The sequence below is a fragment of the Leucopleurus acutus genome (genome assembly GCF_964270905.1).
Source record: "Leucopleurus acutus genome assembly, chromosome: 3".
Lineage (NCBI taxonomy): Eukaryota > Metazoa > Chordata > Mammalia > Artiodactyla > Delphinidae > Leucopleurus > Leucopleurus acutus.
In genome coordinates this window covers 109035898-109180076 of record NC_139145.1, presented here as the reverse complement: position 1 = coordinate 109180076, position 144179 = coordinate 109035898, and positions in this window count along the sequence as shown.

Here is a 144179-nt window from a genome sequence, read left to right as displayed (position 1 = left end):
GAATGAACGAATGACCCAGGATCTCATCCATTTCATTCTATTCATGAAAATTTAAAAAATCATACTTAATACGTTACTATTTAATCTATAAAATATGAATAATAATCAATAAAATATTAAGTTCTTTGGTGGTAATTACAAGTAAAACATTGAGTCCAAGATGGAAGAGTTTGTGTAGAGTGTGATAGTTAATAATGGTTGTCACACAGTGGTAGAAACTATGATTGGAAAGATTATGATTTGATAAATGGGTTCTATAGATGGAAAGCATTTCAGGTGTCAGAAATAGCATGAGTAAACACAGAGCAGTGGAAATGGATGTGGCATTCATGAAGGCAGTGAGAAGACAGGACCGGAGGGCTAATGTTAGAGTAGAGATAATGTTAAATAGCTGGGAGGAGCAGAATGTGGAGAGCTGTGGGGTCTGACAAAATACTTTGATTTTAGAACAAAAAATAAATGAACAAATAAGCTGTTGATTATGGAAGTGGAATGCCAAAAGACATGTTTTAGAAAGATTAAGCACTGACATCACTTGCTATTTGTAACTGGAGGTGTGTGGGATACTAATGGAAAGTGCAATTAATACATAATTTTTAGTAACTACTTCATGCCAGGCTCTGTCCTATGTGCTTTAAATAGTTTATTTAACAAAAAAGTATAATGCAATAGGATGATGTTATTTTGTAAAGTACATTGGCTTCTTCCTCTTACAAGCAAAATTAGTTCACATTTCACAATACACTACATTTGCAGATATGGTCTCTTGATATCTCAGATATATTTCAGTGTTTTATGAAATTGCTCTGAATATACTGATAACTGTACTGAATCACACCTGTTTCTTCTTTATGTCAACCAGAATAGCTGCTAAAGTGCCCTGTATCTGAAGCATTTGATATGTCCTGTATAAATAATTTAGTTTGCATTATGCATGTATATATTTATATGTATGTCTATACATGTACATACATAAACATAATGAAGAAATATATCTATTTCAGAATATTACATTTTTAAAAGGTGTCAACAGTATAAAGTTACAAGATTGAGTTGGTAAAGATCAGCCAAATTACTTTTTATTGGAGTATAGCTGCTTTACAATGTTGTGTTAGTTTCTGCTGTACAGCAAAATGAATCAGCCACACATATACCTATATCCCCTCTTCCTTGGATTTCCTTCCCATTTAGGTCACCACAGAGCACTGAGTAGAGTTCCCTGTGCTACACAGTCTGTTCTCATTAGTTACCTATTTTATACATAGTACTGTGTATATGTCAATCCCAATCTCCCACTCCATCCCACCCCCTCTCCTCCTTCCCTTGATATCCATATGTTTGTTCTCTGTGTCTGTGTCTCTATTTCTGCTCTGCAAATAAGTTTATCTATACCATTTTTCTAGGTTCCACATATATGCATTAATATACGATATCTATTTTTTCTCTTTCTGACTTACTTCATCTGTATGACAGTCTCTAGGTCCATCCACGTCTCTACAAATGACCCAATTTCACTTCTTTTTATGGCCAAGTAATATTCCATTGTATACGTGTACCACGTCTTCTTTACCCATTCCTCTGCTGATGGACATTTAGGTTGCTTCCATGTCCTGGCTATTGTAAATAGTGCTGCAATGAACACTGGGGTGCATGTATCATTTTGAATTATGGTTTTCTCAGGGTATATGCCCAGGAGTGGGATTGTTGGGTCATATAGTAGCTCTATTTTTAGTTTTTTAAGGAACCTCCATACTGTTCTCCATAGTGAGATCAGTCAAATTTTTATGTAACATTCCACATATCCATTTTAGACAGTTCACAGGTGCTTAATTGGATTATGTTACTATGTAACAGTACTTTTGCATAAGAACTCAATAATGGGGACTTCCCTGGTTGTGAAGTGGTTAAGACTCCACACTCCTAATGCAGCAGGCCCAGGTTCGATCCCTGGTCAGGGACCTAGATCCCACTTGCATGCTGCAACCAAGAGTTTGCATGCCACAACTAAGGAGTCCATGTGCCAAAACTAAGGATCCCATGTGCCACAACTAATGGGCCTGTGAGCTGTAACTCGACCCAGTGCAACCAAAATTTTAAAAAAAGGAACTCAATAATGACAATGATGGAAGAGAGTAGAGTGACGCTGTATCAATTGATCATTAAGGTCTCCCTTCTTCCAATCATTTTCTATGTACTTTTTTTTTTTTTTTTTTTGCAGTACGCGGGCCTCTGTTGTGGCCTCTCCCGTTGTGGAGCACAGGCTCCGGACGTGCAGGCTCAGCGGCCATGGCTCACGGGAGCAGCCGCTCCGCGGCATGTGGGATCTTCCCAGATCGGGGCACGAACCCGTGTCCCCTGCATCGGCAGGCAGACTCTCAACCACTGCGCCACCAGGGAAGCCCTCTATGTACTTTTTAAATATTTGGGAGAAATGATTTTCTTAGTCACATCACTATAATTTTTGGCTGTTTTTCTAAGAAATATAACATTTGTCCTTGTTAGGATTTTTATTCAGGAAATAGGTACATGTTTTTCTCGATGTCCTCTAAAAACAGTGCAGGAGACGTGAGTTAGACATAAAGAAAACATTCCTGACAGCATGAGCTGTTAAACTTTAGAATAAATTATAACTTTTGGAAGGTTAGAGGACTTTAAAAATGAGATGAATCATCATCTTAATATCATAGCATAAAAGCATATAAGAAATGTCATTCAAGATCAGACCAGTGTCTACCCAGCTCCTGCCACATAAATACCTGGAATGTAGTAGTTTCCATCCATAATATTCACCTTAAAGGAATATAACTCAAGTATTGTTAGTTTCACTTCATATATTTCTTGAGGTGTGAATTTAATCCACCTTATTCATCTTTTTATCCAGCACAACCTCTTTTAAGATATCAGAAGAATTTTCCTTATTCTTTTTCCTACCTATGCCATTCAGGCTTTGTGGAAAGTTTCACCATTAACTAATTTTAATGCATTAGTTAATTCATCCGATAAATATATTTTGAAAGATCATTAATCAGAGTTTATAACATAGAAGGAACTGAGTTATGCATTCTATGAACTCAATATAAATGGCACCTTTTCAATCTGATCTCTATATTTATCAGTTAATAACTGCATTCAGTTGTGAGAACAGAGACCCATAAAACAGTAGTCAACCAAGACGGGGAATTCTTTTTTAAAAGAATATACAAAAATACACTGAAGTCTGGGGATGGCACAAGTCCATTGTATCATCAGGACTATGGATTCTTCCATTCTTCCACTTAGCCTTCTGTAGGATATACTTATTGTGTCATGGTCATAAGAGAGCAGCTAAAGCACCACCCTTCACATTTGCATTCCAGGAAGGAGGAAGAAAAAAGGCAAAGGGCAAAAACAACCCACAGAATGGGAGAAAATATTTGCAAATGATGAGATAGACAAGGGATTAATCTCCAAAATTTACAAACAGCTCATGTGGCTCAATATCAAAAAAAAACAAAAAACCCAAACAAAAAGTGTGCAGAAGACCTAAATAGACATTTCTGCAAAGAAGACATACAGATGTCCAAGAGGCACATGAAAAGATGCTCAACATCACTAATTATTAGAGAAATACAAATCAAAACTACAATGAGATATCACCTCACACCAGTCAGAATTGGCCATCATCAAAAAGTCTACAAACAAAAAATGCTAGAGAGAGTGTGGGGAAAAGGGAACCCTCCTACACTGTTAGTGGGAATGTAAATTGTACAGCCACTATGGAAGGTTCCTTAAAAAACTAAAAATAGAGCTACCATATGATCCAGCAATCTCACTCCTGGGCATATATCCAGAGAAAAACATGGTCAGAAAGGATACATGCACCCCAATGTTCACTGCAGTGCTGTTTATGATAGCCAAGACATGGAAGCAATCTAAATGTCCATCAACAGATGAATGGATAAAGAATATGTGGTACATAAATACAATGGAATATTACTCAGCCATTAAAAAGAATGAAATAATGCCATTTGCAGCAACATGGGATGGACTTGGAGATTATCATACTAAGTGAAGTAAGTCAGACAAAGACAAAAATCATGTGATATCACTTATATGCAGAATCTAAAAAATAATTATACAAATGAACTTAATTTCAAAATAGAAACAGACTCACAGACTTAGAGAACGAATTTATGGTTACCAAGTGGGGAAGGGGAAGGGTGAGGGATAGATTGGGAGTTTGTAATTCACATATACACACTGCTATATTTAAAATAGATAACCAACAAGGACCTACTGTACAGCACAGGGAACTCTGTTTAATTCTCTGTAATATACTAAATGGGAAAAGAATTTGAAAAGAATAGATACATATATATATATATATATATATATATATATATATATATATATATATATAAAACTGCTTCACTTTGCTGTACAACTGAAACTAACACAACATTGTTAATCAACTATACTCCAATATAAAATTAAAAAAAAAAAACCTGCCTGCCAGACATCAGCCTCCTTTTAAAGAATCTTTGCCTATAGTGTACCCAACAAATTTGACCAGAACTTAATCACATGGACACCTGTACTACTGCAAGGTGGCTGGGGAATATCATTACTAATTTGGGAATATTTCTTCCTCAAATAAATCAGAGTCCTGTTGAGAAGGAAGCAAATTAAGCAAATTAATGGATATTAGATAAGAAATGAAAGGTTTATGCCACTTTCCTTACATATGCAGGCTATGTTCATTGAATTGAACTTTCTCACCATTCCCAAACTAAATATCTATTTTCATATTTCCTTCCTTTTGCTTGTTCTTTGCTACTTATTCTCTCTAACTAAAACGTGCTTACCCTGTTCACTAAGTTGAAATCTTAACTGTTTTCAAAAGCACATTTCAGATAGCACCTTTATGAAACTTTTTTCACCTTCTTTCTCAAAATTCATTATTCTCTCTTCTACATAATCTCCTAAAGGTTTTCTTCTTCTCATACTGTGCTTACATAGATTAATTTGAATTATAACAGTTTTACATTTTGTATTCCCTTTGGATATATATTTTCTGGCTGCTTTTTAAAAATCGAATTAAAATACACATAAAAATTTACCATCTTAAATATTTTTAAGTGTACAGACCAGTGGTATTAAATACATTCATACTGTTGTGCAGCCATCACCATCCCCGTAACTCTTGTAAATCTGAAATTCTGTACCTATTCAACAATAACTCCCCCTTTTCCCCTCCCCCCGGGCCCTGGGAATCACCATTCTATTTTCTGTCTCTATGATTTTTGACTAATCTAAGTACTTCATATAAGTAGAATCATACAGTATTTGTCTTTTTGTGACTGGTTTATTTCACTTAGCAGAATGTCCTGAAGGTTCACCCAAGTTGTAGCATGAGTCAGAATTTCCTTCCTTTCAGATATTTTTAACTCTTAGAGATCAAGGACCCATTCTATTTATTCTTGTGTTACATATCAGTGCCTTAACTATAGTAGTTATTCAATGTATTTGCTAAATTAAACATATAGATCTCAGTTTAAATAGTTTAGTCAGGGAGACAACCTGTTGTTATTGCTACTTGACAACAAGGACAGATAGAACTCTGAAGATTTATTCCAAGACAAGAACCTTTCCCTTTAGAGGAACAGTGCTCATTAGAACATCTGTGAGAGAGGAGGTGGATGAAAGCCTTGGATAAGGTCATAAGTATATGACATAAGATCAGTGTAAGATTAACCCTATTTATTATTTATCAGAGGAAAGCAAGGCAACATGGTCAAGTTATTTGAAATAATTTAAAGCTTTTACACTAACACATTTGAATTGGATGAAAGCATTTTCATACATTCTATGAGAGCATGCTCTTTAAAAACTAGCGCTTGGCTATACCATTTATTATCTAGATCAATCAATGGAGAAATTAGTGAATTTATTAAAATATGTATCATTCAATCTCATTAACTACAAAGTAATATTTACCCTAGAGCCCTGACAAGATTTTAAATTGTAGGTAAATTATCATAGTACCTAAAATATGTAAGAGTTAAATATCTTAGATAATACCACATAAATGTTTCATTAGTTTTAATTCTAATGCATTTTTAAATTCTGTTGAATTTTCTTATTTAAGTAATGTAACAAACTAATCACCAAAATGAAAACTATAAAATATTAACTTGTGATTAATTTTATGACATATTATTTGATGGTATTAGATATTATAACTAAATTAACTGGATAACTTAAAGAAATTTAGCCAAATTATGCTATATCTCTAATTGGGTTTTTTGAATGATAGTGAGAATAATATAAAAGTAAATTAGAATCTTGATCTGACTCTATTTTTACTGCATAGATATGGTCAATAGAAAACACTGGTAGGAGATAAAATAAAATAAAGACTAACTAAATTTTTAAAATCCTCTTTTCATGTGTATCACTAATATAATAGTTTCAGACTAATTAACAGCAATTTGCCTTTAACTATTTTGACCTGGTCCCTCATTTCTCTTATTTTCTCCTTTGAGAACTACATGAGGAATGTACCTGGGGAACAATACCTAAAAGATACACATGGAATGCTAATTGTAGTTACCCTTGGGTGGTAGGTTTTCAGATGGTTTTATTATTGTCCTTTTTGTTCATTTGTACTTCTAATTTTATCTACAAAGAATATATGTTCCTTGGAAAATTAAAATAGAAATAATCCAAACCCCCAAATGCTAAGTTTATTAATATCTTATCACAATATTATATATACATATGCAAACCAGTCAGAACTAGACCTGAGCTGTCTCTTCCTATTAAAGTCAATGTTTTAGAATACACTTGAGCTTAACTTGATTCAATTTACAACACACTGCTGAGTACCTATTATGTGCCCTACATTCCCTGCAAAGCCCTGAACAAGGATGAGGAGATGCAGTCTCTACCTTAAAGGCAGTCACAAAGATATCATGAATTGTGGTACAAAGTCAGAGAAGAATGAAGTCTACTCTAGGATTGTACCAATTAAACCACAGAAGAGGCTATTATTACTTTTCTACTTTTTGGAGGTGAAGGATTTTAACAAGGTAGCGATATTTTTCGGAATCTTTAAGGATGAGTAAAATCTTAGCATATAAAAAGGATAGAACAGCATAGAAAGGATGTGAGGATTTTTTTTTTTTTTTTTTTTTTGTGGTACGTGGGCCACTCACTGTTGTGGCCTCGCCGTTGTGGAGCGCAGGCTCAGCGGCCATGGCTCACGGGCCCAACCGCTCCGCGGCCTGTGGGATCCTCCCAGACTGGGGCACGAACCCATGTCCCCTGCATCGGCAGGCGGACTCTCAACCACTGCACCACCAGAGAAGCCCAATGTGAGGATTTTTAATTTGGAGAAAAGAATATTCAGGTGACAGTACATTTTGGTGCCCTTCAAATATGAGAATGACTATTATATGGAAGAGACTACAGATGCATTCTATGTTGCTTTAGCCAGCAGGCCTAGGACATATTTTTATTTTTATTGGCCATTGTTGGTTACCTCTGTGATTTATGTCAATGCCTTGAGAAAATACAAAACTTACAAACACAGTATTGTTAATGAAGAAAATATGTGCCAATTTATGAATAGCACTTTTTGACGTGGTTTCCAGGAATTCATTTTGTTCTCAGTATAGAAGTTGCCTTTACATATACATGTAAATTAAATCAACCTGCCTTGGTTTAATATGTTTATTAAGAGTGTGCATCTTTGCTCTTAGTTTTATTTGCAAAGTGACATGATGTCAATTGTCTGTAACATTATGGATGTAAATGGATACAAGAAAATTGGAAATTATTATTGAGTAAAATCTACTGAACAATTTATGTCAATAAATGTAAAGACAGTCTGGCAGATCTTTCTCTTTCTGCTATTTTCATCAATGAACTTAATAGAGAGTGAAATCAGAGTCAGAAACTGTCAAAGGGAGAGATGAGAAAGTTTACTACAGTGAGAAATCAACTATGAAAGTTAAATCCTGTGTTATGAAGTTCACAAACAGATAAAATTTTAAAGACAATAAAATACCCAGGGTTATGGACCTAAGCTTGAATGTGGGAATCTGGGTAAGTTTTGTGATTTGTGAGCTTCCATTTGTGCCTCTTAAAGCTGAAAAAAAAAAAAAAAATAGAGTCTACTTGGAACTAAGAAAGAAGAACCCTACAAAGAGTAAGCTGACCCCATGGGAACAAAGTGTTTGATTTGAATGGAATGTATTCAGTATGCTTTTGTTTTTATTTGTCTCTTGCCAGAAAGATTTCACAGTCTACAGTTTAGCAGACATAAAATGAAATAACATAGCTCTTGGAGAAGGGAGTACTTCCTTCAAAATCAATTACAGATAAGCATAATTATTGAACTTGGATATGTTAGAATTCTGACAGAATGCAGTGCTATGAATTTTTTATTGAAGATCAACTTTTATGTTTTGCAAATCTCTTAAACTATGATTAGAAAATATCCTACAAAGATGGACAGAGCATAATGAAATTTGCTGTTAGCTAATGTTATTGCCGTAACTGGGACTAAATATCCTGAATATTCAAACATTTATATTTTATAAATTTTGACAAAGAAATACCAAATGTTGGTACTGTTCTAGGTACTAAAAATATGAGACAAAGAATAAAATAGTAGATATTGAAGGGCAGTACCATAGTTGTAGAGGGCATCAGAGATTAGACCGATTTCATTCAACAATTACTTATGGGCTGCTATATCCCCATCATCATTCTGGGTTCTGGGGACAGAGTAAGAAACATGAACAAAAGAAACAAAACAAATGATCATAAAACTTATTGCTAAGGGAAGAGTCAGAGGGCATTACATGTAAAGAACTTAATTTGATGGCAAGAGGATTAAAAAAAATAGTCTCAGAAATCTAACCACTTCCATTTGCTCAGTGAAACGAGAATGAAGATAATCAGTAGAGAGTATGGGAGAAGACGTTGATAGTGTGAGGACAGAAAGGAAGGTGTGAAGTACCCATCTAAGAAAGGGTAGTAGGATTGGTTGGAAGCACCAAAGACCTATTTAAGGTTTGTGATCATAAATTGACTTAGAGCATACTTGTATGTATTTCTTCAAGCAGATGTAGAATACAAAGTTATGTTAAACCAGAGTTGGGATTTTTCTCAGAAAGTATAATGGAGGGAGATAAAGAAAGATGTGGAGGGTGTGTGCACAGGAGTAATAATAATGACTGGTGCAGAATCTAAGTCAGATAAGGAGGGGGTTGAGGAATAATAGGGTTGAGGAGGAATAAAAAGATGGTAAGATCAAAGAATTGGAGGTTTTGATGGAGTCAAAGAATTGTTGTAATTAGGACACTAGAGAGAGTGAGCTGAAAGATAAAATGTTATAAATGGAAAGTTGGATGCTTAAGATTGAGAGTATGGAGTTGTGGGCAATTATTAGTAAAAAGTTCTAGAGCCTGATTGTGGGAATGAACTGACTGAGGAAAAGAGAAGAACAGTATAATTTTTAATGAGAAAGTCAAAGTTACCAAAAACCAGGATTTTGCCAAGATCAGCCACAGAGAGGTTGAAATAATCAGAAAGTATTTGCACTGATCCTAGATCATACTTTGAGAGAACTAATATAATGTAAACCTGTAATGTTCACATAACTTTACTCACTATTCCTTTTTCTTAAAATCAAAGCACATAAAACTATTCTAACACACTAGGCATTCAAATCTATTAATATACACACATATACATATGCATGTATCTCAAATATTGTAATATGAGGTGCTCTTTTTCTTGAGCCAAGTCTAACATCGGCATGGGAACACAAAGGGAAAATCATTCTGACTCTGGAAAGCTTGCAGATTATAGTAACTCTTTATTCTAGATTTTCTTGAATATTATGTAGAAGTAAGTACAGCATACATCCCTCATCAAAACTTCTTAAAACTTCTATTCATTAATTTTTTGTCCATTCAGTTTTGCCTAACTTCTTTTCCCATCTGTGCTAGTACACCTCTTTTTTAATGGTCTCATACTCTTCACTGTGTGGTCACTCTGATGAAGCTGTAAGGCAACCTGGAGCTCTTAGTACTTCTGCCATTTGTATCTTCCCCTCTTTATGCAGTGCAGGTCATACATTTTATTTAAAAGGCATGAGAGGAAAAAAGTTATAAGTAAGCACTTACATTTTCATTTATTTAGTCTCTGTCAAATATCTTTATGTATACCTAATATGCATAAATATTTATTTGTATGTGTCAGAGGCTGAGAGCTTATTTGAAGACATGAGATACAATGATTTACCTCAATTGTTGAGAATCAGAACTGTGGGGGAGGAAAGCTTCATTAAACGATAGATCTTCATGGGTTGCATATTCAGGTAAGTGTGGGAACATGACTGAAAATAAATGAATGAGGAATCGAGTTTGACATTTGCATGATGAAATATGAAGCACATTTTCAATAATTTCAGTGATCCCCTAAATATCATTCAGAAATGTTAGCTGACCTAAATTTGCATTTGGCTAATGACTTTCTCTGCAAAGCATATGACAAGCTGTCACTGCCATAACTCTAGTAATACATCAATAAATTCTACCTGAGTTTTTATATATTTATACCTAAAGCAATGGAAAAAACCCCTGGGTAGAATAGAAATTGACACAATCTCTTTCAGACTCAAGAGAGAATATTAATCTTTGAAACATTCATGTATAATATTTGAATAGAATGCAAAATGTAGGGCTGTATATATCTGTTTAATAAAGAACATTTAGCTGTATCCTATGGTAAAAATCCTCATTTATTATTTTTGGGTATAAACAAAATAACCTTCAGAAGTCTATAACAAAGCTTTTCTGTAAAAATACTTGCAAAGCAAAAGGATTTCAATAGGCAAGCATTCTTCCCCCCCCCCCCAAACACAGTTAAACCCTTAGTAAACAACACTAATGTGTTTCTCCCATATCTGCTTTGGTTTTTCAATGGCAAATGATTAACAGGAAACAGATACGAGAAAAAAATCTTGAAATACATATTTCAATTTTTAACTCCAATGCTGTGACTTGAAATTCTTATTAATTTATGTACTTGAATAGCTATTAGCTTATAATTAGGTGTTCTGATCATTGAATGACATGAGATCATTTTAAACTGATCTTTCATAAATGGTTTGGCATTTGCATGGAAAATCAGCACTGAATAGGTGAGGGTCTAATGCTGTAGGCAGAGATTATTTGATTTCAAGAAAATGAAGCAACACAAGGGAGCTCAAACAAAAAAGGAGAAATACTTGGTAGGTGCATACCATATCATCCAGGGGCATAAAAAGAAGCCGGGTCTTCCCAGGGCCTAGAGTTAGGCAGTTGCCATACATTCATATCTTCTCTTTCTCTCATGTACACCTCTGTGGCCCTATCGCAGGCTACACAGTCTCTCATCTCTGCTAAACTTTACACATCTACTTCTTTTACTCTCTCTTTCTAGACCAACTCCTTTAGCTTACTCACAAATGGCCTACATATGGCTGTCCTAGTGGAGGCTTTCACACAGCCTCTAGTTCAAGGGCTCAACAGAGTCAAACTAGATCCTATGAGTTGCAAATTCAGCAGCCTCATCAGGTAAGTACCCCAGAACCAATGAGCTGTGACATGGAGAGGGGTACACAGACAAAGGGTGATGGAGGGAGGTCACATTGGGAGCACACTCTCTCAGAATGGCCCAAGGCCAGTGGCACAGAAGATTAAAAATCCCATCTATTTGCTAGTTTGCAAAGGTCAAGAAAGTCTCTTGGCCCATATACCCTTCCACAGTTTCCTGCAGAACTCCCCAGAATTCCTATTCAGAAATCAATTCCTTTTTTGGGAAAGCATATTCTCTCAGAAATTCAAAAATCTTAGGGGAAGGTTACATGTGATAAAACAGAAATGAAAAATACATGTTCATTTGAAGGAACTCAGTCATCTGCTTATAATAGTTATAACTGCAAGGAACTTGAGAGATCATCTAATCTCACTCCTTGTTTTATAGGCGAGGGAAGTAAGGTGCAGAAGTTTAAGGGCTTGCCCAAGTCCACGTGGTTGGTTGTTTTTTAAAGGTCAAGGCTGTAGTCCAGCTTTATTAACTCCAAGTCCAATACTACTTCTATTGTACCAAAGTCTTTCCTTTTTAACAATGCAGTTTGACCAGTGTACCAAGGAAATTGAAATTTTGTTGTATTGGAAGTTCCTGTATTAGTTTTCTATTGCTACTATGACAAATTACAACAATTGTGTGGCTTAAAACACAAATTTACTATCTTGCAGTTCTGGAGATCAGAAGTCTGATGTGGGTCTCACTGGGCTAAAGTCAAGGTGTCAGCAGGGCTGGCTCCTTTATGGAGGTTCCAGGGGAGAATCCATTTCCTTGCCTTTTCTAGCTTCTAAAGGCTGCCCACACGCTGTCTGAAGGCCCCTTCCATCTTCAAAGCCAAGAATGTCAGGTTGAATTCTTTCACATCTAAACACTCCAGTCTCTGCATGCGTCCTCACATCTCCTTCTCATCCTCTTCCAATTTTAAAGACTGTTGTGATTATATTGAGCCCACCCAGATAATACAGGAAAATCTTTCCATTTTAAGGTCAGCTGATTAGTAACCTTAATTCCATCTGCAACACTAATTCCCCTTTGCTATACAATCAAATATATTCACAGATTTGGGGGATTAGGACATGGAAATGTTTGGCGGGGGTGGGGTGGAGGTGTGGGAGACCTATTATTCTGCATCAAAGGAGATGATCCTTAAAATGGGTCATAGAGATGGAGAGATGCTTATCAGGGAAGAGGTGGGTGGTCTGGAAGACATTTTCCTTGGTTTCTGTCACAGCTGCCATCTGGGTCCTCTTCCAGCCTTCTGAAGTTTCTCTATCACTTTAGTTAGCCCCACATCCTTCTACTGTACCTCCTAAATATAGGCCTTTCTCAAGATTCAATTTCAGGCCGTATATTAAGTTTCATCTGCCAGAAAATTTACCTAAGTTCAGAAGGTCCTCCTACACCCTTATCCAGCCAGTCATCAAATCCTCTTTATATTACTTCTCATTACTAACCATTTCTTATTCCAGCCCAGTGACTCTGATTCTCTCCAGTTATTTGTGGGAAAAATTAGTATCTCTATTTGTTTATGTGGAAAAACAAAGAGATAATTGCTTTGGTGACTTCACATAACCTAGAGCCATAAGACAGTGACACAGCTGAGAACAGAGTTCAGTTCTTCAACTTTCAATTCATGTTTCCTACAAAGCATAACTCAACAACCAGAAAAAAAAAAAGTCCCATATGAATTAAACATCCTTCTTTGAATTGAAATAGTTTTTCTTTCCAACATCAACACCTTCACCACAGGATATTCTGTGAACTGAAAAGAAAGACCCTGTGCTAATGCTGTGTCACGCTAACACTACAGCAGGCATATTAACTTCTCGTTGGAGAGCTATTTAACTTGAATAGAATCTGAGCAGTTACAATGGTAGGAAGATTTTATGTAACCCTCATTTTTCTATTAATGAAAGCTCTACTGCCTTTTAGATCTCAAAAGGCAAGACCTCTGCCATTAAAAGAAAAATATCAGTTATCTGGAAGACATATTCACAAGTAGTTAGCAAATACTGCATTGGCTTTTACATGATACTAGGCCACAGAAGAGGTGCAGTGATGGGAACAGGGGATTGACAGACTGTATAAGTTGAAAATAATACTGACTTTTAAATGATATGATTAAACTTGAAATATATAAATATTTTTCTCTTACATGTTAAAGCTTATCTTGGAAAGAGTTTAAATTTCAATAAAGAATATAAGATTTAAAGGAAATGGCCAAAATTTTAGTTAAAATTCAATGAATATAATTTTCTTGCTCATAAGATTGATTAAAGTAGCAGCACTTTTTAAAACAAGAAATTCATATATATAATCTGCTATCGAGTTTGAAAGGACCCTATCATCATCTGTCTACTGAGAAGAGGTGAGGGTCTTTGCTTTCACCCTGAAAGGACCCACAGTAGTTTTTAAGGGTTGCATTTTTATGCACAGAATAGCCTGCTCCTCTGTGTAAGTAGATATACTTGCAACACATTCTTGGAGCACATTTTCTTCACCCATTATAGGGTGACCACATTTTAAATTGCTTTAAATGAGTTATGATAATTTGTGTGCCACAACTTTGGCATTTCAACAGGTGGCTAAGCTCTGGTTGAATTATGAAGATTACGTTGAGTTATTTACATTTTCTGTTAACATGGATAAACAGTGTGAAATTGATATACTAATTTGAACTCTACCATTCATTCACAACAATGCACTGAGTGTGTTTATTCTGTTTACCTGCCATGTTCCAGACAGCTGAAGATGGATAAGATGCCTTGGGGTAGAAAGCATACACATGGATAATTATTCAGTAATGGAAAACTTAGGGCTAGACATATATAACCTGAATCTTTAAAAAAAAATACCTTGTAGGAATTATTCTACAAGGTGAAGAGTGGGGTAAGAGCATTCTCATCATAAGAAACTTCATTTGAAGACCCATGAGGACAGAAAACAATGTCATGTAGGTGGAGAACTGTAAGCAGCTCAATGTAGCTGGACCATAAATTTCAAGCAGACAAGAGGGAAGATATGTCTGGAGAGGTAGAAACAGTCCGGGTCAAGATTAGTTAGTTGTGGCATACAAGGTGGTCTGGACTTTATTCTAGAGAAACTAAAGAGCCATTGAAGAGTTTTAAGAGATAGTTTCTGTTTTAAATAGGGCACCCTGGCAATGGGAGAGAACAGAGTTGACAGCCCAAGATTAGAAGCAGGGAAAGCAGGTAGTTAAGAGAATGCTGAAGAGGTGCAGGAGAAGGATGTTTTGAACCTCAGCAAGGACAGTGATACTAACGATGAAGAAGTAGGAAAAGTTTAAAGACATATTTAGGAAACCAAACTGCCAAGCCAAGGGGCAATTAATATAACAGGCTGTGGGGCAGAGAGAGAGACAGAGGAATCAAGAGTAATTATTCTTGGGTTTTCCACTTGAGTGACTGCTAGATGGTGTGGCATCAACTTCATTAGATAATAAAAAAGATGACATGCAAGAGGAGGAAGAGGATGAGAGATGAGAGGGAGAGAGGAGGGAATTTTTACAGATCATTGCACTTGCAGGCAAACTGGCGCCTTTTCCATTAGTGGATGCTGAATGATAATGTAGTGACATCAGAAAGTGTTCATTATATTTGAAGAATTTTAATACAGGATATGTATTCTCAGCTACATTAGCATATTTATTATTTTGATTTTCACTTTGGAATACTACATCATTTTATTAGAATTTCTTCTATTTTTTCAAAGTTTTCTTTGTATATGAATATACTATAAGCTTGTACATTTGTAGAGACAAACAGTAGTGAACTAGACTGATTTTTGAGGCATTCCTTCATTCTGTCCCAGGGTTAACCTTTAAGATGTAATTTTAAAAGTTTAAGGATATTCATAAGCATCCTTAAATTTATTAATGAGTTAAGGATTTGTCGGACTTAATTCATTTAATCCATGGAATTATGGCTGAAATAATAGCTCAACCTACCTATCTGATTCATGTTCACTCTGAGATTAATGTTTACGCTTCTTAGACTTGGTTATTACCTCATCAGTAAGATGCAGTGGTAAAACCCAACCCAAACAAAACCAAACAAAAAAATCATCTAACCAAAAATGCTACCTCGTAATGTAATAACCTCCATTTCATTTCCAAGTAGCAATAACTTAATGGTGTGTTAGACTGTGAAAAGGATTTCAAAGCCTGCCTAAATGGAAATAAGAAAGACCTGTGTTCTATTAACTGTTCCTGGAATGATATACACTTTTATGTGTTCTTCCTTCATAAAAATCAATTCTAAAAGGCTATAAATATTATACCACATAATGTAGAAAGACCTGATGACACAAAATTTCCAACAACACTAAAATAAAATACCTCTAGATTTGTCACATTTCTGTGACTCCAAACACTAAAAATTTCTTCATATACATTTATAACACTATACCCTATAGAATTATACTTGCAGTACAAATGTTAGGAAGTAGTTTATACCATGATTTGTTATGTATATGATGGCAATGATTTATCTGTTATGATATAGTTTATTTTCACTAAAAGGAATTTTCTATAGGGCTGGCACAAAGGTGGTCCATAGGAAAAAAGGCCTTTTAAACTTCCAGGTTATGGCTTTTAATTCTTCGTAAATTACTATGACTACAACATACTAGATGATACCCAAGTGACCTAAAAGACATGCTTCCCTAAGCACTTAAAGAGTACTATACTTTGGCAGTGGAAAAATATGACATTTTATGTTTAATCAATTACAACTAAGGGTGCTTTTTATATTTCCTCCTGATTTTGCTACATATTCTTAGAATACTACTTAAATCTCAAAGGAATGAATGCCATCCACCGGAAATCATTAAACTACTTAAGCTAAAAGGGTTTAACACTATTGAGTAATTAGAAACATGGTCTATATATACAACTACACCTTGTCAAGGCAGTTTAGGGGAAGACTGGTTTAACTTCTTAGTAAGTTTCAGGTTTAACTTCTTAGTAAGTTTCAAGTTAGATACTGGGGTCATGAATATCAGAGTGATATTTGAAATTTGGTCTAGACACAGATGTGATTTCTAGTTTTCTTTGTAAACCAGATCATAATTATTTTTTTCAGACTTTGTTTTGTAACCATTGTCTTTGTAATAATTTTGCTCAACATTTTTTTTTTCTGAACTGGTTTTAACATGTTTCTCCATAACTGTTTGAAAGCAATTGAACTAAGATTTTCCCCAGGAATAGGAAATAATTTTAATGCTACCATGAGAAGAAATAGTGATTCCAGGACAACCAGTAAGGCCAGCATCCCTATAATCCTACTACAAGAGTAAAATTCATTTAAATGAGTGTCTTCTGGGAAAGTTTGGCAGAATCATTCTAAAATACTTTTAACATGAGAAATAACATATACTTGTTAATTTCCTAGTTACCAAAAGGCCAGATTAAAAAGATTTGTTGCAGTCGAGGGATTTTTCAAGGTTATGATATCGCCCATCAAACACCAAAACGTGAGATGCACAAGACTCTGAAAAAATTCAGTAACTTTCACTTTTACATTCAGTAGTGAGTCCCTGGGAAATAAGTAGATGTCCTTGACACTGTACTATGGTTAGTTTCTGCTGCTCTAGGCATTTTGCTGAACACTGTTTTAAACTTTATGGGCATGCAGTCATCAACAGTGTCAGGGAATGGTGAAGTAAGTACGTGAACTTATTTGGTCTTGTTTACAGTAAGAATTCAGGACTCAAGGAAACATGGACTCTTATGATTAGAATGAATGCTTATTGTTGTTTTGTGTTTAAATAATTGAATGTGGTTGTTTTAAAAATTAGAGTAGAATAACTTTGGAGCAAAAACATATTTTGGCTTATGAGTAATGCTTGATTTTACTTGAAATTAAATGATTAGATTTGAAACAGTGGGTTGTGGAATTCCAGTTTATTATTTCTTCATAGAAGTATATTTCCACTTTAATAAGAAAATCAATGCAATTGAGTCATGGAATTTAAACATTGTTAAAGCCAAAAATGTATTATGGTTCATAATCTCAGGTTTCACATATGAATCTACAATAATTATAAACAATATACAAATACTTAGTAAAAGGACAAGTTCCTTATGATGGAAAGATGCTTTGTTATGATTCGTTATTGGGAGACAGCATAAAACATACCTCATCAATTGAATTTTTAATGTATATATACTATAAGAAAAAGTTAGTTATTTTTTGCCACATGCATTCCATAGCCATAAGTCTGATTTTAATAGAGACACAAAATGGTCTCAAATGGGGTCCCAAAGTTCACACTTAAAATAATGCTTACAAAAACCTTTATTTCGCTATTCAAATTTTTCCTGAGCCTGTTATCCATAAATTGAAGTGAATATTTTATATTAAATAGGAATGTTAATGCCTCAAAGGACTATGTCATTCGACTATACTCTGTATCCCTTGTCTGTCACATAGTAGGGTCTCTATAAACACTCACCAAATGAATAGATGATTTCACATACAAGCATCCTGAAGTATTTACAATTCATAACCCTACATTATCTCATTAGCTGTGTTAAAGTGCTCTGGCACATTATGCATTTGATACAAAATCAGAATTGTGAAAGTTCTTTTACATAATAAATTTGGTCATTTTTTTGATCTATAATTTAGATAACATATAATTTTACAAAACATAATGACGTATCCCTTCCATGTACAGCTAGCCAGAGGTTTTGTTAATGATTCATTTTCCCAAAGATGGGCATCATTTCCTATCAACCAAAATAATTTCTAAATAGGCTAGGTTCTTACTAGGTAACACAGTAATAGAAAATATAATCCTAAGTGGGTTTAGGATTTTTAAGACTCATATCCGTAGCAATGAGAACTCCTCAATACAAATACAGAGTGAAATTTATTTAAAATCATAAAAATCATACATGAAATAAACTGAAGTGTTATCTCGCTTGATTTGTAAATATTTATCAGCATTTTAGTAAAAGAGTATATTACCTTTACTATTTTGACCATTTCACCACTATTACATTCCTTATCACAATGAAATGTAGCCACTAAGGTGAGGACAAAAGATTACATAATTTTTTAACATAACTGTAAATAACAGTATCGTGAAATTTAGAAAGAAAGCTAAGAAAGTGTCAACCTCAAACTCCATGTCAACAAGAGAGTAAATTAACCTCCTTAACCTCAATTCCATTAGGAAAGACACTTCTAATATCTATTTATACTCTAAACATCCCTCGCGTATAATGCATTTATTACAATTACCGTTATCACTATTTCCATCATCATTTTTTTTTTTACTGAAAGCTATAAGAATTTAAAGCCTCCAAGACTTATTCTAGCAGAAGGCATAAGTTCATAGCTCCTCCTCTGGCCTTATGGATATCTCATCTTCTAGGAAGTAATCCAGAGACTATGGATGGTGATTTTTTTTTATATTATGATCATTTTTTTTTTCCTCACTGAGTCATGGCACAGCAAAAAAAAAAAAAAAAGAGTACAGTGAGTGAAAAGTATATGAGAAAGTATTTCCCACAACACAATCTTTTCACTACATAGTAGACTTACTCTTCACAAATTGAAAAATGCATTATTTACATTTTAACCTGACACCTCCACAAATATGATTTAACTTATAAATTACATTGCAAAAATTTGAAAACTATGACAAAATGTAAATGATTTATTCCAGATTGCATAAGAATGCAGTTGCTAAGCCTTGAGTAGTATAACTGAGATGGACGAATGCCTACTGAGAATATGTTTTTTCATTTATTTGATCAATCATTAATCATTTTCCTAAAATATTTTCAGCAAATTAAATTTTAAGTGTTTTCCATTAATACTAAATCTAGAAAATATCACCCTTCACAGAAATTCAAGGTTTAAGTTAAGAATAAAATGTCTTAATAGACTCACAGACATAGAAAACAAACTTATGGTTACCAAAGGGAAAAGGGTGGAGATAAACTAGGAATTTGGGATTAACAGATACATACTACTATATATAAAATAGATAAACACCAAGGACCTACTGTATAGCACAGGGAACTATATTCAATATCCTGTAATAATAACCTATGATGGAAAAGAGTCTGAAAAAGGATATATATAACTGAATCACTTTGTTGTACACCTGAAACTAACAAAACATTGTAAATCAACTATACTTCAATTTAAAAAAAGAATAAAATGTCTTTCCATATGCAGTAACTTTGTCTGTTAACCTAGCATTTTATTACACTGGCATACAATTAGTATCACTATTTTTTCCTTATCAGCACTTTAGGTTGCTCTAAAGAATTGTTGTTTCAAGGTATTTCAGTAAAGGAAAGCTTGAGGCATCTGTGCTTTGAAATTTTATTTTGGGACATTTCATTTTGACATATTCATGTCTTTATAACATAACTATCAAACTTTAATTTTCTGTGGTGGTGTCAGGGAATGAATATACATATATATAATATATATATATACTTACTCTGCTATAACTTGGTATCTGCTAGTATGTTCTACATGTTAAAATGTTCCATGCTACAAAACCAAAAAAGTTAGAACCTAATAGGTGGGTAAATAATGACTTCCAATTTTTTTTCTTAAACTTCTGTACTTTAAAAAAATTTTTCGTACCCTTGAAGTAACGTAGAGTGAATATTGTATTACAAGTTCTATAATGAGTGATCCAATGGTTCTCAAACATTTTAGCAGCATACTTCTTTTCTAAAAAAATAAATAAAACCTATGAAGTAGAGGTGGAAGATAATTTTAATAGCACTGTCTTCTATGCTGTGCATGTGTGTGTGTTATAGTAAAGGTCTGCCAGTTTCTAACTGAAAGACTGGATAATTCAGTTCCCAAGACGCAGATTCTTCATTTGTAAAATGATGTAAATAATAGTTTACTCATTGAGTAGCTGTGAAGATTAAATGAGATAATGCTTGTGCAGCTTCTACCACTCAAAGCAATAATTACAAATGAAATAGGTGAGTCCCTCTGGTGAAGCATAAATTGGAGTATCTAAAGTCCTGCTCTCTTAGCTTTATTCTTGTTCCCTTCCGGGCATGATTAATGGTTCAGAAGATGAATTTTAAATACTTTCTCCTCCTCATTCCCACATTAAATAGAGGTTTTACCTACAAATCAGAAAACAGTGGTTCAGATAAATGTTAAGTATTTTCCCTATTACATGCTAGATTCTGCCCTACTGTCTCATTAAGACATAGAATCAAGATCATTTCCTTGATTACAAGAGCCCACACATTAGAGCAGCTTTACCATTACAGTACAATTAGGAGCTAACACTCAAAATGACTCCTGCCTCATGGATAATGGCGGATAATGGTGGGTGGTATTTTAACTCTAACTCCTAATAAGTACTAAGGGAGGGGTAACATTTGCTATTGACAGGACTCCATGGAGCATCAGAGAGTCCAGGATTGTCTGCTCCCATTTTCCAATCTTAGGAGGTAACTCATGTGTCCTGAGGGCCAAAAAGAAACCCTGGTTTGGGATAGATGACAAGTTCCTGTTCTTTGTTACCTGAAAACATTCCTTCTCATTATCTAGAAGACTAACAACCAGAATGATTTCCAGAGTTAAGGTGCCCACATATTACTATCAGGGAAGGTTTTATGTGACAACATGGGCATTACACTAGGCAATTGCAAAATATTGTGTCTAGCATAGTGGATGCAGTTGTAGGTCAACCACTATGGTAGACATAGAGGCTGGGAAGTTCTTCTGGATACAGCTTGACTCCCTCATGCATCTGTGGTCTACAGGTGAGCAAGGAAACTCTTTCTAGGATGACAGAAGCAACTGAGTCATATGTTTCTTATCTTCCAAAAAGGCTATTCTGGACCTAATCACATCGTTTCCAAAAGCAATACATGCTACTGCCATCCCAGGATCCCTAAAAATCTCAACCAACCAATTATGGCTCCAGGCTCAAAACCTGGAATTTGCAATCTACATCAGTTTCAGATGCAGCTATTTGGATATACCTCCTTTCGCTCCAGATACCTGTGAAAGATGAGCTGTCTTTCTCCTAGACCCCAATAGGTAATGGAGAAACAGGAACAGACAAACTACATAAGGACTCCCATTTGGGGAGGGAGGTGGACAAAAGAATAGTGCAGTCACTGGTCCATGACAATTCAGAAATCCAGTGAGACAGGTGTTACCAGGCCTACCCATTCTAAGAACAGGGACCATTTTTTGATAAGGGCCTGGTTCTGATCCTTAGAAATCACTTCTCCAGCCCTTTGTTCTGAATGGATTTCAGCTCTAACTTTTGATATCCTCTCACTTCTACTATATCTTTAAGGATTTTTCCTAGTCTAGTTCTTGCTAAAAGAAACATAGGGACCCAAAGGTCTTTTCTCCTTTAACTGCCTCAGTCCCCTTACTTCTAAGCAGGCAGTGCTTTTGCTAGTATAATTCTCTTAAAAACTTGAGGCTTCCAGTGAATTTTGTTGTACGAATTCTGTTCACCAAAAGCTATACTCTCAAATTTTCTCTACTTTGATGAGGCATGTCAGGCTGCTGGAAAGGTCCCTTAAATACTCTTAGAAACACTTTTTTTTTTTCTAGTTGAGAGGGTCTAATAGACACTACCTGAATCCTTTCAGGTGTCTTTAAAAAGGGGTCTTATAGTCTATACCCTAGATTTAGTCATTGCCCCAGATCTTGTTTACTGAGAATATTTTATCAGTTGAAGAAACTAGATATGAAAAAAACCCCAGTTTTTATTTTCCAACCCAGTTTCAGGCAGGTTGGGCATCTCTATTTCTGGGGTTTGTCTAGCTGTTGACTGCAGTAAGGGAGGGCAACTGGGCAAGAGTATCACATGCTCCAGCAGGCCACCTCTGGTCTTGTTCACATGGCAGTTCAATTCCCACAGTTCTACGTGGGAATAGAAAGAATAAGGCCTCAGAACTGGTACATGGTCACTTCTTCCACATTCTAATGGCCACCTCAGATTCAAGGGGAGAGAGACTCTGCCTCCTCATGGAAGGAGTGAAGAGTAGTGGTCATTTTTGCAATCTGCCGTAGGAATGATAACTAAACTGTTGGTTGGATTTCATGCAACAACAGGCAACCTGGAATTGACTGCTACCATTTAGTGTTCTTTGTGAGCATCCCAAACACCATGAGAACCAGAAATAAACAGTGGTTGGCCAAAGCAAAGTTTCTGTTCCTACTGTCTGTTAAGAATTCCCTCCATTGTCTCATTTAGTCTAAAACCCAGGATCATTTCCTTCCGGAAAGGAACAAAGGGCAGATCTTACATACTCTCTTGGGCATTAGAAATGGCAAATGCAAAATATCATGCACAGCATAACAGTTAAAAATAGACCCTCCCAAGACACTAATAATTGTGACATTAGATTACTGGAGTCAAAAGTTTTCAGAGGAAAAATAAAAAGATCTCCAAAGAAAGATTATAATCAGAATGGCTCAGATTTTCATATCTGCAGCAGATCTTGATATGGAATGGGCTTCAGGAAACATTTTCAAGAGATAAGAGCAAGGTGTAGAACATTATGTATAGTTAGCCACCATTTTGTTCAGAAAAATAAACGTTTACATACACATCTGCATATATGCATGAAGACAAATATGGATTCATATATATGCACACACACATATATGCACATTATACCCACATGCACATATGTTTGTTTCTTATTCCTATAAGATCTTCAAAATAATGTATTTTTTTTCTTCCCTTTTTTTTTTTTTTTTTGCGGTACGCGGGCCCCTCACCACCGCGGCCCCTCCCGCCATGGAGCACAGGCTCCGGACGCGCAGGCCCAGCGGCCACGGCCCACGGGCCCAGCCGCTCCGCGGCACTCGGGATCCTCCCACACCGGGGCACAAACCCACGTCCCCTAAACCGGCAGGCGTATCCTCAACCACTGCGCCACCAGGGAAGCCCCAAAATAATGTTTTAAATATTGGTAAAACTGGTAACCTCTGAGGAAAAATATGGGTGCATGTGGACTGAAGATGGAAGAAGCATACTTTTAAATACAAACCTTTTTATACTTGTTGATTTTGTATCAGGTCTAATTATTAACTCAAAAATTAATATAATATAAAAATAAATAACTTCCATCAAAATGATAAAGTCATATAAAATTGTGACACTCCTGGAGAACTGAGGTTATCTGGTGAATCCTTGCTCAGCTCTGCAGTTTGTCCTACAGCTTAACTTCAGTTAAATGACACAACCACTTTATGAGCCTCAGTTTTCTCATCCGAGGTCCAATAATATTTTACCTAATAACATTTACAATTCATGTTTCTTATAATTTATATTAAAACATGACAACCTTGTGTAATTTTCTGTTCTATCTAACACAAATTTATGTTTTGTTTTGCAATTGAGTAAACCAGATAGCACCTAGAACAGTGCCTGGACACTAAACAGAGGTGTGTAGCGTGAATGACTGAATGGAAATCGTCTCAATTGTTATTAGAAAAATCTGCTAAGAGTCTGACATTTTAGGCAGAGTTTGAAGCTGGTTAAGCTGTTAATATGCAACTGTGCTCTCATTAGAAGTGCACGTTATGAAAGTGCTCACCCTGTTTGAACAGTCCGGAAAGTAATGTTCTCACTCAGAGAGAAGCTGTTATTTGTATGTCTCGTCTCCTCTCCCTCAGTGGTTGCAGCAATACATATTTAGTCCTGAACTTATTTGTGATTAGATCCCAGACATCATTATTCCAACTAGCATCCATATCTCCAGAGAATAAGGGACAAGCTGCCTCATACTGCTACAACCTGAAAATTTCAGATTCTGAAGAGAAAACCTACACCAATTTGTCAAAAAAAAATCTGACTTGTTTGTTAGAGCTGGAAATCATTTTCTTATACATTTATAATAGATGTCGATTTTGGATTCAATCTGATAAAATATACCCCACCAGAATTTGTATGGAGGTTTAAGTAACATTAACTATTTTTAACTGATTAATGAATAAAAAATATATTGCAAGAAATATATCTAAAAACTAATTAAATGTTCATCTGCTCTGTAACTGCTTTTCTGTGGGTGACATTTGTGATAATTAATTTTTCATTTCATAGAACACATAATTTTGTGAAAAGTTCTGAAAGCTATGTTCAAAAGTTATGGTTTGAGGGGAAAATAACCTTAAAATTGAAAATTGTCATTAATTCTAAAGTTGAAAAAGTTTTGTGTATTTGATCTTAAACCATCTCAAGTTTTCTATATATTTCAGTAGAGGAGAAATCCATATTGTAAAATTTCCCAAGCTGACATTAAAATAGGAGAACTAAAAATGTCCATGCACATTCATTCATTTATTCAACAGCTACTTACAGTTAAGTATAGGCACTATATTCAGTGTTTGGGATTTTAAAATACATATGGCACATTAATTTTTCTTGAGTCTTGAAAGCTTCATATATATGAAACAAAACGAATATAAGCAAGAATTTAAGCATTTTCTTTTTAAATCATGCAAATCTCAACTTCATATCCAAGACAATTCAAGCAAACTTTGCTCAGGAGTAAAACTACTGAACACACGCTACTGCAATATTCCTAACTAGACTGATAAAATTCAAATCCATCCCATAGTCTACCTATTTTCCAGCAAGTCATTCATTAAAACCTTCATTCCAGAACTGTTTTAGGCCTTGGAGATACAGCAGTGAGTGAAACAGACACAAGTTGTCATCTTCATCCACTCTAATCTCCTAAAAGCCACAAATCTCCTAAGAGCCACAAAGCACAGAATTAATAAAGGAATTAAATTGAAAGCATAGGGCTTCCCTGGCTGGGTGAACTTGCACATTGCCCAGCACTAAGGGGAGGATGAATAAATGGTCAATGTGCTTTGCCAGTAACTTACTGGGCTATCAGTAAACTGGAGGTTACGATTAAGCCATTGCTATGATTATCAGACAAAACTCCTCCCACTTCACACGTTTGCCCCATCGCTCATTCTCAACTCTCCAAATCACTTTATCACTTTAACTAAAGTAGTACTGTTCATCCCTACCACTCATCCCCTGCTTTGCCCCACCCAGGTTCACTTTTAATCACAAACCCATGTTTACATCCTTCATAAGATATAAATTTTCACAATCTATATTTATCTTGAATTCCTGGTTAATCTCCATCTTCCCCAGGAGAAGGCAAACTCTGTGAGGGCAAGGAACTTATCTGTCTTGTTCACTGTTGCCAAGGACAGTCCCTGACATATAAAAGAATCTCAGTAAACAATGAATAAAGCAAACTATGAAACATTTTAGAGATACACAGAATAGAGAGTGAAGAGGCCTGGAGGTCATGAGCGGAGAACTCAGCTGACATACAGAGAATATATAAATCAGGTTAATGCTAATGCAATGGAAAGGGAGATTATAATCTCTTGCTCTTAACACAGAAAAATATGTTGAACCCATAATAGCTTCTGCATATGACCCAACCTGATTATATATCCTACACTTAACTTCTGTGAGATTCTGTCTCTTTTCTTGCTCCATATAGATCTTGACATTAAACTGCTTATCTTTAGCTAATCTGGATGAGTGTCTCTCTGGGTCAAACAATGAAACCAATCTACTGGCAATACCTTATTTGATTCATGAGTTATTCCCTGAGAGACCTGTCACAATATCTGGGATAAAAGTTAACTTTAAAAAATCCTCTCCTCAGAGAATTGACATTTACACCAGTAAGAAATGAAATTATTCCAGTTATGTGAAAAGGTTTACCCTAGTTTAGTAATTCAAAATCAATTCAGGCAATGTTGATTATTTTGTGTGTGATCTGGAGTCATCAGAATATTTCCTGATAGTGATTTATATCACAATCATAAAACCACTATATCCAAGTTGGGTCCCAGTCATCAGCAAGAGAAAGCAATTTAATGAAATATAAAAAGCTTTTTGGTTACTCTGAGCTCTACTGAGTTATTCTCATCTGACAGCCAGGTCCAGTTATGAGACTTAAACTCTATGAGGAATTTGAAGGTTTATTATTTTAGAGATTACCTAACCTCTCAGGTGGCCACAAAGTGGCTGAAGATTACTCCATTTAGAGATAACAGGCTCTAATTTTTATATTTAGGTACTAGAAATGGAGTATTTTATCAAGTGCTCTACATTCTATTGGAACTTCTTAGCATCGAGTATACTGAGGGCTAAACATTCCACTCATAAAACACTGAAGCTATTTTTGGATTTACATAAACTTCAGGAAAATTTGCCATAAGTTTATTTCTTAAGGACAATTGGAGGATTTGTGAGACCTGTGACTTGCATATAATTTCAGAGATTATTATTATTATTATTATTTTGTGGTACGCAGGCCTCTCACTGTTGTGGCCTCTCCTGTTGTGGAGCACAGGCTCCGGACGCGCAGGCCCAGTGGCCATGGCCCACGGGCCCAGTCACTCCGTGGCATGTGGGATCTTCCCGGACCAGGGCACGAACCCGTGTCCCCTGCATCGGCAGGCGGACTCTCAACCACTGCACCACCAGGGAAGCCCCAGAGATTAATTTTTATAAGCAAGTAATGTAGGTAAAGAAAATTGGGTTAGTATTTTCATTTCTAAAACTTACAGACCTTTCATAAATAATTGAAAAGAATGCTTTCGATTGAACAGTCTTATTTCTGGAGACCTGGTGTAATGAAATAAATGGTGAGCAAGTTGTTGGACATGTTGATTCTAGCTAGGGGCAGATGTGGCAGCTGTAACTGGGTGAAATGAGACTTCTTTCTCAAATATGGGCTTGGCAAGGAGATCTTCTCCTTCTGGCAGGCAAAGAAGCAATGTCCTCATCACCTCCCACACAAGTACACCAAACTACTTGCACTGGTCTTTTCTGATGTCACTACAGATGCCTCTTCCCTATCTCAGGCCAATTTTTTCACTTGGGTTCTGGATCCAGTCCACTCTTGCCTTCTTAGAAACAATGATTTTGTAATAATATTCTCCTCTATGAATTTTTCCTCTCAAAAACCCTATCCTCAAACAATTAACTTATATTTTATCTTAACAGAATTAAGCCAATAACACTTCGAATTATTTTAGAAATGTAAAAAGACTTATCCTACAAGTATCAGCATATAAATAACTAGCAGTATCTTCCATCCTAAAAACAAACAAAACCTCTCTTGGCCCAGTGGTGTGCATATAGTATATGCTAGCAAATGTTGAATAACCAGTTTTCTAGGGGGTGTAGGAGAAGAAGGCTGGCTTAGAGCATTTTCCAAAGTCTATGACAGAGATACTCTCACCCTGGATGATTTCAATTTATAAGTATGATGTCACCGAACATGGAACTGGGAAGAAATGCAGAGTAGCACACTGTTACAGTCTTTCCACCATACAAACATAGTAGATATAAATAACCTGAATGGCATACATTATGGAGGAATGGTTGTGTTCCCCCAAATTCATATATTGAAGTCCTAATCCCAGATGTGATGGTATTAGGAGCTGGGGCCTTTGTTGGGTAATTAGGTTTAGATGAGTTAATGAGGGTGGGGGCCCCCATGATTGGATTAGTGTCCTTTATGAAGAAGAAGAGAGATCAGAGCTCTCTTTCTCTGCCATGTAAGGACATAGTAAGAAGACTAGGAATAGAAGTAGGGCTCTCACCAGGAACCAAATCTGCCAGCACCTTGATGTTGGACTTTCCAACCTCTAGAACTGTGAAAAGTAAATACCTATTTTTTTTTGTTTCACCTCATTATTATTGAAAAAAGATACTCTGTATGATTTCAAACTTTTTAAATTTATTAAGACATTTTATGGACTAACACATGGTTTATTCTGGAGAATGTTCCACGTGCACTTGAGAAACATGTGTATTCTGCTTTTGTCATCTATTTTTTAAATTGAGATATAATTCACATATAGCATTATATTAGTTTCAGGTGTACAACATTATGATTTTTATATATATATAAATGATCACCACAATAAGTCCAATAAACATCCATCATCACAAATAGTCATAATTATTTTTCTTGTGATGAAAGATTTTAAGATTTACTCTCTTAGCAACTTTCAAATATACAACACAGTATTGCTAAATATCTTCTGTTTAAGCCTCCTAGTCTATGGTATTTTGTTATAACAGCCCAAACTGATTAAGAGAGAATAGCTAACAGTAAACTATTGTAAATATTAGGAATTGATGTGGTTTCTTACTTTGTTTTTTTCTTCCTTTTTAATAACAGCTCCTTGAGATATCTACACATTCTCCAACAGTGATCTTACCCAGACCCACAGTTTAAAGACCATCTGTAGATTTATCATTCTCAAATCTCTATTTCTAGCCTTAATTTCCCAACCCAATTTTCCCCACACTCCACAATCATGTGCTGCCTTCCTGATTTGTATATTTAACAGGCATCTGAAATTTAATATATTTAAAACAGAACTCTTATTTTTCTACAAAAAAAAATCTGCTCCTTTAAGGACACTATGTCCTTTAATTTTAAACTTATATTACTACATTGTTCTGAGTTATTTAAACTGAAAATCTAGGCATCGTCCTTCATTTCTCTTTTCCTCACCTCCCAGATCCATGTAGAATAGATTCTATTTTCAAAACATTCATTCACTTCCTCTCATATTACCATCTTCATCCAATCTCTTGCTTGGAGCTTATGTATCCCTCTTTTCTCCCTGCCTCACCTCTTCTCCTTCTAAAATCTATTTTCCAAACCTTAAAAAAATGAAACAATATATAATGTTTAAGTACTTATTGAGTGCCAGATATTGTTCCAAAGTACTTTAAAGTTTAAACTTACTGAATCTCACAGTGAACCTATGAGTTACTGTATTATTGTTATATCCACTAAACTAGGAAACGAAATGCCTAGATGTTTAAAATTCATTGACCCATATCATATAGCTGAGAGAAAGTTAATGCATAGCTCATAGAGACCAGAATTCAACCCAAAGATGTCGAGCACCTGAGCATGAGCTGATAATCAGTATTTATCTGCCTTTGCAAAAAATCAGACCATCTCTGTCCTCTAACAGACCCTCATTCTCCATACCCCCAAGCCCTCATTTTTTTCTTTTAATTAAATTCTAAACATTTGTACTTGCTGTCAATGTTCTATAATTATCTACCAATGCTTACCTCTCTGTATTAATTTCCCATGACCAATTACACCAAACTGGGTATCTTAAAACAATAGAAATTTATGCTCTAGCAATTATGGAGGCCAGAAATCCAGAATCAAGATGCTGGCAGGTCCACAACCCCTCCGAAGGCTCTAGGGGAAAATCCTTTGTTTCTTTCAGCTTCTGGTAGCTTTCAGCATTCTTAGGTTTCCTTGACTTGTAGTCACATCCCCTCAGTCTCTGCCTCTGTCTTTGTACTGCCTTCTCATCTTTCTCTTATGAAGATAATTATCATTGGTTTTAGAGTCTACCTGATAGAGTCTATCAGGATGATCTCATTCCAAGATTCATCCTTTGTATCTGCAAAGACCCTTTTTTCCAAATAAGGTAACTTTCACAGGCTATAGGACTTTGGACTTGGACATATCTTCTTGGGGGTCACCATTCAACTCACTATACTCATTGGACTCACACTGTGCACTTAACCTTCTCCACCATTAGGCTCCAGGCACACTGGCTTTATTTCCAGTCTTAGGAAATAATAAGCTCACTCTCTACTTGGACTAGCCCTACTCTCTTCTTAGAATGATTTTTCACAGAAACTTAAAGTCAGTCTGCTTTTCATCATTCAGATCCCAGATAAAATGTTGCTCCCTCAGAAAGGCTCTCTTCCCATGCAACTGGGAGTAACCATTCTGTCACACCCTCACGTTACTTTGTTTAAATTCTCTACAAATCATTCGCCCTCATCTGATATATTTGTTTGCTAATTTTTTATTTGCTTATTCATTCATTTATTTAAAAAAAAAAAAACTTGTCCCTCACCCTCAAAAACAAACGTTTAATAAAAATGGTAACCTTGCTTGTCTTGCTTACTTGGTGATTGCAGGGTATTCAAATGGTAATATGTGAAAAAAAATTAGTAAAGAAATTACTAAGTTAACAAATTTTGTATTTTATGTGGAAGGGCAGAATTGTGTGCTCTTCCCATCAGAAGTAGAATAACAGCATAATATCTAGATAGTTTGTTAACATGGGATGGAAATCTGGTGAGGTTGCTTTCTGCATCTATGAGAAGTTGTTTGCAAAAAGGTTTTCATTTGTGACAGTGCCAGTTACTGATAAAATGATTACCTGTCTGCAGCAGACTATGTTCTAGTGGAGAAATGAATGAAAAGCAGAATTTTAAAGATTTTTTTCCTCCTCTATTGTTCATCTTGCAGATGCACAAAGGAGAATCAAAGGTGGTGAAATGGGGTTTAATCATGAGATCAGAGAAGAAATGTTCAAGATCTGGTTAAGTCATGTATGTATTCATATTATGTATAGATTAAATGTCTTTTTTTTTAAAGTGGAAGGCTTGAGAACTTCATTGATCCCAGACTCCCCCCTCCCAAACCCCACTCTTCCATTCACTATAGCAAACCTGGGGCAGCTGCATGGAACTAGTAAGTCAAGCAAGAGTATATCCCTTTTTCACAGTGCCTAGTACAGTGCCCTGCACAGAGTAAATGATTCCCAAAACAAAGTGTCTCCAAAGAGCTTACAAGGGAAATAATGCATAAGTATGTGTATTAACCTAAAAAATAATCAGTTTTCTGAGAATTAGCATCCTTATTCTTCCTAAAGAGGTCATAAACCAGGGATTAACCAGGGTTAGGGTTAGGGATGGGGTAGAGAGGGTTGCAGAAGCTGATAAGTATAACCATTAAAAATATTTTTTAAAGCCTGTAAGTTTATATTTGATAAAATATGGTTGATCATTTTACTAAACAGATAGGAAAAAAACTATTAATTGAAGCTTTCACATCTGTGGATACATACATATGTTTCTTCAAGGTTTTTATGGAAACACTAAGAAGTGAAGAGGAATTAATAAGAGGAATATGATATGAAAGGCTTAGCAACCAAACTATGTTCTTGCGAAATAAAAGGAAGTCTCAAAAGAAAAAAAAAACAAAAAACACAGCAGGATGGAAGGACCACTGCAGAATTTTGAAAAATATCAGTGACTGTGTCAAGAAATCATTAACCTATAATGATTATCTAAACGTCGTTGACTCAGTTTGGAACTGTTCAGGCATTCAGAAAATTAAAAAAAAAAAAAAAAGGTTTGACCATTCTAAGAAAAGCTATTAAGGAAAATAAAGAATCAAACTGAAAATTTCAGATGTTTGGTAGAATATCAGTAAATAAGGTAATAAAACATAATGATTACTATTCAAAGGAAAGTACTAAGTAGCAGATAGGTATGCAGAATCACTGGAGATGAAACAGTGATGGAACAGGCACTTCTACAGAGAATACAGACATAGCATGGGCTCCCCGTGAGCATGTGGTGTTCAGTGCTGGCTGTGGAGGCACTCGGGGACTGGAGGTAGACATTTTTTAAACAGATAAGATATTATGGGCAGCAATTAGAGTGATAAAAAGAGTTTGACTTACTTACAGAAAAAAAAAAAGAGCCCTGATTTGTAGCATTTGCCAATTTCTGTGGTGTAACTACTCCCACTACAGCTGATTTCAGGCTACCAAGGTGATCTCTCTCAGCACAGAGATGCACACTAGCACTCCATTATACAGAATTTCTTTCATAGAGATACAATAGATATAAGTGACTTCGAAAGCATAGATGACAATAAAAGGTAAAATAATTAGGGGGAAAAAAAGGTTTTGACAAGGGAGCAGCCTACTGCATATGACATGTTGACATCCTCTGTCTCAGAAATGAATCAGCATTTAGAAATTGCTGTCTTAGAGAACTTGGCAATGAGAAGGAGCCAGAAGGAGGTCAATCCAAGACTGAGTTGTGAACAAGTCTTGTAACATATGGTGAGAAAAGCCAGTGTAAGGTAAATATCGATAATCTTTATTTTCTAGACAGACTTTATTAAAATATTATGAATATGGCAGATTTTGCTATTATAGTTTAAGTAAACTTGTCTCAAATCACGGTTTAGGTCATCATGATTTGTTATAACAATCATGTTATAACAATTCTTTAAAAGTTATACCATTTTTTGGACAACAAATAATTTCTTTAGTACAGCTGACCCTTGAACAACACAGGGATTAGGGATGCCAACTCTCCAGCAGTGTAAAATCCACATATAACTACAAGTTGGCCCTCCCTATACATGGTTCCCCTGGATCGGCAGTTCCACATGTTCAGATTCAACCAACCACAGATCATGTATTAATAGTACTGTAGTATTTACTACTGGAAAAAACACATGTACAAGTGGACCCATGGAGTTCAAACCCCTGTTGTTCAAGGGTCAACTATATAATGTTTCTTTCCCTTCAAAACACATCAAATAAATATGTTGTAAAATTAATAATTCAACATTACGCTTTTAGGCAAAAACAATATGTACCAATTAACTTTATACTACTTTACTAAGTAGAAAAGATCATAGGAACAAAAATTAAGTTGTGTTGCATATTTGAATGAATCCAGATGGCTTGCTACGTACACTTATAATAAGCAAGAGTAATTAAGAGCTAGCAACTTATATAACTTCCACATGTTTTGAAGTGCTCTTTTATTTTGGTTTTATTTTGACATAAAGTTTTTCTTTTTCTGTGTTACAACTCTGTTTTAAATGTAGTTCGAAAGTACAGTAACCAAGAGCCCCAACCGGTTTTAAAAAACGCTGAGAACAGAGACCTTCAAGATGGCGGAGGAGTAAGACGCGGAGATCACCTTCCTCCCCAGAAATACATCTATATGGGGAACAACCCCTACAGATCACCTACTGAACACTGGCAAAAGACCTCAGACTTCCCAAAAGGCAAGAAACTCCCCACGTACCTGGGTAGGGCAAAAGAAAAAAGAAAAAACAGAGACAAAAGAATAGGGATGGGACCTGCACCAGTGGGAGGGAGCTGTGAAGGAGGAAAAGTCTCCACACACTAGGAAGCCCCTTCACTGGCAGGGACGGGGGGTGTGGGGGGGTGAAGCTTCAGAGCCACGGAGGAGAGCGCAGCCACAGGGTTGCAGAGGGCAAAGTGGAGAGATTCCCGCACAGAGGATCAGTGCTGACTAGCACTCACCAGCCTGAGAGGCTTGTCTGCTCGCCTGCCACGACAGGTGAGGGCTGGGAGCTGAGGCTAGGGCTTCGGAAGTCAGATCCCAGGGAGAGGACTGGGGTTGGCTGCATGAATACAGCCTGAAGGGGGCTAGTGAACCACAGCTAACCAGGAGGGAGTCCAGGAAAAAGTCTGGAACTGCCTAAGAGGCAAGAGACCATTGTTTTGGGGTGCACGAGGAGAGGAGATTCAGAGCACCGCCTAAACAAGCTCCAGAGATGGATGTGAGCCACGGCTATCAGCGCAGACACCAGAGATGCGCATGAAATGCTAAGGCTGCTGCTGCAGCCACCAAGAAGCCTGTGTGCAAGCGCAGGTCACTATCCACACCTCCCCTCCTGGGAGCCTGTTCAGCCCGCTACTGCCAGGGTCCAGTGATCCAGGGACAACTTCCCCAGGAGAATGCATGGCATGCCTCAGGCTGTTGCAACATCACGCCAGCCTCTGCCACCGCAGGCTTGCCCCACATTCCGTACCCCTCCTCCCCCCAGCCTGAGTGACCCAGAGCCCCCTAATCAGCTTCTCCTTTAACCCGGTCCTGTCTGAGCAAAGAACAGATGCCCTCAGGTGACCTACATGCAGAGGCGGGGCTAAATCCAAAGCTGAACCCTGGGAGCTGTGCGAACAAAGAAGAGAAAGGGAAATCTCTCCCAGCAGCCTCAGGAGCAGCAGATTAAATCTCCACAATCAACTTGATGTACCCTGCATCTGTGGAATACCTGAATAGACAACGAATCATCCCAAAATTGAGGCGGTGGACTTTGGGAGCAACTGTAGACTTGGGGTGTGCTTTCTGCATCTAATTTGTTTCTGGTTTTATGTTTATCTTAGTTTAGTATTTAGAATTTGTTACCATTGGTAGATTTGTTTATTGATTTGGTTGCTTTCTTCCTTTAGTTTTCTTAATATATAGATATACAAATATATTTTTTCCTTTTTCTCTTTTTGTGAGTGTGTATGTGTATGCTTATTTGGGTGATTTTGTCTGTACAGCTTTCTTTTACCATTTGTCTTAGGGTTCTGTCTGTCTTTTTTTTTTTAGTATAGTTTTTAGTGCTTGTTATCATTGGTGGATTTGTTTTTTTGGTTTGGTTGCTCTCTTCTTTCTTTCCTTTTTTTCCATTTTTTTATTACTCTAAATTTTTTTTATTTGTAATAATTAAATTTTTTTTTTATTTTAGTAAGTTTATTTTATTTTTTCTTTCTTTCTTTCTTTTTTTCTCCCTTTTCTTCAGAGCCATGTGGCTGACAGGGTCTTCATGCTCTGGCCAGTGTCAGGCCTGTGCTTCTGAGGTGAGAGAACCGAGTTCAGGACATTGGTCCACCAGAGACCTCCTGGCTCCACGTAACATCAAACAGTGAAAGCTCTCCCACAGATCTCCTTCTTAACGCTAAGACCCAGCTCTACTCAACGACCAGCAAGCTACAGTGCTGGACACCCCATTCCAAACAACTACCAAGACAGAAACACAACTCCATCCATTAGCAGAGAGGCAGCCTAAAATCATAATAAGTTCACAGAAACACCACCAGATGTGGTCCTGCTCACCAGAAAGACAAGATCCAGCCTCATCCACCAGAATACAGGCACTAGTCCCCTCCACCAGGAAGCCTACACAACACTGAACCAACCTTACCCACTGGGAGCAGACACCAAAAACAATGGGAACTACGAACCTGCAGCCTGCGAAATGGAGACCCCAAACACTGTAAGTTAAGCAAAATGAGAAGACAGAGAAATACACAGCAGATGAAGGAGCAAGGTAAAAACCCACCAGACCAAACAAATGAAGAGGACATAGGAAGTCTACCTGAAAAAGAATCCAGAGTAATAACAGTAAAGATGATCCAAAATCTTGGAAACAGAATGGAGAAAATACAAGAAATGTTTAACAAGGACCTAGAAGGACCTAAAGGGCAAAGAAACAGTGATGAACAACACAATAAATGAAATTAAAAATTCTCTAGAAGGAATCAATAGCAGAATAACTGAGGCAGAAGAACAGATAAGTGAAAGATGCAGTCCTCTTGCTCAGCTTTTTAAAATTTTTTTTAACATCGTTATTGCAGTATAATTGCTTTACAATGGTGTGTTAGTTTCTGCTTTATAACAAAGTGAATCAGCTATACATATACATATATCCCTATATCTCCTCCCTCTTGCATCTCCCTCCCACCCTCCCTATCCTATCTCTCTAGGTGGTCACAAAGCACTGAGCTGATCTCCCTGTGCTATGTGGCTGCTTCCCACTAGCTATCTATTTTACATTTGGTAGTATATATAAGTCCATGCCACTCTCTCACTTAGTCCCAGCTTACCCTTCCCCGTCCCCATGTCCTTAAGTCCATTCTGTACATCTGTGTCTTTATTACTGTCCTGCCCCTAGGTTCTTCAGAACCATTTTTTTTTTTTTTTAGATTCCATATATGTGTGTTAGCATAGGGTATTTGCTTTTCTCTTTCAGACTTGCTTCACTCTGTATGACAGACTCTAGGTCCATCCACCTCACTACAAATAACTCAATTTTGTTTCTTTTTATGGTTGAGTAATATTCCATTGTATATATGTGCCACATCTTGTTTATCCATTCATCTGTTGATGGACACTTAGGTTGCTTCCATGTCCTGGCTATTGTAAATAGAGCTGCAATGAACATTGTGGTACATGACTCTCTTTAAATTATGGTTTTCTCAGGGTATATGCCCAGTAGTGGGAATGTTGGGTAATATGGTAGCTCGAGTTTTAGTTTTTTGAGGAACCTCCATACTGTTCTCCATAGTGGCTGTACCAATTTACATTCCCACCAACAGTGCAAGAGGGTTCCCTTTTCTCCACACCCTCTCCAGCATTTATTGTTTGTAGATTTTTTGATGATGGCCATTCTGAGTGGTATGAGGTGATACCTCATTGTAGTTTCGATTTGTATTTCTCTAATGTTTAGTGATGTTCAGCATTCTTTCATGTGTTTGTTGGCAATCTGTATATGTTCTTTGGAGAAATGTCTATTTAGGTCTTCTGCCCGTTTTTGGATTGGGTTTTTTTTTTTATATTGAACTTCATGAGCTGCTTGTAAATTTTGGAGATTAATCCTTCGTCTGTGGATTCACTTGCAAATATTTTCTCCCATTCTGAGGGTTGTCTTTTCCTCTTGTTTATGGTTTCCTTTGCTGTGCAAAAGCTTTTAAGTTTCATTAGGGCCCCTTTGTTTATTTTCGTTTTTATTTCCATTTCTCTAGGAGGTGGGTCAAAAAGGATCGTGCTGTGATTTATGCTGTAGAGTGTTCTGCCTATGTTGTTTATATTAAAATCAAGACTTTTTTTTAAAAAAACACTAATTGTACTTTTCAGAAAGCATAATTATTTTATATCTATTTTTTCTTCTGAAAATGCACATAAAATATCAATGAAGAAATACTACTTGACTTACAAAATCCAGCTTTTACAAAAGGCACCTTTTTAGAAATACACCGTGTTGCATAATTCAAAAATACCTTAAAGTTGGCTTGGAACATCAAAATCATCATACATAAAATAATCCTCTTTATGTTGTTGAGTGAGTCACAGATATAATTACAATTGGAAAAAGTGAAGGACAAGTGATTTTTCTCAGTATAGCAAGTCATATTTTCATCATATACTTAGCCTATTATCTCGATGTAATCAATCCCATGGGGCATTTGAATTGGTTGGTCCAGTTGATATAGAATTGTTTGAAATGAATACATTTGAAGATATTATATTTCACAGTTTGAGGAATTTTGAAATGAAAGAGAAAACTCAAGTTCAATGTTGTAGGAGAAAATCAGGATGTGACTTGAACTTACTGGATAGAGAACTAAGGTATATAATTGGCTTCCTTTCACTGTCATTTAAAAGAATATTTAATTTTTCTGTTTTTTGCTTTGGGGCTTAATTGTGTGTTAAAATTTCAATTATTTAATTTTGCTGTTTGAACTGGGAAGAGTAAGCAGTGTTGAAGGTGAAAAGAGTAGCTATTTAATGACAATACAGGGAGTATGAAAATTCATCTGCAATTATTTTCTCCCTACACTAATGCAAAGAGCACAGAAATGAATTTTTATAATTTAGTACCAGAGAAAATAGTTGTGGATAAGTCTTATTAGTTTTGTATTGCTGTGTAACAAATGACCACAAACTTAGTGGTTATAATCAACACAAATTTATCATTTCAGTTTCCTTGGGTTTGGAGTCTGAGCACAGGCTCTCTTGGTCCACTGCTCAGAGTCTCACCAGGTTGAAATCAATTTGTCAACCAGGGCTGTGATCTCATCTAAAGCTTTAGGTTCTCTTCCAAGCTCACTGGCTGTTGGCAGAATTCAGTTCCTTGAAGCTATAGGACTGGGGCCCTCAGCTCCTAGAATTGTGACTGTTCCCTGTCTTGTGGCCCCCTCCACAACTTGGCAGTTTACTTCTTCAACACCAAGGGGAAATGGACTCTGTTATTTTGAATCTCTTCTGTCACTTACCTCTAGAGTTTTTTTTAGTGGACTCTCTGATTAGGTGAGGACCACCAGGATAATCTCTCTTTTGATTAGCTTATCGTCAATTGTTTAAGGACATTCATTATTTCTGCAAAATCCTTTCACTTTCTCCATGTAACCTTTTCATGGGAGTAATATTCCATCATATTCACACTGGGCCTACCTACACTTAAGAGAAGTAGATTATGCAGGGCATGTACACCAGGGGGCCAGAATCTAGAAGGCCAGTAGAGCACTGTGCCTACCACAAGAGCCTTCCCCAGGATGACTGCAATCTGTATCATTTTCAGCTTATGACATGTAGAAGGGATACTGCCAGGTGAAATTCGATACTATTTCAAGTTAATTACACAACAAACGGTATGTCTCTAAAAAATTAATACAAACAAGAAAATTCTTAGTAAACTTTATAATTACAGAAATATAAATTAACCACATTTTATTTAATCTAAAAATTTCAAAATGCACTGAAACATTACGTACTTTATATTCTTGGTATAAAAATATAAATACTATTTTTATGAGAAGGTACTTCTGTGTTGTATCATATGCCTATTTTGAATTAGCCACATTATTAGTGAATTGCATTTTTGAGTTAGGTTCAGCAGTAAGACTGTTCCTATGTTTTGCCTTCATAGTGACATATTAGGAAAACTGTTTCATACTGGTAAACTTTCCGAATAGGGAGGAAGACAGAAAAATGACATTTACAATGTCCTCAAATTAGCCTGTTCCCAAAGTCATTTATCATTTCATCTTAGGCAGCTTACCTCCCATTTGTTGGAAATCAGTGGATGCAATTTTGCATCCTTTATTTGAAATATTCTGACTTCCGTACTTTTGATTTGAACACAGTTTTAGAACCATAACTTTACATTTAAAATATCTTACTGCCTTGGATCTCAATGTAGAATATATTTTTATAAAATGAGAAGTAAATACATAATAAACAATAAAAATCACACAAATTTTGAAATTATACAAAATGAAACTAACAATAATAATTAAGCCAATGATATATATAATCTTGAGAATTAGACATGTTCCCTGGCATCCATACACAAATAGAGCATTAGGGCTTCCTGTTCATGTGTTATATTATACAGAACATATAACTTCTTAGCTGCTCACTCCTTAAAGACTTAAAAACAAAGTATTAAAAAAAAGTTCAGTCTTTCCTTAAGAATATATAATAGTAATTTTAGAAAAAAGCTATTCCTAGCATCTATTCTATTTATTTCCTTTTACATTAATTTACGTAGTTTTAGGGACCCCTAACATCCCTATCAAGTCTAATGCAGACTTGTGCTATACCAGATCAGGTCCTCTTTTGGGGGATCTTCCACAGGCCCATGACCCCTTTGTGATAGTATTTATTGAAATGCATATGAATTTATTGTAGGCTTTGATACTGTCTCAGCCCAGGCATTAGAATCAGACAGAACTTAAAGGTGATCACTGTGGCTCAGACACTGTCCAGCCAGTGATCTTGGCCTGTGATTTAATCTCTCTGAAGGCAATTTCTTCAGCTCTAAAGTCAGATACTGCAGAAATGATCCATGAAAAATGATTAGCATAATGTCTGCGACAAATTATGATCTGAGGAAGTAGTAGTTAATACTGTCATTATTAGAATATGGGCATCTTATACTTTCTGATAATCAAAAGTGAATTTCTGGCTCCAATTTTGGCTCTTGCTTTATGAAGCACTGGAAGAGAATATAACAATGGTTTAAGCAAAATAGTACAAGAACTCATGCTCTTGCATAATGAGTTACTGGTTAAACAAATGAAAGGACTGTGTTTGTTTGACTGTCTGCATGTCAGTCCCATACTGACCATATTCTACCTTGTTTCTGAGATTTGGGAAAATGGGCATCATTTCAACGCTTTATGTTAAGAGCTAGAAGAAAAATTACATTATGTCAACATGACTCACTCCCAATTTGGGACCATTTTATTTTGGTAGTATCTGTGGTTTCCTTTTAAACTTGAGGAAAAACAAACAAACAAAAACTCCCCAAAACAAAAAATACATGTAATTGAGGATTTGAGGCAATTTAGAAATCATCACTTCCAATTAAAAAAAAAAATCCCTCTATCCAAGACAGAGATTATTTAAATTTTGCCAGATTTTAACTCCAGGGAATGTTGTTGACATTCTCAGCCTGCCATGGTTCATCAGAACATGGTGTGTCTTTAGCAAAGACAGATGTCAGCCCGAACTTCTGCACTAAGTGCTTTGCATGTCTCCTGCCAAGCACTTGATGTTCTACACAGACGTCAATGATCACTGTCATTTCTGTGCCAAAATTTCCTTTATGCAATAACACTTACAAATAGAGCTTCTTAAATCAATATACTATGTTCTGGTCACCACCTTGGCTACCTATTCTATATTTACTCAGTGAAACAATTTTTTAAAAAATACTGCTCCTTCATGACGTGAGACTGCTCATGTCAAACCAAAAGAAATAAATATATTATTGAGATAATGCTAGGAGAGTGGGCTGATTGAACCACTGACTCAGTCACTATGTTTTCGTTAGAGCCTACTCTGTTTACAGATGGTTTGAAGGAAACTGGAAAACAAATGGTTCTTGTCTTTTGTTTTGTTTTTTGCGGTACGCGGGCCTCTCACTGTTGTGGCCTGTCCCGTTGCAGAGCCCAGGCTCCGGATGCGCAGGCTCAGCGGCCATGGCTCACGGGCCCAGCCGCTCTGTGGCATGTGGGATCTTCCCGGACCGGGGCCCGAACCCGTGTCCCCTGCATTGGCAGGCGGACTCTCAACCACTGCGCCACCAGGGAAGCCCGGTTCTTGTCTTTGAGAAACTAAAAATTCTGTTCAGAAATTTATAATCTAGTGTCTATAGAAAACACTATTTTAAAAATCAATGCCCGGGACTTCCCCGGGACAGTGGTTAAGAATCTGCCTGCCAATACAGGGCACACGGGTTCGAGCCCTAGTCCGGGAAGATCCCACATGCCATGGAGCAACTAAACCCGTGTGCCATAACTACTGAGCCTGTGCTCTAGAGCCTGGGAGCCACAGCTACTGAGCCCACGTGCCACAACTACTGAAGCCTGCGTGCCTAGAGCCCATGCTCTGCAACAAGAGAAGCCACCACAATGAGAGGCCCGCACACCACAACGAAGAGTAGCCCCTGTTCACCACAACTAGAGAAAGCCCGCGAGCAGCAACAAAGACCCAACACAGCCAAAAAAAAATAATAAATACATTTATTAAAAAAACAAATCAATGCCCACCATCCAAATTATCCTATTTTTGTTTAAATTGCATTCTTGTTCCTTCACTCCTCAGGCTGTATTCTTAACTCTTTCCAGTTATATGACCTTAGTCAGTTCATTAACCCATTTAAATTTCAGTTTCCTTGTTTGTAAAACAAATATTAATGTAAAGAACTCAAGAATTTTTCTAGGGAAAAATATGATGACTGTAAAACATCACTATCTAGTAGAGACAAAGAGCTAAATAAGCACTAGGAATCAGAATAATAATTATGGTTTTCTGAATAATAATCACAACAATAAAAAATTACAATGATAGTTTTTTGTTAGTTGTTCATGATTGAATTTCACTGTAATGCTGACATTTTAAAACAAATATTACATATAATCATAGTCACAGAATAACAGAATCTTGGTGTTTGAACATGGGAGATCAAATACTACAATACTAGTAGTTTCACAGATGAAGATACTGAAGTCTGGAAAGGCCATGTAACTTGCTTGTTAGGGGTGGGGAGCCTAGCTCTTCTTCTACATCATTCTGCATTACAATTACTGAACACTTACTAGGTTTAAGTAACGCACTAAAGGTATCAACATTATTTCATTTAATTTTCACAGCAATCTTAACGATGCCTGCCTGTAATGGCTACTATCTCTATTTCTATCCATGTGGAAACTGCGGTTTCTCTGCTCTGATTGGCAGATCCTGGATATGAACATACATAACCTAAATCTAGTACCCAAATATATAACCACTTTGTCATGTGGATGAGTTTGTACATATGTATCTCGGTGTGTGTGTTTAATTACACAAATGGAACATATGATTTAAAAACACGTATGTGGTGATTTTTATAGATTTTCATTGTTTTTTTACCCCTCTTTCTTAGGTTTTAAAGAGTATATATTTTAACTTATTAAAATCTTTTACAATGTCCATTTGCAATAATGGTTCAGAATATGAGAAATTAGATGACTTAGGGGCAAGAATTCAGAAATATTCACTGTTCAGATGACCTTCAAATTAATATCTTTAAAACAAGAAGCAAAAGAAAATTGACATAAATAAATAAATCTGGGATAGTATGCAGTTGGACGAAGTTCATGTTCTTTAAGAATAAGAGGAAGAAAAAATACAACAAAAAGAAAAAATACAAAAATACAACAAAAACCAAGAAATGATACAGACATGCAATGGGAAAAGAGTGGTTTCCTCTACACAGCAGGTTAAATATATTGTAAAAATAGTATTTTAACAAAAGTTGAATACGGTGTAGTAACATTTTGACAAGGATGTAACAGATGAGTTCAATGTTAAACACTCTACATTTTTAGTCTACATGAGTCAATCACTAATGGCAAAGATTGGAAGAGAATCCTCTATGGAGCTTATGAGTTTCTGAACATCTTGCAAATAGAAGCACTGAGTGCAATTTTTCCAGAATATCTTTTCAAGGCGATATTTTGTAGCAAAAAGCATTGGAAGATAGAGGTAGATTGTACCTCTACCTCCCTCTGGTGTAAAAGATTCAGGTTCCTTAAACTCAGATTTCCTCTCCTGTAACGCAATCCACCATATGTGCAGGTGTCACCTACCCTTTTTCCATCACTCTGGGAATTTGGACTTGCAGAATGGACACCAACTATGCTCATGCTCAATGCTGCTTGCTGTGTTGAGAGAAATAAATGCTTCTGCCCCTGCATCCAAGCATCTCATGTCTTCTACCAACATTCAAGTAGTTGAGACTTTTTAGCTCGCAAGTAGAGTAAGATGTCAGACTTTTTCACCATTCTTGACACTGAGGTTCTCAAATTATGTTAACTGACTGATGTGTGGGCATCTTTGGGCCTAACTATATTAGGCATTTATTTTCTCCACAAAACAAGTTTTGTAGTGGGAGACAGGTTTCTCAGTTATCCTTAATATTCTTCACATTTTCTCCTTTACAGGGACATTTATTTGAATATATTTTTAAAGGCCTCTGCTTTCATTCTCCTTCCATTATGTAACTTCACTTTTGTTCCCTCTTCTGAGTTTTGCCTTTATTATAGAATAATATTCAATACTTATTATGCTACATAGGAGAAACTATCAGTTTGGGTATGGATTCCTTCACACTGTTTTCATATATAAGCATTCTTAAAAGTCTCACATCTGCATTATAATAATTTTCACTTTTTGTGACACTAAACATTTTTTAGTTCCTACACATAGACAAAAAATCTAAAATGATTTCTTCATACTCATTCAGAAAAGTTGAAAGAAAATTAACCTTTGTCAAAATCCTAGCTATATACCAGTCTAGGTCAGTAGCTGCTAGATGTGGAAGGTATATCTGGAGGGCATGAAAGTCAGGAAAGGAAGAAACTGCTAAAATTTTGCCTAGTCTCCTCACTGCATTTGAGTATCTATTTGTTTTTCATGATCATGAACATAATGAACTATTTTCTCTCGAAGTTGAAGAAAATTTATATGGTACTGATGTTAAAACTTTCTTAGCCAATAAAATTTCATCTGGTGAAACTGTAAGTTATTAAATGAGTGGCTAAAATTGCATGTTTTTCTATATGATTGGCTAAATGTCATCAGTAAACATTTATTGAGCATCATTTTTAACATGCTTTATGCTAGGCATTAGATAATAAGTTAAAAAGAAAAATAATTAAGCCAGCATGTTTCTCAGTCAACTACAAGAGAAAAACAAGGGTTAGTCAAACCAATCATAGAATGTTTAACATGAAAAATGTTAAGCCTGGAGTGACTTTTAGGACATTCCATTCTAGGAGTATCTCTGCTCACAAAATGAAATGAAATATATACATCTCTATCTTTGAGTATCCAAGATACATCTGTATCTTCTGAGTACTCAAATTACTTAATACTTCTGTACTCTAAAAAATGTGCTTTTAGCATATGTAGTACTGACTCAAATAAGTCATCACAACAATATTTCATAATTTAAGAAGCCACATTTAGACTCCATGTACCTTATTGTTCATGATCATTTTACAAAGGTTGCTGTTGTCCAATCTATTAAGTGATGTTTCTAGGCAACCTGGTAAAATAAGTGACAAAGGGGATGGCAGCTGTCTGTTTTAGAAACTATATATTCAAAATTTATTTTAAGAGCCATTTAACAGCATATATGTATAAAATAATTAATACACTTAATTTTACCTATATACAGGTTGTAAATACAATTTTAGAAAACCCTACACATCTAAATATAGTAGTTAATGATAGTAAATCTCAATAGTCTCAAAATATATCATTATATCTATTATACCTTCACATAATATGTATCTGATTATTCTAATGTATTGTTAATACTGATTGACCAACACCTTGATTATTACGAATTAGAGACACTTTTGGCTGTATCCAATTACTACAGTTTTCACCTATTGTTTAATCCTGAAATGGACATGAGATGGACATAAATATACACAAGAACTAAATGTGGAAACAGGGCTTTTTCTAATATTTTTATAGAACAGAGTAGCCATTTAGAATCAATGAAGGTGGATACAAATATATCTGCTATCTTATGAATACGTCAATGATTCAAATGTAATTAACCCAAAAGTATACAAGAAAGAACTAGATAAGGACTTTATAAGCCCAGAATATAGAAAACTGTTCTAACAATGATACCACATGAAGAACCAAAGTTGATCATTTTACCAAGCGATGAATAAATTTGACTAAAATACAGACACATACACCAAAAAAACAAATGTCAAAGATCATACGTAAGCAAAGGCAAAAACCAAAAACAAACTGGTAAAAATTTGCAATTCATATTATATAAAAAGGCCTAATTTCTCTAATATATATTTAGGCAAGTTTGGATTTCTCAATCAAAGATCACACAATAAGCTAAATCAAAAAACAAAATCAGACTGGTAAACATGTACATTTCATGTTATATATGAAGGGTTATTTTTCCTAATATATTTAGGTAAATTTGAATTTCTCAATATAAATTTATAAACAAGAAAGGGACATACCATGCAATAAAACTGAGCAAAAGATGTAAACAGAGAATTCACTGCCAAAGAAACAGCAACAGCTCTAAAGCACATTATAAATGCTCTACTTTACCCAAGAGGAAAGCACATGCAAATTTCACTTAGGACTCATTTTCTCATCCACCAAACTTGCAAATATTTTGCTATTTCTTTTCATTCCCTGAAAGTCTGAATTTCCTAGGACGTATACATGTTGGGGCCATCAGTGGGGGAGTTGTAGTGTGGAGGTATGGAAATACATGATGCTAATTCCAATCTCCTTTTTAGGATTAGTCACTAGAGAGCAAAGTTTCTACTGTGGTCATTTTTGTGGTACGTGGGCCTCTCACTGTTGTGGCCTCTCCCGTTGTGGAGCACAGGCTCCGGATGCACAGGCTCAGCGGCCATGGCTCATGGGCCCAGCCGCTCTGCAGCATGTGGGATCCTCCCGGGCCGGGGCACGAACCTGTGTCCCCTGAATCGGCAGGCGGACTCTCAACCACTGCGCCACCAGGGAAGCCCTACTGTGGTCATTTTTGAACCACTGTAATGTTAGTACATCGTTTGCAACATATGAGGCACTTAAAAAACATATGTTGAATATCCACAGTGGTGGCAATTTTTATGAGAACATACAATAAAGGGCCATGATGCCCACAGAGGTGCCTTGTCGAGGGGTCCAAGATGTCATTAAATCTGCTCTGTTTTCTCGCTAGGAATTATGGAGAGTGGGTTGCATGTAGAGGTAGGACTTAGCAGGAGCAAACAGATTACAGATGCACAAGTTCAAATGTCAGTATCATTTGAGAGATTCTAATCAACTGGAAGGGACCTTGAGTTCAATGATTCAAACTGCAGGAGTGAGTAGCATGTTGGATGATATCTGAAATGCAATTGACAAGAAACAATTGCAGGAGAAAAATAAAACAAAATAATGAAAGAAAATTAGAACCCTCTGAAAATGTGATGACATACCTTCAACCATTTAAAAAAGTCATAATGGAAGCTGCTATTCTTACCTGAGAGATCATGTGTTCCCTAATGACTTAAAAGTGTGAAGATTTGAGTTCCTGCCAATATATGAAAAATTTCCTTAAAGGAGAGTTCACTCTTTATAAATAAAGTCTATTTCCCGTTTCTGAGTTAAAAACAAGTGTTTTTCTCATATACTTTTAAAACGTTGCAAAGTAGATTTTATTTTCTCTTTTTCTTTTTTGTTTTTTTGTATTTGCTGGTTACCTTGCATACTCTGGGGTTCTGTATCCTTCAAAGACTGTAAACTACTTTCCCTGCTCTGTTAAATAAAGTCTTTAGGATTTGGTTAATTGTTGCCTTTTAGGTCCATAATTCTTCTTCAGGTCACAGAAGTTCTTCTGTAAAGAATGAGTAGATTTCAAACTTAGGACTTGGAAATCTAAATTTACCAGACAGAAATCATCTTTCAGAAGCTTATAGAACCATGAATCCTTTAAAATATTTTCGTAAAATTTGGGGTAAGCTCTCTATGCCACATTGCCTTTCTTTTTTAAAAAAATATTTATTTATTTATTTTCTTTTTATCTTTTTGGCTGTGTTGGGTCTTAGCTGCAGCACACGGGATCCTTGTTGAGGTCTGTGGCATTTTTCGTTGCAGCACAGGGTCTTCGTTGTGGGGCACGGGCTTCTCGCTGGTTGTGGCGTGTGGGTTTTCTCTCTCTAGTTGTGGCACGCAGGCACCAGGAGGCGTGGGCTCTGTAGTCTGCAGCACGCAGTCTCTCTGGTTGAGATGCGCAAGCTCAGCAATTGTGGCACGCAGGCTTAGTTGCCCCACAGCATGTGGGATCTCAGTTCCCTGACCAGGGATCGAACCTGTGTCCCCTGCATTGGAAGGCGGATTCTTCACCACTGGACCACCAGGGAAGTCCTGCCACATTGCTTTTGAATAGTCTGTTTTTCTGTGGCTCAAGAGGGAAAAATAGCTGTAAATATAGGTATAGAAAGGTAGAGAGAAGCAGAGGTCACCTCCTTCCCAATATGTGTGTAGAGAATGGATTGAAAGACAAGTCCAGGAATCACTGATGCCTGCCAATCTGTAGCTAATTTTTGAGCAAAGGTGTTCTAAACCCCACGCACCATCCATCACACCTTCCTCTCCTGCCATTTTTCTGTAAACTGCTCTTGTGGTATTCCGTTTAAAGAAGGCACAGCTCTCTTCTTCCCTAGTCCAGGGAAAGTGGGCTAGAGAGTGCTTCATTCGCTGAAGGAGACTTGAATTCTTTCTAACCAAAATGCTCATTTAGGATAAAATCAAAGCACTCAAGATATTATTTGTAGAAGTAACTCATCTAAGGTTTCTTTCTTGAGGACTACAAAATTTTCAGTTGCTTTAATTAAGCCCATTTTGTTCAACAGTTAGGAGAAACGGGGTTTCTTTTCTGAGGCTGATGAGGTCATGTTTCTGTGCTGATGATAAGCTTCATAGCTGGAAATCATTTCCATGTTTTTCTTGCTTGGGATCTTAGCAAATTGTCCCTCTGGATTGATAGGAGGTTGTTATATGTTGTTGAAGGATAGTTTGTATGAGGTATGAGTTAGAACTTCACCAAACTTAAACTATGGTATTCAGAATTCATCCTTGCCATATGGAGCAGTGTTATAAAATATATTGACCTATATCACTGGATGTACATCATTTCAGAAACTGATCTCCCCCTTCTGTTTGTGTTTAAAATATTGGGAGGAACATTCCTCATCTCCTTCTATATTACCATCCATACTTTTAGATTTTATTCTTACCTGTATCTTAATATTTTACACACATGCTTCCTTAACATGTACATACACATATATGTGAGTATATATAATAAGAAAAATATCCAGAAAATATGTAAAAAATAAATACAATGCATGCATTTACTGATTTAGAACATATATTAAATGTAAAACACATCTATATCCAAACTTCAGAACAAGTCAAGATACTAAAAAACTGAAAAAACGTAGTATTTCTCTTCTTTTTTTAACCCCCAAAGAATTAAGGAACAACTGCTGTGTTCAGAGTACTTTTCCTTCTTTATAAAAAGCTTTATGAAAGGCCAAGACACAAAGATGAAAACTGTTTGATTCTATGTAAATGATTGTCCTGTGGGGAGCAAAGTCTTCTCCAAACCCAAAGCCCTAGATATCTGTCCGCATTAGAAAACTCCTACAGGTTGGCTCTAGAGAAGCAAAGCTTCTGAAGGCTGCAAGAGTCTCCTTGAAGTAGAGGAAATGCTTCTCTTCTAAATCATCTTCTTAGAATTTTTTGTTCTCATTTTTTTCCTTCAACTTCCCTAATTTTGGCACTTTTAGCCACTTTAAGAACATGTTTGCTTGTGTGCAAACTGCCTGCCCAAGCCCTAATAAGAATGCAAGGATTAACACATTAGGGACATTAAAATCTTTCTCTTTAGTAGGGCTTAGAAACTGTATCTATTTAAATTGTTGTCATTTCAACTGCTCTGAGAAACATACATCTTGATATAACTACCAGAACTCTATTCTAGAACGGTTAGATTAAAAATAAAGCAACTCTGTGGGGGGAAAAAAAAATTGCAAGAAGAGATTAATGAATTATGACTCAGAAAAGAAAAAAAAAAAGAAAAGCAGAACTGAAAAATTATGAGCTCGTTCTTTTAGGAAAACTAAAAAAATGGTGAAATCACTGGAAAATATATTTAAGAAACCAAAAATTACAATGTAAAATTAGAAATATCAAAGGTAATATAGCAAGAGATGTAAAGTTTTTTCTAAAAGAGATTATTATATATTTAGATTTAACTTCTGGGACTGATAAGCCTTGTTAGTTTGTTTTATATTTATCCTAGATCAAACACAGCAAGTCTGAAATGAAAGAGAGGAAGGAGAATCAGAGTTGTTACAGGAGAGTCACTAGAGAGGTAGGTACAGACCAACACATAGGCAATGTCCCTGCCAAGGGAAGATGATGACAACCTAGTGCTCTGCTTGATAAGATGCGACAGCTAGGAAAGGAAGCTACTCTCTTGGGTATACATTTTGGTAGGTGGGGGCTAGACAATTAGCAGGAAATTCCAATGCAGTGGGATAAGCATTACATTGGTGGTGGGTGGAGAGGAGGAGAGGGAGCTGGGAACACGGAGCAATTAAAATGGATCTGCTCACAGTTGCCTGTGATGGCACAGGAGCCAGGGAAGGATGAGAGATGAGACTTGAAGAAGTAAGCAGAACCTAAAGATTGGAATTGACATGTATACACTGATATGTATAAAACTGATGACTAATAAGAACCTGCTGTATAAAAAATAAATAAAATTTAAAAATTAAAAGAAATGGAATGTAGGAATAGTCCTACTGAGGACTGTTGAGAGGATTAAATGAGATGGTAAATTTAAATGGCCTAATCTAGTGCCTACCATATAGTAACACTCAATAAAGATTAGCTAGTATTACCTAATACTTATACATCATGAGCCATGAGTAATTAGGGATGTATAATTGATACCAATCTTTTCCTGTCAAAACAAAAAAGAAAACTCCTTTCCTTGTTCACAATTTTTGTTTTCCTCCATGGGCACTTACCCTATACTGTTTTGGATTTTCCTGTTTATTTCACTTCAGCTTAATAAACATTTATTTGAACAGCATTGGGAATACTCAGTTATAGAGTTTATGACACTGAGTAGAGCAGATGGAAAACTGTGCACACTCCCTTAAATCAATTTTTAATAACTGTGCTTAAAAAGTCAAAGCAAGTGTAGACACAGACATAGAGAATGGACTTGAGGACACGGGGCCAGGGAAGGGTAAGCTGGGACGAAGTGAGAGAGTGGCATGGACATATATACACTACCAAATGTAAAATAGATAGCTACTGGGAAGCAGCCACATAGCACAGGGAGATCAGCTCGGTGCTGTGCGACCACCTAGAGGGGTGGGATAGGGAGGGTGAGAGGGAGATGCAAGAGAGAGGGTATATGGGGATATATGTGTACATATAGCTGATTCACTTTGTTATACAGCAGCAACTAACACACCATTATAAAGCAATTATACTCCAATAAAGATGTTAAAAAAAAAGTCAAAGCAAAACAAAATATTCATTCACCCTTGAAAAGTGCAAGAACCAAGTACACCTTGAACTGTGCATACATATTTAATAACTGATTTGAAATCAGAATGTCCGTATGCCTCCCCAGCCTATAGGTCCAATCAGGTCACACTAATATAAATTCCCAAATGTTGCTGGCTTGTTTTTCGCATAATTTGAGGAAATCAATGTCTACTTCAAAACTCTCCCAGTTGTTTCTGGAAGTCTCTAAAATTTGTCTAAGGGGAATCAGAAAGAAATCCGCTCTGGTTCTGTGTTCTTTTGCAGAACTGCATGCCAGTGACTGGTGATGGTCACTGCTATTCCTTCAGTGTCAATACCTCTCTTCCCATGGCAGATACTCTGAACGCTGAGCTGCCCATGCTGTTCAGATACCTGGGGCAGAGAGTGGGACCATTTTCAAATTGTACATATTGGACATGGTATGCTAAAGCTGGTCCAGCCAAAGGACAAAACGAGAACAAGGCCAGCAAGGAAAAAGTTCATTATACTCACAGGTCCCAGAGAAGGGAGTAAATGTATGTGACTCAGGGCCACAGGGGATGACACCAGCATAGGTCAAGAGGCAGAAGGGAAGGAGCAGGGGGAACTTAGGCCATGGCCTTTACTGGGGGTTCTGTAGGAAGATTAAGGCAAGGCAGGGTCAACAGTTTAGGACTGGCTAATATGAATAATTCCAGTTGGCTTGGGCTAGATGGTCTCTAGTTGCCTGGTAACTGGCCCTGGGATGATGAAGGCAGAGGAATATCACCTCCTGCGGTGCATAGGCCAGGGAGAGAAGATATGGCTCTAGACTGGTTAATTTGCATATCAAAGGCATGTTCCCCACTGGGCCCTTCGCTATATCTAAGAATTACTTAACCGGGAGGGACAGTCTCTTCCCAGTAAGAAAGCTTGTTTTTTTTTGTTTGTTTTAATTTTTGTTTGTGCTTTATGATGTTAAAACATCATAATATACAGAAAATAAAAAACTACATACCATATAGGCAGAGAAGGACCACTTCTCAACTCTGGATTATATATGTCAGCATATGGGGTCTGAATCAACACTGTTTGTGTCAAAACTTCAAAATGTCTGTTCTGAAAACAGTTGTTTTAGCTTCTGCCCTTAACCCTTCCCCCTGTGTTAGTCCAAGCTTAGATATGTTAAACTCTCAGAATACAGAGGGTTTAATTTATGTCTCTTTCTTCTCAAACTTTCTAAGGAAGGCTAGCTTTACTGATTCCAAGATAGTTGTCTGGCAATTCTTTCACTAGAAAAGAGGAAAAAAATACAACTTTACTCTCTGGCAGGGCAGCCTTTGTTCGAGCACTTGTTATACTAGCACACCCTGAATACCAGTTGAGCCTCAGTCTCAACTCTGACTAAATATTTATCACTGTTATCAACATAGCTTTAGAGTTCGACCAACAGAGCCGGAAGAAGTCACAAGATGCGTGTGAAATCCAATGGGAGGTGATCTTAATCAGTGTAAAAGTTGTGGACTTGCAACATAGGAAAACATGTGTGGAAAGTAATACAGCGTTCTTGCTAGCTACATGAGGCAAAAGAATTCAAAATTATATGAAAGAATATATAAGGGTGTGAATTGTACAAGGGAAAGGAGTCTTTAGATGGTGAGAAAGCATTAACATATTCTCAAAGCCAACTAAGTTAAAAAAAAGAGGTCTAAATAATTAACAAAAAATGACACCTATAATCTGGAAATGAGCTTGAAGATTCAAATGAAAATACGGTAATATGTAAATCAACTCTGAGGGACAGAAGCTGAAAGATCAACCCTTTGGTATCACATAGAATCCTCCTTATTGTAAAAATAAATAGCAGTCAGCCTGGGGTCGGGTGGAGGTGGGGAGGCAACAGCTACTAATTTCCTGCTAAGCACCTCTTGCTGTATATAACCCATGACAGCTGTGACTGAGAGTCCAGTTTATGTGGGATGGTGTTACTGTTCTTTAACGAGTCTTTTAAACATAAAATGTTTAGAATTAGGCTCAGAAATAACTAATGGAGTACATCTGTGATGATGAAGACAGTTTGGCACATTTAAGTATTCCAAAGCTTACTCTTTTGATCCAAATGTAAAATATGTAAATAAGTAATTATTACAGATTTGTAATTTTATTTGAAAAATTAAAGATGATTTTGTTGTTAATAGTACAAAAATATTTAAGAATCATAAAGAGGTAATATTTATAAGTATAATTTATTTGATAAACATTTCTGGAAGACTTGAGAAGATTATTTTTTATTTAGAATAAAGAAAAATTTGAATAGATTTTATTCAGAAATACAGATGAAATATTAATGAAATAAAATTAACCAAGCTATATTTAAGGCTACCTTAAAGATGATAAAGTTTATTAGAATTATATATTAAAATACACTAGATTTAAAATTAAAGTTGACTAGATTCATAAATTAGATTTACAAATTTCCAATGATAATAATTCTAATATGGATTTTAAAAACTAAATTCAAGTCATCTTTTTACTGTACCTGAACACTGAAACAACTTACTGTGAAAAATATATACCTAGTAAAATATTCTAATAAAAAAGAGGTAAGTAAGATTAATCTCATATAGTTTGGCAAGTTGATGAAAAGACACCTGTTTTTAGAAGTCTACTTTGTGAGAAATTTCTCTCTAGATCATCAAAAACTTAGTGATATACATTATTTAAGAGACTTGTTTTTACAATTAACAGGTAACAAATTTTTAATGTACGTAAAATACTTTCAAATAACAGCTTGGGAGATCTTCTTTTTTAAAGTATGCTTGTTTAAGTGAACTCTAAGGACTTCCTAAAGATTTATTTTCTGAGGTTGGAGGAAATGTTGATTATATTTTTCCTCATTGCATCTCATAGTATTTTATCCCTTTTTTTAAATGTTTTATCTACTTTCAGACTTGACTAACATTAGAGAACAAAGGATTATTAAATGGTAGTGCCTTTGCAATAACACTATTGACTTGGGAATAATTTCTGCCATGACACTGATTTGTGCTCTCAGACTCAATTATATCTCTGACCCCTTGGGCTACAACCCCTCTCAGCAAAGGATCTGTGTTGACCTTTACTCTATTATGTCCATTATGGATACAAAAAGCAAATTGCCCAAAGCACAAAATCAGAATTGTTTGGTAAGAATATAGGAAGAATAGCCAACATTTCAAGGTAAATTTATGCATGCTTTAAAATTAAATATACATTTAAAGCATAAAATAGCAGTTATTGGATCACTACAGTAATGAGGAGGTATTTAAAAATTATTACCATAATGTAAAATAAGTCACTCCAGTATTTACTAAACTTTTATTTTCATACTGAACAAATAGATGAAGTTACCTTAAACTCTTAATAGCTGCCTAAGATAAAGACAGAAACTCTGATACCACCAGCCGGCAATGGGCTCACGGAACAGAGTTTATCATGTCAGTTGAGACCATTCTAAGCTAGCTAGCCCCCAGTCAAGGAGCTAGGTGACCACTTACAGATCAGCCAAACCTGGCCTGTATCAGAATTGCCTAATCAACCCATAGACTTTGGAGAAGTAATAAAAGTAATAATGATTTAAAGCCACTAAGTTTGGGGAAATTTGTCATACTGATAACTAATTAATATAAAACCCACAGCTAAGTATTTAAAGTCATTAAGTGAAGCTAGCTGTTAAAGAAAATGTTTTATCTTCTTACCATTATATTAATTTGGAGGGCCAGGCTTAAGTTTAGAATTCTCAAACTTTTTGTTGTTCAAGGGTATACTTAGAGGCAAGGGGAGAGCCTGCCTCCTGGCTCTATCCCCAGCCAGGGCTCTGTCCCCACCTTCTCTTACTACTCTCAGCTCCCGTTTTCTTCATCAACAACCTAATGCGCACATAAGTGGATACTTCATTCCTATCTATACCAGGGCATCTATTCTACAAAAGTGTGCACATGCAGATGTGGCAGATGTGGTCAATCATTGAAAGGGGAGACCCAGGAAAGAGGTCTTACAGGCTTTACAAGGAGATTTGGGGCTACTGGGCAGAGATTTTCAGGGGACAAAGTACTCTAAGCATGATCTAGACAGTGGAGGAGGGCACAAGTTCCAGAAGAGCTTATCACTTTGCCCTTGCAGATCCTTTACCTCATAAGACGAAAATTCAAAATTATGGAGTCCAGGACAAGCCCTTCTCTGGACCAGATCTAAGGAGGCTACTGACTATAAGATCAAGAGAACCTGACTGAAAACAACAATTGTGGTCCAGTAAAAAAAATAGAACTTTTCTCTCCCACTTCTTCCTGTTAATTATAACAGAAAGTTTTGAAAATTAGATAGGACATAAACTCTACAATTAAGTTACACTGAAGAAAGATTCAAATAGTGATTGAACTAATTTAAACCAGGGTTAAAGTCTTTGTGAAGACAAGTATATAATCCAGTTTTTTCTATTCCTGTATCTTATTCCTCCTGAGAAGTTTCAGCTTTTGTTTGCAATGATATATTCCTATGTTCCCTTACTTCTAGGATATAGACCTTCAAGTTTTCTGACTAAAAGTCTGGAGCATTTTCCAAAGCCCTTCCTCCTTGCCAGGTCCTTAACTCTAATTTTTGTCTCCTAGCTCCATTCAACTATCAGAAATTGCGCTCAACATCTCGATCTCCTTAACGGATGTGTCAAATTGGCAAATGTTTCAAGGGGGCTATGGGAGAGTAAGAGACAAGTGCTTGGAATCTTGGATTTGTATCACAGTACTTTTCTTTTGGATCTTCATTTCTCAAATCTGGTTGCCATTATCTAATGTTTTTAATAGATATCTCATATACTTTTTATAGCTTCTTGACTTGTTTTCTGCAGAAGGATTTAAGTTAATTCACCATAGCTAAATGTGAGAAAAGTCATATTTTCATCAAATTTCATTCATGACCTCAACTTCCTTTTACAAATTATCTCATTGAACTTCAGGATTTATATCTAATAAATTGTCATTCACTGTTCAATCATTTTAATTATGTATTTATTCTGTTTTTAAATTATTTATTCCAATGCCACCGCTCCATACATCCTTGAAAGCTGTATGTGAGAACACAATTTCTGTGTCTTTTTATGGATAAATGTAAACTGATTTGCTTCCTGGCACAAAGTCTGCATCTGTTTTCTGAATATTAATGTATTCCCAAATATAAAAAAGACAAGAGGACCACACTAAAAGTCTATATTTTTGTGGGTCATTTAGGAAAGCTCAACAGACAAAAGATATTTGTTTAGTTTTGAAAATACAGGCTCAAAGCTCAAAACTCACAGAAGTTACCTTGGAAAATAATCAAGATTAACAAAGTATGGGTGAAACATAGTTATATCATATAACAAAGGAATGGAAAAGTTACTGAATGTTCAATGTGACTGAAAATGGAATGGATGATTTGCAGGAAGATACAGGTTAGAAAAAATAGGTTTTGTGATAATACTGAGCATTAGAATAAGAAAAACTATAGAAGTGAGATTATTCCTAATAGAATTTCCCAGGATAATTTACATGTATCCACTTTAGGATCACAATTATTATATTTCCTTCGATTTTTAAAATGTATAACACTTTTCAATGTTACAGAAAAAGTAGCTAAACAGTAAATATTCTTGATCATGTCGTGTTATTTCTTAATTGGTCATATGATACAGAATATTTTTTCAGATATTTTTCAGGTTTTTTTCAGATAGTTTTGCCAATTTTAAAAAGATGAATTTTAAATGTGATGAAATCCATTCTACAGCAAATTGAGTTATAGCTTTAAGACACTTAAAAAGACTAGATTAACAATTTTTTGATTTAATGTATTTATTTCTTAGGTAGTGGGGCAGTTATAAAAGTCAACTAAAACAACAGTATATAGTATATCCTTCAGTGAGTTAAAAATGCTGACAAATGGAGCAACACCAGAAAACTTATTGAGTTATAAACAAACATGTATTTGAAGCATCAAATATATGCTTGAGATGATACAGAAATAATTTAATCATTTGTATATAAATCTTCCTTTGAATCCTTACCTGGTTCACAATTTGCCATTAGCAAATTATATTAATAAATTCAATTCATTCAGATTTGTCTAAACTCTTATTGATTCTGTTTCCTAAGTATATCATTTTAAGCATTTCTGACATTGAACAAAGTGAAATTCAATGTTTAATGACACTGCAATTTCTTTCAAAAATATTTTTCTAACAAAAATATGACAGTGATATGCAAATTAATTAGCCATCTAAATATTTTAATTTTATAGTAAAAAGTCTATACCTATTGTCATCATTTTAATAATTAGAAAGTGAGGGCATGCTAATAATAAACTATTTTTTATGAACCACAATGTAAATCTTTGAATATTTTAACATACTAATGTTGAATCTATGACTCATTTATTGTGCATATTGTACCTCAGACTGTATTTTAATTTTTAAATTGTTTTAAATTGAAATTCAGATCAACACCATTATATTAAACTCCTCAAAGTAATGTCTCATTTTATTCCTTTAAGTAATGCAATCTGTAAAATTCCACTTATGTTAAAGTAAATAACTATTGAGTGTGGCTAAGCACATTGTGTTTAGTTCTGGGAACCATATATCAAAAGGATTTCAGGTAATCTAAAATACCTTAAATAAGGAAAAATTTTGGAAGGGTGAAAGTTTAGAACCTATGTTACACTAAGAATCATAAGCAGGGCTGCTTAGTGTGGAAAAGAAATGTTCAGGGCTGTCATATGGAATAGGAATTATATCTCTTCTAGATGGCCCCATTAGATAAAATATAAACTAAACCCGTGCATACCACTGAGAAACAGCATTAACTCCACATAAGAAAATATATTCCTTGTCTAATTCATTTAAAGATGAAATGAATTTCTTTGAGAATTCAAGTACAAGATTTGTGAGGGAGATGAGAGTAAATTTAGGAAAAAAGTGTAAAGCTCTTGAACGTCCATTCCAAAACTTATAATCTGCTATAATGATGATCAGAAAAATCTATGAACAATTATACAGTTTTAATCACCACTGAAGCTATGCAGTGATTTAAATCACCTTATACTCTTAATAGTGGAGAGTCACATTGTTACCATGTTTTTAATACTAAGAAATTTACAGCTTATCTAAGGATTTTTATGTAGTTAGAGTGACAGAGTACAGCTCATGTCCATAGACAATGGCATGCTAGTAGAGTGATTAAGATCACTGGTACCGGTATGAAAGAAGACCCACTATACCACATTAAATTTTGAGATCTTGAAAAAATTATGTAATTTTTCTAAACCTTTGTTTCCACTTATGTAAATTTGGGATTGGAGAGAAGAAGGTTCTTGTGAAGCTTCCTATGAATATATGAAGGAGAGATAAATAATAAGAAATATGATATAGTAGAGGAAATTGTTAAAAGGATTATTCATTTCCAGTTAACTGCATTACCTTTTGGTGCTTTATGAAATGTCTGTATGTTAATATTTTTGCTTCTCTAATATTTCCTTTACATTGGTATGAATTAAAATATTAGTGCTCAAAGCATAGCTTTATTTCCCTATTATTTGTACAACTTCATTGAATTTTTATTGTCTTTAGGCTGGCTGAGATCTTAGAAATTGTTTTTTGATTAACATTTAATATAATTTACTAATTTTATTTACTAACTTTAATACTAATTTGTTTTTAGAATTCTTCTATAAGCTTCAGGAAATTTTTTTCTTGTTTTTTGTTTTGTATTTCAATTATTTCTAATAATAAATATATGCAAGGTTTGAACATTGTGTGTACCATAAATGCCAAAAGAGAATAAAATAAAAATACATTTTAGAGACTTCTAATCATACCAAAAGTGATTTTCAATAAAGCGGTATGCTTGGAAATATACTATTTATGATTTCTCTAAAAACTCAGGAAAGGCTATAAATTAATGGAAAAAAGTTGATATTGAACTAACTAAAATTGTATTTCAGATATATTTTGGCATTCTAGACTAATTCTATGTGACTTGAATTCTTGGTAGTAAATCCCACATATTCTTTTTCAGTAAACTACAAATATCACAGCAAAGCTCAGGCATGAATTTTGGACCATCTGTGAATAATAATTCTTTTTAAAATATTTAATGATTCAAACATGTCTGAATACCAATGCAGTACATGATTTAGTCTAATATTACATCAATATTTTTGACTTCTCATAGAATCATTAACCTTTCAAAGCAGAGGTATTTCTAATAGCTCTTCCCGGAAGAATAAAGTTCCTCCATGATTTGAATTTTTTATGAAGTGGTTATATGCTGGTGCTTGGACAAGTTATGATATTTCATGCCTATAGAAGAAACAAGCATCAGGCTTCCCTAATGCAATCAGGTTCATTGTAACTCCTGAAGTACTCCTGACAATATTCTGTGTTCTATTCTTTTTATTAGAAATATTTATTCCTCTCAGAACTTTATCCATTATGCCATTTTTAACAGAGCAAGAAAAATATTATTGAACTCTCCAAAGTTATTTATAACCTTGAAAAGGATATTTCCCTTGTCACTAAAAACAGCCTTTGAATGTTATTTAATATTGTCAGTGTGCCAACATCAGGAACTTGATATTTCTTTAATTCATTTGATTTGCCTTTACTTTTGCTAATGAAATAAGTAGCTTTGTGAAAATGAAAGTCATTTTAAGAGCTACTTTCAGAAAAGGAATGCTTATATTTTCAGTTACTTTAAAGAAGTTTACTCACATACACAGTGATTTAAAGTAGCAAAATAGCTACTGATTTAGCAGCGCAGTTTCTAAAGATTTAATAGCATTTTTTTTACATCTTTATTGGAGTATAATTGTTTTACAATGGTGTGCTAGTTTCTGCTTTATAACAAAGTGAATCAGTTATACATATACATATGTTCCCATATCTCTTCCCTCTTGCGTCTCCCTCCCTCTCACCCTCCCTATGCCACCCCTCTAGGTGGTCACAAAGCACGGAGCTGATCTCCCTGTGCTATGTGGCTGCTTCCCACTAGCTATCTACTTTACTTAATAGCATTTTTAATCAAGGAATACACAAATATCCATCCTTATTTTCTACACTAGAGAAAGACATATACCTTACTGACAATCAAAATACATGAAGCTGTCCTGGATGAAAATGACTATACCCAAAACAAAATAATAAGCACCTCAGTTACATAGTTATTCCTCAACCCAATGTGAAGTAAAATTTCAAAGGATCTTTTTCATTTTTTTAGTTTTTTTTTAGGAGCCTCCATACTGTTTTCCATAGTGGCAGCACCAATTTGTATTCCCACCAACAGTGTACATTCTTAGCAATACTATTTTGGGTATGTCTCCTCAGGCAAGGGCAACAGAAGCAAAAAAATACATACACACACACACACACACACACACACACACAATGGAATATTACTCAGCCATAGAAAGAATGAAATTCTGCTGTTTGCAGCAATGTGGATGGACCTAGAGGAATATTATGCTTGGTGAAATAAGTCAGAGAAAGACAAATACTATATCACTTATATGTAGAATCTAAAAAATAATACAAATGTATGTATTTGAAAAACACAGACTCACAGATATAGAAAACAAACTAGTGGTTACCAAAGGGGAGAAGGAAGAGATGGAAGGGCAAATTAGGGGTATGGGATTAAGAGATACAAATTACTATATATAAAATAGATAAGCAACAAGTATATATTGCATAGCACAGTTATTATAATAATTTTTAATGCGTTATAATCTGAAAAAATACTGAATCACTATGTGTACACCTGAAACTTTTAGGGATGCAAATATTTATCAGTGGATTCAGATACTGACAGCCTTATTTATTGATTATTAAATTTCCCATCAACCTTTTACTTATTGGGCTGAATTTTTACTAATAATCATTGCATAGACTATTTCAGTAAGGGTTAAAAATGGTGATTTTTCTATCATTCTTTTTATCTTTAATACCTGGAGTTCTTCTATAGTATTACTATACTTTCCTTCATCAACTAATTTATCACCTTGAAATAAAGTACTTCTAGGAGGTAGAATAAATGATTGATTCTTTACCTAAAATACCAAGTGCGTAAAGAGATAATGTATAGATGGCCTCATTTGGTTACTAATTTGGTTGATATGCACTGAGAAATGGGATATTTCCTGCCATATCAGTAAACAAAGGATGTCACAGTCATCAGCAATTGCAGCCCTCCAACTGAGCCCTGAGGGAACTCAGGAAGGAAACAATACCTGCCATCTAGCAGCCATCAGACTGCAGCCACTCCCTAAGGTGAGCCCTGAGGAAACTCAGGATGTGAAAATACAGGATACTGGTCCCCGAGAGCTGAGGTGCATATCGAAGGAATGATTTCAGTGAACCCAGACTCTTGCAACTTCCCATACATAGAGAAGCACTAAATTCCTTAAGCTGACATATCTGGTTCTTTAATTAACAGCAATCTTTTGATGTTCCGACTACCTGTCCTTTGTTGCAAAACTCCCATATATCCTAGCTCCCTCCTTTCCTCCTTGGAGCAGTTTCTCAGAGCTATCTGAAATTCTGTTTCCTGGGCTGCAGTTCTCATTTTGCCCCAAATAAAACTTAACTCGCCACTCTCATGTTGTGCATTTTTTTAAGTCTACAGTTAGCACTGTAGGAAAGAATTATATATATATATATATATTTATATTTATATATATTTGTATTTAAATATGTATATACACACACACTTGTTTTCAACTGAAAGACTGGTTTTCAAAATATGCTCTGTGAATCATCCTTAGGAATCCATGAGGACTTAAATGCCAAGATTTTACATTACGAAGGAGACCACTGGTCTTGTCATATTGCTCTCCTAGTTCGAGAAAACAGGGGAAACCTGTCTCTTTTTCTGCATTTTTTGTAGATTCTGCTCCAGCTATTAATTGTGCATCTCTTTCTGCACCTCAAGTTCAACTGCCCCAAACATGAGTGTGTATGTACATTAGTCATCATTCTCGTAGCTTTTATGCTGAATCATTCATCCAGGGTGATCAGTCTAAGGAAATCAGTCTAAGATTAGGTATCCCAATGGGAGAATTTTAGAAGCCCAAAAGTAATACAAGAACATTTGCTTCACCTAACCAATTTATTTATTGAAAAAAATTAATTTTATTTAAAAAAATAAAACATTCCAAATGCTTTTTATACTGTAAGCAAGTCCAACATTAAAATATTTACCTACATTATATATTATATGCCAGTTCATGAAAAAGAAGAGAAGGGTGAAGCACAGAAACAGTAAAAAGAGACATGAGACAGAGGGAATACAGATGGCTGGTAAAAGGTGTACTTGGAAAGAGAAATATGGAGAAACAGGAAAAAAATATATAGTCTTGTATGAAAGGCTAAACAGGAAACCTTAGCAGCTTTGGTTCATGCCACACATATTGTTCATCTTGTCAAAAAGTGATAATTCCTGAACTATCAGTGAGCTTTCTAGCAGTTTAAACTAGTCCTTTCTGTAATAAGATTCTCTTAATTTACTTTCAATTACTTATTTTTATTTACTTTTAGCACAATTCTAAAAGTTTCGTGTGTATATGAAGGATTTCTGAAATATATTTAAAAGGGAAATATTTTAGAGTTCAACAAATATACTCTATGTTATCAAGTGATACATACAGGCCAATGTGTCAGCTTATAAGAACCCAAAGTCATTATCTGGTTGTGTTATAAGGCAAAGGTTGACTCATTCACTAACATTTTTTTTTTTTAGTATAAGAAAATTGATCCCTTATCTAAACAATTTACAGAATTTTTTTTTTATAATTTTGCAAATCTACTTCTATTTAAATTTAAGATCTACTGTTCTTAAAATTGGTAATACTAGGGGACGTTACCAACTAATGGTAAATAACGTTCTACAAACACTAGTGCTGAAACAGGAATTTACAAAATGATTCTGTGATTGAAGACTGTTTCTAGGACTAGATACAACTTCTTGTAAGGGAACTGATTATGTAGAGATCTAAAGTTATTTTCATTTATGTAATTCTTAGACTCAAACCGTTGCATGAAGCGTAGAAAACTCAGGGGTAACACTGGCATGATGAAAGGATTAAATTCAGAATAGAAGTAAAAAAATAATAATATTTCGTGTGTGCAAAAAGTTGGATATAGATATGATCAGCCACACACACAAAAAAACACTTACAAATCATGATGGCCAAAGATGACACAGGGCCAAACAAGATGGCAGGTCAGATCTTAAATGGTTTGCAGATATGGAGAAGCAACAAGGAAATCATGAATTGAAACTACTTCAATATAGAACAGAAAACCTCGTATGAGGTTTCAATTTTGTTTGGATTTGGCACAGACTCTGAAGATAGCAGTTCATGAGTCATTAGATATAATAGATATGGGGAGAGTTTGGCCATGGAATTTGGCATATTCTATACAGCAGACATAGAAGTCTAGTAGTATGGAGGTGAACAGAATGTAAAGTTAGGAGAGTCCTTAAGACAAATTAATGATCTTTAGTGTGGTCTTATTTCAACAATGTACCATTTTTTATATGGTATTTCCACAATGTTGTTGAACAGTGAATATTTACTGATAACTTTTAAAAAGATTTCTACAGTAATTATCTATAATTCTTCTCTCGTGTTTCAGATGAGGACTCTGGAGCTTAGCGGGTGTACCTGGACTAAAATCACATAACTAATTAGTAGCAGATTCAGGTTTTAAAATTTTGTTAGGGATTTGTGTTAATACCAGCAACCACGTCCCTATCTTTTGGCAGTAGGAGACACATAAATGAAGAAACCCTAGATGCGGTAACACCTCTGGCCATCATGCAATATATATTGATTCCAAAATGGTAGTATAATTGAGGCGCCTGTATGGTAGGGGTATGGGGCAGAATTTTATTGCTAGAATCCTGTTAATTCCTCTGTCTTTTATGGTTTCTTGCAGGGGCACTATATGTACAGGATATGAGGGTCAGTTAGAAATACCCAACCTTAATTCCAGCGTGTACTGCTAGAGAAAAAGGCTAATGTCATATTTATTATGTTTTGCAATATTCCTTTTTTATTTCTCTAAAATTATATCTAAATTGTGGAACCAATACATTTCTGGGCAAGATTAATGCAGAAGCCAAGACAACTTGCCTTCAATTTTCAACAGAGGAAAACACCAGAGCATCTTATGATATACCTGACACTTGCTCAATTCCACTATATCCAAAGGTAAGTTGTTCTTAAAAACCTTTATGATGTAAGATATTTAAAAAGAGCATAAATGTAACTAGTGGCAGTGAATTCTAACAAGTAATTATATGGTTCTCTGTCCTTTCCTTTAGTTCATCCTGACAATCATTCTTCCTAGAAATAATTTATAGTATTCATCTAAAGTTTCCTGCACTTGATGGCATCTTGAGAATTGAAACGATTTTATTCTTACAGAAGGTTGTACTGAAATGTATTCCATTTTAGCTTATATTCAATTTTGCCATTATTTGACCTGGACCTGAGTGTACTTAATGAACACTGAGTAGACAAATTCTTATATATGACTATCTTGATTAACTTGACCTTTCAGCAAAATATTGCACAAATTGAAACCACACTCCAATATGTAATATACTTGAAGTCTGAGTCAGTTATTCTATTACCATTTACTAGGAAAAAAAATAGGTTATTCTATGCTAAAATGTTACTTAAAGCTTAAAACATAGTCTCATTTAGTTTCACTTTTGTCAAATGCCTATCTAAATCTTAGGACATAGCTTGTGTCCCTGCTCTTATACTACTCATTTTCTTTTTTCTTAGCTTAGAAATGCTTCATACTACATATATCTTCTAAATTTTCCCCCAATTTTACTTGAGATCACTAACATCCTCATTGTGTGTGTGTGTGTGTGTGCACGTGTGCTAGTGAGGGAAGCCCATTTGAGAATGAGAACTGTGTTAGATACAGCAGGAGGGACTGCAAGAGTTGACTTCAGGGACTGGCATCAGCCTTCACCATTTCTTCATTATATAAATACAGTAACACACTAAGTGGCTGTTCATCTGTTTTACCCTTAGGACCAACTTGGCCCATTGCTGTAGATGCTTGTGGGTCAATGCACCCTAACTGTCACTTTAATCTTCCTGTACGTCAATGGAATTGCATCTACCTTGTAGCTTATAGCTATGAGTTCACAACTAGCCTCTCCCATCCTGCTTTACCATTAGATTCTGATATTTGATAGGAGCATCATCACTGCCATCACTGCCAGCCTCTAGAGGTCAGCTTCTACTGAGCATCTCAGTGATGCTGGGACCACCATCTCTAGTACATTTCTCATTTCCTTAGTGAAGGCAGTGTCCTCTGGCAACTCCTAAGGCAAAGAGTGAAGTGATGGGTTATCAGGCCATATATAATTCCATTCTAACATTCCCACACCCCAAAGTCCCCTGATGAGGAAGGAAAAAAAATGTAAGAAAGGAAAGAGAAAAATGTTGAGTAATAAGAACTATAAAGTGAATTAAAATATGTAGCAGATAGGTATAACTGAATTGCTACTTCAGATAGGATGATCAGTTAAGGTCTCTCTGATGAAATGATATTTAATCTGAGAACTGAATGAAATAAAGGAGCCAGTCATTTTAAATTAATACAAGGAAGTTTTAAGAAAAAAATTCTTAATCTATAGATTCAGCTCATGTATCTTTCCTTATCTTAAAATTTTGTATTTTCAGTTCCTTCTGGATTTCTTCACAGTGACCTCAAATATAACCAATGAAAATCTGAATCATTAACACCTCCTCCCCCTACCAATAATATTGTTTGCTGTATTACTTTCCTAGTTCTGCCTAGTGACCTAATGAACACAAAGTAGGTGGCTTAAAACAACAGAAATTTATTGTATCACAATTCTGGAGGTTAGAAATCCAAAATCGAATTGTTGTCAGGGTTGGTTCCTGCTGGAAGGTCTGAGAGATAATTCATTCCATGCCTCTTTCCTTGTTTTGGCAGTTGCCACCAGTACTTGGTGTTCCTTGGCTATTAGTTGCATCACCCCAATCTATATACCCATCTTCACAGGGCCTGTTTTCCTGTGTGTCCTATTGTCTTCTTTAAGGATACCAGTCATTGGATTTAGGAGTCACTCTAATGCAGTATGGCCTCAACTTGATATCTACAAAGACTCTATTTCCAAATAATATCACATTTACAGATTTCAGAGGTCAGGACTTGAATATATCTTTTTGGGTAACACAATTCAACGCACCACACTTGCCATCCTATATTCCCAGTATTAGTGATGGAATACCTGTCTTAGCCCATTGCTCTCCACATTTAGTCACCAAGTATTCTCGAGTTTTTTAGTATTTCTTGAACGTATCTTATTCTAACCATAGCTTGTAATATTACTTTAATTTAGATTCTCATTATTTTTAAAGCCTTCAGAGAAAAAGCCTTCCAAAACATCTCTCTGCCACCAATATTGTCTTCTCTCACCCATCCATTCTTTCTAAATCCATTCTACAGCCAGACTATTTTAGAATCCAAAAAAATCAAATTTACTTGAATCATGTCAATCTCCTACTAAAAAACATTAAAGGTTTCCCTTTGCTATCAGTAAAAAATGTGTGTGTGTGTGTGTGTGTGTGTGTGTATAAACAAGCAAAAGCAAATAAAACAAAAAACAGATCATAAAAAATTTAAATATGTTTTAGGGTAATAATTAAATTCTGCCTCTGAAATTAGAAAGGCCTTCATTCAACACCACTTCTTATGCACACTGTAGTGTGGGTGGCTACTGACTATCTGAATCTCATTTTCCTCACTTGTTAAATAGGGCTAAAATAATTGGCTAAGCAGAATTGTAAGACTGTTTTGAACAACAAGGGCTCACTCCAATTCCTGGCACACCATGAAAGCCTAACATATAGAACTCCCATCTACTACCTCTCCAGGTCCTTCTCCAAACCTAGTATACAGTGGGGTTAATATCTGAGGTCTCAGATGACTTCTGTGCCTTTGTAATAGAGGGTAAAATAAACTCTCTCAGAGTAAGAGTATCATGAACTGTGATACTAATTATGAGGGTTTTATGTTCTTTTATTGGAGTGCTCTGCAATTTTGATTTTTAAATGGGGTTTGGAACCCTTGGAACATTTAAATAGAGTTACTCATGAAAAAAACAAAACAAAACAAAACAAAACTCATGCCAATCTCTTCTTTCTCTTTGCCTGGTGTGCTCATTCAGTGGAAAGTCTTCCATTTCCTACCCTGTATAATCTACTCCCTTGCTTCTTGACGTTTCACTTGACTTGCAAAGCTGTTTAACTCCCCACCTTTAGTGGGTTAATTTCTTCACATGTCTTTAATCCTGTTGGACACAGGCATCAGCTCTACCAGGGAGCTGAGTTTGACTTCTTAGTCTTAGAGTTTCTCCTTGTGCACACTCCTGTGCCAGCATTTATCAATGTCAACTGCAGTTGTTCTCCTCCGCTTCTGTCTGCTTTGATATGCTATCACTCTTTGAGAGCAGGGATCACACCTCATGCTTGTGTCTATCCACCAGCACCTAGCCCAGTGCTCTCTGTTCTTGGAATAGGTGAAAAGATGAAAGAATGTTTCTTGAGAGTAGTGATTTATCTACCTCTGGAATGAGGATACATTTATTTTACTAGAATTAAGCCCCATGGGAGCACTGACATCATATACTGAGTTTATTTCTGTATCTCTCAGTTTAAAATAGAGGTGGACATATAGTGAATGTTCAATAAATACTTGTTGATTGTTTAATGGGTAAGAGAACCGCTTCATTTAAATTAGCAAAAATGGAAAGGTATTTATCAGAAACTTTCACTCTTACTCTAAACAGTAAACAAATTTATCCAAATACAGGAAGAAAAATGCAAAGCTATGTTGGGGAATAAATGTCTATTACTGGGGCTTCCCTGGTGGTGCAGTGGTTAAGAATCCACCTGCCAATAGAACAAGGGTTCTAGCCCTGGTCCGGGAAGATCCCACATGCCGCGGAGCAAATAAACCCATGTGCCACAACTACTGAGCCTGTGCTCTAGAGCCTGCAAGCCACAACTACTGAAGCCCATGCTCCTAGAGCCCGTGCTCTGCAACAAGAGAAGCCACCACAATGAGAAGCCCGCACACCGCAATGAAGAGTAGCCCCTGCGCGCAGCAACGATGACCCGACACAGCCAAATATTAAAAAAAAAAAAAAAAAGTCTATTACTTGGCATAATGTAAAAACACTCACTTGGCATCCAGGAGACCTGGCTCCTGTCTCTCGGAGTGCTGATATATCTATGCACTTCGGACCAATTCTTTCATTTTCTTTAGGTCTCAGTTTCCTCCTTTGAGAAGTGAAGGTCCTGGATTATTATCTCTAAGGTCTCTTCTATGCTTAAATTCTTTCATTTTTAAATAACCAAGTCTTATCTAGATAATCTATGATTCCATAGCATTTTTCATGAAGCTATAAGTGAGGAGAATTGACCTATATAGTCCTTGTGTTAAAAATAAATCCCACCCTGACAATTTGCAATATAAATACTCTGTGTCCTAATTAGAGAAGAATTTTTCATCTGAAATGATGGAGTTCTGCACATTTCCCTGTTGTCTGTTAAAAAATGTACAGTAGTTTTGCAGTTAAGTATTAAAACCAAATATGCCCATAAAAATAATAAAGATATTATTATTATTATAAAGTATTAATGTTTCAGCACTGGGAAAGACGTGAAGGTAATTAGCTAAATCCTTACTCTTTGCAGACAGAAGGATGGAGACACAGAGGCTGTACATGGCTGTCCCAAGTAACTATGGGATCATTTCAGGGCAGCAAAGTATGAGAATACAGTCCTCCTAATTTTTTAAGGGGTGCTCTTTCTGCTACACTAGGTTTTTCTATCTTCAAAGTGCTAATTGATAATATAATTTCACCAAGAAAATAAAAGCAATCAGAAACAAACATCCACAAGTACCTACCACATCCACCTAGCTACCAGCATCTGTTCCTGGATAATCAGTGCTCTACCTTCACTCCTATCACTGTGGAGGGACTCTCCTTGCCTTACTAAGATTAATTCCTCCACTTGTGTATAAGACCCCTTTCCCTCTAGCTTACTTAAGGATGTCATTCGAAAGCATCAATTCCCCTTAGCATACAAATATGCTCTTATTTTTCTCACGTTAAAACAATTTGTTTTAACCGTGCTTCCTCTGCCCTCTGATACCTCTCTCTCTGATTTCCTTTACAGCAAAACTTCTTAAAGGAGTTGTCTCCACATCTGCTTTATCTTCAATTTCTCTTCTCCCTTGCTCTTTAAAATTTACTCCATCCCAGCTGAAGCTGTTGCTACGGTAAACACTGTTCTGCACATGGCCAAATCCAATGGTCAGTTCTCAGTTCTCATCATATTTGATCTATTACCAGCATTTGACAGACTATAAAACCTTCTCTTCTTTGAAATGCCTGTTTCACTTGCACCAATGACACCATATTCTCATGGTTTTCTTCCTACCTCTCTGGCCACTACTCAGAATCCTTTGCAGTCTTCTGCTTGTATTCCTAACTCTGATTATTCGTGTCCCAAGGTCTGGAGATGGAGGGGGGACATGTGACAAGAAACGAGAGCAGTCTTCAGGAGCTGAGAATCACCCTTGACTGATAGCCAGCAAGGAAATGGGGACTTCAAACCTACAGCAGCAAGAAACTGAATTCTGCCAATGATCATATTAGACTTGCAAGCAGATTCTTCCTCAGAGCTGCCAGAGGAGAACTCAGCCAAGTTGATAACTTGTGAAGGTTAACGTTGTGCGTCAACTTGCCTGGACTTAGGAATGCCCAGGTAGCCGGTAAAACATTTCTGGGTGTGCCTGTGAGGGTGTTTCTGGAAGAGATCAGCATTTGAACTGATGAACTGAGTAAAGCAGACCGTTCTCCCCTACATGGGTGGGCACCATCCAACCCACTGAGGGCCCCAATAGAACAAAAGGAAGAGAAAGGGCCGATTCCCTTTCTGTTTGAGCTAGACATCCATCTTCTCTTGCCCTCAGACATCAGTGCTCCTTGTTCTTTGGCCTTCCAATTATTATCAGACTTACATCATCAGCTCCCTGGGTTCTCAGGCCTTTGGAGTTGAACTGGGTTATATCATAGACTTTCCTGGTTCTCTGGTTCCAGGGAGCAGATTGTGGGATTTCTTAGCCTCTGTGATCATGTGAGCCAATTCCTGAAATAAATCTTCTCATTTATATGTGTGAGTGTGTGTAATCATACACACCTTATTTTAACCTTTGAGACCCAAAGCAGAACACTCAGGCACACCATACCTGGACTCCTCACCTAGAGAACTGTGAGCTAATAAATGGTTATTTTAAGCCACTATGTTTGTGGTAATTTGTTAAATAGCAATAGTAAACTAATATAGCACTTAATAAACATGTGTTGAATTGATAACATTACATTTTATCACTACAAGCCTTTCAAATAATTGGTATTTTTATTGTGCCATGAATGCTGATTTTATACTATATAAACAATCAATTTTTCTATTCCCTGAAACATCTGTTTTGTTTCTGATCAAATGTATTTTTCCATTTCACAGCATTAAAAAATAGCTATTTGATAATATTAGAGATCCACTCAGTACTATGTATCTTGGATTTTTAGGATTAAATGATGTTTATATTTTCATTAAAGTTTCTGTTAGTCAGTGATGTTTCAATTTTGAAACTTATAAAGATAGGCTTAGATTTTAGCCTTCTTACAGTTCTGAGGTCAAATGTTTTTTTTTTTCTTGCACACCACTGGATACTAATGACAGCTGTTCCATTTTTACTTTGGTTGATCACAATTTGAAAATGATTGAGCGTGGCAAATTAGAGAACATATGAATAATAGGTTTTCACCTAGCACTTTTCAAATTCCCATCTATTCTGCAAAGTCTCACTAACAGGCAAGTGTTACATTTTAATCACACTTTCTGACACAGCTTTTCCCTTTCCTATTGAAAAATAAATTAGGTCTTCTTCCCATCTGCATACCCTATCATAAAAACTAAGTGGTATCTTACTGTTTGATGTTAATTTGATATGAAAACCATCATTCTTTGATAATGTTGTCAATTTTCACAACATCTACAAGAAATGTTTGGCTTATTACAGTTTCAGAACTGTTTCACATTAACAGGTAAATATAAAGATCAATTAGAGAATAGACTTAAATGTTCATATCATATCAAAAAGCCAAGATAAAATGTGATAGTAGGTAGCTGAATTTTTTTCATCATTTTCTAGAGAGTGAAAAATATATTGTCATTTGTTTAATTGTTCTTCTAGTTGTCATCTGTAGACAAAAACATAATGATACTAGTAATTTAAAAATAAAAAGGTTCATGCTGGAAATGCCATGCTTAGGCAGAGGCAGTGTGGATTTTATGTCTTGAATAAATTGATAGTACTCTTTTATTCCATTAATATTTCTGAGAAATTGGTGTTCAGAGTTCTCTTGATTGCCTATGAAAATAATGTAAATGGTTTTCTCTGGATAACTATTACTACTCAGTAGGAAAATTTCTCCTTTTTCATATTAAAAATGTAGTAAACCTGCAACTAAAAGGAGTTAGCAATTTTTTCCTGAGCGTTGATTAAAAATGAAAGTAGCAGAAAGCTAATTCAAAGAACATTGTTTGGTCAATTGTATTAAAACCTGATGTGATTTTACCTGTGAGTAAATGTTACAAAAAGTGGAAAAATGGAAGGTCAGAGGTCTTGCTCTCAACTGCAGCAATGAGTCATGTTAAGACATGCATTATGGGGACTTGCTCTATGCTGGACTTCACTGTATTTGTCCCTCCTTCATTTTCCCTAGAAGAGTGCTTTCCTCTCTTCTGACATATTCTTTCTCCATGTCTTTTAGCAAACTAATTCAAATCCTTTGATTAGAATGGGTGAAAGGAAGCACCATCTTTTCTCTTGCTGGGCAAGCAATAAAAACTAATAAGGAGACGTCTCAATTATCAGGCTAGACATATTACAAAGTTTTAACATTTTGCTTATGTATTTTTTTTTCTCTACGGGTGGCTGCTAAGCTATCCATCTGTAAGATAGATTTAAAGTACTCAGTAATTTATTATAAAAAGGAGAACTTTCTACTTGTTCTTTAAAATCGGGTGTTTGGGGGTACTTTTATATGTTTTTGCTTTTGTTTTTGGCCAATAACTGAAAAACCTTAAAAAATGTCAGGGGGAAATACTACCAACTATTTTTTTAAATTTGGATTCAAAAAATTAAATGCATTCAGAGAAAGTATGAAAATCATGCTGTAACCAGTTACCAAGTTTAAAAAGGGAAAGAAGTCAAATTTTGGGGTAGAGAAACTCTGAGTCTCACTTTTTTCTTTCCTCAACAGTTAAAGGTTGGAAAAATGTTGCGTTTTATGACGTTCTGAAATCCCATGACTCTGCTAATCAGTTTAGTCTTCTGACAATTTAATATGCTGTAAAAGTGAACTTCCTTAAACTCATCTTTTACAGCTTGAAGAAATTCTTCAATGTATCTTTATTATTGTGTCCCTATAACAATAAAAATGGAATAAAAATAAATTAAAAATGAAGCTAAAAGGCATCATTCTACGAAAGAATAAAATTTGAGATGCATTTGTAGCTATGCTAAAGACTGTTTTGAATGTACTTAGAGCCAATAAAGGAGAAGAAAACTCTCAGAAGTTCAAGGCTCCAAAATCACGCCTACAAACTCAGACAGTCTGGCTGAATTTATATGAAGCAGAAACGGCATAGAGTTATGAGAACCACTGTAGGGGAAATTCTATTAGTCTTTTAGCTGAAACAAGCCAAGAGACAAAAATATAATGTGATCCGGGGATGGATTGAGGTTGAGTGAATGAAGGTATGTTCTTAGTGGAGAGTGGTATAGGGGTATACAAGAAGCTAAGAAAGGCTGAATAGGTATGGGACAGGTCATAATGCTTCTTTCTTGGGAAGGTGAAAAACTGCTTATAGGTTCCTTCTAGACAAATCCTAAGGTCAGAAGTTTCTTGTGTGTTCTCCCGCAGGCTTTTGTGTGCCTCTTATTTCAGAAGTTCAATTTATGGTGGATAAATAATGCCGTATTTTAAGGGTTTTGATTAACAAAAAGAAATTTTCATATTTGAGGAAAACAGTAACTTTTCCATGGAAAGTAATACAAGCATTATATCATCTCATTAAAAAGTAAAACAAAACAACAACAACAAAAAACAGCTTTCAAAGTGTTTCCCAGAATGCCAAGCTGCGGTGCAGGGAGGGAATAGAAGACAGGACTTTGAAGAGTCACTTTTGAGGATACCACCAAACAATGAAGGATTCTTGGACAAAACATATTTTATCTGGTTAATTTACTCAAACTTTCTGCTAAAACACTCTTTCTTCGCAAGAATATTTCCCAACTAATGCTCTTTCCTCAACCACAACTCCTGGCAGAAACTTTCATCCTCTAAATTTGATCTTACTCACATCCTCTTTTAGCACTTATTTCTCAGAAGTGTAATTATTTTTCACATGGTCGTATCTTTTATAAGATTGTGTACTTAATTGACAGGAAGTGGCTGTGTCTGATTTATATCTGTTTTCATTGCCTGAGCCTTATGCTAGTCACACTATAGCTATTTAGTAGTCAAGGAGTAAATAATTACCAGTACAGAAAAGCATTTGTCATCCCAACTATGAGTAAGACTTGCACAGTTTATATGTAAAAGCTTAGTCTCATAAGACATTCTAATTTATTTTTTAACTAAAAATGTATGTGGTTTGAGATAAAATTTTAATAACTTACAGGAACCCTGGATGCTTATCAAAACTCCATGAAATCTTTAGAGATTCACTTATCGCTTAATTGATAAATCTAAAATCTTCCCCAATCTGTTCTTCATTGTTTAACATGCATAGAGGTAGCTGTGTAAATTTTAAAAGCTGAATTTATTATGGACTTGTGAAATGCCTATTTCCAAGTATATGCTTTAATTTTGCCCTGTGGTTTACTTAAAGAATTAACAAGCGTATTTTCTGAATGGCTAGAAAAGGCCCATTGCACTTAAATTGTCTTAATATTAATTATAATGAACTCTAAATTTTAGATAATATAATTTTAGGGTCTATCAGCTGATTAAAATTTAATTCTCTTTCCTAAAATGACTGGCATACATTCAGGTGTGAAAGAATATTAATGTTTATCAAACTAAAAGCCTAAGAATTTAAAACTAGGCTGTTACTCTATGTAAATTTATAGCCAGGGTTATATGAAAAGTCAACCATGCATTCATGTGCCTTGACGCTTCTTCCTGGGAGCTGTGTGATCCTTTACCCCTGAAGAAATTGTATTTATCATGAAAGTAAACAAACAAACAAACAAAATATTCTTCAGAAAATCAGAATAGCCACTGTATTGTAATTGATGATGGCACTCCTGCACATTGGGATCAGGCAGCCATATTTGTAGATCCTGGTTTTGCCACATAGTAAGGTTATTTAACTCTCTGTGACTCAGTATCTTGATCTGCAAAGTTAAAGATGCAGTATGTGCAGAACTGTTGTGAATATTAAAGGATCAGAACATAAATAAAGCTCAACAAATGTTGGATGTTATTATTACTTTACTACCTAGCTTTCTTTTTTTTTGTCCCCTCTCCTCCCTTCTACTTTGCCAATTCTGCCAATTCTTCTTACTTTTTCATGTTTTCTTCCTACTTCCTTGGGTTTGACAATGATCCTGTTATGTACTGTCACTCCCCTCCAAAAAAGAATTTGGAGTTAAATGTTTACTTCAAATAAGATACAAAACTGAAAGGAAAAAAAAAAAAAAAAGACCGGATTTTCTATTTCTTTGTTCATCTCCCTAATCACAAGATCTGTCTCTTTCTCTCCTCCTTCCCCTTTTAAAACCCCCTTTAATTAGGAAACAAGGTGGATATATGAAGTAACAAATTTAAAATTAAGGAAGATACTAAAGAATATAAAACAAATATTGGAAAATGGATAAAGGGTTCAAAGATTTAACAAAATCTCTGAACAAAAAATTTAAGGAAATTGAGAACTATCTTCAAACTTTAACATGTTTATACTGAAGGAAAAATGGCCCAACCAATGCCAAGGAAAGAGGTGGGCTCAATATAAAAAATGGATTCATAGACTGAAGAGTCCAACAATGAAGAAAGCTTTTATTTGGGAAAAGTGGTATCACCAATCAGAATTTTAGCCTTGTCATTTTAGCCCTTGTCATGCTAGTCTTGAAGTACTTCCAGGGTGTTTCATTTCCTCCTTATCCAAATATTGCCATGTCCAGTGCAGAGAGCAATTTATTCTCTGTCATTCCCTATCTGTGCTTCTGGTCCACGGTTAGATCCAGCATTAGAGAGGCCATATCTAACAGTAAGAAACAAACAAATTGTGTATTCAAAATTACATGAAAGAAGAATGCTTAGAAATTGCAGCTTTCTTCTTTCTTCTATATTACAGAAGTTATGTTGGCATATCTTTCCAGCTAGATTAAAGCCACAGGAAGTCAATCAAACTCTACTGGGTGAAGTTATGGAAAAGTTCCAGGACCACTGTGTCAACTGAATTTTACTAGACTTTTGGGAAGGCTATTCTCAGGAAACTCCAGTGAGATTAGAACACTATTACTCATTTTAACTAACCACAATTACATCTTGGAAAAGTGCTTTACTGATCTTCATTATCTGAAGCCATACTATAAAACTTTCCACTGACATAGGACATTAACTTCTCCTATATTTACTATAACTTAGTTGGCTGATGACAGTCTACTTATCTTTATACTTTTTGGAAAAAAAATTTTATTGTCTATCTCATTACCAGCATCATGAGGAAAAGAGTAAGACATACAGTATAATAACTCAAATATTACTAAATGATACACTTGTGTAAATTTCTGTTTAAGAGAATTAAATGTGGTGGGTACGACAGTGAGTGCTTTAAAGAGAGGACACAGTTAGCCTTTCAACTAAATATAGTGCTTCATACATTGACTTTGTGAGAGTCAGCACATCAGAGCAGTATCAGACACTTTAACCTGTCCTGTTATTTTTACCACTTTTAGACCTTTACAATTGTTCACCTAGCCAAAAATAAAAAGTGGAAAAATAATGGACCATTGACCTTCCAAATCTTTAACTATAAATTTGAGGTATAAGCAAAGGTCAGTAGCAGTTTCTTTAGGCTTACAGATAATTCTTGAAAAGTTCAAAAGATGTCAGGGTGGAAAATATGTGAGAGTTCCTATTTCATTGATTTACTGTGGTTCAGTAAAACTTATATTTCTGGGGGTTCCTGAAAGAAAGCTGGAGTCTCCCTCATATAAAGTTATAGGGATTAAAATTTGGACCTTTGTGGAGGACTCTGTCATAATGTAAAACTGTATACTTATGGGAGAAAAAAAGATGCAAAAGTTGAGTACTATATATTTCTGTTCCTGTTTTATACTGACATTTCTGTGAGATATTATCCCCACTTTCAGATGAGATACTTGTGAAAAGAGAAATGAGGGAGGTAATTTGTCCAAGATAACAGAGCTAAGAAAACATGGGAAAGAGTCTGAAATCAAGATGGGAAGGAGGATAGGAGGCTGTGAAAAAGAAGCTCATCAAGCTCATTCAAAGCCATGAGTGTTTTCAACAGATAAACACAAAAGTTCCACCAAAGAAATATTTTCATGAAAAAGGCAATGGAAAATTTCAGTTCTTTGAGATAGACCATTTTGTCTAAGTATGTTTTGAAATTTGTCACCAAAACTTTTGAAAGTAAAAATTGGATATTTTTCTTTGGGAGGGACAAAAGCAGTGAGACACCAATGCATGTATTATGTCCTGCAGATGTGAGGCACACGGGAGACCAATGCCCTCCAGGTATTGGCACCATAGCCCCTGCCCTACTGTACCAAGTCATCCAACGTAGGTGTCACCAAGGAGAATCCCCTGCTTCTAGGGTGAGCACCCCACTCCTAACTGCTCTCCCCAAGGCCCATGCGAGGGCTGGTCTCCAGACCTAGGAGAACCTGACTCCAGCCCTTGATAGCTCAGCAGAGGTGGCTATGACATGAGCACTGCTTTGGGGACAGCAACAAGGACCTCCAGACACTGCTAAGACTTGAAGCACCGAAATTACAAGCCTCAGCTGCTGCTTCAGTGTCTGTAGGAAGCACTTCTAGTGAAGCAACAATAGGGCCCCCAGATCCCAGAGCAGTTGAAGTAGATTTAAGTATCATTCTTACATTCAGCAGACAGCAATTCTTCACCCCCTGCAGCTGTTCTACAATTTTTAGCAAATATTGTTGTCAGTAACCTTTCTTCCCCATGTCCAACCAGATTTTATTTTATGAAAATTTAAAACAAAATCCTTCTTATCTATCCTTCATAAAAATTGGGAGTATTTGTTCTGAATTTTTCCAATCCTTTCATATATGATGATGCATACTGAAGAAAATTCAGTTTTTTCTTAGTTATTATGCATCTGTATTTAGTCTTAAGATTCTGTGGCTTTTAATTTTAGTCAATGAAGCTTTTCAAACGTCTAGTAGTTCACATTATTTCCCTCTTTCCAATAATATACATTGATTTAGCTTTTAAAATAGTAATATCCTATCATTATCATTTAATATATAATGTGTAACTCCCAATACTTTAGTCTCATTTTGCTAAAAACTTATGAGTAATTCCACTTTTTAGAATTTATCTTCTCTAACCTCAAAATAGTACTATCATTTATTTTACTTTGCAGAAAACTCAACCTGTTCTGGAAAAAAAATTCACAAAATTCTGCCGTACTGCTGTAGCAAGGCTCCATATACTATACATTTTATAATTCTATAGAATCACAAAAGACCCCAACTAGTCAGAGTGATCTTGAAAAAAGAAGAACAAAGTGGGAGGAATCACACATCTTGATTTCACACTGTATTACAAAGCTATAGTAATCAGTCAGTATGGTATTGTCATAAAAACAGACACAGAAATCAATAGAACAGAAATACAGAGCCCAGAAATAAGCACATGAGTAATCAATTAAATTATGACAAAGGAGCCATAGATAGATATACAACTGGAAAGGGACAGTCTCTTTAATAAATGATACTGGGAAAAATGGATGCCACATGCAAAAGAATGAAACTGGATCATTATCTTACATCACATACAACAATCAACTCAAAATCCATTTAAGGACTAAAATGTAAGACCTAAAACCATAAAACTCCTGGAAGAAAACATAGGCAGTGAGATCTTTGATGCTGGTCTTGGTGATAATTTTTTACATTTGACACCAAAAGCAAAAGCAAAAAAACAAAAGTATACATGTGGGACTATATCAAACTAAACAGCTTCTGCATAGCTGAGGAAATAATCAACAAAATGAAAAAGCAACATACAGAATGGGAGAAAATATTTGCAAATCATATACGTGAAAAGGGTTTAGTTTCTAAAAAGAACTCATACAACTCAATATAAAAAAAATGTGATTAAGAAATGAGTAGAGGAATAGAATAGATATTTTTCCAAAGAAGAAATACAAATGACCAAAGGGTACACCAAAAAGTGCTCAACATCACTATCAGGGAAATGCAAGTCAAAACCACAATGACACATTACCTCCCACCTGTTTAAATAGCTATTATCAAAAAGACAAAAGATGACACATGTTGATGATGATGTGTTGGTAGGAATGTAAATTGGTACAGCTACTATGGAAAACAGTATGGAGGTTCCTCAAAAAGTTAAAAATAGATATGATCCAGAAATGATCCATATGATCCAGAAATTTTACTTCTGAGTCTATAACCAAAGGAAATGAAAACAGAACATTAAAGAGGTATCTGCACTCCCATGTTCATTGCAGCATTACTTACAATAGCCAAGATATGAAAACTACCTAAGTGACCATCATGGATGGATGAATGGATAATGATGATGTGATACACACACACACACACACACACACACACACACACACACACACACACACACACAGGAATACTATTCAGCTATGAGAAAGAAGGAAGGAAGTCCTGCCATCTGAGCCAACATAGATGGACTTTGAGGGCATTATGCTAAATGATATAGCCAGACAGAGGAAGACAAATGTTGCTTGGTGTCACTTATATGTGGAATGTAATAAAAAGTCAAACTCATTGAAACAAAGAGTAGAAAGGTGGTTGCAAGAGCTGGGGGCTGGGGGAAGTAAGATGAGGTTAGTAAAAGGGTATAGACTTTCAGCTATAAGATGAATAAAGTCTGAGGATCTAATTTAAAACATAGTGATTATAGTTAATAGCACTGTATTGTCATGATACTGTATTATAAAATAGAAAATTGCTGAGACAGTAGAACTTAAATGTCCTCACCAAAAATGAAAAAGAAAATAAATTTTTTTTAAATGTTGTAGTTCTGTTCAATTTGGTGACATTGGGTTTATCAATTTTCTATTGCCACTTAGCAAATTGCTACACAGTTAGGGGCTTTAAGATGTACACATTTACTATCTCACAGTTTCTGTGGGTTGAGTCAGGCATGGGTTAGCTGAGTCCTCTGCTCTCAGAAGGCTGCAATCAAGATTTTGACCAGATTGTGTTCTCATCTAAAGGCTCAAGTAGGGAAGAATCTGTTTTTTGGCTCATTCAGGTTGTGGGCAGAATTAATTTCCTGGCAGCTATATGACTGAGAGCTCTGGCTTCTTGCTGACCCTCTCAGGTCCTAGAGGCTGCCCACAGTTCCCTGCCACGGGGTCTTTTTCCTGGGCATTTTCCAGCATGGCCTCTTGCTTCTTCAAGGCCAAGAGGGGAATCTCTGGCTCCAGTCTGCTAAAACAGTATGTTATGTAAAAAGAAATATTTTTGCCATATTCTATAGTCTAGAAGCAAGTCACAGGTCCTCCTGAATGCTAGATGAAGGGATCATACAAGGGTATAACTCATGCGGGGGTCACCTTGGGAGTGTCTGTCATATCCTTCCAATCTCATGATTAAATGACCTAGTGTGATCCCTTGACAACTGAGCATATATTATTTAATGTACCTCGTGAGTTTTTTTTGTATTAAAGTATGTATCCCCAAATGGTTCGAGACATACTAAAGGACTTTCGTTCTCAGAAGTATTTTTTAGCCATTTGAATACAAGTCTTACTAATTCATTTATTGCATTTTGTAAGAATAACATTCCAGTTAGCTTACAATTCTACTTTTTCTTTTCTTTTCTTTCTTTTTTTTTTTTTTTTACTATTATGGGCACAGTAAATTAAGTTATAATGTTCCCCATTTTGCATTTATTCACATCCTGAGGTCTTCTCTTTTTGTAACAAAATGCATTTTTGATCTTCAGTAATGGTTTCATCTACAATCCTTCTATCTGTGTTTCCTTACAAAAAGGGAGAGTGAGAGGGAGTGAGCCTTAGTGCTAGCAAACGCGGCATTCAGAATAGCAAAGATAGGCATTGAAAGGCTGGGCTGGATTGACATCAGTAGCAAAAACAAAGCATTATTTATGAAGCCTGCCTGGCTATAATTTTCCAGTGGTAATTTTTATTCCCTGACTCATTCCTCTTTTAGAATACACATTTAATAAAAACATTATGGAATAAAAACCAAAAGCAATCTAATGTCAAATCATACTTAAGTATTGCTTAGCATGATGAAAAATGTTGTAAGAACAAATTGTTGGGACTGGGATATTAATGGGGCAAGCCATGACTTCAAAGTGACTGCAGGTGTGTAGAATTTGGTACACCAGGTAAACAAAGCAGCAGCTTTTGCCTTTGTATAACACAGAAAGCCACACCTTTATCTAATCGCCAGGCTAAATCTTCCCCCTTTTCAGTAAAACTGTAGTGTTGGTATTTGGAGGCAGTTTTCCTGTGGAAATTACCACAATGGACCAGACAGCTGAGGTAATGACGTAACCAGGGTTACTGAATATCTTACTGCTTGCATTAGCAAGAAGATTATATAGTTAATCAATCCACATATACTTCCTGAGTTCTTATTAAATGCAAGACACACAGGGGCAAACCTGCCTATAATCAAATGAAATAATGCAAATGATAGCACGCTGTAAACTACATCTCCATTAAAATGTGTCATGATTATTTAAAATAATATAAATTATTATTATATTACTTTGCAGCCTGGCCCCCAAGTGGCAAGATAGTGCTTTTAATCTATTCTGTTGGGAGTGACCCAGAATTATCTGGACTGAAGTACACTTTGCTTAAAACCAAGCATACTGGGCTTCCCTGGTGGCACAGTGGTTAAGAATCCGCCTGCCTGGGCTTCCCTGGTGGCGCAGTGGTTGAGAGTCCGCCTGCCGACGCAGGGGACACGGGTTCGTGCCCCGGTCCGGGAAGATCCCACATGCCGCGAAGCGGCTGGGCCCGTGAGCCATGGCCGCTGAGCCTGCGCGTCCGGAGCCTGTGCTCCGCAACGGGAGAGGCCACAACAGTGAGAGGCCCGCGTACCACAAAAAAAAAAAAAAAAAAAAGAATCCGCCTGCCAATGCAGAGGACACGGGTTCGAGCCCTGGTCCGGGAAGATCCCCCATGCTTGAGAGTAACTAAGCCCGTGCCCACAACTACTGAGCCTGCACTCTAGAGCCTGTGTGCCACGACTACTGAAGCCCACGCACCTAGAGCCTGTGCTCTGCAGCAAGAGAAGCCACAACAATGAGAAAGCCCGCGCACAGGAATGAAGACCCAACACAGCCAAAAATAAAAATAAATTAAAAAAAATAAGCATACTGGGAACGGGGTTCAAAGATTAATGGTGATGGATGCTCACTAAATGTACTGCAATAATAATTTCACAATATATGTAAGTCAAACCATTATGTTGTACATCTTGAACTTGTACACTGATTTATGTGAATTATATCTCAATAAAACTAGAAAAAAATGGTTAACAGAAAGCAAGTCAGATTCTTAGGAAGTTGGCCCCAATATTCCATTATTTTCACTATATATAATAGCAAGATAAAGAGTCTTTGCTCCCCACTGAATAAATGGACCGACCTGGATAGAGAACAGTGCATTTGTGAATGCTCAAGATTCCAGACAAATCTAGTTTATTAATCAGTGCTCTAAATTAGAGATGTTTTTCTGCTATGCAAAGTGCAGTAAACCTCAAAACCACCATGATATCACCACACTTACCTTTGATTATAAATTCATAGCTTGGCATAACATTGGTACATTTTATAGAGAGAGACATTGAAAAATAGCTTTTATACATTTCATTGGTTATGAAAAGAAAGTTTGATTTAGCCTTAAGCCAACTTCCCTGCCTTGGGCTCTAGGCGTTTTTTTTTTTTTTTTTTTTCTTATTTTCTATTTCATTATCATTTACGGAGAAGCTTCTTTTATTCTTCATTTCTCTTCCACAAATAGAGCCCTGAATTCAAGCCAGCATTTTTAAGAGACAACACTAATCCCAGTTACTTATTAAGTGGGTTTTGAATACCTATAATTCAATGGTATCTTTTGACTTGTCAAGTTTGATGTTGCCTTCAGCTGGAGGGCATACACAAGGTTGTTTTTGTTTGTTTTGCCTTTCTGCTTTGCAATCAGCAGCAGTAATATCAGAACTTAGACAACCAATAGCTCTCAACACAGGGGGCTTCTAGTGCTGCCTCCATGTTCTTAAGTGAAGGAGAGTAAGACTTGCAAACCATTATAATAACCTTTCAATCTGCATGTTGCCATTTTGATGCTAATGCAGTTTTCCTAGAGAATATTCCCCAGACTACAAGTTGCACAACAAATGCATTCTCCTGACATTCCTCTTCAGTTCATAGGGCATCTCAAATATAAAGGCACATAAAATAGTCTTCTTACAGTGAAGTCACTTGCTTCTATACTTGCCAGTTAGAATTTCATGTATATAAGGAAAATTTAATGTGTCTTTAAATTTAATTTTCACCTTCTTTATAATGCCTCCAAGCTAAAACTCAAGATATCATTTTTTAGCATTTTTATTATTATTTTTTAATGTAGAAAAGCCTGGAGCCTAATTAATACCCCATAAATTCTAAATGAACCTACCATACACTAGCCAAAAGCAGATGGGGACTGAGATTCAACCCTTCAAAACAGTTTCATAGGACCCAACAATCCTCCTGTCCAGAGATTACTTGGCCAACTTTTTTACAACAAATGTTTAAAATCCAAAGCAGTTTTGGCTTCAGGGAGAGCATCCTACAACATGAGCGATTCTATGGTTATCTGGTACTTTTCTCAGAGTACCCTACTTTTTGGAAAGTTATTGACCAAAAACTGTTGTAGATGTTAGACACCACAGGAAGAGAGCCACCAAGGCCAGACAAGAGCAGGTATCACCAACCTCAATAAGTAGACAAAAGAATTAAAACTTAGAAATGAACTTGCCCAGAGGCATTCTATTTAAAAATAAAAATGTAGTTTGGTGAAACATTTTGTAGAGTTCTTCCACAGTATAGTGAAGGAATATATAGGGGCGTTGGGCTGTACTCCGCAGGCCTACAAGCCCTAAACTTGCCCAGCTTCAAGACTGAAGAAAGAGCCTGGAGTCAGCCACAGAGACATCAGTGGTTTAATGGAGAGGGGCGACTTTTATTCCCTGACTTTTTCCTCTTTTAGCATACACATTTAATAAAAACGTTATGGAACAAAACCCAAAACGAAAGTTAATCATTTTCATTTTCCTATGTACCAGCAATAAACAAGTGGAATCTGAAATTAAAAACACAATGCCATTTACATTAGCAGCCCTGAAAATGAAATACTTAGGTTTAAAATTAACAAAATATGTACAAAATCTATATGAGGAAAACTATAAAACCCTGAAGAAGAAATTTTTTTTTAATCTAAATAAATGGCGAAATATTCTATGTTCATGGATAGGAAGGCTCAACATTGTCAAGATGTCAGTTATTCCCAAATTGATCTATACATTCAACGCAATCCCAATAAAAATTCCAGCAAGTTATTTTACGATATTGACAAACTGATTCTAAAGTTTATACGAAGAGGCAAAAGACCTGAATAGCCAATACAATTAAAAGAGAACAAAGTTAGAAGACTGACACCACTTGGCTTCAAGACTCACTCTTAAGCTACAATAATTAGGACAGTGTGGTACCAGTGAGACAACAGACAAAGGGATCAATGGAACAGAATACAGAGCTCAGCAATAGACTCCCAAAAATATAGTCAACTGATCTTTGACAAAGAGGCAAATACAATATAATGGAGCAAAGATTGTGTTTTCCATAAGTGGAAAGCTAAAACAGCTAGACATTCCAATGCAAAGAAAATGAATCTAGACACAGAGCTTACACCTTTCACAAAAGGTGGATTGCAGACCTAAATGTAAAATGCAGAACTATAAAAGCCCTAGAAAATAATATAGGAGAAATCCTAGATGACCTTGGGTATGGGCATGACTTTTAGAATACAACATCAAAGGCACAACCTGTGAAATAAATAACTCATAATCTGGACTTCATTAAAATTAACAGTTCCGGTTTGCAAAAAACAATTTCAAGAGAATGAGAAGACAAGCCATGAAAAAATATTGGCAAAAGACACATCTGATAAAGAATATTATGCAAAACACACAAGTAACTTATAAAACTCAATAATAAAAACATAAACAACTTGGCTTAAAATGGGCAAAAGACCTGAACAGACACCTCACCAAAAACGATGTATGAATGGCAAATAAGCATTATGAAAAGGCACTGCACATCATATGTCATTAAGGAATTGCTAATTTTTAAAAAAAGATACCACTACATACCTATTAGAATAGCCAAATTCTGGAACACTGATGTCACTAAATGCTGGTGAGGATATGGAGCAACAGGAACTTTCATTCATCGCTGGTGGGAATGCAAAATGGTACAGCCACTTGGAGGACAGTTTTGTGGTTTCCTACAAAAGTAAATATACCCTTTACCATACAATCCATTAATTTCGCTCCTTGGTATTTACCTAAAAAAGTTGAAACATTTATCTTCTCAAAAACCTGCACATGGATGTTTATAGAAGCGCTGTTCATAACTGCCAAAACTTGGAAGCAACCAAGATGTCCTTCAGTAGGTGAGTAGATAAAGTCTGGTATATCCAGACAATTGAATATTTGTTAGCACGAAAAAGATGAGCTATTGGGCTTCCCTGGTGGCGCAGTGGTTGAGAGTCCACCTGCCGATGCAGGGGACATGGGTTCGTGCCCCGGTCCGGGAAGTTCCCACATGCCGCAGAGCGGCTGGGCCCGTGAGCCATGGCCGCTGAGCCTGCGCGTCCGGAGCCTGTGCTCCACAACGGGAGAGGCCACAACAGTGAGAGGTCCGTGTACCGCAAAAAAAAAAGATGAGCTATTAAGCCATGAAAAGACATAGAGTAAACTTAAATGCATATTAGTAATTGAAAGAAGCTAACCTGAAAGGCTACATACTGTATGATTACAGCTATATGACATTCTGGAAAAGGCAAAACTCTAGAGGCAGTAAAAATGTCAGTGGCCGCTACTAGTTGTGGGTCAGGGGAGGAAATGAATACAGCACAAAGGATTTTAAGGCTGTGATAATACTCTGTATGATAATATAATGATGGATACATATCATTATCATCTTCCTAAACTGATAGAATGCACAATACCATGAGTTAATGCTGATATAAACTATGAACTTTGGGTGATTATGATATGTCAATGTAGGTACTTTAATTGGAATTAATGTACCACTCTGGGGGATATTGATAATTGGGGAGGCTATGCATGTGTACACAGCACACAATACAGGGAGTATATGGGAAATCTCAGTACCTTTCTTTCAATTTTGTTGTAAACATTAAACTACTCAAAAAAAAGTCTTAATAAAGAAAAATTACTTTCAAGGCAAATATAATACATGGTATGCATCCTTACAAAATTTGTGATCTAATTATAGAAATACATTGTGAGCCATGAGAAGTTAAATAACAAATGTAAGATATGATATAGAATATTTCATGGTTAATGAGTCCAGAAAGAGCTGTGAGTTCAGAACAAGGAAATCTCTTTGCCCAGGAAGATTCAATGGAGAAGATGAGACTGAAGTTGATTCTTAAAGGATAGTTTGGTTAAAGGGAAGGGGGAATGACGAGCCTGGGTTAGAGATTAGCTTATAAAAAAAATTCATACCAATATTTAAAAGCAGTGCCCCTTCCCTTCATGTTCTGAGATTAGTGTGTGAGTTTGCTCTCTTGAAATGATGTTAATGCTGCTTTCTCAAAGGATTGGTGCAAAATTTTTCACTTAGTGTGGACAATCTTTATAATATTATAGTATTGTGTTTAAAAATAAATTTGATCAACAATTTATTGATTTCATGAGAAAATACCACTGTAAAGGAAGTTCTATATTAAAGCTTGCCTACTCCATTTTAGTTCAACATGAAAAGGCAGGTCATTGATTCAATGTAAACATCACAGTATTATATTCTTGAAATTTAAAAACATCATATGAATAAAGGAAACAAAAAAATTTAAGCAAAAAATCTGTAATACATTGTGAATTTCTTGAAAGTAACTGGTTTTATTTATTAATGCTTACAGGAAACCTAGCACATAGAAAACACTCAAAAATGTTTTTCTATTTTGAATTTAAAATAATTCTAAGTTAAGTCTAATCTCACATTAAAGTCTTTTTTTTTACATTTCTGACGATGATCCTTAAATAACCAAATCACAACTATTATACTATTTAAATTTCATTTACAGCACATACATAAATGCATGTTCATGCATATTTAAATCTTAAAGGTTTGCATGTATGCAGATTCTAAAATGTGGTCAAAGATAATTGTTACATAACGTTTATATTTAAGAGGTGGCGGCTTGTGGGCAGAACTAGCTTTGAATGCACTAACATTTGTGCATATAAATTTATAGACTCCAGCATATTTTGATTATGGAACGGGGCTTCAGATTCTTTTAAACTTAATTATCTGTATGACAGATAATTTTCTCACATACATTATGTCATCCCACCATATTTTCAAACTTCCTAAGTTATTTCTTTTAAATAATGAGCCAAATGATTTTTTTTAAATGACAGGCCAGTACATTGCTAACAACTTGTTCAATTTAAAAGGTTGTTGGAAAGATGTTATTAAAATTCTGCATTAATACTAATTTATACTAATTTTGACAGCTTTTCAGTAACATGATATGGCAGTAAAATTAATATGAATCACACCTCAATGTTAATTTTAAAAAGTCCTGAGCCTATCTTTTGAGTAACAGACATTTCTATAAACTGCTCAGGTATCATTAAAGCACAGACCTGAGCTACAAAGACCATGATAAAAGTGTGATATAAGTCCCATGTTACATTCACTCATCCACTGATGCAGTCATGCCTCGGTCTTATACTTTCTTTTAATGTCTTTCACCATTTGAAAGGGACAAATGTCCTTGTCCCATGTTATAATTCTATAGCATCAAGACTGTGAGTCCATGAATCCCACCACTTACTGTCCATCAATTTCCTCCTTCCTCTATTGCCTCCCTACCTATCTCATGATCCATACAATCATACTCTTGCAAATGCCTTCTGCCCTTTGCTTTCTTCTTGCCTAGACCCGTGAACTGAATTCTGGTGAAAACTAATCAGTCCTAAACAAAATCCCACAACTGGGGAAGTTGGTTTTAGTATAAGTGCACCATCATCTCCTTAATACTAGTGAAGTTTTCTTCCATCTTCTTCTCTACCATTGCCATCAACTAACTTCTCTTTCCTGATGTCTAGCTCCCTCCTGGCTATCTAATGTTTGACCAACTTTCATGATGAGCTTTGTAAAATGTAAATCACTTTCCACCACTCCCAAGGTTAAAAGGCTGTAATGGTTTTCAGTTGCCCTTAAGTAGGGCTCTAAACCCCGTAAGGAAATTTAAATACTCTACATTACACAGCTCTTTTATCTGCCTCTCTTTCTCCTCTTAAGCTGTCTTTCGCTTCAGCACACTTAGTCCACCTTGTCTTTTCACTTCCTCAAACTTTCTCACCTGGGGCTTCATTCATTTCTGAAGGTAGGCTGCTGGACAGCCTCTTCTCATTTTCAGGTAGGCCTTCCCCTGTCTCCAAATCTAAAATAGATTCTCCATTATTATGTCTCAAAGCATCTTTTCTTCTAATCAGTTTTCATCATGTGTAACTACAGTTTTGATTTTTCTTTGCTTACTCTCTGCTTCTCCCAGGAAAATCTATGATCCAGGCAGCAGGGCACCTTACCATATGCCCATTACATAGTAGAGTATCTGGAACACAGACACTGCTTCATAAATATTGGTTAAATGAATGAAAAAATGAACAAGTGAATGAAGCATGCTGTTAGTTGACAAATACAGTAATTTGGGAGCACTATATTTTAAATACTAGTACATAAGCTGAGAAAAACTCCCTTAGGATTTCTTAAATCACCAACGGATTAACATGTTTTTCAGAAGAAGTTCTATCAATGTGATTTAAGTCTAATAAAATTAAGTGTTCTTTACTTCTTCAACACAGATCTCATTGTGCAATCACCAATTTTTCTTTGATTTGAATTTTATTTATTTTAACCAATTTTTATATTCTTAATATGGTTCTAAACCAACCTTATTATACAGAGGCAGAAACCAAGAGCCACAGAATTTAAATGAATCTCTAAACGCCACACAACTAGTAAGTGGCAGAACTGCTACTAGGATCTGAGTGTAAACTTTAAATCTTCCTTTTTATAAACTGTAATGTAAAAATCTTCCAAATGTTTAGGTTTTACCTAGCTACTTATTTAAAATATGATGACAGAAGATTTTAATAAGGTCCTAAGGTACTGACTTCTCATAGTTCATATGTTCTAATGGCAGCTAAATATTACTTTCCAGCTCAAGAGAACCCAGTGTTGCTTTTCTGTAACTGGTTTTCAATGAGCCTGGGACATCTGTATTATTCAGTTCTCTTTGTCAGTGATCCACATAGAGTTCTTCCTACACAGCTGATGCCTGTTTACTCACATGCACACATATTTAAGCCCTGTTTAGCTTTCTTTAGCTATCACTTTAGACTTAAATTGCATTTAGTTCTTTATTGAAAGGTGGAGATAAGATCAGATCTGCCAACTTAACTGGATCCCCAAGACCTGCAGAAAGGGATTTATGAGGGAAATATAAGGAGACAAGAAATGTAAGTTGAACCTCTGTTCACCCAGTGTAATAAAATAAGCAGATTTTGTTATAATTACATTCCTTCTAGATTGCATTTAAATATACATATTTTCTCCAGTCCAATAGTGGTTAATATATCTGGACAGTAGGTTTTATTTGGCCTGTTTCCTTATCACTACACTTTTCCAAAATCTCTCCTGTCCTTGTCTCATTGTTTCTTCTTTCCAAGACACATCTTTCAGTTAATTCACAAAGATACTGAGACGTCAACAGAACAACTGTCAGAGAAGTGTTTCCAACTAGGCAGATTCGTTCAATTAAAATAAAGTGAGCTGTATTTCATCAGAAGGGGTAATGCTGTAGAGTTCCAAGGTAGAGATAATTGCATCCACAGGTCATGCTGCTTTTATTTATGGTTTTATTAAATTGTATTGCTTATTACCATGTGCAAATCTATAACCCACACTTATTGTTTTCTTTTTTTCTTTGTTCCTGAAGAATAATATGCCTCTACATCCATTTCTAACTTCCCACTCATAGGTTGTTTTATGTCTTTTCCGTTTAGTTTATATTGTGATTCTTTCTACTGTGTGGAATCTCTATACACCCTGAGAACATTGGCAAGAGCTACTTATAGCTCTTGTCTCTGAATGTAAAAAAGGTGCAAATACAGTTCTCACTACAATAAGCCTGGCTTCTTTCCTCTACATGCCTATCACACTGTAAATCTCTGGATCTATGAGTGATATGAATTTCAAAATGTACAAGCTTTGTTACCTTGGGCAAGTCAAACATTTAAACATCAATTTCTTTAGGGATAACAATACTGGCCCTATCTAATCCATAAGTTATCATTAAGCTCAAATATATTCTTATTAGAAAACAATTGTGATACAAATATGTAATAAAATTTGCTATCATTATGTTATTATTTACTAAGACACAGACAGAAATACAGATATGCAGCTGTTCTGTAATGATAAATCTCCGAAGGGTTTTGAGTGGTTTTGCAGTCTTCTCAGCTTCTCTACTACTCAAGTAAATGACAGAACAGAGCTCACAGTTGAAGGTGAACATTTTAAATTTCTAACTTAAGTAAAATATAATTCTTAAAAGTCACATTGTTGCAAACAATGCAAAACTTTAGCATGTAACTCAAAAAAGATGCTGCATTTTAATTTTTTCAGGTCAATTTTCATCTGTGTTATTTTAAAACTTTGCACTCTTCTCTAAGCTGGTTTTCATCCATTTAGCATTACTGTTTGTCTGACAGCTTTAATATTGCTAGGGCCACAATAATCTCATCTATTTGGAGCCCATTTGTTCAATCGCTGGAATATATATGTTATCTTAAAATCATTCTGCTAAGTTGCTTAAACATTTTGTATGTTAATTTGTGGGTATTTTGATTCTTATAACATTTAATTGGAATTAACAATATTTTTAAACAACTTTTTTTCAAAATGTGAATTATGCATGTGTTTGAAGCTTTTCTCTAAATGTTCAATTTTATTTTGCAAATGCAATGGCGATTAATGTAAGCATTTTTGAGAAAAAAAATAAGCCCTTTCAGGCATTAACAGAGCAGGTGATAAATTAGTTTGGTTAGTGGCTTCATAGATTTCTAACCTAACATCCTAAAGTCAATTAAATTCAAAAGAGACTTAGTATAGCAAAGATGGTTGGTGAACTTTTTTTTTTTTAACATCTTTATTGGAGTATAATTGCTTTACAATGGTGTGTTAGTTTCTGCCGTATAACAAACTGAATCAACTATACATATACATACATCCCCATATCTCCTCCCTCTTGCTTCTACCTCCCACCCTCCCTATCCCACCCCTCTAGGTGGACACAAACCACCGAGCTGATCTCCCTGTGCTATGCGGCTGCTTCCCACTAGCTATCTATTTTACATTCGGTAGTGTATACATGTCCATGCCACTCTCTCACTTCGTCCCAGCTTACCCTTCCCCATCCCTGTGTCCTCAAGTCCATTCTGTACATCTGCATCTTTATTCCTGTCCTGCCCCTATGTTCTTCAGAACCATTTCTTTTTTTTCTTAACATTCCATATATATGTGTCAGCATACAGTATTTGTTTTTCTCTTTCTGACTTACTTCATTCTGTATGACAGCCTCTAGGTCCAACCACCTCACTACAAATAACTCAATTTCGTTTCTTTTTATGGCTGAGTAATATTCCATTGTATATATGTTCCACATCTTCTTCATCCGTTCATCTATCAATGGACACTTAGGCTGCTTCCATATCCTGGCTATTGTAAATAGAGCTGCAATGAACACTGGGGTACATGCTTCTTTTTGAATTATGGTTTTCTCAGGGTATATGCCCAGTAGTGGGATTGCTGGGTCGTATAATACTTCTATTTTTAGTTTTTTGAGGAACCTCCATATTGTTCTCCATAGTGGCTGCATCAATTTACCCACCAGCAGTGCAAGAGTGTTCCCTTTTCTCCACACCCTCTCCAGCATTTATTGTTGGTAGATTTTTTGATGATGGCTATTCTGACCAGTGTGAGGTGATACCTCATTGTAGTTTTTTTTTTTTTTTTTTTTTTTGCAGTATGCGGGCCTATCACTGCTGTGGCCTCTCCCATCGTGGAGCACAGGCTCCAGACACGCAGGTCCAGTGGCCATGGCCCACGGGCCCAGCCACTCCGCGGCATGCCGGACCCTCCCGGACCGGGGCTCGAAACCGTGTCCCCTGCATTGGCAGGCGGACTCTCAACCACTGCACCGCCAGGGAAGCCCCTCACTGTAGTTTTAATTTGCATTTCTCTAATTAGTGATGTTGAGCATTCTTTCATGTGTTTGTTGGCAATCTGTATATCTTCTTTGGAGAAACGTCAATTTAGGTCTTCTGCCCATGTTTGGATTGCGTTGTTTGTTTTTTTGATATTGAGCTGCATGGACTGCTTGTATATTTTGGAGATTAATACGTCAGTTGCTTCATTTGCAAATACTTTCTCCCATTCTGAGGGTTGTCTTTTCGTCTTGTTTATGGATTCCTTTTCAGTGCAAATGGTTTTAATTTCATTAGGTCCCATTTGTTTATTTTTGTTTTTATTTCCATTTCTCTAGGAGGTGGGTCAAAAAGGATCATGCTGTGATTTCTGTCATGGAGTGTTCTGCCTATGTTTTCCTCTAAGAGTTTTATAGTGTCTGGCCTTACATTTAGGTCTTTAATCCATATTATTTTTGTGTATGGTGTTAGGGAGTGTTCTAATTTTGTTCTTCTACATGTAGCTGTCCAGTTTTCCCAGCACCACTTATTGAAGAGGCTGTCTTTTCTCCATTGTATATTCTTGCCTCCTTTATCAAAGATAAAGTGACCATATGTGTGTGGGTTTATCTCTGGGCTTTCTATCTTGTTCCATTGATCTATATTTCTCTTTTTGTGCCAGTACCATATATTCTTGATTACTGTAGCTTTGTAGTATACTCTGAAGTCAGAGAGTCTGAGTCCTCCAGCTCTGTTTTTTTCCCTCAAGACTGCTTTGGCTATTCAAGGTCTTTTGTGTTTCCATACAAATTGTGCAACTTTTTGTACTATTCTGTGAAAAATGCCATTTGTAGCTTGATAGGGATTGCATTGAATCTGTAGATTGCTTTGGGTAGTATAGTCATTTTCACAATATTGATTCTTCCAATCCAAGAACATGGTATATCTCTCCATCTGTTGGTATCATCTTTAATTTCTTTTATCAGTGTGTTATAATTTTCTGCATACAGGTCTTTTGTTTCCCTAGGAAGGTTTATTCCTAGGTATTTTATTCTTTTTGTTGCAATGGTAAATGGGAGTGTTTCCTTAATTTCTCCTTCAGATTTTTCATCATTAGTGTATAGGAATGCAAGATATTTTTGTGCATTAATTTTGTATCCTGCAACTTTACCAAATTCACGGATGAGCTCTAGTAGTTTTCTGGTGGCATCTTTAGGATTCTCTATGTATAGTATCATGTCATCTGCAAACAGTGACAGATTTTACTTCTTCTTTTCCAATTTGGATTCGTTTTATTTCTTTTTCTTCTCTGACTGCTGTGGCTAAAACTTCCAAAAACTATGTTGAATAATAGTGGTGATAGTGGACATCCTTGTCTTGTTCCTGATCTTAGTGAAAATGGTTTCAGTTTTTCACCATTGAGAACGATGTTGGCTGTGGGTTTGTCATATATGGCCTTTATTATGTTGAGGTAAGTTTCCTCTATGCCTACTTTCTGGAGGGTTTTTATCATAAATGGGTGTTGAATTTTGTCGAAAGCTTTTTCTGCATCTATTGAGATGATCACAGGTTTTTCTCCTTCAATTTGTTTTATCGTGTATCACATTGATTGATTTGCATATACTGAAGAATCCTTGCATTCCTGGGATAAATCCCACTTGATCATGGTGTATGATCCTTTTAATGTGTTGTTGGATTCTGTTTGCTAGTATTTTGTTGAGGATTTTTGTACCTATGTTCATCAGTGATATTGGCCTGTAGTGTTCTGTTTTTGTAGTATCTTTATCTGGTTTTGGTATCAGGGTGATGGTGGGCTCGTAGAATGAATATGGGAGTGTTCCTCCCTCTGCTGTGTTTTGGAAGAGTTTGAGAAAGATAGGTGTTAGCTCTTCTCTAAATGTTTGATAGAATTCGCCTGTGAAGCCATCTTGTCCTGGACTTTTGTTTGTGGGAAGATTCTTAATCACAGTTTCAATTTCATTACTAGTAATTGGTCTGTTCATAGTTGATATTTCTTCCTGGTTCAGTCTTGGAAGGTTATACCTTTCTAAGAATTTGTCCATTTCTTCCAGGTTGTCCATTTTATTGGCATAGAGTTGCTTGTAGTAGTGTCTTAGGATGCTTTGTATTTCTGTGGTGTCTGTTGTAACTTCTCCTTTTGCATTTCTAATTTGATTGATTTGAGTCTTCTCCCTTTTTTTCTTGATGAGTCTGGTTAATGGTTTATCAATTTTGTTTATCTTCTCAAAGAACCAGCTTTTCGTTTTATTCATCTTTACTATTGTTTTCTTTGTTTCTATTTCATTTATATCTGCTCTGATTTTTATGATTTCTTTCCTTCTGCTAACTTTGGGTGTTGTTTGTTCTTCTTTCTCTATTTCCTTTAGGTATAAGGTTAGATTGTTTATTTGAGATGTTTGTTATTTCTTGAGGTAGGCCTGTATAGCTATAAACTTCCCTCTTAGAACTGCTTTTGCTGCATCCCATAGGTTTTGGACTGTCATGTTTTCATTGTCATTTGTCTCTAGGTATTTTTTGATTTCCTCTTTGATTTCTTCAGTGATCTCTTGGTTATTAAGTGACGTATTGTTTAGCCTCCATGTGTTTGTGTTTTTACTGTTTTTTCCCTGTAATTCATTTCTAACCTCATAGCATTGTGGTCAGAAAGGATGCTTGATATGATTTCAATTTTCTTAAATTTACAGAGGCTTGATTTGTGACCCAAGATATGATCTATCCTGGAGAATGTTCCATGCACACTTTGAGAAGAAAGTGTAATCGGCTGTTTTTGGATGGAATGTCCTATAAATATCAACTAAATCTATCTGGTCTATTGTGTCATTTAAAGCTTCTGTTTCCTCATTTATTTTTATTTTGGATGATCTGTCCATTGGTGTAAGTGAGGTGTTAAAGTCCCCACTATTATTGTGTTACTGTCGATTTCCTCTTTTATAGCTGTCAGCAGTTGCCTTACGTATTGAGGTGCTCCCATGTTGGGTACATATATATTTATAATTGTTATATCTTCTTCTTGGATTGATCCCTTGATCATTATGTAGTGTCCTTCCTTGTATCTTGTAACATTCTTTATTTTAAAGTCTATTTTATCGGATATGAGTATTGCTACTCCAGCTTTCTTTTGATTTCCATTTGCATGGAATATCTTTTTCCACCCCTTCACTTTCAGTCTGTATGTGTCCCTAGGTCTGAAGTGGGTCTCTTGTAGACAGCATATATATGGGTCATGTTTTTGTGTCCATTCAGCAAGGCTGTATCTTTTGTTTGGAGCATTTAATCCATTCACGTTTGAGATAATTATTGATATGTATGTTCCTATGACCATTTTTTTAATTGTTTTGGGTCTGTTTTTGTAGGTCCTTGTCTTCTCTTGTGTTTCCCACTTAGGGAAGTTCCTTTAGCATTTGTTGTAGAGCTGGTTTGGCGGTGCTGAATTCTCTTAGCTTTTGCTTGTCTGTAAAGCTTTTAATTTCTTCATCGAATCTGAATGAGATCCTTGCTGGGTAGAGTAATCTTGGTTGTAGGTTCTTCCCTTTCATCACATTAAGTATATCATGCCACTCCCTTCTGGCTTGTACAGTTTCTGCTGAGAAATCAGCTGTTACCCTTACAGGAGTTCCCTTGTATGTTATTTGTCATTTTTCCCTTGCTGCTTTCAATAATTTTTCTTTGTCTTTAATTTTTGCCAATTTGATTACTATGTGTCTTGGAGTGTTTCTCTTTGGGTTTATCCTGTATGGGACTGTCTGCACTTCCTGGACTTGGGTGGCTATTTCCTTTTCCATGTTAGGGAAGTTTTCAACTATAATCTCTTCAAATATTTTCTCGGGCCCTTTCTCTCTCTCTTCTCCTTCTGGGACCCCTATAATGTGAATGTTGTTGTGTTTAGTGTTGTCTCAGAGGTCTCTCAGGCTGTCTTCATTTCTTTTCATTCTTTTTTCTTTATTCTGTTCTGCAGCAGTGAATTCCAACATTCTGTGTTCCAGGTCACTTATCCATTCTTCTGCCTCAGTTATTCTGCTATTGATTCCTTCTAGTGTAGTTCTCATTTCAGTTAGTGTATTTTTCATCTCTGTTTGTTTTTTAATTCTTCTACGTCTTTGTTAAACATTTCTTGCATCTTCTTGATCTTTGCCTCCATTCTTTTTCCGAGGTCCTGGATCATCTTCACTATCATTATTCTGAATTCTTTTTCTGGAAGGTTGCCTATCTCCACTTCATTCGGTTGTTTTTCTGGGGTTTTATTTTGTTCCTTCATCTGGTACATAGCCCTCTGCCTTTTCACCTTGTTTATCTTTCTGTGAATGTCGTTTTTGTTCCACAGGCTGCAGGAATGTAGTTCTTCTTGCTTCTGCTGTCTTCCCTCTGGTGGATGAGTCTATCTAAGAGGGTTGTGCAAGTTTCCTGATGGGAGGGACTCTGGAATTCTTTTTTTTTTTTCGGTACGGGCCTCTCACTGTTGTGGCCTCTCCCATTCCAGAGCACAGGCTTCGGACGCACAGGATCAGTGGCCATGGCTCATGGGCCTAGCCACTCCGTGGCATGTGGGATCTTCCCATATGGGGCAAGAACCCGCGTCCCCTGCATCGGCAGGTGGACTCTCAATCACTGCACCACTAGGGAAGCCCCTGGAATTCTTTTTTGATTTCACCTTACTACACTTGGTTGTGTCTTCCTCATTCTTGAGGACACCCTTATCCAAATTTGAAAGTGGGTTACATGGGCTAAAATAAATAATAAAAAGATCAGTGTATCTGAGCAGAGTGGGAGAGGATACAGTGGTGTGAAATGACGTCAGAATGTCAGAGAGATACTGAGGAGCCAGTATGTGGAGTTTTGTAAAGGTCTAGAAAGTTTGGATTTTCTTCCTGTGTGATGAACAGCCATTAGAGAGTTGCAGTTAGGGAGTCCAATGTGAACTGATTCCCAAGTTCAAAAACATCATTCTGATGTATAGAGAATAGACTGTAATTGAAATGATGAGCTGAAGTAAGGAGATAGACTAGGAGGATATTGCAATAATCCATGCAAAATGATGGTAATTTACCAAGGATGGTAGCAGTAAAGATGGAAAGAAGTAGCTTTCTGGATTTAGACTGGATATATTTTGGAGGTCAAGTTGACAGGGCATACTGATGCCCTGTATGTGGAAAAAATGGAAAGACTCCTAGATTTTTGACTCTTGTAATTGGATGGAGGATTGTCCTATTTACTGAGGTGGCAAAAGAAGAAAGGAAGCATGACTCCCAATATTCTTGCCTGGAATATTGAGTGGACGGTAATAGCATGATATAGATAAGTAACCCATAAGGAAGAACAGGTTTTCTATGGGACAGATTGGGTTTATATTTAAACATGTTATGTTTTAGGTACTTGTGAATATCTAGTTCCAGAAGTCTATCTCTAATTTTAGGAAAGTTTTGTTTTCAATGAAAAATTAGGAAAACTAGCTTTAAAAGCAATATTCTTACCCTGATGTTTATGAAATAACTTTGTGGACATAATAAACTATTATGGAATCTTTTGAACCCATATCGAGAAAGATTCATGTTTAATTAGAAGTATCCATACAATGCTTCTTATCGAGCTTTTATGAGTATTGACGGTAGGGATTTACATACACCTTAACTTGAGTCATTACAATTAATCCATTTTAAGCAATTGACCTTCTAATAAATAACAAACAAATCCTCAACAAAATCCTTTAGAGATTATAGGCTGTAGTTTTAAAATCTTGACAGTGAAAGAGGACAAATAGCTGTAATTCGGAATCTTGAATAAAGATGACAGAATTTGGCCTTTCAATTTTTTTATAAATGTGGAATAAATACTTTGATTTACCTTCAGTTCAACAGTACACATTATGACTCAAATTCAGTTACCTCATAGGAGACTACTTTTTTCAGTTCTTTCTTTTTTCTACTCCTTGGGTTAAAATTGCTGCACTATATGTCATCTTGACAATGTTTTCACCCCCTTCTTAGCAGTTATGTATGAAATCCAGACTTGTTATTGACATTTCCAGTTGGATGTTTAATAGAATCTCAAGCTTCACTTGGTCCACACAAGCTCCTTGTAGTAATCACTGTCGTTTCCTCTCCCATGTCTTCCATTCACTCACTTAAACTTGTTTAAATTCACTCATTTAAAAGCTCTGGCTGACTTCCCATTTCCAACTGCCAGTATCTGCATTTCTGTGCCTGAGGACTCTTTCCTCCAACTATAGAAACCCACTACGAAGTCAAAAATGCTACGGAATCAACACCATCCAAACAGTGACTGGGGTGAATAAATACCTCTCCTTTCTCACTGCCAAGGTAGGATAATTCAGAGTAATCTCTGTTTCCCAGAGTTTTTTCACAGAGCTAAGCTTCAGACACTCTCTGTTGTCAGCTGGCTTAACAGAACATCCACAGTGGCATTTACCTTTTCTTATTTCACCTCCACACTTCCCTACTCTTGTTCTTTAAACTTCCCAAATAAACTACTTGCACTCAAATGCTTGTGTCAAGGCAGTCCAAACTGGGATGTTCCCCTACAAACCCACTCTTCTTGGAATCTTTCCTACATCAGTCAATGACACCTCCAGTTCTACCAGTTGCTGGGTCAAAGTCCGAGGTGTCATTCTCAATTCCCTTTTTTTCATACCTCAAACTGACTATCAGAAAATCTTGTAGCATCTATTTTAAATACATCTAGAATTTGACCAATCATCTCCATCCTTAGTGACTGTATTAGTCGGCTTGGACTGCTGCAACAACAACAGCAAAAACACCCCATAGACGGAGTGGCTTAAGTGCCAGACATTTATTTTCTCACAATTGTGGAAGCTGGAAGTCCTAGATCAAGATGTGGGCAGGATTGGTTTTTTCTGAGGCTACTCTCTTTGATTTGCCTTCTTAAATGTGTCCTCACCAGGACCTCTTCTCTGTGAGCCCACACCCCTGGTGTTTTCTGTGTGTCCTTATTCTCCTCTTCTTATAAGGACACCAGTGACATTGGTTTAGGGTCCAGCCTAACTTCCTCATTTTAACTTAACTTCCTCTTTAAAGGTCCTATCTCCAAACAGAGTCACATTCTGAGGTACTGGGAGGCAGGGTTTCAACATACAAATTTTAGGACTCAGTTCAGCCTATAACAGTGACCCTACTCCTACTGGTTCCAATTTAATCCAAGGCATCATCTTTTTCTGTCTGGAAAAGCAATAGGCTCTGAACTGTCTGCCCTACTTCTGCCCTTTCTTACCGTCAGTTCTTGACACAACAGCCAGAATTTTCCCATTGGCACTCTGCTCGAAACCCTCTACTGGCTTCCCATCTGACCTAGAATAAAATTCTATGACCAACATAATCTACATTGTCCCAACTCCTTTCCTCTCTTGACATCACATTCTGTTATTCCACTCCCCACCCCAACACTCATCCAGAACACTGACCTCCTTGCTGTTACTTGAGCAAGCTTGGCTATTCACATCTTAGGGCCCTTACATGTTGTTCCCTTTACCTAAAATGATATTCCCTGCAGCATCTGCATGGCTATTTCCATTCCTCCCTTCAGGTCTTTACTCAAAACTCATCTTAAGATGAGTTTATGTATGTTCACCACACATAAAATTTTAATCCCTCTCTGATACTTCCTTACTGGTTTTCATTCTCCTTAGCACTTATATTCTAGAATATATTATTTTCTAGAATATAGTATTTTACATACTTAGCAGGTTTATTTTCTGTCTCCCACACTAAATTATAAGCTTCTCAAGGGCTTGAATATTTTTTCATTCACTCTTGATACTTCAGTACCTAGAACCATGCCTGCAACATAGATGTTCAAAAAATGTTTGTTGCATGAATGGATGATCTTTTTAGTGTAGTAGTAAAATAATTACTGTTGTAATAATTCAACCTGGTACATATTTGTATGAGGGCCCCATAGCCTTTCATGCATATCTTTGCCATGGCTCTTATATATAATAGATGAAAATAACAGAAAATAAAAGAGCAAATTGAAGGGCAGCACACACAGACTAGGCATTTCAGAAAGGATTCCCAGAATGATATCAACATTTTGATGTTTAAGAGAAAAAATATTCATTCATTCAGCAATGATTTACTGATTATTATGAATGTGCCAATCACTCATTAAAAGCTGGGGTAGGAAGATAAGTAAGACCTTGGCCTTGCTTAGGAGGGCTGTATAGTCCATAGAGTTTCTCCTCTATGTGTTTTGAAGTTGTAATTCTCAGCTTTGCATGATTGTGAGGAAGAAGGAGAAGGCTGAGGAGGAGGTAGAGGTGGAAGAAGATGAGAACAAGAAGGAAGAGGTGGATCAAACACTCACATTTAGTAGAACTAGATTTCTAAGTAAACAGAAACACAGAAAGTAATGGGTTTCTTAGGGGTTAAACAAAGAAGAGATGGAAGAGAACAGTGCTCTCTCTAAATGCTGCCCTAAAGTGATGCTTTGAAGCTTTCTTCAAAGGCACATATTGTGTCTTACCTTTGTTCTAGCTTTGACACAACTGATATCCAGTTTATTATAGGAGTAATAGCATAGGAACGAGCAACAATAATGAGGTTTCTGCTATTCCGACAGTTGGAAGGAGTATGCATTCAGTAAAAAAGACCTTTTAAACTAAGGGCAATTCTATATTTACAAATAAAGATTTCTTAATACATTGTTTACTAGACTAGTGAGAGGCCTGAGCTTGATTTTCTTTCTGGGCATATATCTCATATGGGGACAGTGGAGACTGGAGGAATAAGACTTAAACTCAGGGTGTGATTATTCCAGGCACAATGTTTCCTCATAGGCACATAATAATTGCTGTTAGGAATGTACTTTTCTGAAGTTCGAAGCTATAGCATAAGTAAAATAAATGTTTATAGATATCAGGCCTTACAGCCAGTGAAACTGAAGCAAACATTTTTAAGTTACTCCTTAGAGATGCACACAATTAATTGAAGACAGATAATTGCATGTGTAATGGCTTCTTGGACACTAAGTACCTGTTTACAAATCAAATTATTCAATTTAGAGTCTCAAGTGTGTGCTTTCTTTGCTCGCTTAACCCCTTATGGCTATGCATAAGCACTAGTTTGCGAAGATGTGGCCTTTAATATTTTTAGGATCATTTAGATTATAATTCAAATTTAAATGTGAAGTAAAAATCTATTATCATTTCCTGAGTAAAGAGATGTAATATATCAAGTATTGCTCTGGGTCATTTGCTGTTATTGTTTGAGGCTTACATGTTTATTCATAAAACTTGTGTTTAAACAAGTTTTCTATGCAAGGGACTTCCACTCTAAGAGACATTCAAACATGCCTGATAAAAGTCTGAAAAGGCAGTTTTCTAAAGGCATTTGAGAGCTGTAACCATGTTTCTCTAAAGAGCTGCTGCTAAGTGTGAAAAGTAGGTGCATTAGAATTACTCATGTAGTCATTCCTTCATCTGAATGTTATTGCACATGATACGGAAAGAGCCATGGAAGATGCTCAAAGAGGAAGAAGATATCCCTGCACACAACGCATGATTGAATGCATCTGATACATAACACTAATGCCATGGGAGGGATGGGCATGGTGCTGAGCTCAAACCCTGGAGTCACACAGGCTCTAAAACCAGTTCCATGCCTCAGGAAACAAGGAAACAATATTTATGTCATCATGTTTAGCCTTAGTTTTCTCATCTATAAAAGTAGACCGATCTAGTACCTTGCTCAGGTAGTAATGAGAGAATAGAATGCTTTGTCATGACTTAATATCTATCATCTTTACAGATGGGTAAAATAAGAGAAAAAAAAAAGACTCATAAATGGGTAATTAATGCCACAGGTAAAGTAAAATCTTTTTTCAGGGAGGGCAAAAAAAAGGCAGTGTTAAGATTATGATTCATATAGTGAAGTTGGATTGTTCCCTTGAAGGTTACGCGAACACATGGCTAAATAAATAGCAGAATAACAGGGTAAGGGGGCAAATTGTAGAATGCATGCAGTGGATAAAAATTACATTTGTTACTGTTTTAAATATTTGAAGCTGTTTTATTGATTTGAGTTTCAGAGCAAAAAAAGCCTCTGATATAAAGAATATGGTAAACACCAGGAAAAAAAATAATTTGAGTTGTTTCTTTTAATTGTCATTTATTTCCTATCAGACTTTCCAACTTGAGGAAAAATTTGAAATAATTCTTCTCTCCAGGTGAAAACAAAGGAAAATCACCATACAGCGGTTGGGATGAAGATAGAACACACTACTTTATTTTTATGTTGTCCTTTAAATAGGTTCGTTCAATAATAGAATTTAGTTGCTTTTTAGTGGTAGTAAATAAAAATAAAAAGATATCCCTGGCATTAGTTTTCCCAGGTGTAGGAGACCTGATAGAAGGCTGTTAATTTGTTGAACATTACTGTTATTAGTGCTCATTTTGGCGATTGAAAAGTGAATGTTTGAATCGGGTGAAGTTTGCTAGTAATCTATACTCATTTTACTTGACTTCTAAAATATAATTATATTATAAGTGAGGCTTATAGGCTCAGGAAAAACAAAGCATTTAAGTGTGGTTTCTTTTTCTCTTTTGTTTCCCCTCTCTCTCTCTCTCCTTCCTTCCCCCCACCCCTCCTTTCATCCCTTCTTTTTAACCTTCCTTCCCTTCTTCCTTCCTTCTATCTTCCCCCCCCCCCCCCGGTTCTTTCTTCCCTTCTTCTCTCTCCCCTTCCTTTTTTTTGTTTCCAAAGAGAGATAAGCAGTGTTCCTTATTTATACTCTGTTTTCTTAAAAGGAAGAAACCCTTGAAAAAGTTATTTTTAATTACTGATGACTTACTCCCATGATGATTTGACTACACATGTTTAATATCGATAATAAAGTTTAAATAGAAAAGAGTGAATCTTTTATTACAAAATAACCCGGGAACTGCCAAACTCTAATTGCATATGTCCCTATTTTTGCTGTTAGATAGAGAATATATATTGAAAAATAACCATACATCAGTTGCATGCTTTGTACTGCTCTTTGGAAATTATGCTTCCAATGGTAATTGCACATTTCTAGCGGTGGTCCAAAGCATTAGGTTTCTGTGGCCCTTAGGCTTCACAGCCTTTTCTGACTCTTAATAGACAGCCTTTTCTCCATGTTCGGCAGTCTATCTCTTTCTAACAAATGCCTTGGGTTGTAAACTGAAGTGTATGTTATACAGTTAACACTAGACAAGAGGACTTACAAAAATATTACAAACTGATCAAGTATTCATTATTGGAAAGATGATATATTATAGTAGCTATTCAAAATACTAGGCTTATAGCTTTACTTCAGTCTGAAAAAGTGGGAAAGAAATGGGGAAAAAATAATCTCATTTACTCCATCTGTCTCGTTTAGCACCCATTCCATCCCTTTGTAGTACAATTCATTTTTTCCTTGTTATTTTTTGAAGACAAATGTTACTTAGAACATGGCGGTAATGTAGAGGAAAAGATTGCATTTGAGAAAACTGAGGCATAAAATTGGCAAATAGCTGTCTTAAAAATATTTTGAAAGAAAAAAATGAATACATGCAGAAAATTTATATTGGCAGAGCCACTGTTTCTTTTAAAATGTGGTTCAGTTTCCCAGAGACAGAGAAATGTGACTTGTTGCCAAAGGTGTCACGGTAACCTTCCTATTATTAATAAATACAAGAATTTGCAGAAGCACAGAGTAATGGCAAGTGTCTGAATTTTTAAAATATTGTGGCGTCACAGAATCTGTTGTTCTTTTTTGTTTCCTTAAAGAAAATGTGAGTTTAGAATATCCTTATCTTTTTCCTTTTCTGTCAGTTCTGCTGGTGAATATATAAAGAAACAATGTTCCTTTTGCCAACATAAAGAAAAAAATACCAAGATATTTAACCTACAGATGCCAGCTTATTTACTAAATGGAATGGATATTTTCCATATCCCCCCAAAATTAAGAAATAAAATCTGGCATTTTTAATGTTTAGCTACCACTTATCATTGTGTATCAGAATTTCTTAGTCCTATGATTTATTCTGTGACATGACTGACAATCTTCTTGTTCATCTTAATGTGGAAGTAATGTCTGTTTTAAGTGAAAGTATCAATATTTCCAACACACAAGTAATAGTGCACGTGCTCTGTGTTTCTACAGTCAGGGATGGTTCGGATTACTTGGTGTATTGTTCATGGCCCTCATAAGACTTCCTTTAGATAAGGTCATGCATTTATATTAGGCTGGCTTTGGAATGCATACTACTTCTGAACTGTGGAAGAGTCTTCTGAACTTGATCCAGTGCATCATATCCTAACAAACTGAGTTAACAGCTAACCATTCTAATAATATCAGTTGAGTACCTGCATTACACCATGTATTTGGTGTCTTGGTCATCTGATTATATCTTTTTGTTCTCTCTTTTTAGGTTTTCAGTAAAAGGAGCTTTTCACATAAACATGTATTATTAATTGCAAAGTCCCTATAAATTCTACTAGATTATGATAATTCAAACACAGTGTAAGTCTATGTATGGAGACTCTCTTTGGGACAGTAGTGAGGCAGTAGGTGTGAAAGGGAGCATGGGAAGACCAGGGATAGGTGTAGATTCCTGGGTCTTACTGGTTTATATTTAGACATTCACTTGCACCCATCAAACAACAACCTTCTGGAAGGGAATCAGGTTATCTTATCTTCATACCCCTAAAACATACAAAACAATGCACTGCAAGTAGTGAGAGCTTGAGATATACTGACAGAATTGGGGAAAACCTAGTTTTTTATAAGTTCTGGGAAAGGTCCTGTTAAGAAAGATTTTCTGGAATTTCAGTTTTCTCAGTAAAGCAGTGGTATTTACTATCTACCTTTCCAGATCTACAAATACAGTCTGATCATTGTAAGCTAAATTTATCAGAAGAATCAAGAATAGGGCATTTTGGTTTATCAATTATTTTAGTGTACAGACTTGCTATATGTTAATGATTTTTCATGTATTAGATATCCAACAGAAGACATTTAGTATTAAAATTATAGTATGAAAGGTAAAAATTGCATCAAGAAAATTATAGTTTAAGCTCTGGGAGTGCTTGGTGGGTTATCATTATAAACACCAATTATCCTGTTATAATTCAAACAGCTGAGAACATGAGAACATTTACTGAGCTATTATATGATAGACAGCACGTAAAGATTTACCTTAGTGGAACTAAAATGATCAGCAATTTAGTTTTATTATTATGTCTCTAGATTTCAACAAAATATATTTTTTCACAGGAATGTTTTAATGTTTATTTTTGGACATACTAGTATTGACTGCTTTTCTCTAATATTTCTTAAGTTCTACATTTTTCATTTTTGTAATTGCCTTTTTCTTACTGAAGTATACTTGAATTACAATATTGTATTAGTTGTACAACATAGTGATTCAATATTTTTATAGATTATACTTCATATAAAGTTATTTAAAATGTTTACTATATTCCGTGTGTTATACACTACATTCTTGTAACTTATTTATTTTATACCTAGTAGTTTGCATCTTAGTCCCCTACACCAATCTTGCCCCTCTCCCCACTAATAACCACTGCTTTGTTTTCTGTATCTGTCAGGCTGTTTCTGTTTTGTTACATTCATTCCTTTATTTTGTTTTTTAGATGCCACATATAAGTTAAAATACTCAGTATCTGTCTTTCTCTAACTTATTTCACTAAGCATAATACCTCCAGGTCCATTCATGTTGTTGCAAATGGCAAAATTTTTTTACAGCTGAGTAACATTCTACTGTGTATATATATGCAACGTCTTCTTTATCCATTTATCTGTTGATGGACACTTAGGTTGCTCCCACATCTTGATTATTGTACATAATGCTGCTATGAACACTGGGGTGCATATATCTTTTCAAATTAAGATATGTACTCAGAAGTGAAAGTGCTAGATTATATGATAGTTCTATTTTAAATTTCTTGAGCAACCTCTACACTGTTTTTCATAGTTGCTGTACCAATTTACACTCCCACCGAAAGTACACTAGGGTTCCTTTTCTCCACATCCTCACCAGCACTTGTTAATTCTTCTCTTTTTGATAATAGCCATTCTGACAGGTGGGAGGTGAAATCTCTCTCTGGTTTTGATTTGCATTTCCCTGATGATCAGTAATGTTGAACATCTTATCATGTGCCTATTTGCCACCTGTATGCTTCTTTGGAAAAATGCCTATTCAGGTCTTCTGCCCATTTTTTAAATGCTTTTTTTAAAATACTGAATTGTATGCTTTATATATTGTGAATATTAATCCCTTATCAAACATGTCATTTGCAAATATTTTCTCCCATTCATCCTTTTCATTTTGTTGATGGCTTTCTTTGTTGTGCAAAAGCTTTTAAGTTTGATTAGGTCCCATTTGCTTTTTTTTGCTTGTGTTTCCCTTGTCTGAGGAGACATATCCAAGAAAAAAATATTGCTAAGACTGATGTCAAAGACTGTAGTGCCTATATTTTTTTCTAAGAGTTTTATGGTTTCAGGTTTTACATTTAGATCTTTTGAATTCATTTTGAGTTTAGTTTTGTATATAATGTGAGAAAATGGTCTAATTGCATTCTTTTACACGTAGCTGTCCAGTTTTCCCAATTCCACTTATTGAAGAGACTGTCTTTTCCCTATTGCATATTTTTGCCCCCATTGTCATAGATTAATTAACCATGTGTGTTTGTTTATTTCTGGGCCCTCTATCCTGTTCCATTGATCTATGTGTCTGTTTTTGTGCCAGTACCATACTATTTTGATTACTGTAGCTTTGTGGTATAGTCTGAAGTCATGGGGCATATTTTCAGCTTTGTTCTTTTTTCTCAAGATTGCTTTGGCTACTCGGTCTTTTATGGTTCCATATGAATTTTAGGATTATTTGTTCTAGTTCTGTGAAAAATGTCATGGGAATTCAGAGGGGATTGCATTAAATCTATAGATTGTTTTGGGTAGGGTGGATATTTTAACAATAATAATTCTTCCAATCCATGAACATGAGATATCTTTCCATTTATTTGTATTGTTCTCGATTTCCTTCATAAATGTCATAGTTTTCAGAGTTTAGGTCTTTCACTTCCTTAGTTAAATTTATTCCTAGGTATTTTATTGTTTTGGATGTGATTGTAAATGGGATTGTTTCCTTGATTTCTCTTTCTGATAGTTCATTATTATTATATAGAAATGCAACAGATTTCTGCATATTAATCTTGTATCCTGTAACTTTACTGAATTCATTTATCAGTTCTAAAGTTTTCTGGTGGAGTCTTTAGGGTTTTCTACATATAGTATCATGCCATCTGCTAATAGTGACAGTTTTACTTTTTTCCATTACAATCTTGATGTCTTTTATTATTTTTTCTTGTCTGACCTCTGTGTCTAGGGCTTCTAATACCATACTATATAGAAATGAAGAAAGTGGGCATCCTTGTCTTGTTCCTGATCTTCAAGGAAATGCTTTTGGCTCTTCACCACTGAGCATAACGTTAGCTGTGGGTATGTCATAAATGGCCTTTATTATGTTGAGGTATGTTCTCTCTATACCAACTTTGTTGAGAGTTTTTAATGATAAATTGATGTTGAGTTTTGTCAAATGCTTTTTCTGAAGCTACTGAGTTGATCATGTTTTTTATCCTTTGTTTTGTCAATGTGGTATGTTACATTGATTGATTTGTGGATAATGAACCACTCTTGCATCCCTTGAATAAAAACCCACTTGATCATGGTGTATGATCCTTAGTATGCATTGTTGTATTTGATTTGCTAATATTTCATTGAGGATTTTGCATCTATGTTCATCACAGAGCTTGTCCTATAATTTTCTTTTTTTTGTGGTGTCTTTGGTTTTGTTACTTGTTTTCAGATTATTTTTGTAATTCTTCTTTTTTCTTCTTTCAGTCTCTTCCCTTGTGGTTTGATGCTTTTTCCTTAGAGCTGTGTTTGGTTTCCTTTCTCTCTCTTTTTTTTTTTTTTTGTATCTATTGTAGATTTTTGATCTGTGGTTACCATTAACTTCACGTAGGTCAAACTCTAAATATATTTACTTGTTTTAAACTGGTAGCCATTTATGGTCTAACACATTCTTAAAGATCTACCCCTGTGAATGTTTTTGGGTTTTGATATATTTTACATCTTCATGTTTATCCCTTAAATGTTTGTTGTAGTTGTAGGTGATTTTACTTTTTTTTTTTAATCTTTTAACCTTTATACTAACTTATCTAAGTGGTTGATCCACTGCCTTTAATGTGTATTTACCTTTACCATGTATATTTTCCCTTCCTTTAATATTTTCTTATTTCTTGTTATAGACTTTACTTTTTCATTTAATATTCACTTTAATGTTTCTTGTAAAGTTGGTTTAGTGGTGACAAACTTAGCTTTTGCTTGTCTGAGAAATTATTTCTCTCTCCTTCAATTTTGAATGAAAACCTTGCTGGGTAGAGTATCCTTGGTTATAGGTTTATTTTCCTTTCAGCACTTTAAATATATCATGCCACTACCTTCTGGCCTGCAAAGATTTTGCTGAAAAATCAACTAATAGCCTTATGGGGGTTCTCTTTTATGTGACTCTGTTTTTCTCTTGCTGCCTTTAAATAAAATTATCTCTTTATATTTAACTTTTGTCATTTTAATTATGATATGCCTTGGTGTGGATCTCTTTGGGTTCATCTTATTTGGGACTCTCTGTGCTTCCTGTACCTGGATATCTGTTTCCTTCTTCAGGTTAGGGAAGTTTTCAGCCATAATTTTATCAAATACATTTTTGCCCTTTTCCCTTTTTTCTCTCTTTTCTCCTTCTGGGACCCTTATAATATGAATATTAGTACTCTTGACATTGTCCCAGATGTCCCTTAAACTATCCTCATTTAATTATTATTTTTTTTGATGTTCTCACATAATGATATAATGATTTCCACTATTCTGTTTTCCAGGTCAGGTATGTATTCTTTATCATCTAATCTGCTGTTAATTCCTTCTAGTGTATTTTTCATTTCAGTTACTATATTCTTCAGCTCTGGTTTTTAAAAAGAATTTTTTTCTCTTTCTTTGCTCAAGTTCCCACTGTGCTCTTCTAGTCTTTTCTCAAGTTCTGTTAGCATTTTTATTACTATTGCTTTGAACTCTTTATCAGGTAAATTATTTAGCTCAGTTTCACCAGGGGTTTTGCATGTGGCTTTATCTTCTTTTATTTGAAACATACTCCTCTGTCATCTCAAATTATTTGACTCTGTTTATCTCTATGAAATTAGGGAAAACAATTACCTGTCTCCATCTTGAAGGCATGTCCTTGTGTGGGAGTGTCCCTATGCAGTTGGTGTGTGCCTAGTGGCTTTGGTGGGAGAGCTGGACCTGAAGTGAGCGCAGGCTGTCTTCTCCTGGGGTGTGCTAGCAGATGCTGTCTTGGGGGAAGGTAGAGCTGGAGTCAGAAGGGGTAGCACCAGAGCCAAGTGTAAGCTGTGACTTCTCGTAGGCTCAATGGTGGTCACAGCTCTGTGGGAGGCTGTAGGCTGGGCCTGAAGGTCTGGAGTAGGAGCCCTGAGGGAGTTGGGCTTCTCCCAGCATGATGGGAGTCTCCTCCCTGGTTGGGAGCATGGCCCAGGCTGTGGGCTTGGAGCAATACTTCTGAGCTGGCTCCACTCCTTCCCCTGGTGTGCATGCCCCCTTGGTTATAGGTGGGCTTAGAGCCGTTAGAACTGTAGTTGCACTTCTGAGTTGGCTTTGCTTTTCCCAAGTGCATGGGCACCACAGCAATGGTGGTCTCCAACTTAGAGGGTAGCAGTGCAGGAGCAGGAGGGGCTGGAGTAGGAGTCGAGTGAGGGCAGGGGAGTGCACTGGTCCCAGCAAGCTGCCCAGAGCACAAGGCACTTTTCAATTTCCTGCCTCTGTGCTGGGACTAGGAGCAAGTAAGTATGTATACAAGCTCCTCAAAAGTGGAGTCTCAGTTTCCTACAGCTCTCCAGTAAGACGTACTGGTCTTCAAACCAGCTAAAGGGCTCAGCTTCCCAGTGTCAGGCCCCAGGGCTGCAGTGCCTAACACGGGGCTTGGACCCATTGCTCCTTAGGGAGGATCCCCAAGCCTGTGATAAACCCCTCCTCTTCTCGGTCACCTGTTATGGGTGTGGGTCCTGACTAGAATCGCTTCTCCTCCCTTCCTACCAGACTCTGTGTGGTTCTTTCTTTACAGGCTTGGTTGTAGATGAGACATTTGGCTAGTCCTCTGGTCATTCTTTGCAAGAGTTGATCTATATATGTAGTGTAGTTTTGATGTGTTTCTGGCGGAAAGTGAGCTCAGGGTCTTCCTATTCTGACATCTTGATCCTGCCTCTATTTTTCATTTTTTAAAATAAATGATTTAGTTCTCCTTATACATATTTTTAAATTGGGGAAGATTTTATATTCAGATATGTATGCCATTTTCTACATTGTGCTTTCAAAGGGATAAGATTCTTGTTACTGATCTTTCTTCATTGATTTTAAATTTTCCCTCAGACCCTAAATTGGTTATGAAAATAAAAGCATTATTTACTTACCTAAACCAACCAATGGTTTAGGTAATTATGCTGTTTTTCTCTTTTTATTTTATGCTGTTAAACCATATGATTTGCAGAGCAAACAATGCTAAAGATTTTCAGGAGAGAAGTATGCTTTGTGCCTAATGAAGAAAAATTCAGTGAGGTGGGCTTGTGAAATGCAAATATTTTGAGAAAAGAAATAGTGGTATTTTGTTCCCTGACTGTACCTAATGGGTTACAGTGAACAAACTCTTCTGTATTAATCTACTCTCTCCAAGTCATTCTTGATCTATTCTGCTAACATACAAGTGCTGCCATTTGAGATTTTATATCCATCACTTTATAATATTTGGAAAACAACATAATTCTTTAAGTATTAATACATTTTTTTTGAGGAAGAATAATCCTCTTTTATTTATGCTCCAGAGAAAAAGCAGGGGTTAACTGTATTCTAAAACATTTCTATGAGTCATGAAACAACTTGATAACCTTGAAGCCTTAAAAGGGGATAAATAAAACGAACCTAATATCTTTAAAGTGTGACCTCTTCATCACCAGCCATTATTTATCAAGAGCAGCAGTGACAGTTGAACAAGCGCATAAAAAACAAAATGTGAAAACGGTTTCTGAGAAATACTCTGCAAACATGTTAGAAATAGAGAGGTACAGATGAAAGTATAAATCTAGTCATTAATTGGAAGAAAATAACCCGACAATATTGTAAGAATAACTAGTTCATGAATTTATGCTCTTCAGAATCTGAGATAGATCAGAGAAAAGCATTAGGGGCAAGAAATCTCTGTCCACAGATTTTCTAGAGGGTACAAAGAAACATTTGAAATCTGTAAAATGCGTGCATTATTGGATTCACTATTTTATTTCCACTCTGGGTTTTCAGAATTTTTCACTTATCATTACATTCTAATCCACTGTTTCTTATACTTGAGAAATATGCTTATCACTTCTAAAGGAAAAAAAAATCATGAACCCATAGTATTGACATAAAATATTTATATTACAATGGTACTTACTTAGTACTTAAAATGGTAGAAAAATAAAATCAGATATAAGACCTTTATGCTTATATCTCTTACAAAATTATATAGTCAAACAATTTTACAAGTTAAAGAAAAACTATAAAAACAATAAAATTCAAATTAACAGTATCAGTTTTGTTTGACAAATAATGTTTTGCTAAAATTGCCTTTCAAGATGTGAAAGTAGCTTTTAGGCACTGGCTCTTCCAAACTGTCATAAAAACTTCACTTTCAAACTGTACTAAGATTTTTTTAGGTAGAGCAGTGACACCATTTATTGTTCTGGTTTGAATTGTGTTATTGTGTCCACTCTTTTTTTCCCCCTCATTAGCTTTTGACATAGAGGTACTATTGCCAACTCAGTCACATAATAAACACAAACGTAGTCACTCAAATACAGTGATATCTGGTTTTAGGCAGGCAGATGGTCCAATATATACTAAAAATCTTTTTTTAGGGTTTTATTATTGAATACTCAAAAATATCTAAAAATATGCTTGGAAAGTCTCAGAGAGCCTCAGAACTCAGTGGAAGAATATCAACTCAGTTATAAACAAAATTATGAAAAAGAAATACTTTAAGAAACTACCACCTATCGGACTAAATACACATCAGTAGACAATGTCACAAAAAATAAAACAAATAAAATATAAAAACAAACAGAATTCTCCAAACATAGAGTATCAAAACAAAAGAGAAATTTAGGGGAAAAAAGTCTGAACGAATGAGGAATCAGAATGTATAAAAATGAAAACTATGAAACTGTAGATACAATGCAGGTCCTCTTATTTCCTTCCCTTGGAGAAAGGAAAATAAAAGGTAGTGTTCATTTCAGGGATAAGGCTGGAAGGAAGATGGAGTCAAATTGAAGGTGGGCTCTGGTTAGAACCTAATGCAGAATAACTAGAGCTCAAAGAAGAGTATTCTAGTCAATTCAGAATCCAAAACAAATTAAAGTGGGAAGAAAAGGTCAAATATGTTCAAAACTATTTTTTGGAGATTTAGTTTTGTTTGGCAGCCAAGTCTTTGTCTTTGATGTGAATTGACTTCTATCTAAACTTGGGATGATTTTCATTCTCTATGATTTTCTTATTTTTAGCACCACAAAGCAGAATGTTTTCCCTATTTTTGCCAACAGAAAAGGTGCTGCCTTGCAGTAGAGAAGAAAGGACCTTAACTATATGATCTTCCTGCAGAGAAGTATGAGTATGGTGGAAATAGAGCCTTCATGGTGTTCTGCAGGAGGGTTATCTCTGTAGTAGCCCACATTGGTGTTTTCTTCTGTGGCTACTGAAATGCTAATTCAGTTGTGTTTAACACAGAAATTTTTTAGTAACATCAGCATTACTATATTTCAACTGGAATCTTTTTTTATGACTACTCCAAATGTGATTATTAGGTTGAATTTGAATTAATATTACACTTTAAAGCAAATTCAATTGTCAAACATTTCACTGGACAATTCTACTTCCAAACTGCATTTAAACTGAAGTAAAATGTAAAGCAATAATGGAAACTTGTGAGATATATATATCTGTCTTATATTTGCTAAATGTGCAAACTTCTAAAAATAGATTCTTTCCTTACCTGTGTCAATAAACTTCCTGTTTATGATAATAAAAACAATAACCATAATAATAGGGTATAACTGTAATACTTGTGTTCCCTCCCTATGTGTTTACGTAAATATATTTAACATAGATGTTATCTATGTCCTTTGAGTTCTCCTGATTCCCATGAACAATATATCACAAGTAGTTTTCATTTTGCTCTATAGCATTTTAACCATAACTAAAACCAACTTCTATCACTAAGTTTTATTATAAAATATTAGATTATCAGAGAGGACAAAAAATATTGAAAAGTTAAACAGAAACACAAAATCTAACCTGTTAGATACCATTATTGTTAACATTTTTATTTACAATTTTTAGACTTTCCTTTTCCTAAAGATATGTGTATATGAGCATACTTGTAAAAATTTCACTGGTTCCCCTAAAATATTCTCTAGATCCTCACTGATAAATGCCCATGGTATCATTTTGAAAGCACCCATGATGCTCTGCCTGAGAACTTTCTTTCTTCCCCAGGGAGTAGTCCTTAGCCAATAATGATGGGAATTAAAAGATGAAGAACTCAGCTTTCTTGAAATTCAGGGGTGGGGGGGTGACTCTAAGGTATTGTGGTGGCCTACTCCTATGAGATGTGGACTCCTCTAAAGGGGAACAAAGGCTGTGGAGAATTTTCCATTAGCCTGACAAAGCTCACTGAGCCTCTTCTCACCCAATCCTCTATCCTTCCTCTCCTTTTGCATAGACCTGCACTGTGGTCTGAGCACTCTTCCTTCTAATTCCTCCTCCTCCCCTTTATTCCTCACAGCTGTCTCCCTAATCTCTTTTATATCAAATCCTATCTTGGCTGCTTTTCAAAAAATCTAAAACAAAGGTAGTGCCAGAAGTTAGAGGAAATAAGAGGTAAGATGGAGTTTTGAGAGGGGCCAACTGATTATCCTATGAGCAAAGAGGATGCCACTGGCATGGCAAGGAAGCCATTAAACTATAATCTACAGATGCCACCAGGGCACTTTGGACTCCAGGCGAAAAAAGGAGTCACCATCTTGGCCAGAGTAATAGATGCTCATAAGCAGGAGGTGGCAGAGCTGCTTTAATAAAACTGGGGCAGGTAGAAATATTTATGAAACCTGGGTGATCCATATGTGCTCCTCAGTAATCTCATGCCTATTTTAACTACGAATGAACATTTGTAGCAACCATGGCTTGCCAAGGGCTTAGGCCCTCAGGAATGAAGTTTTGGGTCACAGAACAAGGTTAGTCATCCAAATCTGCCAAGATAATAGCTGAGAGTGAGGGGATCTTAGAATGGAGAGTGGAGGAGAGGATGAATATGACTTATGACCCTAAGACAAACTGCAGTGGCAGGTGCTGTAGCTGGCATCATCAGTCCCTCTCTTCTAAGTTTCCCTTCAAGAAGAGAGGCCCATGACAACCATGGTGAAGCTATTCTTTGAACTTACATTGAGAACTGGATCTGTGCAGCACAATGAATGGATTGCAGAAAATACCTTTTTCAGATCTTATGCTGCAGGGGTCATAGTTGACCAACAGTTTTGACTGACACCTTTCTAGACCCAACACTGCACTTATGCTGCAGCCACACTTTCCTAGGGCTGCTGTAAGCGAATGACTGAGGATGGTGGGTTACTAATGCCAGCCCCCTTTGTAGTATCTGGGACAGCTCTAATGAGCACTCCCAATTAACTGAAACTCAGAATTGCACTGCTATTTGAGACTCTTCTGGTCAAATTCTCTTTCCTTTCCCTTTTCCTTTTATAGGTATCATACCTACGTTGTATTCCAAATTTTTCCCTGCCTATTCTTTCTTCCTCACTTTTATCCTTCATAGGAATTCCTCCAATAAATTTACTGCTTATCTTAATCTCAACTTCTCAGAAAAACCACAAGTGTGTTCCACACTCTCTCTCAGGGGTTCCCAGGAGGAACTGAGCCCAGTTGTCCACAATTATTAACTTTGCACATTAACATGTTTTGAATTCTTTCCATTCCATATTTCATATCCTGTTCCTCTATCAGTCTTTCCTGAGGTTAAATTAACGTGATGGTTTTTAGATAAATCTACAGTGTTTGATACTCCTGTCAAGAGGTGGATCCTAAATCCTCTCCCCTTGAGGGTAAGCTGGAATTAATCACACAGGTTTGATGAAGAGAATGTAGCAGAAATGATGGTATGTTCTGCTAACAGCCATCAAGAAAGTAAGGCCTCCTGCTAAGAGCTATGTGTGTGAGACCTTTTGGAAGCAGTCCTCTCAGTTATGTCCTCAGATGACGGGCTGACATCCTGACTGCAACCTCAGGAGAGACCCTGAATCAAAACTGCCCAACTAAGCCACCTCTGTATTCTTGACTCTCAGCAATCGTGTGAGATAATAAATGTTTGTTGTTTAAGATGCTATGTTTTCAGGTAATCTGTTACACAATGAATAAGTAATACACCCTTAAATTTACATAATACTCAAATCATTTTCTAAGGATTGGTTTCTGGAGGAATACACACACATCCACACATACTCACACACAGAAGTATATGTATGTTTCTCATATAAATAAGCCGTTTAATAACAGGAGTTTATCTTTAACTCTCATATTTTGAGTTATTTCAAAAAACATCTATGTATATAGCATCATAGCATCATAGTCACTCCATAGTATATTATCTGAAAGTGTGTTTAAGCATGCTCTTTTTTATGAGAAACTGAAGATGTTTCTCATTTTTAGCTTCTTATCTACTTATAAAAAATGAATATACTAGTTGATAACCACTGATTGAAAAAGTAAAACACTTAGATCACTGTGCCTTATTCTGTGACATAATTCATAATTATAGTCATCTTGCCACTATAATTAGAGCAAAGGACAGATGGTAAAGGTTTAAAATGATGTGTTTATTAAAACTATGTAGGCTGCCAAATAATTTATCACCATCACAAGTGTCCATTCATTAGCTGCTCCATTAAGATAGGGTCGATGAACTTTGAAGATGGATAGAATAACTCTAGTGTCTAAATAGAAAAGTGTACATTAACTGTTAAAGGGGCAACAAACAATGCCATGGCCAACTGTTACTTGAAGTTTTAGCTTTATCTTAAATCTGATAAAACTTTCTAAGTAGTCATAGGGTATTTGTTATATTTTCCACAAAAGAGTAATAAAAGAAAATTATAGATTAATATAAACAAAACAAAACAAAAACGAGTAATAAAAGATAAATTAATAATGTAGATAATATTCTGGATATATGTAAATTTCTCCCATTATGATTGGCTCCTCTGCTTGAAAGTAGATCTATTACAAATAATCTTAAACTCAAAGGAATTTTATTATGAGATTATTGGAGAAGCTCCTGGAAACTAAGGAGAGGAATTCACTAGACATAGAAGACAACTGAAGACAAGGACTCCAGTGCCATCAGTTTTTTAATTTCTTGACTTATGTTTTCTAAATGTAGGTAGGCTTACTCTACTTGTTCATCTATAATATTTCTAAGCAACAATAAAACAAAAATAACAACAAAACCCATCAACTCAGTAACCAGTTACTGAGTATGTACTAAGTGCCAGGCATTCTATGTTATTCTATGTAATCCTCCCAGGAGCCCAAAGAGGGAAGTACTTTTATTATCACCAATTTACACAGTTGAAAGCTGAGCCACATAGGTTAATAGCTAACCTGTAGTTACATATCTACTAACTTGACTTTCTGAGTACCAAGTTCAAATTCATGAGGAATGTACTCCTTGCCTCGGTGTGGATCCTATCCCCACACCTAATCCAGTCAACTGTAGCTGGAGGATTGGACAACATTGTGCTCAAATGGCATTTCCTCTTGAAACAAGAAGGATAGTGGGAGCAGTGGAGGCCTTTGCTAGAAATAAAAAAAGTGCATGGTGGTATATGGAGGAGCATATAAAACTGAGAAAATATGAACAAATACCAAATTTTTGCTTGATTTGAAAGAGTCAATAATGGCAACTATTTTTAGTTTTCAATGAGAATTAGTACATAAAAAGAGCACTGAGTCATTAACCAAAGAATTATGCTTTTAACGAAGAACTACAATGACAGTAAATTTAATTTTAGAATGTTTTAAAATGAATGCTTTAAAATCAGGAGGTATTCTTTGCTATGGATCAATTTTAAATTATATTTTATGGTGGGAGGGCACAACTCTCTGTACTATTAAACATCCTTGAGGGTTACATTTGATGCTGGATAGAGCACCTGTACAAGGATTCAATGTGAATTTATAGCTTGGTAGAAAGCTCAGGAAGGATTATAGAGAGAGGTGAGTAAAGCATATTATCCTTTTTATGTCCACTTACATAAATGCCTATCCTCAAGAAGACTTTCTAAAGTGGTGTGAGTTGTGTGTCAATACAGCCATGTGCTCTCCCATTATTTCCCTAGTATCTAAGAGCCTTTAAAATTGTTAGCCCAGGTTAGGATTATATTTTGACCACCAATAGAAAAAAAATTGGTGATCAACAAAGTTTGATATTACATGGGAAACTGAAAATTGTTCCCGATTGTTTATCTGTTTAGTATTTTCCTGATGTCTTTTTTCCCTTGATGATGGCTAAGTATGGAATGAAATTTAGTAATAGTGTAGATAGAGTTCATATATATATTGTACAGATTTATTTAACCTGGCTAAGATTATTATTTTTTAAGATAGGAGAAAAATCCTAACAATCTAGACATAGCCAAGATAATCCAAAATTGAAAAAAAGAAAATAAATCCAATTTTTTAAAATAAAGGGAATTAAATTTGAAAAGCATAACAACAAGATTTTAAAAGTTTATTCTTTTTCTTTTTCAGTTTTTCTTCTTGTTTTGGGGACCAAAAGTTGAAAGCTGTATACTGTAGAACTAGTACTCATATCCAAACCTGTGTAACTGCAATACATTTATTTTATTTACAATAAAAACAGAATATGAATCAGACTCAAATATGACTGAAAAAAATATTTTTTAAGTACCAGAGTGTACATTGTATATAGTAATTTATCTGATATCTGGTTGAGTCAATCTTAAGCTATGAGTGTGTGTAAAGATTAGAACTTTGTCTTCTCAGAGTTTCCTCCAGGTACTCCTGAAATTGCACCCAAGTTAACACTACCTTTCTTCCCTGTGATTTTCATCCTTCCACTGTAAATTCTTGTTATTTGGGTCCAGATTGCTATCTCATTCCTTTTTATTCTTACAGTATTAATTATCTATTGCTGCATTACAAGTTACACCAAAATTTAGCAGCTTCAAACAACAAAACCTCACACTTTCTATGTGTCAGGAATCTGGCATTACCCCCCTGATTCAGGGTCTCAGGAGGCTGCAATCAAAGTTTTGTCTTGGACCAAATTCACCTCAAGGTTCTAGTGGATTAGGATCCCTTTTCAAGCTCACTCAGTATTTGTCGTCAGGATTTCATTGTTTGCAGGCTGTTGACTGAAATCCTCAGTTGTTTGCAGGCACTGGCCAGAGGCCACCCTTGGTTCCTTGTTAGTGGCTCTCCATATCAGAGCAAGCATTTGAGAAGAATGAGAGAAATAATACCAGGAATATGAAAGTCAAAGTATTTTATAACTGAATATTAGAGGTGACATCCCATTACTTTTGCAGTATTCTATTCATCAGAAGCAAATCACTAGGTCCAACACACATTCAAACTATATTACACAGCTATAGTAATCAAAAGAGTGTGGTACTGGATAAAAACAGACACATAGAACAAAGGAACAGAACTGAAAATCCATAAATAAACCGATGCTTATATGGTCAATTAATTTATGGCAAAGAAACCCAGAACACATAATGGGAAAAAGATAGCCTCTTCTATAAATGGTGTTGGGAAAACTGGACAGCCATACGCAAGGTAGTGAAACTGAACCCCTATCTTACACCATACACAGAAATCAACTCAAAATCGTTTAAAGACTTGAATGTAAGACTTGAAACCAAAGAATTCCTAGAAGGAAACACAGGCAGTATACTCATTGAGATTGATCTTTGACCTCAAAGGCAACAAAATGAAACACAAATGGTACTGCATCACATTAAAAAGCTCCTTTATGGCAAACAAAACCATGAACAAAGTGAAAAGGCAACCTGTGGAATGAGAGAAAATACTTGCAAATCATATATCTAATAAGGGGTTAATTTCTAAATTATATAAAGAACCCATAAACTCAGTAGATACAAAACGAACAATCCAATTTAAAAAATGGGCAGAGGAACTGAATAGATATTTTTCCCAAGAAGACATATTTTTCCAAAGAAGCCAACAGGTACATGAGAAGATGCTCAATATCACAAAATATTGGGGAAATGAAAATCAAAACCACAATGAGATGTCACATCACACCTGTAAGAGTGGCTATTATCAAAAAGATAAGAAATAGGAATTGGTGAGGTTGTGGAGAAAAGGCAACCCTTATGCACAGTGGTACACTGGTGGGAATGTAAATTGGTGCAGCCATTATGGAAAACAGTGTGGAGGTTTCTCAAAAAATTAAAAAAAGAACTACCATAATACTGAGCAATTCCACTTCTGGGACTTCTGGGTATTTATCCAAAATAAGTGAAATCATGATCTTGAAGAGATCTGTACCCCCATGTAAATTGCAGCATTATTTACAATAGCCAAGACATGGAAACAACCTAAGTGTCCACTGACAGATGAATGGCTAACGGAAATATGGTTACATATAAAACAGAATATTATTCAGCCATTAAAAAGAAGGAAATCCTTCCATTTGTGACAACATGGATAGACATTAGGGGTATTATGCTTAGTGAAATAAGTAAAAAAAAAAAAAAAAACAAACAAATACTATATGATATCATGTGAAATCTAAAAAAACAAAAACAAACAAAAAACCCCAAAATAGAACTCATAGATACAAAGAATAGATTGGTAGCTGCCAGAGGCAGAGGGCGGGAGTGAGCAAAATAGGTGAAGTTGGGATACAAACTTCTACTTATAAGATAAATAAATAATACAAACTTCCACTTATAAGATAAATAAATCCTGGGGATATACAGCATGGGCTCTATAGTTAACAATACTGTATTGTACATTTGAAAGTTACTAGGAGAGTAAATCTTAAAAGTGCTCATCATACACACGCACAAAAAATTTGTAACTATGTGTGGTGATGAATGTTAACTAACTTTATTGTAGTAATCATTTTGCAGTATACCTATATATCAAATAATTACATTGTACATCTAAAACTAACACAATATTATGTCAATTATATCTCAATTTTTTAAAAAAATTTTTAAATTGCCAGAGTTCATTTATATTCCTTACCCTGTTTAATTTTAAGAGCTTATATAACTATAATTATTAAGAACAGGAAACTAATATTCATATATTATTATTAAATAAAGTACAGACCATACTCAAATATCATGAATTTTTCATCTACTATCCTTATCTGTCCTGAGATCCTATCAAGGATCTTGTATTGAATTTATTATTCCTCATCCTACAAAAAGTGAAGCTCTCCTGAGCCACCCAAATGTCCTAAAAGTATAGAAACAATAATATCATGTAATTAATAAGCAACAGAAAAGTTTCAGTAAGATTCCATATACAATTTATGATGAGAAAGAAAAAGAACAAGGAGAATAACATCCCAAAGTGCAATAAAAAATATACCAGAAAAATTTGTTCATAGATCAGATAAAAACAATAATCTAATATTTCAAAATGACAAAAACTAAGGTAAAAATAATAGATATTATGAAAGAACATAAATCAATTTAGAAATAAAGTGATTAGAGTAAAAGAAGATTTGATGAGATAACCTCATAAAATAAAAATTCATTTTATAAACTGAAACTAAATTAGAAGGAATGTAGTAGTAAATTAATAGTCAAAGATATTCCCATAATTCCTTATTGAAGAATCTACAAACTTCAGGCAAACAAAACCAAAATGGAGACACTGACGTAAAAAAGAATGATGAACATTAAATGTATTTTTACCTGTTTACCTTAGAGTAAATTATTGCTATAAGGAAGACAGTTTAGCATGGAATACTGTATCCTCTGCCAACGGCACATATGCTAAATTTGTTAGAATTGAAGAAAGAAGGGGGAGCATATATAGGTATGAAATGGGATAATAAGCCTATTACTTCAATTCAGATCAGAGTAATGTTGAAAGAATGTAATAGGGCAGAACAAGTCTGACTCCATATTGGATCTGTTTCTTTTACTTTAAAGTTTTCATTCTACTGCATTTGCTACACGTTAATCACTACAGTGATGTTGCCTATAGCTTAAAGTATATATAATGGCCCATCTCCTGGAACCCTGCTTCCCATGCCTGAGTGTTAAGCTAAAATACTGTTAAGCTAAAATACCTTTGTTTAGCTCACAGAAAACATCCTGACAAGGCCCACCTATGAATGGCTGCAAGAAAGAAGAAATTAACACATCCCCTCCTGAGCCTGGCCAGGACCAGGAAATATTTGCAATAACTTATAGCCTTTTAAAAATTTTTATTTATTTATTAACTTTACCTCCTCACCTCCCCCTCTTTGTTCTATAAAAGAAACTACCATCCGCACCCAGGCGGATGGCTGTTTGGGACATGAGTCCACCATCGTATTGGTCTGCTGGCTTTCCAGCAGTTGCCTCAACAACTTGTCTCTCGATTTATTGGCCTGCTAGGCAGCAAGCAGTATAAGCTTGGACTTGGTAACAAGAAGAGTTTACTAGCTCATTTCAATGTATTAATTCATATTAGGGAGCTACAAAAATAGAGAGAAAAGAGGAATTTAAGAATGTTATATTAAATTTTTAGTCTCAAATTAACAAGTGGATCAAAAATAAAACCCTACCTAAAAAACAATATATATACACAACCTTCCTCAAAAGGAGAAAATTAAACAATATTGCATAAGTGACCAAGTATAAAAATGTAAGTTGGCGTAAGTCACCTAATAAAAGAAAAAAGATCTTCTGATTGGTGAACATTTAACAAAGCTAATTCAACATTCTGCCATTTATAAGAGGCTCGCTTAAAGACAGAAGTGCTAAAACCTTAGAGGATTACATTAATATTAAAAAGTTATACAGGAGAAATGCAAACTAAGAGAAAGAGGAAGTCATAATACTAATATCTAATACGACAAAAATCAGACAAAAAGTATTAAAAAAAACAAAGAGGGAAGGGACATGATATAATCTTAAAGGCTACGTTCACAATGACAATATATTTATTAGTATTTATAAACCCACTAACATACCAATAATATTCTTAAAGCAGAAAACAAACCATGGAAGCAAAAACAGGAACACATTAATGACAGGATACATTCTTTCAACCCAAGATCAAGCAAGTCAAAAAATTTTATAGTAAGCTTGTAGAAGACCTAAAAACAAAGCAGAAGTAGATTTATAGATATGTAACTGATCTTGAAAATAGATAATATAGCCTATTTTTAAGAGTATATGGCACATTCAAGAAAATGGACCGTATTTTAAGCTATAATAACAGCTTTGTACTATGTTAATTTACCTAAGCTGGAACCACAGTGCCCTTTCCTGGATGGTTTTGGGTTAGGATTAGGCACAAGAAAAATATTCCAAGAGGTGGAATAAGGACTTGAAACAGCAGCCATGCTTTCACTCAGGTCAGCATAGCTCAAGTACAAGTCTGGGATGTGCTGGCTCGCTTTGTTGCATTTGGGTAGCAGCTGGGTTATTAACTCTTCCAAGTCACACTGGTTATGCTACTTCTTTTAGTTCTGCTAATTCCTGGACCAGTTTGTGTACAGGTCTTTGGCAAAGTGCATCACCATCTCTGCAGTTTACCTTCATCATCAAATTTAGAGGCCTAGAAGCAGTGAGAGACTTATGCAGGTTCTGCACAGAGACTGATGGAAGTTCTAGTTCATTCTTAAGTTTCTCGCTCATCCTCATGGGTTTCACTGTGCACCTACACTCACCTACTCCAATTCCATGTTCCCTTCCAGACTTCAGCCCCATCACTGAACTCAGGGACCCAGACTTACAACACCTGCTTAACCAGCCCCCACCATTACTTAAGTTCTAATTTACATAACAAATCCCTTTTATCACTCTTAGTGGTTCTATGCTAGATTTCATTTTCCAAAAATGACCTTAACAATATTTCTCATCCCAGATGCCCTGTCAGAATCTTGTTACTGGAGTCTATCTCCACCTCTTCTTAATACTGGGAGAGGTCTTTGCTATTGCCTCAACTAATAAAACAGGATGGAAGTGACTCCTGAGACTTCTGAGGTTAGGTCAGATAAAGTGATAGATCTTCTGCTGACTCTGTTAGCATGTTTGATATTGAAATCCAGCCACCATGCTGTGAGGAAGTCTAGGCCACAGAGAGAAACCCACATGAGAAGAATCAAGACCCCCTATCCCTCAGTCCAAGCTGTATTCTCAGCCCTATCCTGCACCAACTTGCCAACCATGTTAGTGACTCACCTTGCAAGTACATCCCTCAGTTCTCAGTTGAGCAACCCCAAATAAGGCTGAATGCAACAGAGATGTGCTTTCCCTACCGAGCCCTGCCCAAATTGCAGAATTCATGAGAAAAGTAAATGATTATAGTTGTTTTAAGCCACTAAATTTTAGGGTAGTTTGTTGCACAGAATAGATGATGAGAACGTCATTTGCTGTTGCTCTAACAAATCAGCCTACAATTCTCTTTTATCTATTTTATGCCATGGTTGAATAATCATATAATTCCAGTAAGCATTAGATCTTTCTGCTCCTCACCAAAAGATATATTAATAGACAAAACGAAAATGCTCAATAGCAAAGATCCCACAGTTTAGGCAGCAAGGCATATTCGTCAATTTGTACCTTACTTCTCTCCCCACTGCCCTTATTACTGGGTCCTTTTAGTATCCCTGGGAGACTGGGAGGGATTTGATGAACTTAGGTCTTCTCTGGAGTCAGTTTGCAGGGAGGAAATGTCAGCCAGCACTTGACCCTTCTAATAGATATAGTAGTAGTCTCCTAAGCAGACAAACTGGAGTTGTCAATATTTTCATCTCATCCAATTATCAGTCAAAGGGGTTTCTGTCATGTCTCTTAGTAACAGCTTTGCAGGAGTTAGAAGCCCTCTTATGAGAGCCAAATTTATTAATTAGAGGTCTAACAATTGATATATTTCTACTTAGAAGTAATATGGAAAAAAATAAGGAAATATTTCAGAATGTATGTTGACCATTTCCTACAAAATAACAGATTGTAATGCTAAATACACAAATGATTCAGTGGTCAAAATTACTGCTTTCTTTGGTAATGTTATTACATCTATTTTTAGCAGGCAGCACTTTAGATAATATGAGCTATGAGAAGCAAGAAAGATTCAAAATATAGTCATATACGATTTATTTCCAGTAAAACTTGAGACACTGCCATAATTAATTGTTCGGTTAGATCATCTCAGTTTTGAAGGTAGCAAAAAGAAAGGTTGGGACCATTTTATGTTTTAATTCTCTTTCCATAGTTTATTTTCTACTATCCATTTGAACTTCCCCCAAACAAGTCCCTACTGGCATATTAGATATATTAGTCTTTAAATAGTATCAAATGAATAATATTGTTTTCTAAATCAAAACACATTATTTATGCTGTTATCATTGTTTTATGTTAAGTCACTAGAAAAATTTAGCTTTTCCTAAACAGAGTTTGGGATTCACAGAAATTTTGCTGGGAGAATCAGAAGGTTAGTCAATACTTTATTCATCTCAACTCATGAGACTTTAATTTAGTTAAAATTTTTTTCTCCTTATTTTTTCCCCTTAGTCAGGAATTAGAACTTCTGAGAAGTCTTTCTACTCAGATCCTGAAAAAATTTCCCTAATAGTACAGTACTGAGTTGTCTCACTGTTAATTCAAAGCAGGTCCTGGGCATGTTGCTTGAGTTGAAGGTTGTGGTTGGAAATCATTCCATGGATGTTTCTAAATGCTTCCACTGTATATTGCATAACACAGGCAGAATTTTTGTGGAGGCTGAGGCCAAGAGGCAAGGGACACCCTGTTACCAACTTCAGACTCTAGATACTCATATGTCTCTCTTTGTATTTATACATGATACATAATTATGATAAAAAAATTCTATAGGTTGTCTTTCTGGAAGGTAAAGCTTCACAATTTTCTTCCCTTATAGAGAGAACAGAACTGTTATTGGAAGACTTTTTATGTCACACTGTAATAAGTGGTAGAGGACAGAATGGAATGTAAATATAAATAGGACATAGATTGGCTTTTGAGAAATTCACAGCCAAATGAGGGAGAAAGACACACAGCATGGTATATTATGAGAGGAGTTCAAATAGAGAACAGAACTTGCTCTATGCAAGAAGGAAAAATCAGGAATTAAGTACAAGAACCTTTAGGGAAGGCTCTCAGAGAAGAAAGAGGAGAGGAATTATTCCATTATAAAAGAAAAAAAATGCTGAAATATAAAAAAAACTATAAAGTATATTTAAAGGGTAAGTGGCTGAAGTTAGGTTGTAGCATATGGATATATAAGACAAACTGATCTTATACCCACTTTGAAATTTAAGTGAGTCCAGTGATTTTCTTGATTTGTGTCTTATGCATTAAAATTTCAACATCTTATTTTAAAAAACAGGTCTTTAGTTTTCTCTCAACAGCTTCACAGGCCTCTCTATTTTTCTAGTGTTCAGTTCTGTGATTCCCTGTATTTCAAACTTAGTTCTGTCAAGTGTTATTTCCCCCACTTATGCTGCACCATATATCTTTAATTGACATATTTTATAGGCGCAAGAATAAATCAGTGGCTGTGTTCCCCTTGCAGACTCCAAAAGGTATTGTTTACCACAATGAATACACTGTTATCTTGCCAACAACTCCCACGTCTGCATTGTCTGGAGGAAGAGTATAGAGGGGAGTGAACATAACCTCAGTGGCAGTAAATCAGGATACAGAGTACAGAAAACACCCCTTAAAGGGACCAAACATTTATATTCTGACACAGAATTAGAAATTAAACTGAAACAGAAAAAGTGATTTGGGTAAAACATTTCACCAAAGAGCAATTTCACTAATGGCAGAAGGTAAGTTGACAAAAGTTCATCAATTAGTCATAATAGTGCATTATTGCGAATTAGCTTCCCCAACAGCTCCATGAATCTTTATGCAGAATCTTTATTCACTTTGTTTATACACACTACAAAATCCTAATGGTAGGAATCTATTTTAGGATTGGGATCAAAGTTAAAATAGTGGCACAACTGATTTGACATATTCACATGATTGGCTTTGTCAGAAATGTGTCTGGTAACTTACTAGACCAATTGTCTCATTGTCATTTTCAGTAAACCGGATGACAGAGCCTGTCAGTGAAATATTTTTCCCAGCATGCAGAAGTATCACCAGCTGCTCCAATGTGAACTATTTTTACTGTAGGGAGCAGAAATGTTTATCCTACTTTTTATATACTGAAAGGTGAACTGTATGATCATAATATATTTCCAGTAATCAAGAATTTTGAGACCATGAGAAAATACAATGGAATATAAGGTTATAATATGGATATTTATTTAAAAAAATAGAGGTGATAAGTCAGATCAGGATCACCCAGTTATGCAAATGAGCAAGGAAAGCGTGGATAATAACATCATACTGACAAGATATAGTATAAAGAACACTGGGTCCCATGTTTTGAAAGAACTGGTCTACTATATAAGTTACAATTACTGAATACAATCAACATTTCCACATTCTGGGTTTAGTAATCCCAATCATGTAAATATTTACCATTGTCCTTTTATATTTGAAAATAACTTTAAACATTCATTATTATCTTCATGAACTTCTTGTCATCTTACTTCTCCAGTATAGGAACTAATTTGCTTGTTAAACTTTTTGTGATCCAGAGTTTACTGACTTCCTCAAGATTGCATGGGAAAGAAGGTATACAGATGCAAATGAGCATGTGAAAGATAGTCCACTTCATATGTTATTATTAAATTCCAAATTAAAACAACGGGATACCACTACATACCTATTAAAGTAGCTAAAATTTAAAACACTGACAGTACTAAATGCTGATCAGGTAAATATTTTTTCTAGGTAATTTTTCCACATACTTATCATATATTCAAGGAGACTTTTATACTGAAAAAGATTCTCAATTACTGCTACTGGAGAATAAGAAGTGTTTAATCTATCACTTCAATTCCCTCTATCATTTTTTTACATACCTTTATTTCTGTAAACACTAAACTTCACTCTCAATTTCACTGGATCCATTCTTACTTTTCATGTGTAGTTAATTAGAGGAGGTAAGATCAATGTCACTGAGATTTTAGTTAACTTGAATTAACCTCAAATGTTGCTTAAAACATTTGAAGTGTATCAATTTTTTTCCTGTATTTAATAAATCAGAAGGTAAGTAGGGTACTGCTAGATGAGACTGGCTGATGAATAATAGTTGTTAACATGTTGATGTGTAATGGGGGAAAATATTCCTGTTAAGTATACATGTATGCCAAACATGGATAACAATCACCTTGATTTTCCACTAGCATATTCTGAGACTGTAAAGCCAAAGGTCTTGAAACTTGGATTTCGTTTTATTCTCAGGCTACTTTTAATCTTACTATTGTACATTAACCTCTGAGATGCACCACACATGCAATTAATGAACATATTGCAAGTTCCTTATGTCATCCTATGCAATAGGAAGAGACAATCAACAATAGCTTGCTCCTAAGAATGTAAATGTGGCCTTTTACACGAGCGAGTTCACATGGTGTCCTAAAGGTGCCTAGTCTGATTTGCTTATTCTCTAACTGCTGATTCCAGTTAGATACAATCATGAACTAAACCATAGCTATTTTGCTGCTCAGCAGTCTAGCTTTACAAAATCAAGCTGTCTTCTTTCTACATCCTTGAACAAATGGAACTATCATGGCTTGTGAACTGAATTTCAGTAATCTATGTGGTGGTGATGACATTTCAAACAAAATCTTACAATTTTTGAAACATAAGTCACATCCTTAAAGGAAAAGCCACAAATAAATTTACAAGGTACATTTAGCATAAGGGAATAAGAAATGAAAACCCGTTCCAAACATTTCATATTTCAGCTTTATTTTCTAATGCATTAAATTTCAAATTTGTTTTTATTCAGATATGGAATAATCTATATTTTCATATATTTCTATTAAAGCCATTGTGTGATTTATTAAGGCAAAAACTCAAGTTTCCATAAAGCATATAGCTAAGGAAAAGAACGTTTAATATTTTTTACACAAAAAGCTGAATGTCTCAGAAACTTTTTTTGAATAGTATTAAGAGTAAGAAAAAGCCTCATGTTCTGCTTAAAATTCTAACTTGGAAATAGAGGTGCTGTTGTCCTGATGTTCTTTACTCTTGATTTGGACTACCCTTTGTTATTTTCTTGAGTCAACTAATTGTAGCTAAAATTCTATACTGATTGTGGATATATGTTCCAGGCCAAAGGAACACATCAGATCCTTGAGGGCTAATGATCAGTAGAGGAAGCTTATAGCAGTGTCAACAGTCTATAATACGCCCGCATCCTGGTTGCTGTGTCTACTGCGTCTATCACCTGCTGATCTGCCATAATGAAATCTATCATACTTGGTAATTTGCTTTCTCCTGGAAGCATTTCATGTTCTGATACACTCATAATTTTCCCATAAGGGGACTGATACAAACTTAGTTGTCAATATGATGGGCATATGCTTTTATCTATCCTTTCTGCCTCCAAGAATGTGTATTACAAATCTTTTCTAGACATGTCTTTGCTATTGAATATCTTTGATAATGAGAGGCTTGGTATTGTTGGGGCCTAGCAGTGATTCCCAAGAAGGCTGCAAATAATTTTCACTTTAATAAAATATTCATTATTTAGTTGATTTTATTACATAGCATAGTATAATGTTTCTTGTGTGAAAAATCTTGTGACTAAGTGTAATTCTAAGACATATCAAACAATAAGATCAAAAGTCCCTTCCAAAACACACACACACACACACACACACACACACACACACACACACACACACACTTCTTGGTCTAGACCGGCTCAAGCACTTGGGAAATAACATCCAGGGAATTACATGTAGGAGAGAAACTTCTGAGTAGAGAAACACATGAAATGCTTGGGGAGTTAAGTATGTCTTAGGTGACCAACACAGCAAAAAATCCCAGTCAAAGACCTAGGTCTCAAGTTGTATCTTTCCTAGGGAATAACTGCTTCTTATTTTTCACATCTATTTTTTGAGGAAAAAACAAACTCTTCTTAAAATTTCCTCATAAGGCAGAATCTTTACTGATAAAAAACTAAAGCCAGACCTCAGCTTTGCCACAATCAAACAGATAATTATAACTAAACTAGACCATGATTTACCACAAAATACTTAATTCTACTTCCAGAGTTTAATGGTACATTTTTTTCTAACTCAGCTATTAAAATAGAAACTTCATAAACTTGAAGTCCAACTGCATTTCAAAGTACATATTTTATTTTTAATAAACAACAACACATGAATATATGTCTTGTAAAAGTCTTAATTACTACCGAAACAGCTGAAGTTTCCTATGACAACCTACCCCTAAATCCAGTTCCCCTCTCCATATTAAATTTAGATTAAAAAATTTAACAATAAACCAGAAAGTATGGTAGTAATTTTGAGAAAAGAATACACTCTGTGGAACTATGCAAGTGTGAATTCAAAGCCTGTTTTTATATTGCTAAGCCATGTTTTCTTGGGCAAATCTCTTAGGTTCTCTGGGTTTCAGTGTCCTTAAATGTAAAATGCAGGGTAGTTATGAATTTTTAGAGATAATGTGTTATGTGTCTGTTATGTACTAGCTGCTAAAAAATAGTTGTTAAATTATTAAAGAAACCACAAACACAAAAGTATTAAAAATACCAAGACATAGTGAAAAATCAGATTCTAACCTGAAGGCAAAGATACACACAAGCTTAGTAAGTTTATTTGGACATTCTCAAACAAGAAACTAGAGATGAGTTTTCCTGGTGCCATATCTACAGAATAAGTTCCAGAGGTGGTAGATCAAATTCCTCCAAGATACATGTGTACTCACTCCGACAAAGAACCTCTGGAGCAAAAGCCAGGAACAATGTGAAAAAAAACAAAAACACTTTGTACTAAAACCAAAACAAAAGTCAAACAAAACAAAATCTTACTTCTAGTTCTCAAAGTGTAAATTTTGAGTCAGTAACAAAATAAGACTTCTAGTCTTAAACTATCATTTCAGAAGAAAAGGGAATCAAAATTCTAAACTTTATGTATTTAGTAAACTTAAGTTAATCCTATACAGTAAGTCCCCTACATACGAACCTTCAAGTTGCGAACTTTCAAAGATGTGAATGTGCATATTCGCATGTCCAATCACGTAAGTTAGTTCACGTGTATGGCATACATTGTCACGTGCGTGCCTCCTCTACAAGTGGTTGTACTTTTGTGTACTCTACCGAACAGTACTGTGTAGAGTACAGTAGTACAGTTTCTTTATTTCAAGCCTAGGATGTCCGGAGGCAAGCATAAAAGCAGTGGTGATGTAGCTGGTACTGCTAAGAAGCACCATCTGTTGTACTGTACTACTGTACTTTTCAAGGTACTGTACTGTGAGATTAAAAATGTTTTCTTTATTTTTTGTGTTTTTTTAATGTATTATTATTAATACATAAAAGTATTATAAACCTATTACAGTACAGTACTATATAGTCGATTGTGTTAGTTGGGTATCTAGGTTAACTTTGTTGGACTTATGAATGCGCTCTTGGAATGGAACTCATCCGCGTGTAAGGGCCTTACTGTACTGACTGTTTTATTTTAAAAATATTTTTTCTAGGGGAAATTTGATAATAAAACACATCCCAAAAGATGTTTAAAGAAGGTCACATAAACCTCCCTGAATGTAGGATGCTAACCTTGTGGCTCAAGTGTCAAAACAATGAATGTGTCTATGGGCCAGGTTTGTATGATATCCTATGAGAGCACCATCTGAGAGCTGGCTTTTTTTTTTTTTTTTTTGCGGTACACGGGCCTCTCACTGTTATGGCCTCTCCCATTGCGGAGCACAGGCTCCGGTGGCGCAGGCTCAGCAGCCATGGCTCACGGGTCCAGCCGCTCCGCGGCGTGTGGGATCCTCCCGGACAGGGGCACGAACCCATGTCCCCTGCATCGGCAGGCTCACTCTCAACCACTGCGCCACCAGGGAAGCCCGAGCTGGCATTTCTGATAGTACCAAATATGTGAATAGTCCTTCTACATTTGTAATATTAGGGACATTGTAAAACAACTGCTTCAACTTTGTATCTTGTATGCTTGCAAATGGAAAGAATATAAGGTTTAGAAACGTTAGTTATTTTGAGAGGAGGCTGGATTGGGGGGACATGAAAGAGAGGAGGAATCATTTCAATGTCTATATAAAAATCATTGATGGGAATAAAAGGACTTAGGTGGAGAATCCTTTGCCTTTCAAATGTAACATGATAGATTTTATAAAATCAAATTGAGAAACAGGCAAGCTTTCAATTCTGAAGGGAAAGAAGAAGAGCCTATGTATGAAATGAATAAATGTTTTAAAGAGTAGAAAGAATAAATTGGGTGTTGGATGAATAAATGTTTGACTCCTTTGAAAGAACTGGTTAATTTCTATGAAAAAGTAAGCAACATGAAAGAGTAACAGCCTGGTAGAAAGCAGCTGGAATGAGAAGCACATATTTGTCATGACTCAGATATTATGTAGGTTTTTAAATGTACAGTGTAATTTTAATCCCATGTGCACAAGAATTATGATATATTCTCCTACTTCCCTTTATCCACCTTAAATTAGAATGAAGTTTAAAACATATTAAATGAGTAGCACAAGCATTTCTTAAGGGGCTGTTCATATTACTGGGCCATTGGCTCATCAGTTGAATCTCCTTATTTTACATATTCCTTTAATATAACCAAAAATTAGAAGAAATGAATAACAATTATGTCCTCATTTTCCTCTCAATTTAAGACCGACACTTAACCTATAATGACAGGCATTGTACCAAAATCTTATATAATCAGAGATGGGAAAGCTTCAGAATGCTTATCAGTTTGAATGTTAATTTGAACAAATATTGCAATGTCTCTTATGAAATGTTATCAAAATAATTGAAAACACATGTACTTCCAATGTAGAACTTAAAACCAACAGGAAAGTTTAACTTAATTTTTTCTTCTTTTACTGACAGACTGTAAGAGTTAGGTAAAAATAGATTTTTTTCAATGTTATGCTAATGTATTTATGAGTCTATTTTAAATAAAAAAAGATAAAAAGTATGAAAAAATATTTATAAAAGGGGAACTAGAAAGCTTATTAAGTATTTATGGAGTCTTATAATAATAGATAAGTATTTTAAGGTTTAATTAAACATGATGCCATCCTCTATTTTTTTTATCAGTGCTATGTTTATGTGGAATAAGAATGAACCTCTATATAAACAGGTTTCTTTATCTAGGTCTTTCCCACATGCCCCAAATATTTTAAGAAGTCTTTTTCCCCATTAATTAGATTTTATTATATAATTACCATAGTATTTTTTAAACTTTTATGAAACCAACAAGGTTTGGATAGGAACCACTGCACTGACTACTGAGATTTATAGGATATTGATATTTTCTGGCACTCTTTAAGGAGCATACTGAAATTCCTCCAAGCCCTCAAATAACACATCATCCAGGCTATTAGCAGATTTTTTTTTTTCAGTTTTGTTTGTATTTTCAGGAAAGATTAGGAGTGGCATGATGTTTTGGATAAAGCATGAGCCAAAGTATTGATGTGCTAGTTGGAAGTGCAAATAGAAATTTGGGGGTGGTTATCCCCTATCTCAGCTTAGATTTTACTTACTGTTGCTGTTATTTATTTATTTTGGAGGCAGAAGCAATTCTATGCACTACCTCGGAGGCCAGAAGGAACAGCTGGCATTTGCTATTCTTGAAAGAGGTGCCAAGGATAGAAATACGCGGCTAACTGGCAGCGTAAATGACTTTGAAATCTGTCTCAGCAGCTGTCACTGCGATGGGCACAGTACAAATACGCAAAACGTTGCTCTTCGCTGCCAAGGCCTTCTGCACTTTTGGCAGCGTATCCTCAACAGTTCTGAGTGTGGTGTGGCTGCCTTCAAGGTAGCAGGCAGGGCTGTGTGGGTCAATGTGTAGAAAGATACTGGATCTTTCATTTCATGGCATGTTTGCCCAAGGAAAACAAAGGGAAGGCGTGGCTATCTTTGTCTCACTGACTTCATGTTTGCCCTTTAATTTGATTTTGTTTTCTGGTCAAGTAAATTTTAAGAAATCTGCTGGTGGTTTTGAGAATTTTGTGGTCCTTAAGAAAACATGATGTGAAGGAGGAAAGCCAAGTTCTTAGGTACAAGATCCACCAGGTGGCTCAGTTGTCTAAAGGTAATTTCACATTTATTGCTTCCTCTCTATCTGCAACATAACTTTAACAATATACTTTGTGAGCTTTAAAGACCATCAAGTGGGAGAATGTAAATGACTTAATTTTTAGATCCTATTTTTTTAAGAACCTTTGCAGTATATCTATAGATGATTAGTGTATATAATTTGGCAAATATGGTAAGGCAAAGGTAGATAATAACAATCCCACTATATAAACAAAAGATTAAATTTCAATAGATTAGGGGGCATTTAGTTTGCCCAAGTGGTAACTGCTGTAAACAAACATTTTACACCACCTACCACTTTAAATGGAAGATAACAATGGTTTGTCAAATACAAGCTGCAACTTTTTAACATGTACCTGGGCATGAAGCTGAGCACTTAGTAGAAGCCTTATTGCAAGCTTGACTCTCTGATATGATGGCCTTCCCTCCACCTTTCAATCTATTCTTGCCCCAATTTCCCTTTCCAGTTGCATCCTTCTCCAGAAAAACTGTCTTCCTTTCTACTGTCTCATAGTCATTGCACCTTCCTACCTCCTGGCCTTTGCTGTCCGTCACTTGTATCACCTTTCCCTTTTCCATCTAGACCTATCAAACTGGATACCCTTTTTCTAGGTCCTACTTAAATACCAGTAGCTGGTGGAAGCCTGAGTAAGATAATGTAATATACATTTACTGTGGCTTTACACTTGAATAGGACACATTTTTAAGTGCATTATATGAGGTGTTGAGACATTTATATTAAACAGAAATGATTTGGCCTTGACTTTAAACAGCACACTGTTTAGGGAAATATCATCTGGAGGCAGACAATGAGAGAAAATGAGAAAGACTTTGGGAGACAAGCTATTTACAACTGTGACAAGAGATCAACAACTGTGACCAGGAGAAAGAAAAAAAAAGGAGGACTGGACAAAAGCAGAAACTGAATGGTGATACAAGCCCTCAAGGTCTTGGCCACCCCAGTGGGGGCTCTGGAGAGGGTGTGGCATTGTAATCTCATGTTGGCTGTGCCTTCACACCACTGCCTCACCCATTCATCTGGGGAGGGCACAGCATTCATCCCGCTGAACTTCTGCAACTGAGGCAGATTCTAAGGAGCTGACAGAAATCCTTCACAATTAATTTTTCTTGTGTATTCTTTGATAGCAAGGCAGTACAGTGATATATCACAAGATCTTCTGATTTAAAAAAAATTATATAAGTAATAAAACTAAGTGCTATCAAGCACTTATATCTTAGTTCATTGGCAACATTGTTTTTTCTTCTAATTGGTATAACATTATTTGTCACACTTTACAATATTTTTAAATAGAATTTATTTTTAGAGCAGTTTTAGCTTTATATCAAAATTGAGTGGAAAGTACAGAGTTCTCTCTCTCTCTCTCACTCACACACACACACACACACACACACAGCCTCTCTCACTATTAACATCCAGAACCAAAGTGGTACATTTGTTACAATCCATGAATTTACATTGACACATCACCACCCAGAGTCCATAGGCTACATTAAGGTTCACTTGGTATTGTAATTTCTATGGGTTTGAATACATTTATAATGATATGTGCCTACCGCTACAGTATCACACAGAACTGTTTCACTACTCTAAAATTCTTGTGCTTTACCTATCCATCCCTTCCTCTCCTCTAATCCTTGGCAACCACTGTTCTCTTTGCTGTATCTATAGTTTAGCCTTTTCTAGAATGTCATCTAGTTGGAATCACATAATACATAGGTTTTTCAGGTTGGCTTCTTTCACTTAATATGTAATTAAAATTCTTCACTGTCTTTTTATGGTTTGATAATTCATTTCCTTTTAGCACTGAATAATATCCCATTGTCTGGATGCGCCACACTTTATTTAATCACTCACCTGCTGAAGGACATCTTGGCTGCTCCCAAGTTTTGGCAATAATAAATAAATTGCCGAAACCCACACAGGTTTAGGTTTCTGTGAGGACATAAGTTTTCAACTTACTTAGGTAAATACCAAGGAGCATGGCTGCTGGACTGTATGGTAAGAGTTTGTTTGCTGTAAAAAAACTGCCAAACTGTCTTCCAAAGTGTCTGTACCATTTTGCACTTCCAGTGTGAAAAATAAACACAGCTGGATGCTAGCTAAATTGGTAAAAACAAATTTTATTTAGTAAGCACTGATAGTAGGGTAGAGAGCTGAGCTCCCTTCCCATTTGTGCAGAGGTGATAGGGTGTTTTAAAGGGAGGATGGCAGGTGCTAAGTGGGAGCTTAATAGAGTCAGAGAAGTTACAGTAAGTCCCCTACATACTAACGAGTTCTGTTCCGAGAGCACGTTCATAAGTCCAATTTATTTGGAAATCTAACAAAGTTAGCCTAGGTACCCAGCTAACACAATCGGCTACACAGCACTGTACTGTAAAATCTTCATAATACTTTTCACACAAATAATACATTAAAAAAACAAAAAATAAAGAAAGCATTTTGCATCTTACAGTACAGTACCTCGAAAAGTCCAGTAGTACAGGACAGCAGCTGGCACACAGGGGCTGGCATTGAGTGAACAGGCAAGAAGAGTTACTGACTGGAGGAGGAGAGGAGGTGGGAGATGGTAGAGCTGAAGGATGGTCAGCAATAGGAGACGGAGGGCAAGCTGCAATTTCACTCACGCCTGACACTAACGACACAGGTTCTGGTTCCTTGCTGGATTCAATTCTATCTACCCTCTTGAAAAAATGATCCAGTGATGTCTGGGTAGTACTGTACCAGCTACATCACCGCTGCTTTTACACTTGCTTCTGGACATCCTGGGCTTGAAATAAAGATACTGTACTACTGTACTCTATAGAGTACTATACAGTAAAGTATACAAAAGCACAACTCCTTGTAGAGGATGCATGCATGTGAAAATGTACGCCAGACATGTGAACTAACTTACATGATTGGACATGCGAATGCACTCTCACATCTTTGAAAGTTCACAACTTGAAGGTTCGTATGTAGGGGACTTACTGTACAGAGGGTTGGTCAGTGTAAATGAGATGAGGACAGTTGTGTTTGCCAGCTGTCAGTTATTGAAGTTAGGATTCTACCCCTCCCAGGGACACTGGGAAAAAGAGGCCCGACCCTTCCTGATGATTACATTTCAAAGGAATGGTTCTCAGGTCCTTAAGAAAGATACTTCTGAGTTGTTAAAGGTACACGTTCACAACTGTAAGGCATTTTAAATAAATGCTGTAGGAAAGGGGAGTCAGGGACCTATCCTCAGATGTTGGTTAGAAGGAACAGCACATTTTCCTGGTAGTGTTGAGCTTTCTCAGGCAGCCATTTAACAGAGGGGTCAGGTCGTCCTAGGGACACAGCCTTATGCTGCTAGAAGCAATGATAGATTTGGTCATTTCTCAGTGCAAAGTTTTGCATAAAGTTATGCGCCAAAAGATCTGAGGTTCTCATCAGCAGTGAATGAGAGTTCCTGTGGCACTTCATCCTCACCAACACTTGGTGTTGTCAGTGTTCTGGATTTTGGTCATTTTAATAGGTGTGTATTGGTATATTGCTGTAACGTACATTTGCTCGACCACATATGATGCTGAGCATCTTTTCATAGACTTACTTGCCATCTATGTAGCTTCTTTGGTGAGGTGTCTGTTAAGATCTTTGGCCCATTTTTTATTTGGGCTACTTGTTTTCTTATTATTGAGTTTGAAGGGTTCTCTGCATATTTTGGATAATAGTTCTTTATCAGATATGTCCTTTGCAAATATTTTCTCCCAGTCTTTGGCTTCTTTTTTTATTCTTTTGATTGCGAATTTCGCAGAGTAGAAGTTTTGAATTTTATTGAAGTCTGGCTTATCAGTTATTTGTTTCATGGATCGTGCCTTTGTTGTTGTATCTAGAAAATCTTTGCCATACCCAAGTTCATCTAGATTTTTCTCCTCTGTTATCTCTAAAAGTTTTCCAGTTTGAAAAAACCCAGGAGAGCCAGCACAACATTGAAGAAGAACAAAGTCAGAAGACTGACACTTCCTGACTTAAAGAATTACTCTAAAGCTACAGTAATCAAGAAATTGTGGTATGGGCAAAAGAACAGACAAATAGATCAGTGAAACAAAATAGAGAGCCTGGAAATAGATACAAATACAGTCCAATGATTGACAAAGACATTACTATGAGGAAAAATAATCTTTTCAACAAATAGTGCTGGAACAACTGGATATTCACAAGAAACAAACAAAAAAGGAATCTAGACATAGAATTTACACCCTTCACAAAAATTAACTTAAAATATATATTAGACCTAAATTTAAAATACAGTTATCATCAAAATAATAGTAATCTTGTTGAATATGCCTGGCATTTTTTTCTGCCCATTGGTCCCCCACTTTCAACCTTTCGACTATTTCTTCTAACACTGGGATTATCTTGTTCCTGAATATTTGACAGGACTCTCAGTAAAATTATTAGGGTTTTTCTTCCATTTTGGCATAGATTTAAAAAATTGTTTGATATCTTGACTACTTACAGCTAATCAGGCCTTCCCTCCGCCTTCCTTGAGCCAGTTTTAGTGATATTTCTCTGAACTTTGTGATTTTTACCTAGAATCTTATTTGTATAAATTTGTCCACAATTCTGTTACCTTTTAGAAATGTGTTGTGCCTACAATTATGTCATATCTTAATTTCTAATATTTACTTGTGCTTTCTTTTCTCTCTTATTAATTTCTGAATAGCTACTTTATTTTTATGTATCAGCCTGGGTTCTACTAGGAGTGGGTACCAAGATGGAATTAAATGTGCAAAGGTTTCATCAAGGGAAATACTGGTGTAAGAGAAAATAGAGAGGGAGATGGTGAAGATCTAAGAGAGCCACCAGACCACAGGCAAGTCTGATTGAAAGAGATGAAGAGATGGAGGAAAGGCTGGGTAAAGTGCCTTATACAGCTATCCAATCAAAACAGACATGGCAAGGCCTTTGAAAAGTCCCTGAGCTGAAGTCTGCCACAAGAGGAGTCTCACGTCTCCCAGGATCAGGCTTACATTATGATCCCATTTCTAACTGGGAGAAGCCCGTGGTCTTGGTGTAAACAAGACGATGATTTCAGAGCACAGCAGCTGTTACTGTTGATAGATTACATGCTCATAGGTCGAGGTATGTGAGGTGCATCCTCTTTGCTGCTGCAATTTGTTTTTGTAAAGTACTAGCTTTCTGGTTTGTTAATTCTATTTTATCTTTATTTTTAATTTCATTAATTTCTCTTCTAAACTCTATTGTTTTTTCCCTAATATAGCACCTAAATTAGCATTGTCTTCTGCAGTACCATTTTTGCTGCATCTCTTGAGTTCTTATATATGAAGCTTTCATTATTTAATTTTGAGAATTTTCTAATTTTTATTATGATTTCTATTATGACCATACCTATTTAGAGATTTATTTTTAACTTTTATTACTTTTTTCTTTAAAGTTATCATTTGGTTTAGAAGTTGACACATATCTTGAAGAAAATTGCACATAAATTATCAGGGTTTTTGATTCCTCAAATACTGAATGCTTGATAACTTTGAAGTGTAATTTTTAGTCACCTCAAGCTAGTGATACCATTGTGATCCTTTCATTTTAGCTTTTATGTCCTCAGTTCAAATAGGTTTCAAGGGGAAAAACTCAAGGAGAATTTGAGGCTCACATCAATGTGTTTTTCTCCCTGTTCTTGCCTCTTAGGTCTGGTTGTCATGGTTGTTTCCTAATAATTTTTAAACCTCTCCTTATATGTATATATGTACATATATGTGTATATGTATGCATGTATATATGATATATAATACTTATAAGTTATATATATATTGAATAAAGTATACAGAGTTTAAATTTATGCATTTAAACATATACTATATATACAAATATACTATTCCATATATTTTATATATGTATAAATCTATCATCTATTCTTTTATCTAATATTCACCTTGTGTTATCTTCTGTGGGGAGGTTACCTTGATATCAGCTATTCTATCATAGATATAACCCAAAATGTCATTTTTATCACATTGTCAAGTTTTCTTTGGCTTTTTTGAAAATATTCTTTTTTTTAAAAAACTGCTTGATTAAGTTATGATTGACTAAAACACTTTTTTTAAAATATAATATTACTCCCAAATTTATTTGTAAGGTACACATTCTGTTTCTATTCTTTCAAAGGTTATCTTTGGTATTTTAATTCCATACATTATTTAACACAGGATAAATTTATTAAAGTTTTCATATTTGTAACTAATTCAAGGACTATAGAAAGCACTGTCTCTGATCGTGCTCCTTTTCTTGACTCACATATCCTTTAAATCAAATACCATAGTTCTATCTTTTTTTTTACCTTTTTATTTTAAGATATTAGTCATTCTTATTGCTATATTTTGTAGTCAATATATGTTTAGATTTACCCAAGTACTTACCACTTTCTTTACTTGACATATTTTTCTTGTATGTCAGAACTTCCTTTTATATCATTTTCCTACTCCTTGAAAAGCACACTTTTGAAGATTTTTTAAATGGGATTCATTGCTTTTAAACTTTTCTACATTCCGGTATTACTAAAATTGTCTATTTCACTCAAAATTTTAAAGATCTTTTAAAAGTTTTTTTCCCAGTGGACATTTTCTCCCGGCCTTTTGAAAAATTATTCTACTGTCTTCTCATTTCTGTTTTTGTTAACTCTTAATAGGTAATTTATCATTTGCCTCTAGCCACTTTTAACATCCTTTCTTTGTCTTTGGTGGTTAGTATAAAAATTATACATTGATGTGTACATTTATTTTTTATTGATTCTTTTTGCATTCATTGTGTTTGCTGATTTTGAGTGCATGTCTCTCAACAGAAAATGTTTAGCCGTTACTTCAAAAATATCTCCTTTCCCTCATCTGTTAGATCTCATCTATCTTCCAAGTTTTGTAAACACTCTTTCTTCTGACACTGGTTTTGGAGGTGTATTCTAGATAATTTCTTCAGTTCTTACAGTTCACTAATTTTCTCATGAACTTTTTAAAATACCTTACTTCAGAACTTCTAGTTTAAATAATTATATAAGTTTTCAAATCTGTGATTTATTTCATAATTTTAAAAACTTTATTTTGATCACCTTTTATATTATTTTAAAATACTGGCAGATTTATTTTGCATTGTGTATCCCAGACTTTCAATTTTTACCAATACTTGCCAAAATGTTGGTCCTACTGCAAAGTACAAAGTAGAAAAATTATTTATTAAAATAATACTACTACAAAGTAGAAAAGTTACATCCTACTACAAAGTAGAAAAATCCTACTACAAAGTAGAAAAATTATTTATTAAAACCAAATAGAACGAATTGACTCTGCTTGATTACTATTCAGAAAAGTATAAAATGAAACTGTATTCCAATAGGTACCATTAAATACTTTCCTCGTTAGTATGTTGCTATAATAATAGCTGGTTAGAATGATTATAAATTATTAGGTGAACAACTAAAACGGTAGGTTGCATACATAGGAATAAACCTACTTAGGGAGACAAAAGACCTGTATGCAGAAAATTATAAGACACTGATGAAAGAAATTAAAGATGATACAAATAGATGGAGAGATATACCATGTTCTTGGATTGGAAGAATCAACATTGTGAAAATGACTCTACTACCTAAAGCAATCCACAGCTTCAATGCAATCCCTATCAAACTACCACTGGCATTTTTTCACAGAACTAGAACAAAAAATTTCACAATTTGTATGGAAACACAAAAGACCCCAAATAGCCAAAGCAATCTTGAGAAAGAAAAACGGAGCTGGAAAAATCAGGCTCCCTGACTTGAAACTATACTACAAAGCTATAGTAATCAAGACAGTATGGTACTGGCACAAAAACAGAAATATAGATCAATGGAACAGGATAGAAAACCCAGAGATAAACCCACACACATACAGTCACCTTATCTTTGATAAAGGAGGCAAGAATATACAGTGGAGAAAAGACAGCCCCTTCAATAAGTAGTGCTGGGGAAACTGGACAGGTATATGTAAAAGTATGAAATTAGAACATTCCCTAACACCATACACAAAATAAAAAAATGGATTAAAGACTTAAATGTAAGGCCAGACACTATCAAACTCTTAGAGGAAAACATAGGCAGAACACTGTATGACATAAATCACAGCAAGATTCTTTTTGACCCATCTCCTAGAGAAATGGAAATAAAAACAAAAATAAACAAATGGGAACTAATGAAACTTCAAAGGTTTTGCACAGCAAAGGAACCCATAAACAAGATGAAAAGACATCCCTCAGAACGGGAGAAAATATTTGCAAATGAAGCAACTGACAAACAATTAATCTCCAAAATTTATAAGCAGCTCAATATCAAAAAAACAAACAACCCAATCCAACAATGGGCAGAAGACCTAAATAGAAATTTCTCTAAAGAAGGTATACAGATGGCCAACAAACACATGAAAAAATGCTCAACATCACTAATCATTAGAGAAATGCAAATCAAAACTACAATGAGGTATCACCTCACAGCACTCAGAATGGCCATCAGCAAAAAATCTAGAAAAAATAAATGCTGGAGAGGGTGTGGAGAAAAGGGAATCCGCTTGCACTGGTGGTGGGAATGTAGATTGATACAGCCACTATGGAGAACAGTATGGAGGTTCCTCAAAAAACTAAAAATAGAACTACCATATGACGCAACAATCCCACTACTGGGCATATATCCTGAGAAAACCCTAATTTAAAAAGAGTCATGTACCACAATATTCATTGCAGCTCCATTTACAATAGCCAGGACATGGAAGCAACCTGTGTCCATCAACAGATGAATGGATAAAGATGTGGCACATATATACAATGGAATATTACTCAGCCATAAAAAGAAACAAAATTGAGTTATTTGTATTGAGGTGGATGGACCTAGTGTCTGTCGTACAGAGTGAAGTAAGTCAGAAAGAGAACAACAAATACCGTATGCTAACACATATATATGGAATGTAAGAAAGAAAAAAAAAAGGTCATGAAGAACCTAGGGGCAAGATGGGAATAAAGACACAGACCTACTAGAGAATGGACTTGAGGATATGGGGAGGGGGGAAGGGTAAGCTGTGACAAAGTGAGAAAGTGGCATGGACATATACACTACGAAACGTAAAATGGATAGCTTGTGGGAAGCATCCGCATAGCACAGGGAGATCAGCTCAGTGCTTTGTGACCACCTAGAGGGGTAGGATAGGGAGGGTGGGAGGGAGGGAGATGCAAGAGGGAAGAGATATGGGAACATATGTATATATATAACTGATTCACTTTGTTATAAAGCAGAAACTAACATACCATTGTAAAGCAATAATACTCCAATAAAGATGTTAACCCCTCCCCCCCAAAAAAAGGTAGGTTGTAAAATGATATACAGATTGTGATTCAAATTTAATGTAGAAATATATATTTTACATAGAGACAAAATGACTATCCTATGTGTACCAAAAACATAACTTGGTGTAAAGGTGATTTTCTATTTATATTGTATAGATTTATACACATAACTTTACATGTTTTTACTTGTGAAAAAACAAAAATAATTATACAAGCCTTTTAAATAAATTCTTGTGATATTTTTGACATGTCAGGAGATGGATACTCGATTTCTGTATTAGCTGCCAAAGAAGCACTTATCTTCCCTAGTCAATTGAATATAATATGGGAGAACTATATATGGTTAATATATTTATTATGCTTAATATAATAAATTAATGAATTATCCAATGTGCATAGCACTTTGGGAAAGATAAAAATGATAAGTGCTCTTAAGGAGATTATATTCTAGTAACAAGACAACATATAAAAAAGAAAATAGAGCAAAAGACTGAGCAGATGCCATAATTGTTGTTAAAATGCAAGGCAGTATTTTCTCTTAACCTTGCTACTACTAAAGAACAGAGGTAAGTCAGTTAAACTCTTTTTGTGATCTTCCCCATTTGTCAATGTCATTGCTCTCCTACCTAATTCATGGTGTTGTGAGATAAAATTCAGTCATACACAAAGTAGTGCCTTACAAAAATAAAAAAAAAACATTTGTGTTAGTGGATGCATTACTGACTATTCTAGCGGAGAAGTGATTTAAGTGTTGTTTTATGTCTCAGATGGTGAACATGAGTTGAAATTATTCTTTTTAAATAACCTTATGAATACATGTGGGAAGGATAACAGAGGACAGGTAGGTAGTCTCAGTGCTCTCTGTTCACAGACTAGAAGTCTAATTTCCAATGGCTGTTTTGATTTTTTTTTTCGTTTTTACAAAGTAAACTGGAAAAGATGAAAGGATCGTCATAATTACTGGGAAAACAATGTGTCTACAATCTAAAACAACATGTACCTAGGTAGGGCTTATTGGCTTGGTGAAAGTCACACCATACCACAACTCATGGTCGTTAGGGACCCTATGGGCAAATGTGCATGGTGGTCAAAAAGCCTCTTGAGAGAAAAGGGTTGATAGTTTCCCACTTTCTTTTTTCAGTTTCACGGTCACTGATATGTTTCTAGTCATTGGCAAGGAAGGGCTTTACTGACACTGATGAGCAGAAAAGGGTACAAAAGTTCCATTATGTGAAAGGCTGTCAGTGGACTTTGTTGGGGACCAGAACTCAATATGTTGCTTGGATTGTCACGGGAAAAGGCATTATGGAAAGCATGACATTTGGCTAAATCCTGAAATATTTCCTGAAATCTATAGGTAATGAACATATGTTTGATCACTTAATAAGAACAACATGTAGGGTCCCAGCAGCTCGTGCGGCGCGAGGAGCGGCAGCGGCCAGGCAGCCCAGCTTCGAGAATGTTCTCGGAGCACCGACGCCAGCA